General features: G+C 38.3%; 2 protein-coding genes across 13 annotated transcripts; one reads left to right on the top strand and one right to left on the bottom strand.

Annotated features, from left to right (window-relative positions):
* Window positions 1-11,237: 11,237 nt before the first annotated feature.
* Window positions 11,238-81,739, bottom strand: phldb1b (pleckstrin homology-like domain, family B, member 1b). 11 transcript variants are annotated; one of them, XM_083549608.1, is made up of 26 exons: window positions 81,403-81,739; window positions 80,014-80,115; window positions 78,744-78,867; window positions 75,689-75,859; window positions 67,418-67,531; window positions 59,293-60,782; window positions 50,702-50,911; window positions 47,974-48,114; window positions 47,607-47,744; window positions 44,216-44,344; window positions 41,284-41,439; window positions 37,542-37,652; window positions 35,972-36,061; window positions 34,231-34,344; window positions 33,733-33,891; window positions 30,286-30,423; window positions 28,596-28,712; window positions 28,317-28,419; window positions 26,929-26,976; window positions 25,769-26,045; window positions 22,016-22,106; window positions 21,657-21,803; window positions 19,177-19,396; window positions 17,712-17,797; window positions 17,372-17,401; window positions 13,112-13,312 (listed from the first exon to the last, which is right to left on the bottom strand). In XM_083549608.1, exons 2-26 carry the CDS (start codon window positions 80,071-80,073, stop codon window positions 13,172-13,174), a joined length of 4,605 nt encoding a protein of 1,534 aa, XP_083405734.1. In that variant the 5' UTR covers window positions 80,074-80,115; window positions 81,403-81,739; the 3' UTR covers window positions 13,112-13,171. The 11 variants fall into 11 exon arrangements, with proteins under 11 accessions (XP_083405742.1, XP_083405734.1, XP_083405737.1 ...); XM_083549611.1 differs by lacking the exon at window positions 30,286-30,423 and having other exon boundaries at window positions 81,403-81,738; XM_083549612.1 differs by lacking the exons at window positions 30,286-30,423; window positions 33,733-33,891; window positions 34,231-34,344 and having other exon boundaries at window positions 81,403-81,736.
* Window positions 81,740-108,990: 27,251 nt separating this feature from the next.
* Window positions 108,991-111,656, top strand: LOC310730008 (transcobalamin-1-like). Of its 2 annotated transcripts, XR_014534713.1 has the most exons (5): window positions 108,991-109,005; window positions 109,986-110,173; window positions 110,409-110,553; window positions 110,818-110,954; window positions 111,049-111,656. XR_014534713.1 is itself a non-coding variant. In XM_083548746.1 (4 exons), the coding sequence occupies exons 1-4, from the start codon at window positions 110,098-110,100 to the stop codon at window positions 111,108-111,110; spliced, it is 420 nt and encodes a 139-aa protein (XP_083404872.1). In that variant the 5' UTR covers window positions 110,029-110,097; the 3' UTR covers window positions 111,111-111,656. The 2 variants fall into 2 exon arrangements, 1 of the variants encoding a protein (XP_083404872.1); XM_083548746.1 differs by lacking the exon at window positions 108,991-109,005 and having other exon boundaries at window positions 110,029-110,173.
* Window positions 111,657-121,815: the final 10,159 nt, after the last annotated feature.

The raw sequence follows: 121,815 nt of genomic DNA, 5'->3' as shown, positions 1-121,815 counted from the left end.
TGCAGTTGCTTACAAAGATACGATCCCTATAAGGGTGGAGTGAAGTTTCAGTGTGTCTGCCTTACCACTGCTTCACTATTGAGAAAAATACTTTTGTAGATTTTATATATATATATATATATATATAAGCTCTCTGGTATAAATACTCCCTTTAATATATATTTAATGGTTTGTATTTTAAATGTATTAGGTAACTTACAGTAATAATGTTTAAGATAATTGCATCTAATAAATGTTATCATTATTAGTTATAAAATAATAATAATAATAATAATAATAATAATAATAATAATAATAATACGGATAAGCGGGAGAAAATGAATGAATAAATGAATAATAATAATAATAATAATAATAATAATAATAATAATAATAATAATAATAATAATAATAATAAAAAAAAAGAATAGAAAAAGAAGAAGAAAAAAGAAGAGGAAATGGAAAACAGTATTTTCAGTGTAATAATTTACTATTATTAGCTGAAGATGAATAAGTCATATGCATGTATGAAATAATATCAATATTTAAAAAAACTTCTAGCTCATAGTAATTACTATTAATGGGCATTTCTTATTAACAATTCTGTTTAATCTGTAAAGAATAAACCCATCTAATTATCTTAACATGTATCTAATCGAACAATATACACATTTGACTATGTTTATTGTTACGCATCTCTTGTTCATCAAACTAATTGATAAAAGTGTTCAGAAAACACAATTGATCTTTATGGACCAAATGAACTCCGTTCAGCTGAAGGTGTTTGCTGTGCTGGGGCTGACAGCTCTTTCATCTTGGTGAGAAAACTCATCCGCAGCAACCTGAAGGTGAGCTGCCAGGTCAAACAGAGTGTTGGGTTGTGCTCTGAATGCTCTGAGAAATCTCAAGCATATTCTGACAAGCATAGAAAACACACACTGCTCTAAATTGGACCGCTGTTGACAGCTCTGCTGAGCTGAACATGTGTATCTGCAGAGCTTTCCGATAATATGGGGTATATGGGGTAGAGTACTGAACAAGGTTGGGAGGGTCTGTGGGTGTTACAGGAATCCTAAGCAAATGGCGAAAATACACTTTGAGGCTAAACACATTGAAGGGAAATACTAGTGTAAAAAAAATCATCCTTTTTTTTTTCTTAGTGAACACCAGTTATGACCTTTCTGGAGAGAGTTACAAAGAAATGAACACCTTAGTATTCTATGAAATGGGGTTACTGGTCAGCTCTACTAGACTTATATAATCTTTACTTAATGTCAACAGTCTGCTACACTGACTCAGGATCTGATCACTATCACTGCACACCTCAACATTGTTTATCTGTAGTAAATAGACATTCGGTGCCACCAAGATTTGGATGGGTTCCCTCTTAAGTCTGGTTGGACTTAAGGTTTCTTCCTTATGCCATCTCGTGGAGTTTTTCCTTTCCACAGTCGCCACCGGCTCGCTTATCAGGGACAAACTTACACTTATAAAGAACAACCTTATTCATTTTATACACTTTATCTGTGTAAAGCTGCTTTGAGACAATGTTCATTGTTAAAAGCGCTATACAAATAAAAATGAATTGAATTGAATTACTGCACATTTAGCCTGACATTGGACTGAAGGGCATATAAAGTGTGAAGGAGTGTCAGAAAAAACACCAGTAGACTAACACCAGTAGACTAACAATGTACAAATTACAAATCACTGAACCCTGAACAAATACATATATTACATCTCAAACACAAATGAATTTTTTGGCTAAGATCCTGCTACTGGACCTCATATCTCTTGTGCGAGGATGAATGAATCCACCATACTAAAACACACTCCTTAAAGGAGTAAGTTTTTTTTTCACATGGACAGATGGAACAAAGGATATATAGGATATATAAAAGGTATGTGCTGCTACACTGCTATATGATGTGCCATCGATGTTTAATCACAAATTTAAAATTATAAGTGATTTTTATTCTATAATTCTTACATTTTGTAAAGCTGCTTTGAGACAATGTCCATTGTGAAACACGCTATAGAAATACATTTGAAACTTGAATGTACTGTGATAGGCAACATACACTGTGGTGCAAAATAAGCATCATTTGGAAAATGCAATCTATTTGGAGCAAAAAAAAAAGGATGCAGAGTTTGACGGCATTCTGTGCAGCCTTGTATAAATAAGGAGATAACCCCTGTCTAGTTTGGAAAGCAACATAACATGGCTGTTACTTCAGCAAAATTTGAAGGGAGCAATGCATGATTTCCTCCCTGCCACCGTGGGGAGAATAACCCCAACTGAACTTAAAATAACCTCAGCAGCCTTAAACTGGAAACTACATTAAACAGCCACGATTATTGCTGCATAATAAACGGCACAACACTTTAATTCTATACTTTTTGGGAAGGGAAAGTATTTAGCATACGGTATACTGGACGTTTGGAATTGGACATATGAAATCTGCAAGGTTTTCAAAAAAAATAAAAGAATATTTAATAAGAAAAAAGCAACCACTGCACATTTCCTGTGTTTACTGTATATAAATGAGACAGTGTAATATACAGTATGTTTGTCACATATAAATCCTGATGTACAGAAAAATAAAAATGGAATTAAAACTCTGGATAATTAAAAAATAGACATGTATGTATATAAGTAAATACCTAAACATAAATAAATATACAACCTTTTTTTTTTTTATTATTAAATTCCAATTTGAATAGTACAATAAAAATTATATATATATATATATATATATATATATATATATATATATATATATATATATATATATATATATATATATATATATATATAATATAATTTTTATTGTACTATTGTATATGTATGTCCTATGGCCTTGTTCTGTTCTGGCCAAAAGGAATCTGAATTCACACCAGTCACTTGCTTCAGCACTGCAGACACCCTCACTTAGTGCCACTGATGGATCCACAACATTTTGACTGGGTGAGACAAAGAGCTAGTGTGCGGTGGCAAAAAAATAAAAAAAGATTGCATGAAAAAAATTATAGCATGTCAAATACAGTAGTTTGGCACATTGCTCGTTTCACTTTAAGTCTTTTACACACCGAAGTGTGCAATATACAACAGGTTTACTGGCGGCGCTATTTTGTATTTTTGTGTTTTGTGTATTTGTCTTAAACTGTCTTGTGTTGTCTTGCACTGTCCTGTATTGTCTTGCACTGTCTTGTGTTGTCTTGCACTGTTTGCAAAAGGTTGCACAAGATGCACTTTATGTGGTGAGGACACTTACTAGTCCTTAGCCCTGTTTTTTCTGTGATTGTTGTTGTATGTAACACCAGGGTTCAGGAGGAACGTTGTTTCATTTCACTGTGTACTGTGTCAGCTATATATGTTTGAAATGACAATAAAATCCTGTTGACTTGACTTCAATCTATGAAAAATGTCAATACATGGTTTAAGAGCAACTGTGTGTGTGTGTGTGTGTGTGTGTGTGTGTGTGTGTGTGTGTGTGTGTGTGTGTGTGTGTGTGTGTGTGTGTGTGTGTGTGTGTCTAAATAACAGTATACAGCATTTGTTTAGACTTGTTTTAATAAGAACTACGACATGACATAAAAACCTAAAAGTTACAAGGCTCAATTAATTGACTGCTTATTAAAGTGATGTTTTAACCAGTAAATATTTTACTATAATAATACCAGTAGATTTGGTTTTCTAATATTAATAAAGTTCATTTGAATGCTAAAAAGTAGCTGATCATTTAAGAGTAATCCCCAGCACCTGGAAAGCAAACAAAACCCCTTTTTCCAACGTGGGTTTAAATACTGTACACTGAATCTGTGTGCTCTTTTGTGGTGTATTTAAAATGCAAATTTTACAAACAAATTCATTTTTAATCGTAAGCTGCACGGGTTCCAAATACGCTCTAAGTTTGCATCACTCCGCTTATTATAGCTGCTTTTTTTTGCCCATCCCTTAGCCTCGCCTCAGCCCAGTACCAACCGGTTCATATGAGCAGACTTGACAAGATAAGGTATTTAGCACAATTTACAAATACATTTAATAGAATTATGAATTATATTGTTATTTAATCTCTTTGTAAAAAAAGAAAAAACCGGATGTTTAATATTTCGATTGAATTCTAAATGTCCAGATTGGGATAAAATCGAGGAGGTAGCTTCCTGTCTTGCACAGTGATAATGATTTACGTTTTTCATTACTTGTCTTATAAATGGTTTGTCTTCTCATATCCAAGTGGGTTTCCTTCTACCTCCTGATTACAAAATTCTAATTTGCCCCTAGCTGTGCATGAGTCTGATAGTATTTGTGTGCATGTCTGTGTGAGATGATAATAATTGATGATGATGATGATGAGGATGTAGACTAGCATTAGATAATTACCTCATTTTATACAAGCTTAAAATATTTTATAGTTTATAGTTATTTGTTATTTTATAGAATTAAAGACGCTGATGTGTGATGACAAGCAAATGAATGTAATATGCACAGTGCACTCAATCTAAAACCTTATACTAACTACCCACATATAATTCATGAGGTTAATAAGCAATTGCACGAATTCAAAAATTTCTGCACATGTATTCGGCCTATTGTGTCAACCATTAAATATAAAACACTGCAGTTGATCACACTTAACACTGGAGCCTTTTGGTCAGCCAGGAGGATATGGGTCTCGATGGAAGGAGACACAAGCTCTTATGAGCTCCCGGTTCTGCTTTCTGCCCCGCAGTTTCCACTGTAAGGTATAGGCGATGCCTCAAGCGCTGTGCAGTGTCTGATTCAACAGCAAAATGCCTCTGGCAGCTTCTCTCTCTACACGGATGCTGAGTGTGTTGCGTTCTCATTGCTCGCTTACTGTTTGCCCCAGATCAATCCACCCCTGCCAAAGTATTAATGGTGCAAGAAGTCACCAGTTCAGACTGACTCACCTGTCTCGCTATATACAACACGGCTGGACCTATTTGAAGGAATCTGTATGTCTGAATGTTGCACAATGTTGAATCATATTGTATCACTTCAGTAGAGTGCATTTAGATTCAATTTAGAATCTCATATTGGCTAGTTGCTTTGATACGTATGTCTTCATATATGGTAGTATTGTAAAAATGTAAATTGCAGGAGCATTGGTTTTTTTTTCCTACTTCAATCTTCTGTAACGTGGAAGATTTATTGTTAAAAAGCAGTTGATTGAACTTCACAGTTCATCCTCCCTAAAACTCCACCCTGAAACATGTGCAGTTTTGGGGGGTCATTAATATTTCTCTTACAGAAATTATTAAGACATGAAAACATTGACTGACTATTACACACACTGGTAAACCATCAGCCCTGATCACTATAATTCAAACCCACTGGTCCCACACTGGTCAGTATATGTTGCTCTAACAGCTGCATTAATAATAAACTCTGGACAGGAGGCAGGGGCTGCATAAATATTTCTAATGTACATTTGTTTGAATGATTTATAATTTATATAGCCTTACAATGTTAGCCTCTAATAGAATATTTGTAGCAGTATATCCATGAAAGCATGTACTGTATAAAGAAGCAGAACAAGAGCCTGGTATGACAGTCATCAGTGTCAAACTTCTGGTCAGCAACAAGCTGGAAAAATATTTCTTCAGGCCATGATTGACATTTTAGAGGGATTCTTTGATTTCTTTTCTACTTTTGTTGCATGCTCATCTTTTATTCACTCCTAAAGCTAAACGGGGTCCAGAAAAAACCTGTTTAAGAGCAACAACAGTTATTTTATCATAGTAATCCTTGTTTCAGTACTGTCCTCTAAAAGCCAATACACATTCATCTTCTTCATCTATAATCGCTTTATCCTGATCAGGATATGGATTAAGGAACATTGGGCACAAAGCAGGGATCCACTCCAGATGGGGTGTCAGTACCTACTGTGTACACACACATATTTGCAAACATATTTACACCTGGGGAAAATTAGCATATGTTAAAACAACAGCTTTTTGTTTTGGGGGATATAGGAGGAAACTGGACAACCCAGAGAAAACCTATGCAGACATAGGGAGAACATGTGAAAAAGCTTGGTAGATTCTGGTATTGTGAGACATGAATGCTTCCTGCTGCATCACAGTGCTCAGCAATTCAGAATTTAGTATTTGTCAGGGATCCACCAGCCACACCCTCGCCAAACCCTCCAATCACTCCAAGCAGCTCACCAACTTACTAATCATCCACACCTGGTCCAAATCAGTCACCACACTATAAAGACCCCGTTTATCCACATGCTCATCGTCCGTTCTACAGCTTAGGCTTACGAATATTCAGGACTGCCCAAACTACTCCGTTTGGTTTTGCTTGGCTTACAAGATTCTGTGTGTTATCTGTTCTCAATCTGCCACAGTTATTCTATTAGTTCAGTTTACCCAAGTTGGGTGCTCTTTTTTTTTGTGCTTTCTGCCTTGCCCTTTTGCTTTCTCATTAAAAGGCCTTCGTTGAATTCACTTGGTTTCCAGTACGTTCTTACGCCTGACAGTATTAAAGAAATCCAAAAATCTTTGTCTTGTAGTAACACAATTTTTGTCTTTTTTCAGCGATACTTTTACTACAGTCATTTACACTCACTAGCACATATTCAGACCTTTTCCGCTTTTCACTCTCCAAAAATACAAAGGAGGCGGGTCTTCCAGGGAGTGTCCATTAATATCAAAACGTGTAAAGTTTCCTTTTCAATTGAAAAACTGTTTTTATTATTTACAATAGACCACATGGTATGTTTTAGAGTGCTTTCCAGCATACTCCAGTGTCAAAATACAATGTAATGTTAATCTGAAAATGCGTTCTCATTGCTTGCATACTAACCCAGATCACCCACCTAAACTACATTAACAGGTCAGATGAAATTTATAGGGATCGATTTAAAGGGATTTGTTTATGAATTTTAAGTTTATATTCATGTTGGTTTGTAATAATATCCATTGTTAAAAATGCTATACAAATACATTTGTATTCGGCTGATGCTCCAATGGCAGGTCTGATGCAGTCTGATGAATGTTTTTTGCTATTTTATTTTATGGAATGAATTTAATTCACATTTTATTTGTATAGCACTTTTACAATGGACATGTCACAAAGCAACTTGAATATAAATGAGAAATTCTAGAAATCATTATTTTAATTCCTAATGAGCAAACCGGAGGTGACAGTGGCAAGGAAAAATGATGACAAGAGGAAGAAACCACCTCTTACCTGGCATATCTTTCTGTCCTAGATTACCTCTGCACAAAGACAAACAGATAGCTGTCCAGAATGTTTCCAGATACAAAACTGGCACTGTACAGGTCCAATTTGTGAAGACTGACAATTGACAAACACAAGTACACATTTATTTAATGAGTTTAACTGGTTTTGAACAAAGAGCATTATGTCTCAACAATTACCCTTTGCTTAGGAATTGAGGAGACAAACATTTATCATAGCATTATGCAAAATGCTGTGTGTCCATCAAGCTATAACACTTCTATGTGTTCATTTGATGTAATGAAGTTTTGCATTTGAAACTTGGAATGGAACAGATTAAGAAGGCTTTTTTTTATTCTTCTTCCATCAGAAAGGGGACCAAAATAATAGTCAAGTCAAGTCAAGTTTATTTGTATAGCGCTTTTCACAACAGACATTATCTCAAAGCAGCTTTACACAAATCAACAGTTAAGGTGAATGGTGTGCATTTATCCCTGATGAGCAGCCGTGGCGACTGTGGCGAAGAAAAACTCCCTTAGATGTTTTGAGGAAGAAACCTTGAGAGGAACCAGACTCAAAAGGGGAACCCATCCTCATATGGGTGACATCAAGAGTGTGATCATAAATCTTTTATCAATACAGAACACTGGAGAGTGAGAACTAACATGAGTACTGGAGTATAAGATTATAAGTGATGTTCTTTCTGCAGTCTTATACAGTCTTTATGGTTAGTAGCTCCTGGTTTTATGAGCTCAGCATTTGTGATCATCACAGATCCAGCATCAGCTTCTCCATGCCAGAGCCTTTAACACTCCAGGAGGTCCAATGTCAAACTCCACACATGTAGCGGAATCCAAATGGCACTGGTACGTCTCAAGATGGTTCGGGATGTTTGGGAGTTTGGCATCTACTTCTTCAAAGGTCCGTAATCATCACGAGGTGGGAGGTGACTGGAGCTGGCCAACCTCAGGGTGTCTCGGGATGGGGAGAGAAAGAGAAGCAGTGGAGAGGAATTAGCGTAGCCGCTGTTCATGATATTAACAGCACAAGTTGATAATGTGCATGTAATACAAAATAATAGTTGTAATAAGAATACCAAAAGGATAGTTGTCAGAAATGTTTTGGTACATGTGTTCCTTCCAATCCATGGGCCATGACATCGTCTATGACCAGTTTAGGGCAGGTATGGCGTTATACTGTATAAAGGATGTTAGTTTTGAATATCTTATTTTCTGACCTCAGTGTGATGCCTGAGGAAGAGTGTGTGATAGTGCATGTATATTACAGAATAAGAAAAAAAAGAATAAATAATAATAAAAGCGAAAAAAGTAAATAAGGTAAAAAAGTTATATAAGAAATGTGTGTAAAAAAATAAAATAAAAAATAAAAAAATACACTTCAACAAAGCTGATCAGATAGAAAGATAGATGAAAAAAGCTCTCAGTATATCGTCATTAGAAATGACTTTGCACAGGTTTTTCTAAACGCATGTGTTGCAGTAACTTTTTTGAGGTATTTGTTGAAAATATGAAGAGTCTTAAACAATGCAGCTAAAGACATCAGATTTTTTTTTTACTCTGTTCCAGTCACCAGATGAAGTCTGATCAGTTTTGACAAAGGCAAAATAACTGGTGTGCCAAGCCTGTGTACAAATTGCGTTATACACTAATCCACAGCTGTGTAGGTTTCACATTTCATGTCTGATATGTAACTTTTCTTTTCTGCCTGCTATTTTTATAATTAGGTTTATTATGCTGTTAATATTTTATCACGTATTTTGTTTTTCAGTCATGTTCTAGCGCAAATGTAATTTTAATAGTTGGGATTTCATCAGTATTGTAAATGTAATGAAACCATATACATCTACTTTCACATTGTAGTGCTGTAAAGCTGATTTCAATAATATTCATACATTGTACTACTGTACATGAACATAGGATCATCACATTTAAATAAAAAATAATGAAAAAAAATTTAAATAAAAATGTGTGCAGAAACTCTTAAGTGTGTGTGTGTGGGGGGGGGGGGGGGTAATGGGGGATGGGGGGGTAACAAGTAAAAATGAAAAAAGGGTTCATATGATTCTTGGTTTGTACCTCTGGGGCACAAAAGTGCTTTCTATAATAAAAATTCAATTCAAGTCTTAGTAAAGGGAACCTGTTCCACCTAATATTGAATTTCTGTAAAGATATTCAAAGTTGTATGATACTTTAAATAATAATAAAAACAGTAGTGTTGTGTGTAAAGCATTTTCAGGACAAAGTGAAATATACTTTTAGTAGAAAGTATATACCTGTCATATCTTTTTGTCTGACTTACTGATTTTAGGAGCTACCAAATATTGAGGCGTGATCATTCTGGCGAATACGTTGTAATAAGTCATACATAAAACACCAAAGTCTATATTTCAATGATTGTCCACTTCTTATACTCACAGATGATCAAATAACCTAAATCACTATCCTCAAGCAATCATTTACATAATGAATCCAGTGAAATAGTGAACCCATGCATTCAGTTTTTATTGAATTCAATTAAATGTATTGTATTTTATTTACATTTTAAACTCTTTGAATTATGTTGAATGAACTGTAAATGTTTAACACCACATCCTACACTGTTTATTTAAAACACTAGCAAGTTTCTAAATGGGGTAGGTGGTAGTTTAGTTGTTAAGACACTAGATTTAGGGTCTGAAGATCATGAGTTCAAAACTCAGCCACACCAAGCTGCCACACCTGGGCCCCCTGAGAAAGGCCCTTAACCCCATATCTGCTCAATTGTACAAATGAGATAAATGTAATTCACTCTGGATAAAAGCGTCCACCAAATGCTATAAATACAGTGTTCTGTATTGTTGAAATATTTATGATCACACTCTTGATGTCAACCAAATGAGGATGGTTCCCCTTTTGAGTCTGGTTCCTCTCAAGGTTTCTTCCTCATAACATCTAAGGAGTTTTTCCTTGCCACAGTCACCACGGCTGCTCATCAGGGATAAATACACACTGTTCACATTGACTGTTGATTTCTGAAAAAGCTGCTTTGAGACAATATCTGTTGTGAAAAGCGCTATAGAAATAATCTTGACTTGACTTGACTATAAATGTTAAAGTGGAAGGTATAGCTCAGTGGTTGAGCCTTCTGATCAAAGTGAAATTTCCAGCACCACCATGTTGCCATTGTTGGGCCCTTGAGCAAGACCCTTAACCCTCAAACACTTACTTGTATATAAAGTCACTCTAGATAAGGGTGTCTGCTAAATGCCATTAATGTAGTTCAAATCCCACCACCACTAAGCTGGCATTGCTGGGCCCTTAAGCAAAGCCCTTAACCTTAATTTATTGCTCAGTTGTAAGATAAAGGATACCGGTGTCTGCAATATGCCATAAATGTAAACATAAATTCACTTTTTTTCCCCAGAAATATTTAATGTGATATATTACTAAGGTTAAAAGTCATGGGTTTGAGCTTCAGTACTGTCTGACTGCCCCCTGAGTGAAGCCCTCAAACCTTTTTTCTCCAGGGGTATTGTATCATGGCTGACCCTGTGCTTTGATGGCAACTTCCTAACCTCCTTTTCATGCAAAATGTTAATGTTTTTTTTAACAGTGTATGACAAAAGGATTCTTCTTCTTCGTTCACCTTTGTCAGCTTCCCAATATCCGATGTCCTCCTGAAATCTTAACGTCGGCCCAAACACAATATCAGTCAGGCTCTGCTTAAGTCATGAATAGTCATTTTTAAGGGATTTTAGTTCTATTTTAATTAGTTGAGTAATAAAACACTGGAGTGAGTGCCAGTGAAAGAACCTGACCTACAAAAATTTAATCCACTCAAAAACCACACATCCTCTTATTACTGCTGTGCTAATATCTCACAATGTCACTACAGCTATATATTATTTAAACTAACTGTGGAACTCGGCTTCATTCCTGGTGTCCTTATTCCCATACAGCTCTCACCTGCCAGTCTCCAGCGCCACGATGTCCTCTGCATAAAACTATTTGTCATTTCACCAGAGAAGAGAAAGAAAAGGTTTCTATATATATATAATATTTTTTTAATAAACCTGAAAAATTCCATTAAATCCATCTAAAGTGCCACATGAACAGTACCATCATATCGTATCATAGTGTCAGCATGTGTAAGTGTGTGTGTTAGTAACAAAATAACGGTTATGCATATAACAGATATGCGTGGCGCATCTCAGTGTGATTTGGTTCTCCGTGGGCACACAACATAACACTGAAAAGAAACAAAACACTGCAGTGGAGGTACAAGTTGTTTTCTTTTTCCACGTCAAAAAAAGGGTCCACCGACTTGAAATAAAAACAACGGCATAATAATCACGTCTGATCAGTAGAATCTCGTCTGTATTTTGGCCATTTTGAAAGCATGCAGAAAGATTTCAGGGAAAATGCTGACATACAACAAAATAAAACCAACTAAACATTTTTTAAGAATAAAACACTAAGATGCAGATGATCACTTGAAATCACAGCATAGATCAGTCCAGAGGACTAAGGCAAACATGAGTCAAAACAGATTCTTTATTGTAACAAATGGACAAAAGTATTGGGACACCTAACTTTTTCAGCCATTTGTGGTTCTATGCCAAACTGTTACCTCAAACTTGGAGGCACACAATTGTGTAGGATGTCTTTGGATGTGACAGCATTACATTTCCATTCACTACAGCCTAACAGCTGTATCAGCCTGACAATGCCCCTGTACTCAAAGCCAGCTCTATGTAGATATGGTTTCTCTGGGTTAGAGTGGAAGATCTCCCATTATAGAGCTCCGACCTCAAACCTATTAAACACCATTGGGATAAATAAACACCCAGACAACACTCCTCACATCACCTACATCAGTACCTCACTTTACTCACACCCTTGTGGATAAATGAGCACAAATTTCCACTACAAAATCTAGAAGAGCATCTTCCCAGAAGAGTGGAGGTTATTACAACAGCAAATAGAGACTCAATGTGGAATGGGGTGTTGAAAGCACACCTTATTGTCAGATGTCCAAAAAAAAAATTTGTCCACATAATCTATTTATGAAGATCTTCGATTGACTCAAGTAGCTAATACCACTGACTCTCAATTCTGTTTATTTTTTGGGGTTTTTTTTTTAGCTGATAAATTGTTTTTGTTTACTTTCACCATTATCCTGACTGCATGCCTTGTGCAAACATCTGTTATGAATAGTCACAATAATAGATCCTTCGAGAATAAAAATACTTTTTTAAGGAAACAGTTGATTGTATTTCGGGCGTTTTGCTGTCCTGCAGGTTTCTCATAACAGTATTGCAGTGATGAAATGTGGAGAAATATCAAGGCACTGAATGATTTGCATTATTACATGAAGGTTAAGTTGGTTAGTGTTGTTTTTGTTGTTTAATGATGTTCTTCCACCGAGAGCCTTTAGGTGGCAGTGTACTGAAAATGGCTGCTTCCCCTAAACAAGGTGAGGCTGAAGATGAAGTTAGGGCTTGGCAAATAGACTCTCTTTTACAGCGTGCGCGCGCGCGCGCGTGTGTGTGTGTGTGTGTGTGTGTGTGTGTGTGTGTGTGTGTGTGTGTGTGTGTGTGTGGAGATACAGGTGATGTTTTGCTGGTTACACAGAAACATACAGTGGGAAAAACAGATGATATGAGCTTTGGTGATTGAAGTTTTCAGTGATATTGAGTGTTGTCTAAAATTCCCATTAAAAAAAAATCTATTCTGATATATTCACTCAACATTATTTCTACCTGTACGATCTGTATATGCATAAATGTTTGCATTGTGTGTAGGTTCACTAAAATTTTAAAGTCCAGAATGGCTTGACGTCATTTGGCTATACCACATCGGAAATGTGGAGAAAGTAAAAAGAAAAAAAAAAAAAAAGAAAATATTAGAGAAAAAACAGAAGAGTGAGTCTGTTGAAGTTTCCCTGGTGCAACCGTGTGGTTTTTCCTTTATGTCCTCTTTAGTTCATGAACTGCGTGTAGCCCTCGGCTCCCGTTACGATCACGTCCATCCAGATCCTCATGGCCTCTGGAGACGGAGCCACCATGTAGTAGAGTCTGTCGTGGGTCTTTACACAGAATGTCAGAGAAGGGTTGGGGCTCTGGGGGCAAAGATACAAGAATGCTATTAGCTGCAGGAGCAATCCTTTTTAGCACAGAGCATCTGCTAAATATCTGTTGAATATATGAAGTCAGATAGCATAATTCGGCCATGCAGGACAATGCAGCTAATGCTGCATTAGGTTGATGAGGTTAATTTTGCTAGTCAAAACATAGTGCATGGTCACATGACTGTAAAATCATACATGCCATTCAGTTTGTTTGTTGAAGGAAATTTTTGTGCTGCAGAAATCAAATGGAAAACTTTAGGCAAGCTGTTTATTTGACTCCTGGGCTTAAGATGTGCTGATGTACAGTGCATCTGGAAAGTATTCACAGCGTTTCATTTTTCCCCCACATTTTGTTGTTACAGCCTTTTTCCAAAATGGATTCAATTCATTATTTTCCTCAAAATTCTACAAACAATACCCCATAATGACAATGTGAAAGGAGTGTGCTTGAACAATCACGTACATAAGTATTCACATGACACTCAAAACAATGCATGTCAGGGAACAAAGTGCATGTCAGAGAACAAACCAGCCATGAAGTCCAAGAAATTCTGGAGACCTCAGAGACAGAATTGTATCAAGGCACACACCTGATGAAGGGTATATAAAAATTTCTGCAGCATTGAAGGTCCCAATAAGCACAGTGTCCTCCATAATCCACAAATGGAAAAAGTTTGGAAACACCAGGACTCTTTCTAGAGCGGACCGAAGAGCCAAACTGAGTGACCTGGGGAGAAGTGCCTTAGTCAGAATGGTGACAAAGAACCCAATGGTCACTCTAAAAGAGATCTCTCTGTGGAGAGGGGAGAACCTTCCAGAGAAACAATGATCTCTGCAGCACTCCACCAATCAGGTTTGTATGGCCAGAAGGAAGCCACTCCTCAGTAAAAGGCACCTGAAGGACTCTCAGACCATGAGAAACAAAAACTTTTTGGCCTGAATGCCAAGTGTCATTTCTGAAGGAAACCAGGCACCGCTCATCACCTGACCAATACTATCTCTACAGTGAAGCATGGTGGTGGCAGCATCATGCTGTGCGGATGTTTTTTCAGCAGCAGGAACTGGGAGACTAGTCAGGATCAAAGGAAAGATGAATGCAGCAATGCACAGAGACGTCCTTTATAAAAAACCTACTCCAGAGTCCTCTGGACCTCAGACTGGGGTGACGTTTCATCTTCCAACAGGACAACAACCCTAAGCACACAGCCATGTGAATGTCTCTGAGTGGCCCAGTCAGAGCCCAGACTTAAACCCAACTAAACATCTCTGGAGAGATCTGAAAATGGCTGTGCATCCAACCTGGTGGAGCTTGAGAGGTTCTAAAAAGAAAAAATGGAAGAAACTGCCAAAAATAGAAAGCTTGTAGCATCATAATCAAAAAGACTTGAGTCTGTAATTGGTGCCAAAGGTGCTTAAACAAAGTATTGAGCAAAGGCTGTGAATTTTGGACTTATAGTGGGGCAAAAAAGTATTTAGTCAACCAACAATTGTGCAAGTTCTCCCACTTAAAAAGATAAGAGAGGCCTGTAATTTTCATCATAGGTACACTTCAACTATGAGAGACAAAATGAGAAGAAGAAAAAGAAATCCAGAAAATAACATTGATTGATTTTTAAAGATTTTCGAAAAAATGTTGAGTTGCATCCAAAGAACACCATACCTACTGTGAAGCATGGCGGTGGAATCATCATGATTTGGGGCTGTTTTTCTGCAAAGGGACCAGGACGACTGATCCGTGTAAAGGAAAGAATGAATGGGGCTACGTATCGTAAGATTTTGAGTGAAAACCTCCTTCCATCAGCAAGGGCATTGAAGATGAAACGTGGCTGGGTCTTTCAGCATGACAATGATTCCAAACACAACGCCCGGGCAACGAAGGAGTGGCTTCGTAAGAAGCATTTCAAGGTCCTGGAGTGGCCTAGCCAGTCTCCAGATCTTAACCCCTTAGAAAATCTTTGGAGGGAGTTGAAAATCCGTGTTGCCCAGCGACAGCCCCAAAACATCACTGCTCTAGAGGAGATCTGCATAGAGGAATGGGCCAAACTACCAGCAACAGTGTGTAAAAACCTTGTGGAGACTTACAGAAAACGTTTGATCTCGGTCATTGCCAACAAAGGGTCTATAACATTGTGATCAACGTTTGTTATTGACCAAATGCTTATTTTCCACCATAATTTGCAAATAAATTCTTCAAAAATCATGTAGTTTTCTGGATTATTTTTTCTCATTTTGTTGCTGATAGTTGAAGTGTACCTATGATGAAAATTACAGCCTTTCTCATCTTTTTAAGTGGGAGAACTTGCACAATTGGAATAAGGCTGTGACAAGAAAATGTGGAAAAAGTGAAGCACTGTGTATACTTTCCAGATGCACTGTAGCTAGTAGACGAGTTCTACATCCTACATCTGATCTACAATCTACATTGTACCACTGAATTGGAGGTGAATTTCTTCACAATTCCTTTAGTTTTGAGACCGAAAGTGACTTAATGGACAAGTACCAGAGTGTATTAATCGAGACTTCAAAGCACTTTCGCTAAGTCACTCAGGATAAAGGGGTCTGCTCCGTGCCATAAATATAAATGTCTCTATTTATTTCCTATAAAAGTGCTAGCTGTTATTCAAATCACAAGTTTATATGAACCGCTTGTTCTAACGCGTTCACGTTTCTATATCAACAGCAATAGGGGCTTGGCAGACGGTGGCACGCAAAATTCGGAGCCGAATAATAAACGGATTCGAAATGTGTCGATGGCATGTAATTGTCTTGGGTGTCAGCATGTTGCAACAGCTTTCCAGCACGTTTTTCCACCGCAGGAAAGACTTCAGGAAAGAGGACTTGCATTTTGTGCTTTCTCTGTAATATAACAAGCTGCGTTTTTTTTTCTCTCTCTCTTCTTATTAACATTTTGGTGTGGGGGTGTTGTGGGGTTAAAGACTGGTTTGTTATAAGACCTAACTTGTTTAATGGACATTTCACAAACTTAAATGTAACCATAAATAGACCAAAAATGCATGTGATTCTTTATAAATGAGAAAAAAATAATCTAATTGCCTGATTCTAAGAGTAAATGCTGATTTTTCTTATCATGTTTCCATCTTTACCTATTAAACTTGTAAAATATTGTTACTGCAGACACTTAAAATTTTACTCCTTAAATTTTTAGTTTTTTTTTTTTTTTTTTTTTTTTACTGCATGCCATTCAGAGCCTGAACTGTCTGGGCAGACATTTTTGGGCAGCGTTTCTAGGCTTCTCTCCTGAAATAATGGCAATCCAATTCTAAAGACAGCATAAGACAGTTGTCTTCCAAGGCTCATTATTTTGGCCAAATTTGAAGGAAGAGCTGCATATATGCTTCTCGGTGAAGGCGAGCTCACTTATTCTGTTCACCAGATGAGCGTTTCATAAAAATCGGAAACAGAAAAATAAATAAATAAATAAAAATAAATGAAAAAAAAAAATACAAAAAAATGGTGGTCCCGATTGACAGGGTGTATTATTTGCTAGCTAGCTTGTGATTCATAAACAATAAAAAAAAAAAAAAAAAAAGGCAATAATCATGATTAAAAAGTAATAATATAACCTAGACACCACTTTCCAAACACACATAGTGTAAGTTTGTGGTTGGATAAAATAAACACTTGCGCACAGACAAAGCGCCACATAGACAGTTAGTAAGTTGTACACATTTATACACACATGCACACACACGCACTTCTCTGTAAAACTGAGGAGGCAGCAGTTCAGAGATGTGCTGGAGGTAAATGGATCCGAATAATACGAATATGTCCCTCATTCCCTATTTGCCACCACACAATCAAGACCTGACCTAATGCCATTAAATACTGCGGCCAGGGATTGGAGGGTGGAGGTGGGGGGAGAGCTGGAATAAGCCCCATCACTCCAAGGCAAGACTCTGTGACTAATTCACCTCAACGAGGATTAAAAGGCTTTATTATAGCAAAAAAGAATTTATAATTCGGTTCGGCTTTGCCCACGAGCAAAAAAGAGATTTGGTGGCATGCAGGACTCGTTCTGAACATACATACACTTGTCAAGTTCAGGTTGAAAAGTCCTTTCTGTGAGGCACAGCCAGCAGAATGAAAGAATAATCGGAAAATAATAGTGGAGAAAGAGAAAGACAGAAAGAGAGAGAAATACAAAATAAATGCTATCAACAAGTGAAGCGAATCCATGGAAAGTAAATGAACTAAATTAAATGAGCTTTTAAAAAATATGAATAAATAAAAGCAGCATTTACAGAGGACTCGGAGCAGTGTGAACGTTCAGACGCGGCAGCAGCGAGTGAAAACGCGTGTGTAGCTTCGTTACGGAGACTGGGAATCAGCTGGGAATCAGCAAAAAACACCCCTTAATGGGATGATTTACCTTCGAGGCGCTGCGTAAATGGTCGTAGTAAACTTCCTCAATGGCCTGGAAATAGATCACTCCTTTCAGCTTGCTCTCATGCTTGTCTGGGAACCATAAAAAATAAACAAAAAAAAGGACAAGATTGAAAAAAATTAACAATGTTGAGAAGCCATACCTTTAATATGTTTGAAATTAATATGAAATCATCTTTTTTTTTTTTTTTTTTTTTTTTTTTATAAAACGTTACATCCTCATTTGGGGATCAGGTGTGTGTGGATGTGTGTGTGTAAATGTGTGTGGACATTTACAGTCATGTGACCGACTGAAGTTGCCTTGAGTTGTTTTTTTTCTGTTTGCCATAATACAATCCAGTTATTTAAAAAAAATTATAATAAAAAAATAAAAAATAAAAAATGTTTTAAGTATTTATATAAAAAATAGATTTCACAAAACTTCTGTAAATAATAATTAAATATTAATGTTATTTTGAAGATTAAATTACATGAAATTAAGTTTTGTTTTTAATGTTAATTTAAGTTAAATGTTACATTAATAATGTAAAAAATATAGCACTGTTACACAGTGTTGGAAAATCTCATTTGGGGATCGAAAGTGTGTGTGTGTGTGTGTGTGTGTGTGTGTGTGTGTGCAAATTAAAAAGGGAGGTCATGTGACAGATTTTTTACACTTATATTTAAAAGAAAGCACAAAAAAGTAAATCCATTATTTCATTAAATCTCTGTATTTATGCTTTTTATTTTTTTTTCCGAAATTATTCTTAATTTTCATTAGAAAACACGAAAATGTCATGTAAAGGAGGGAGGTAAAAAAAACTTCCTGCATTATTCCACTTAATAATATTTAACAGGTTTTATGTGAACCGTAATGTAAAAACAAGTGGGTAAAACTACACTGTCCTCAGAGGCAGCGATCTGGGAGGCAGCAATCGAGCCCTGTTATTGAGTTTGCGCCATCTTTTTTGCCTGTGTAACCATTAGGGGTAGAAACCGCTATCCCTGCTGAGCACGACGGCTGAGTGTGAAACAGAATTTCCACAGCATTGCGCTCGATTTCATCAGCATCATACAGAACGCGGACGAGCTGCTGGATATTTGTATGCCTCGAGCTATCCCGAGGCTATCGGAAACCACAGCAGCCTTCCCCGAGCTAAAGCCGCCGCTAATTACCGCATCCCCCCACGCTAGCATCACTATGCCAAGACTCAGCTCTGGAGAAAGATGTCTTATAATTCATATAAAAAAAAAATCTAAATACTGTAAAACACTGTAAATCCTTCATTCATTTATTCCACTTTTTGGGCTTAATTTGTTTCCATACTCGACTCTTTTGCTGCCAAGTCGATTTTGCTTGTAAGTGATATCTTACTCGCGCCAATAAAAATGGATTCGGTTTAGAATGGTAGGCGCACATCATTCCAGGCCGGTTTCGCGCTCGAGGCTCACGTGCGGAGCTGAATACCTACCGGCGTAGTAGGAGAGCGTGCGTTTAAGACGGTCGAAGACGAACCAGCGCTTCTTCCACGATTTAATCTTTCCGCCCATCTTAACCAGGTGGCCCTTGCACATCTTTTCTGTGAGGATGATGTGGTAGCAGGTCTCCACGTTGTGACCCGACGACTCGACGTGCGAGCGCAGGTCAAACTCCTCTTTGCGGATGGGAAGGTAGCGCGTCATGGGCCGAGCCTTTGACCAAAAACAAGAAATCAATAATAAAAGGGAAGGAAAATATATGTGTAACATTTCTTCAAACAGCAACCCGTGATCGATTCTACAGACACATCTGAAACAAACTCCTCGAAATCATTACCAGACACGGTGATTGATTTGTGGTCTTCATTCTGAATAAAAACAAATTCATCACGATGGAGCAGTCAACCTTTACATCTCTCTCTCTTTTTTTTTTTATTTATTTTTATTTTTCACGGGATCGCTTATTTGTATCGCACGGCTTAGCTTGGGTTCCTGCACTATAAAAAGACACGAAGACCTTATTTGTGCATAAAATTACATTTCTAAGGACACCGACTACAAACGCAACATCTTCAAAGCTGCCTTCCCCCTGGGTGTCAAACTCCTCGCTCCCCAGCAGAACAGAGATATAAAGTCCCCATCACAGTCACACAGAGCTCTGGCATGGAAGCTGTAATGCTGTGAAACAGTTAGATGCGATTTCCATAACCTGTTTTTATGACCTTCACTGTTAGGATTGGAAAAGTGTAGGAATCAGTAGGTTTCCAAACTCCAAACGTGTAGGTATGCTCGAGGTACAAATAGTCAAAACAGAACTCAAAATTGTACATAAAACTCGGCTGATAGAAGTGTAAATGCACATGAACTGAAAAACGATGCGATGTCAACGTGGTCATACAAGAACTCCTGTGTGTGTGTGTGTGTGTGTGTGTGTGTGTGTGTGTGTGTGTGTGTGTGTGTGCGCGTTATATATATATATATATATATATATATATATATATACACACACATACACACACACACACACACACACACACACACACATACACATACACACACAAACACACAAACACAATCACAATATTTGTATATTTTTTCTTGTCATAAACGACTGAAAATATTACAATTTGTATTAAATTAAAGACAATTCCAGCCAATTAAATCTGAATACTTTTTATATAAAGTCCCTACCAAGAACATCGAGTTCATTTAAAGAAACTCTGATAAGTAATCAAGCAGTGCTACTTTAATTTACTTTGAAATGATAAATAAACAACAAAATGAACAACAGAAAAGATGCACTTAAGCCTGCTGTGGGGTTTAGGACAAAGCCGAACTCAAACTATCGCTAGTACTGTTCAGTATAGTGCTTGCTAATCACGTGTGTGTTGTGCTTTCGAAACATTCGGAATACTCCCGATTTAGAGATGACGTATGTGGACATTTGGATTTAGAAGTCAAATTCATTTTGGAAGAACTGTTTTATCATCATAACTCTGTATACCTGCATGTCGACTCTCTGCGTAACTCTCAAATTTGTTTATATTTTTTTAGTTTCGCTGCAGAAAATGTAAATTGTCCAAAATAATTTAGTATGAAATAGTAATCCCTCGTAACTTTCCGTAAATATTGACAAACGCTGCTGGGAAAAGTGCACATCCCCATCCCTGAGCCGCACTGAGAAACGCTGATACAATATTGGCGGCCACATTACAGGTAGCTGCTTACAGACGCTGTACAAATCTTACACAAGAATTTCATTAGTTCCTGAGTGCATGATCTCATGCGGGGGCCACAAAAAACAAAAAACAAACAAACAAAAAAAAAAAATTTCATAATATCCTTATGGAGCCATGGTCATTTCCACTGCAGCAAAAACAAACGGGAAAAGTGACGGCCATATCTGAATATGTCTGAAACTGTTGTTATGTATTCAGTTTCAATTACGCTCAACCCACATATGCAGTTTATTACAAATCTTTACAACCAGAATAAATCAGCTCAGTTTGTGTGCAGTGTTGTGGTTGTGTTATATTTAATAGAAATGTGCTGACCAATAATGATTATGGATTCTAATTACAAACCAATAAAGAGTAACAGATTAAATATTTATATATAGAAAGACACAACTGGTCAAAAAATATTCCAATTCCTAAATTAATGTGTAAACAAGGCAGTACATGTACATGTGATACTTTTAAAATAATCCTATTATCATCATCATATAAGAAATAACAGTAAGCCTACCTCAAGCCCTAAACAACATTAGTCAGTTATTAATCAGAGGTTATTCCTAAAAAAATTCTCTTGTATCACAGTAAATTCTGTGGCATTGTCAAATATCAAATCTTGGCCATAATGAGTTGAAATCGTATTATCTGGATATGGTTTTTTTTTTTGTCTGTGCATTCATATCCAGAACATCATCCGATCCGCAGTGTCCCCTGTTTATCATTCACCTCAGCAGCCTCACCTGAGAGAAATTCTTTGCTCTCATCTTCACCTCCTTTTCAATGAGCTGCTGCCGGTGCACCGTTTCCTCCTGCAGCCTCTTCTCGGCCTCCTCTCTCCTCTTTCTCTCCTCATGCAGCAGCTGTTTACGTGCCTGGCTTTCTCGCTCCTGCAGTACACACACACACACACACACACACACACACACACACACACACACACACACACACACACACACACACACACACACACACACACACACACACACACACACACACACACACAAGAGGCAAGAAAGCCATTAAGGTAAGTTAGCAATCTCCTTCAATACAATATTAAATAATTCATCTTTGCATGTACAGATTGCAGGTTTTCCGTCACCTTGGACTCGAGGAGTCTGGCCTTCTCCAGATGAGCCTCCCTAAGCAGCTTCTCCATCTCTTCGATTTTCAGCGCATTCAGCCCGCTTGCACTGTGTCACAATAGCGCACAGGGTTTGTTTCAGTTTTTTTGTTGTCTACATGCCACATTCAGTAATTTAATTCAAACAGATTATTAGCTCCTGCTATGCCACTTGCCTGCCTAATAGAGCGGCAGAGACAACTTTGGACATGACACATGACGAATGGCATAAAATCTTAACCACGCACCAGTTTCATCACGCACATTATTCTTGTTGTTTTATAGTTATTAAATGAAAGATCAGAAAAAAGTACTTTGAAAATGTTGTGCTTTATGAATAAAATTATTATCCGAATCGGGATCATGTTAATTGGTGGGTACATCATTATAGTTAAAAAATATACTCGTATTCTGGTACAATTTTGTATGTATATGTAATATTTCACATACATATACACACACACACACGTATATACACGTAGATTTCTTTTTTTTTTGCATGTTTGTCACACTTTAATGTTTCAGATCATCAAACTAATTTAAATATTATTAAATTAAAACACAAGCGAACACAACATGCAGTTTTTAAATGAAGGTTTTTTATTATTGAGGGAAAACTAAATCCAAAACTTCATGGCCCTGTGTGAAAAAGTGTTTGCCCCTAAGCCTAATAACTGGTTGGGCCGCCCTTAGCAGCAACAACAGCAATCAAGCGTTTGTGATAACTTGCAGTGAGTCTGTTACAGCGCTGTGGAGGAATTTTGGTTACTTATCTATGCAGAATTGTTGTAATTCAGTCACATTGGATAGTTTTCGAGCAGAAACCGCCTTTTTAAGGTCATGCCACAGCATCTCAATAGGATTCAGGTCAGGACTTTGACTAGGCCACTCCAAAATCTTTATTTTGTTTTTCTTCAGCCATTCAGAGGTGGACTTGCTGGTGTGTTTTGGATCATTGTCCTGCTGCAGAAGCCAAGTTCGCTTCAGCTTGAGGTCACGAACAGATGGCCGGACATTCTTCTTAGGGAATTTTTGGTAAACAGCAGAATTCATGGTTCCATTTATCACAGCAAGTCTTCCAGGTCCTGAAGCAGCAAAACAGCCCCAGACCATCACACTACCACCACCATATTTTACTGTTGGTATGATGTTCTTTTTCTGAAATGCGGTGTTACTTTTTAGCCAGATGTAATGGGACACACACCTTCCAAAAAGCTCAACATTTGTCTCATCAGTCCACAGAGAATTTTTCCGTAAGTCTTGGGGATTTTCAAGATGTTTTCTGGCAAAACTGAGACGAGCCTTTATGTTCTTTTTGCTCAGCAGCGGTTTTCGTCTTGGAACTTTGAGGCAAGTGAGGCCTAATTTTGGTCGGCCGGCCACTCCTGGGAAGGTTCTCCACTGTTCCATGTTTTTGTTTTAATGGCTCTCACTGTGGTTCGCTGGAGTCCCAAAGCTTTAGAAATGGCTTTATAACCTTTTTCCAGACTGTGGCTCTCAATTACTTTCTCTCTCATTTGTTTCTGAATTTCTTTGGATCTTAGCATTATCTCTAACTTTAGAGGATCTTTTGGTCGACTTCACTTTGTCAGGCAGGTCCTATTTAAGAGATTTCTTGATTGTAAACAGGTGTGGCAGTAATCAGGCCTGGGTGTGGCGAGAGAAATAGAACTCAGGTGTGATAAACCACAGTTTTAACTGGGGGGTAAACACTTTTTCACACAGGGCCATGTAATAATAAAAACCTTCATTTAAAAACTGCATGTTGTGTTCACTTGTGTTATCTTTTACTATTATTGGAATTATTATCAGTGTGCATATCGGTGTTATTAAATTCATATCCAAAGTACACATTACATTACAGCTGTTACTTCTTAGAGAGTTACTTGTATTGAAATCGGTCAGGATGGACAGGGGAAGGGTCTGCACAGAAACGCGTGCACTGTAACACTTCTTCATTCTGGGTCTGGGATGGACACCGAGATAGACCGGATCTTTGATAACAGAAGTGTTGATGATTCGCTGCAGTTTGCCTCTGGCCCAAGTATCAGCAGCACCAAACCAGACAATTATAGAAGAGGTCAGGATGGACATGGTGATGGAGGTGGACTGATACTGCCTGGGGGGAGATTGGATTTTTTTTTGTTTCGCTGGCTCAGGCTTTGTGGAGCCTTTTTGTGGTGATGTGGCTAGCATTTTTCTCTGGCTAAGGGTTACATGACATGACAGTCTAGAGAAACCTGAATCGCTCAATAGCTGATAGTGATACAGGTTCTGAAATCAATACTCATATTCTGTGATTTTTGTTCAGGTATCCTGACTGAACCTGATACATTTGCGTGTGCTTATGGATATCGAGGGCCTGTAAGAGCGATGTCCTGTGCAAACATGTGTTGCTTGATGGACGGCTCATTAGAGCTGCAGATGTTGCTGCATTGGGAAAAGAGAACAAGGGAAGCATGTATCTCTGGGGTGTGCCGGTGCTGAGTTATAGTGTCTGACATGTATTTGCCAAGCTGACTGTCTGTCAGGAAACCTGTGATCCATTGGCAGATGGAGTTTGGCAGATCGAGTCAGCTTCATGTCCAGCAGCGCTGCAATGATCGTGCTGAAGGCTGAGCCCAAGTCAAGAAATAAGATCTTTACGCGTTCTAAAAATGTTGAGATGCAGCTGAATGAAACGTAGGCTCGTTTTTAATCCACCGCCGACCGACCAATTGGTTCTGATGGGGAACGGCTGGCAAAAGTAAAAAAAACAAAAAAAAAAACACGTCTGGCTAAAGTGTAAAAAAAAAAAAAACAAACGTCTGGCTAAAGTAAAAAAAAAAAAAAAACACAAAACAAAAAAACATAGTAGGAAACCTCTGTTTGGCTTCTGTTGTAAGTGCTTTTCAAGTAAGCGAACTAATAATGCTAGCTAGCGCCACTTATGTACAAGCAGTGCAAAATTCCACATGCCCTTAGGATAAAATTAAGAACGAATTTAACCAACAAGACAATTAGAGTGTTTGCTTTCACAGATATTTCGTCATTATCACACGTAATAAAATGCTAAGATATTAATAGTACCCAAAAAAAAAAAAAGAGGAAAAAGATCATTAAAAAGTTTTTACCTTCCCTCAAGGGAGTCATGGCCAAAACTTTGGGCTTTTTATTTCAGATTACTTTTAAACCGTTTTTCTGATTTTCTCGAGTCCGTTAGTTGCTTTGCTGCAATAAACGTTGCACAGGGATTTCTTTTTTTTTTGTCTGTACATACATTGTAAAATAGGGATACACGGTTATTTCCATATAGAAAAAAATCAGAAAACACTTCTGTATTGTACTTTATACATCCACCACATTCAGGTTAAAAGGCATATAATGTATTTGTAAGGCATGTTGGGAATAACGTCAAGCATTGACTGGTGATAGAATACTGTAAAGGTTGTCATATACAGATTTTTTTTTTTTTTTTTTTTTTTTTACAAAAGATGTCAAAATCTCATGATAAGAACAATAAAAGCTGATTTTTGGGTTTATTTCCTTCTATGTATGAGTTACTGTACAAAATGCACCACACATATCGAGTGTAACAGCCTGCAGAAAGGCTAATTGTTTTTTAACTGCATTTAAAAATAAATAAATAAATCAAACAGAAGCAGATGTATGATAAATGAGCTCCAGAGACTGGATGTAAAACAGGGACATCAACTGCACAGATTTCTGTTAGTGGAAAGGCATTTTTCTAACCTGGACATGTTATCGGGCGAGCAGGCGGAGTTGTTGCTGGTGGAGACACTGGTGTCGATGCTGTCCGAGCTCTCCAAACTGAGCGTGTCGTAGTTGTCCTCTCCAGCAGAGGGTGCTGTGTGGTGCAGTATGGAGTGATGGACCAATGGAGGAGTGGGAGAGCCGCTTAGATGCGTGTGGGAGCCATGCAGCGCCTCCCACTGGCATTGAGCTTCGGCTGCAGCCTTCTGCTTTAGCTCGGCCAGACGCCGCCGCTGCTCCTCGATCACCTGCTGACCTGCGGAGAGAGAGAAAAAGAAAGAGAGAGAGAGCATAAATGCAGGAATGTAAACAGAAGCAGAATGGACAGATGGACAAATTAGGTGTGAGATGGTATGGAAAAACAGAGTGTATAATAAGTATTTTTTGTACATCACCACATCTGGTGCACTGCTGCATTTAAAAAAGGTGATGACCTATAATACTGTGGCATCACAAATCATTTCTCATTGATGTTAAATGATTTCGATAAGATTTTTGATCAGTAAGATTGATATGTAATTAATAATAAACATTCCAAAATTTTATTTTGCCACTTTACAAATACAGTTTGACATGTAAAACATTCTTGAATATTTTTTTTTTTTGTGCATAAACAGAACATTGCCATTAACATATTTGTTTCTCATCAGGAACCGTCACACACCTAATACCGTATTTCACATAATTCCATGCCAAGCCTAAATAAAACAAATAAAATCAATAAAAAGAATTTATTAAAAAAAAAATTTATAAACTCATGTATCCATGTAGGATAACACGCTATAACCAAGCTGACCAATCATGCCCTCTCAGGTACAGCACAGAGACCTGGACTCATTTTTAAAAATAAAAAAAATCTTAATAAATAAATAAATAATACAAATAATGCCCAAGCAAGTCTGGCCCGTTTGAATGGCACTGCTTCCAGTCAAAGCGAAAAACACACCTCAACCATTTGGCTCCATGCTGAGAAAGAGAACAAAGTCCAGAAAAAAAACAGAAAGCACATTTGTAAATACAATCATGCACCATTTAACGTCGAGCCGCAACGATCAGAGAGAAAGCGAAGGATAAAGTGGTAATAAAGATGAGATGATGAGGACACGACCAAAACCCACTCCAGACTCAATGCGCTCTACCTGTGGGACTGTCCATGGCGGAGAACTCAGGCGATGATGGCAAGCGGTCTGGGTGAGAGTGGGGGGATAACGGAGGTGAACGAACAAAAGTGAAAGACACAACGTCACACTGGTTGTGGAAAAAAAAATGAAAAAAGAAAACGGGAGGAGGAGTTGAGAGGAAAGTGTGGACGGGATGGGGAGGAGTAAACAAGCACTGGTACGTTTCATGTTAAAAAAAGATTCAGATAATCAGATCATCACTTTGATCAGCTTGTTTCTTTCAAATCTAATTAATCAATTTTATTGTTACATTTCAAAGGTGTATAATGTCCTATGTAATATAAAGGTACTGTATTCTAAAAACAAATACTGGCTGAATTAGGAATCCAATTGAATCAATTAATTCAGATTTTTTATTTTCAGATTTCTTTCCTTACATTTCAAAACTGTATGATGAATATACTGTATTATGGAAACACATTCTGGCTGAATTAGGAATTGAACTGAACTCAAATATGGAATTAAAATTATTTCGAACATTTTCTTGACTGGAATCAAAAGACTTTAAAAATCCATATAATCCCAGATTTTCTAATTTTTATTTGTTTTAAACATATTTAAAAATATTTGTTCATTTTGAACGAGTCTTTATTGTGACACAGAAGAACGAGCAGTGTCAAAAAGCGATTTGTTTATTTTCCAATGAAAATGAGCAAAGCATTGCATTCATTTACCTCTAAACTCTCGACTTGTCCAAGTCGTTCGTCCTTTTATTACGTGACTCCAATAAACGCTATGCAGTGCATTACACAGGAAAAAGAATTTAGTGGTTCATCTCATAAGTCCTCCGTTCCGAGTCGTTCGTTGTTTTTTCATGGGATTTCCATAGACGCTACACAATGCAAGAGATTTTTTTGGGTCCAAATCTTGACATTTTAAGGGACTCATGTGGCAAAAGAACGAACGACAAAGACCAGAGGATATAAGATTTGAGCCACTCATTCTGTTTGTCTTAAGATGCATTGTAATATTTTTTATTATTGGAAATAAGGTCAAAGATCCTGTATGTAGACAAGATAAACACACACATATATATATATTTTTTTTTTTTGATGAACGAGATTAAAAAAACCAAGTCACTAAAATGGTCTGATCTTCTACTCACTACTTAAAAGTAATTAAGGTCAAATAATAGGAACTTAACTTATCCACATTATTTGGTTTTATACTGTAGGAACACAATTCTTTTCTTTTACAATATTTCCTGTTGCTCCTGCATTCTCTGTAATATACATAATCCAAAGTCGATGCTTCATAAATAAATAAAAGGTTTAGGATTGCTGCTACTTTGGCTCAAACTACTTTGGTGTGTGTGATTAGAGCTTATAAAAACGTGGTGTGAATACCTTTCTGTTGCAGTGCCAGCTGCCTCTTCATCTCAATGTCCTGTAAAGTGGCTGCAAGGTTGCGGGGGAGACTTCCAGTGCTGTTGGTTACAATTATGGGACTCTGGGCAAGTGAAAAGACAATCATTGACAATTCGAGTTAAACCAAAGTAGTGTGTTGTATCTTTATAGTATTACACAGCATAGAAATGTGTGTATGTGTGTGTGTGTGTGTGTGTGTGTGTGTGTGTGTGTGTGTGTGTGTGTGTGTGTGTGTGTGTGTGTGTGTGTGTGTTTTACCCTGGAGGGAGTGTTGCGGCCGAGTGTTGCTGTGGTGTAAGGGGGGGAAAGTCCAGCACTCACTTTTGGCTTCTGTGAGGATTGACTGGCATCGCTGTCTAGCCTGGAGCGAAACACCTACAGAAAAGACAAACTGGACCATTAACACACAAAACATCCCACGCATTGGCTTTAAGAAATAGTTTATCATGTTTTGGAGGTTTTTTCAGTCTTAAAAAAGAAAAAAAGTACATAAATGTGCAGACTAGGGAAAACTCCTGACATTGAAAAATTTGTTCTGGAACTACAGACTCAAATATGTGTTTCATTTGCTGTGTCTCAATTTTTTATGGAATTTCAATGATTTATCAGGCCAATGGCATAATAAAAAAGGGGATAAATTGCTTTTTAAGATTACTACTTGTAGAAAACCAGCACCTGGAGACTGTGTGAGGATAATCACACTTTGTTAGCCAGGTGTAAGACATCTCTCAGCAGACTGGCTGTTTCTATAACAATGTACCCCGACCAGGCATAACATTATGGCATTATAACATTAAGACAGGTGAAGTGATTAACACTGATTATCTCTTCATCATGGCACCTGTTAGTGGGTGGGATATATTAGGCAGCAAGTAAACATTTTGTCCTCAAAGTTGATGTGGTAGAAGCAGGAAAAATGGGCGAGCGTAAGGATTTGAGTTTGACAAGGGCCAAATTGTGATGTCTATACGACTGGGTCTGAGGCTTTTTTAAAACTGCAGCTCTTATGTGGTGTTTCCCGGTCTGTAGTGGTCAGTATCTATCAAAAGTGGTCCAAAAAAAGAACAGTGGTGAACCGGTGACAGGGTCATGGGCGGCCAAGGCCGATTCATGCACGTGGGGAATGAAGACTGGCCTGTGTGGTCTCAACGGGTCACAACTGTTTTCAGCAAAAGGGGGAAATGGTCATAATGCTATGCCAGATTGGTGTTTGTTACTACATTGCCAACGTGAAGAACATTTGTAGAATTATATCCTGAGAAATAAACATTTCCAAATGTTTAAATTTATAACACTTGGCACCTGACTGTTTGCTAGACTTTGGCCATAGTAACAGGTTTTCCCAGGTTTTGCCATACATGTGCTATTTATGTTTTCTGTCTATGTTCAAATGACCAGTGTGGGTCTACATCATTTTTTTAATCTTCTCTCAATTTTCAGATAACATTTTTATAATCAATATTATTATGTGAAACCAAACATTTATATGCAAGATTCCAGATAAAACTTTGTTTTATAGTATGTACAATTATACATGGTATCATATAAATTCACAGTTAACTAAACAGGATTCTAGGAAAAATAAAAAATCTCATCATCAATAATAATTTCTGGCTGTAATACAATAAAGATCAAGCTTTTATCCCACACCTCCCAAATACTCCTAAATGAGCAGACTGCTTTACCAGACATTCCTTGCGACCTTTCCAGTTTGTTTACCAGCAGAGCAATGGCCATGAGCCACAAAGTCCAAACACGACCAAATAAAACCCAAACAATGTGACGACACTCATCAACAACAACGTACAGCACAGACTTCACACTCAGAGCTTCATGGAGCTACCATGCATTCAGAGACACCTACATGACACTAAGGACATGAAGATGTGAGAGCAAAGTGGGAAAGAAAACAAAAGAGGGATAGCTGGGTCTTGATGGGACAAGTTACCTGCAGAGGCACGTGTGCTGAGTGAGCTTTAGACAGGAAAGAAGGTGGACACAGCTGGCTAAGCGCTCCAGCCACCATCACCTCCTGGTGCCAGTGCTCTAAATCTAGCCTGTGGATCTGAGGCCTATACAGCCCCGTCTGCCACGTTACCCACATCAGAATGCACAGGAAGGTAGTGGGGTGAAATAGGCAAAAAAAAATAATGAAATAAAATAATAAAGGAAAATGGAGGAAAAGAGGGGAAAAAGAAGACGAACAGAGGAAAGCGTTATTATAAAACTGAAATTCTGGTTTAATGAGAAGAGTGAACAGCTATTAATTCATTTTAAAGAAAAAGCTGTTTATGCAAATTTGAGTTTTCTACCAAACGGCTTCGGTGCAGCCGGGTGACAGAACACAAATTAGCTTAAATAAATAAATACATAAACAAACCACCTAATTGTCTGCTAGATGGTGTGAAATGTTTGAACCTGTAAACAAACCACAAACCTAATCAGCGCACCACTGCGCCTTACATATAAACATCATGTTTACTCTTCACACCTCTAATCCCGTCCTGTGCACACGGTTTAATATTCCACTAATGAGAACTTCTGTACATGTTAACTACTGTAATTATTTGCATGCGTAGACCTCTCATTTAAACTGATCATGTAATAAAATGTAATGGCAAGACAATACAAAAAGGAGAGTGTATTGTAATACACAGTGGTAGAAGACGTACGCAAACCATGTACATAAGTGAAAGTTTAAAAGAAGCACTTTAACTGGAGTAATATTTTACAGAGTTTATCTCGAACTCGAGTAAAAGCACAAAGTAATTGCCTTTAAATGTACTCAAGTATCCGAAGTACTATGATATATTATGGCTATTATGTCCTATTATAACTTTTGTCATAAGCTTCTTAATTAACTCAGTTTATGTGAAAAGACTCTGTTACTCTCAGCACACCATCTATTCATAGAATGATATTAATGAGTCAAACACTGATATCTATAAAAACATCATGAGCTCAAAAGCTTCTTTTTAAGTACCGTAATTTCCGGACTATTAAGCGCACCCAAATATAAGCCGCACCCACTGAATTTGACAAAGATTTGTTATTTTGAACGTAAATAAGCCGCACCTGTCTATAAGCCGCAGGTGTCTACACTGTAACTAATGTGTAAAACTAAAACTTTACACAGGCTAATGAAAGACTGTGCTTGTATCTAAACAGTAGCCTACCAAGAAAGTCATTGTTCACTGTCTTCCTCCTTCCTTTCACAATTTTTCTCGAAAGTTTATCTTTTGGCATCGTCGTGTGTTTAAAAATCACCACCGGTGAAGCTTTTCTCCTGATGCCGTGCAGCTCAGAACACAGGTGAAGTGTGTTTTCATGCCCGGTTGTTTTCAGCGTGACTAATGATTCGCATTTCCTGTAGACAGTCCGAGTGAGCAGCAAGTCAAACGTCAGGAACCTCATCCATATTTATGATGTGGTGCGGCCCGATTTAGTGGGAGCGCATCTGATTTAATATAAAGAGTTTCATTGGTTCACCTGAACCAGTTCGGAAATTTCATTGGTCTAATGTTTCATTGGGCTCAGTTTTTTGTCTTGAAGTTTGTGAAACCGGAAAAACCCAGGAAAAATCCATAAATTAGCCGCTTCGCTGTTTAAGCCGTGGGGTTCAAAGCGTGGGGAAAAAGTAGCGGCTTATAGAAAGAAAATACGGTTTTAAAAAATGATTGTTAAGAGTTAGGAGTTTCTTCCATAAGTAATTGCTCTCAAAATGTTCTACTTGCTGTTTAACTGATTAAACTGTTTATCCTGCTGAATAGATACCACTAAGCGGCAATCAGAACAAGTTCAAAACAGAGTGCACGCTCTTCTCTGTTGTGGCACCGAGGTGGTGGAATGAAATTCTCCTAGATGTCCGTACAGCTGAGTCAATGGCTATCTTTAAGCAATGGTTGAAGACCTACCTCTTCCTGAAACATTTAAATAAGCACTTTCCATATTTGCTATGTAAAAATCAAGAGTTATAGTGTGATTTATATCAAGTTTGTAATCTTGCGCACCAGTGTAAATCTATTTATTGCTAAAGACTCCAAGCACTTTTGTATGTCGCTCTGGACACGGGCGTCTGCTAAGTGCCGCAAATGTAAATGTACCCTGATTGGTGGTACAAAGGTTTTCATCCACTCATAAATCAAATAGAACACCCGATTTCTCAAAATGTAGCGGAGTATAAAGTCATTTGACTTTGGAATGTAGAGAAGTTAAAATATAGATATGCAAAAAAGCTACTTATGTACAGTAATAAACTACATTTACTACATTACAGTCCACCACTGTTTACACTGGTAATCTGTCTTGCTGTAAGCCACTTGCTTTAGCATACAGATAGCTTGATGCTGGACAAAGAACTTAATCTTCAGAGACTGTGATGAAGTGTTTCAAAGTGCCACATAAAGATCATGTGAGGAAAATCTTTTACCCTTCTTTTATACAGAATTGAAAAAAGGTAGCCATGATGAGCAAAAGCTCTCATATTTCACATAGAGTTTAAGTCTAAGAATTTTAAATAAGCAGCAGCTTCATCCAATTTGTTCATTATTATAAACCAAGATACTTGTTCTCACTTCCAAGTGTCAATGACCATAAAAGACCAGCTTCATGGTGTACCAAACTGCCTTAGATTTCTCACTATGATACGTTCTTTTGAGGAAAACATTACCACAGAATGGACTGTAACGCTGCCACGATAGAAATGTATATAGTAGTTTTTGTAGCAAAAACAAAATGCGATCAGGTACGAATTCCCAAATACAAACTGCCATTCAGTTCCATTGAACTTATATTACGGATGCAAGTTCCTATGATACAAATTATCACTGTTTTGCACTCATGCCAATGCAATCACTGTCCATTCACAGCCCATAGCAATGCACCCAGGTGTTTTTTTTTTCAACCTGGAACCTTTATTTTCCTGGAGGCACTGCTACCCATGTAAACTAAAGGAACGCCCTTTTAACATAGTTTCCTCTTTAAATGTTGAATCTGTCATCATCAAGAATGACTAAACATGATAAAAGTGTTAATAAACCAAAAAATTGCTTATACCTCACGAAAGAGACGTGCAGACGTGACCAGATGAGGCAATGCAAGAGCAACAAAATGAATGGTTTTCTTTTCGGTTTGTAATAGCTACTGCGTGTCACTAATGAAACGAAATAAAGTTCGAGCATTTTATTGCACTTTTCACCGTTGTTCGCGTTTAGCGTTGGTATAAAACCTTCATGTTAACGGCAATGTATTTGACTGGGGTTAAAGAGGATGCGCTTAGAGTCGTTTGATTTAATACACAACAAAACAGGATTCACGGTTAGTGATGTCAGACAGATTAATGTACCAGAATGTAAGGGCTAGAAGAGAAGTTATTTTCAAAGGTAAAAAGACACACCTCAAAACAGAGAGAAAGAGAGGAGCCATGGGGGGAAGGAAGACAGGAAAAGGCAGGCTTGCTGAGGGAGGGCTGATGCAATCGCACAGGAGAGGTGGGGGACAAATCCACCTTCGGCATCCCATAGATCTGGTTTAATTGGCCCACAGTAACATAGTCCTAAAACCCAGCATGGACACACAGATGCAAGCAGGTAAAGGAGAATAAACAGGAAATGAGTGAGACAGGTTAAAAATGTTAAAGACAGACAGAAAACAAAAAGAATTGATATTTTATTAATCATTGATAAGCATGACAATCTGATGCAATTTAGTTTTTTAATAAAGCATCTTATATATTAAAAAAATCACTTAATTCATTTTAAACTGGGTAATCTAAGCCCAGTAAGTAAATGTGTAATATGCACGAGCTCAAGCACGATTATTGGTTGCGTATTAAATCAAGCAGCGTACAGTGAGTGCGAGAGGAAAAAATGAAAATGTCAGAGCACTAGGATACCTCACAGGGGGCAGATACAGCTGGGTCAAGTGTAAGTGGGTCATGCGAAGCAGAGTTGGCCAGCTGGGTATCACTCATATACATCCTATAGACATTCGCCTTCCTGCTGAACCCCTGCACAATCAACCAGCAATGGATTTACACAGGACCAGCGGTCAGACATTATAGACATAAATGTACATAAAGTATTCTGGCCAGTTGATCCATACACACACCCTACAGCCCATAGACTGTGCCAATTAAAATTTTATCTTAACTACTATGCTACAACCCTTTTTCTTATATGGTTCATTTATACTGAAAAACCTATTCCATTTTCTACTAATAACTAGGGTATACCACTTCCATAAAAAGGAATGGGTGTGCTTACTTTCAACAAATAAATATGCACCTACTCAAAGACATGGAATGTGTCAGAGAAGTGAGTTTTTCTCATTATGGGCCCAAAATACACCACGAAATATACTAAATGACCAAAACTCTCACCTCTATATGCAAATCTTCCTCAAACCATTGCCACAAAGTTAGAAACACAACATTTCTATAATGAATTTTGTATGCTGCAGCATTGTAATTTTCCATTACTGACACCAAGAGGCTCAAACGTGCTGCAGCATGATAATGGCAAAAAGGGACTTACTGTTGAACTGTTGTTGATTTACTGACTGATCTCTGAAAGTTCAGGTGTGGAAATACATTTGACTTTATACTGTAGCATACATGAAACATTTTAAAGTGTGACATTTTCTGGATTAAGCTACAGGAACTGCACATCAGCTGCAGCAGAATCAAGCAACAGAACCCTATTGATGGGATTTTTATATGGAGATTCATTATAAGCATATATCTGAATTTTAGAGCTCTTTCCATTTTTTGTGCATTGTAATGACAACATCTGGCATAGAAAACTCTTCAGGATAGAGGGATTTGCAGGGTCTTAATAACAAGACATTGTCTTAAAGTATAAAGTTCAAGAGGAAACAAAGTGGGGTTGCAAAGGAAAAGGCTGTTTATAGCTGATAAAAAAATAAATAAATAAATAAATAAATAAATAAATAAAAACATGACAGGAAGTAACTTGTTTACTGGATGTTCCACAGCATCTGATGTAACCACAGATTAATAAACTGTATTATAATTATTTATTTAATAAAAATGATGATAATAATAAGAGGAATGAAACACTAATGAGCATACCTTATTGGAAAATGATCAACTTCTGCATAATAACAGCACCTCAAGACTGATTTATAAGATGGCATAAGAACCACTGATTTATAAGATGGCAAAAAATAATTTTGACAACTACATTGAAGCAATAGCAGTCTGACAGAGCTTTTCTAAAGAGAGTGGCTTTTACTTGTTGCATGTACATGACAGCATGGTGACATTCCTTCTTTGCATACCCCAGCTTGTTAGGAAGGGGTTAGAGCATGGAGTCAACCATGATACAGCACCCCCAGAGCAAAGAGGGTTAAAGGCCTTGCTTAAGGGCCCAACAGCAGCAGCTTGACAGTACTGGGGCTTGAACACCTGACTTTCCAGTCAGTAACCTAGAGCCTAAACTACATTAAATCCAATTAAATGTATTTATTCAGTGTTAACCTGGGGGGGGGGGGGGGGGGGGATACTAGAAACCACATGGAGAGAGAAAACAAAGCTTCTGAATGCTTGGTCTAAATTTGCATATTCAATTTTTATTTAATATAGTAATATTTAATTAGGTTTAATATACCCTTACCTCCTTTAAAGTGCTGGAGCCTTTAGGAAAAGTCCTGCCACCAGTCATGCTGAAGTATCGCTTCTCCAGTCCTGCCAGCCTCTCCTTCTCCTAGAACATCATGCATGTGTTAGCAAGAAGAACCCCCCTCTTGTAACAGATCATGAAAAATAGTTCAGGACTTCACCAGACACTATCAAGCATTAATGTTTTTGCAAATAGTGATAGAGACTTTCTCGTTCTCCTTATTCTATTAATAGTTGATTATTTTGTGAATTCATTATGTTGTAAAGAACATAAAATGTACTTCAGCCTTGAAGCAATAACACAATGCAGAGCAACATAGTCTTCATAAATCATTAAAATGCAGCCTACGAGGGGGGCTTTCTCTGGCTCCAGCCCTTCCTTCTGTACATTTTAATTACGGGCAAAGTCTACAAAAAGTGACTGTGTAATCAGGACATTAATTAGAACAGTAACCAAAAGGCCAAGGGTGGCATGAGGCTACCACCACCATGCTTTTGGGAATTTTCTCAGGGTGATGAGCAATGTTGAGTTTAAAGGTTGGGTTCGAAAATTTTAAGTCTCATTGACCTTCATAGCATTTGGCAGACATCCTCGTCTAGAGGGACCTACAAAAGTGCTTTTGAAGTCTTTATTAATAAATATATTCCGACCTTGGATCATTAGGTCAAAGATTAAAAACTCTTTTGAGAGAAAGGATATTTAGAAAAGCAAGTTTTTTTAAGAAGAGATCCTAATTTAAGTACTTCTGGTAAGTCATTTGATGTCATTTGAAGACTTCAAGTGTATGAAGTTCCAGTTTTATATGGTATCCAGGCTACACTTGTCTACTGAACAGATTCTACTATATGAGCTGTGGATCTTCTAAACCTGGAAAATGTTTTTGAGACAGGGTTGTGTCGCCATATTTTAATAACAGACTTAATTGTGGTCTGTAGGATAATCAAAAACGTTTTTTTTTTATAACCAAACCTTGAGTAATCATTTTTAAACCCTGTTTTAACAGCCCATTTGTCTCTATTTCGCAGGTTCTGGTGGCTTTTTTCTGTATTCACACCGAGATCAAGGGACACTTTAATTCCACACAGGTGAACTCCATGCATAGAATTACGTGACTTCTGATGACAACCGGTTGCACCAGAATGAGGAGTTGCACAGCAACAGGGGTGAATACTTACGCAATCACAACCTTTGCATTTTTTATTTGTAAATAATTTTATAAACTATATTGTTTTTTTCCCCCTACTTCAATATTACAACCCATTTTAGTGAATACCTAGGCAAGGCACTGTAATTAGGACTGTTAATATGCGTCTCTGTGTGTGTGCGTGTGTGTGCGTGTGCGTGTGCAAAAGTAATGGATGATGTATGAATGAAATATGAATGAGAGGCTGTGTATTAAAAGTGTGTAAGGTGCCATTGTTCGGTTTGGGAGGTTATGTCTGCATTAAGCTGCTAAAAGTGATGCATGACCTACTGTACAATATACAGTAATTAGGCTGTGGTTTCAAATATACACTATGAAACACTAGTACTACCTTACTATCATCATTTACTCATTGTGTACCTTCTGAAGAAGCTGCAGGGTCACACTCCTGTCCTTAGCCAGCTTTTCACACTCCTGGGCAGCCTGCAGACCCAGCTGATTGGCTTGCTTCTCCAGAGCTGAAACCTTTTCCTTCAAAAACACCAGACCCAATCATTTAGCACACATACACACAAATCACAGGTCATTGTTCTTTGTCCTGTTCAATGTGAATCGTCTTGTTAAACAATCAGAGTTTATAATAGTTTCACTGATAACCCCAGGATTCTCCATTTTGTCTATTTAACTTATACGAGTGAAGACCCACACAACCACTAAAACCAGCAGTAAATACGGCTGTGCCCTTTTGTATTTAATTCACAGTTTTACTTCGGAGCCAATTCCTAAGTGTCACATTTTTTGAGAATCTGATTAAATGATTGTCTGATTGTAGTGTGAGGAGGCAAACGCAAAAAAGCAAAACTGCTATGATAAAAATCCCAGGTTAAAATGGATCCACACCATATGGAAAACATTTGTGGAAACCTGAGCATCAAAATCAAAACTGTTCCTTTGACAAACTGTTGCTATACTCCACAGTCACACTCCAAAATCTAGCAACTACCCTTCCTAGAATTGTGTATGCTATTATAAGAGAAATGGGATGTTCAACAAGCAAAGTGTTTACAAACGTTTTGCCATGTAACTTATATATGACATACACCAGGATGAGCTAAATAAATGGTCCACACTAACGGAATGTTGATAATAAGCTAATAATCTGGAGAGGAGCTATTGTTGACTACTGACATAACTGTTATTAACTAGTTCTTATATTAAAATATTCTTCAAACAGGAACAAAATTCTAAAATATTATTGAATTTAAACCTGTTTGGATCAATTCCAAAAATCTAACCAGTTCATCTGATCATTTCAGACAAATCCTACACTCATACAGTATGCTAACGAGAATCTCCGGATGGATGCTTGGAAAACCCCGAAATATTATTCATTTCAATATGCATATACACGCCCACTTTAACTGCGACTTAATTTAAAATTCCATTCATGTTCATATTATACATTTAAATCAGTGTAACAGGTGTAGAAAATGGTATTAAATGTATTTTTTTCTTTTATCTTTTCATAAAATTTGTTTTTTATGTGACTTACGTGTTAGATATACAAAATTGATTTGTGCTGTGATAACAAAAATTTGTGGTTTTTGATTGCCTGTATGAGAGCTGATGGAAATTTTGGCACATAGTGAAATTTTCCTTTTTATATATACAGCGAGGAAAATAAGTATTTGAACACCCTGCTATTTTGCAAGTTCTCCCACTTAGAAATCATGGAGGGGTCTGAAATTGTCATCGTAGGTGCATGTCCACTGTGAGAGACATAATCTAAAAAAAAAAAATCCAGAAATCACAATGTATGATTTTTTAACTATTTATTTGTATGATACAGCTGCAAATAAGTATTTGAACACCTGAGAAAGTCAATGTTAATATTTGGTACAGTACCCTTTGTTTGCAATTACAGAGGTCAAACGTTTCCTGTAGTTTTTCACCAGGTTTGCACACACTGCAGGAGGGATTTTGGCCCACTCCTTCACACAGATCTTCTCTAGATCAGTCAGGTTCCTGGCCTGTTGCTGAGAAACACAGAGTTTGAGCTCCCTCCAAAGATTCTCTATTGGGTTTAGGTCTGGAGACTGGCTAGGCCATGCCAGAACCGTGATATGCTTCTTACAGAGCCACTCCTTGGTTATCCTGGCTGTATGCTTCGGGTCATTGTCATGTTGGAAGACCCAGCCTTGACCCATCTTCAATGCTCTAACTGAGGGAAGGAGGTTGTTCCCCAAAATCTCGCAATACGTCGCCCCGGTCATCCTCTCCTTAATACAGTGCAGTTGCCCTGTCCCATGTGCAGAAAAACACCCCCAAAGCATGATGCTACCACCCCCATGCTTCACAGTAGGGATGGTGTTCTTGGGATGGTACTCATCATTCTTCTTCCTCCAAACACGTTTAGTGGAATTATGACCCAAAAGTTCTTTTTTTGTCTCATCTGACCACATGACTTTCTCCCATGACTCCTCTGAATCATCCAAATGGTCATTGGCAAACTTAAGACGTGCCTGGACATGTGCTGCTTTAAGCAGGGGAACCTTCCGTGCCATGCATGATTTCAAACCATGACGTCTTAGTGTATTACCAACAGTAACCTTGGAAACGGTGGTCCCAGCTCTTTTCAGGTCATTGACCAGCTCCTCCCGTGTAGTTATGGGCTGATTTCTCACCTTCCTTAGGATCACTGAGACCCCACGAGGTGAGATCTTGCATGGAGCCCCAGTCCGAGGGAGATTGACAGTCATGTTTAGCTTCTTCCATTTTCTAATGATTGCTCCAACAGTGGACCTTTTTTTTCACCAAGCTGCTTGGCAATTTCCCCGTAGCCCTTTCCAGCCTTGTGGAGGTGTACAATTTTGTCTCTAGTGTCTTTGGACAGCTCTTTGGTCTTGGCCATGTTAGTAGTTGGATTCTTACTGATTGTATGGGGTGGACAGGTGTCTTTATGCAGCTAACGACCTCAAACAGGTGCATCTAATTTAGGATAATAAATGTAGTGGAGTGGACATTTTAAAGGCAGACTAACAGGTCTTTGAGGGTCAGAATTCTAGCTGATAGGTGTTCAAATACTTATTTGCAGCTGTATCATACAAATAAATAGTTTAAAAATCATACATTGTGATTTCTGGATTTTTTTTTTAGATTATGTCTCTCACAGTGGACATGCACCTACGATAACAATTTCAGACCCCTCCATGATTTCTAAGTGGGAGAACTTGCAAAATAGCAGGGTGTTCAAATACTTATTTTCCTCACTGTATATATATGTATATATATATATATATATATATATACACACATATATAGTTCTCACCTGGAAATTTCTTGACCTTGCATGAAATGCATTGAGTTGACTTTTGCTTAGAATGAATGCAAACGTCAAAATCTGGCTGATGCCAGAGCAAGAGCACCACGGGGAAATCTAAACAGCCGTATCTAATTGCACATTGAACCAATTAGACTTGCGTCCTTTCTCTGGCATGTAAAGGTCTGACAACTTTCTTGAAATGTGTGAGAAAATCACTGCAAGCTAACAAGGATTTTGACCTTGCTCGCTTTCTTATCAACATTTCTATGTTGTTTCGATTACATTCATTTTAGATTTCTTACAGTGGAAACGTTATTTGTCATAGGCTATAAAAAGGCTAAAAGAATTATGCTTTATATTTGTTCAGCATTGCCGCAGGTTCCAAATTCAGTTTGACAACTGTAATTTTTAACACGGCTACAGCTCAGTGTTGTGGAGCTCGCATTTATACTTCATATTATAAATAGAGATATCTTGAATAAAGGAAAAACTTTACATAACATTTCTCATAGTAAAATTCACATGTATCAACATTTTAGGTTTTCAAAATATAAAAGGTCAAGGGTTCAAGTCCCATTATTACCACTCTTGAGCCCTGTGTAAGGCCCTTAATCCTCTGTGCTTCTGAGGATTGATACATGTGACAAGTAAAATCTTTTTTTAAATCATCTACACAAGGTAAAAGATCTGGAAATTGGAAGAAATAAGAAAAATCAATCTAATACACAAAAATATTAGCAACATTTAACTATATTCAATAGATGTTCATTTGCTGATATCTTACACCCCCAGTGTACGAGCATGACACTGAATGAAGAGCAGGATCGATATAGTGCATACCTTTCGCTTAGCCACACTGCTCTGATACTGTGCTTTCTCCTGAAGGAGCTGCTGGGAAATAGTCTCACGCTCCTCCTCCAGACTGCTCTCCTTCTCCAGCTGCTGGAATTCTAGATCCTCAAATTGCTTTGTTTCAGCCTCGAGGGTTTCTGCTTCCTATATTGCAAACACACACATCAACCTCAGCGTCAGAGAGCAGGATCAGGCAGGTAGCACCAGTCATGCTCCTCGGCGGGAAAACGCAAGAGCAACGGTACGGTAATGCATTGCCTGAATGCAGCTGCTGCATACAAAGCGAGACACACTGCTGGGCTTTGGCTTCACAACCATAAAATTCTTTGAATATTATGTGAAAATTCGACCATCTGCTGGAGCAAAGTGGGCGATGTGGTTCATAGATGCTATGAATGGAAGGTGTGATTGAGTTCCCTCAGAGGGTCCTAGTAAAAACTAAATGATCGTTCTGGGTACACAAACTTCAGATTTCAAAGAAGATCCATGCCAATATTCCACTACAATGTGGCAAAAATATGTTTTTTGCTGATATTCTGAAACAGAGGATCACTGGCTCCCCTTCACTTTACTATAATCAAACTCTATTTGACAGGGGCAAGCCTGAGGGCTGAGAGCTTGTCTCAGTGTTTATTTCTCCAAGCAGCCTGCAGGGCTGTTCTTTTAGTAAAAGAGTCAAGCATCTCCAAAATAGCCTGGTCCACAATGAACTACCAACAGAAGGTAATATTCCAAAATAGTGTAGTGACTACCTCCATAGGCCAATCCGATTCACATCTCAATGCACAGCCAACGATACCACACATTAAGATAGAGTATCTCACAAAAGTGAGTACACCCCTCACATTTCAGCAACCATTTTAGCATATTAAGGGACAATACTATAAAAATTAAACTTGGGTATATTTTAGAGTAGTCAATGTCCAGCTTGTACAGCAGTACAGATTTACTTTCCTCTGAAAATAACTCATCATACAGCCATTATTGTCAAAATAGATGGCAACAAAAGACAGCCAAATAAAACAGCCTTTGCAATGGCACTCCTGTTTCCACTGATCATCCTTGAGATGAGAGTTTCTACAACTTGATTTGGGTCCACCTGTGGTAGAGTCACTTGATTGGACATGATTTGGAAAGACACACGCCTGTCTATATAAGGTCCCACAGTTAACAGTGCATGTCAGAGCACAAACCAAGCCATGAAGTCCAAGGAATTATCTGTAGACCGCCGAGCCAGGATTGTATCGAGGCACAGATCTGGGGAAAGGCACAAAAGATTTCTGCAGCATTGAAGGTCCCAATGAGGTGGCCTCCATCATCCGTAAATGGACTCTTTCTATGGTGAAGCCGTCCAGCCAAACTGAGCGATCAGGGGAGAGGTGACTTAGTCAGGGTGGTGACCCAATGGTCGCTCTGACACAGCTCCAGCATTTCTCTGTGGAGAGTGGAGAGCCTTCCAAAAAAACAACCATCTCTGCAGCAGAAGATACTGCTCAGTAAAAGGCAAAGATTGAACTCTTTGGCCTGAATACTAAGCGTCATGTCTGGAGAAAACCAGGCACCGCTCATCACCTAGCCAATACCATCCTTACAATAAAGCATGGTGGTAGCAGCATAATGCTCTGAAGATGTTTTTCAGCAGCAGAAACTGGGAGACTAGTCAGGATCGAGGTAGAGATGAATGCAGCAATGTACAGAGACATCCTTTATATATATATAAAAACCTGTTCCAGAGCGCTCTGGACCTCAGACTGGGAACGCTGAACCCAATAGAACATCTCTGGAGAGATCTGAAAATGGTTGTGCACTGACACTCCACATCCAAACTTATGGATCTTGAGAGGTACTGCAAAGATGAGTGGGAGAAACCGCCAGTAAATAGATGTGCCAAGCTTGTAGAATCATACTCAAAAAGACTTGAGGCTGTAATGGTTGCCGAAGGTGCTTCAACAAAGTATTGAGCAAAGGCTGTGAATACTTATATACATTGGATTAAAAAAAACAAATTTTTATATATTTGCAAAGATTTCAAACACACATCTTTCATGCTGTCATTATGGGGTGTTGTTTATAGAATTTTGAGGAAAATAACGGATTTACACCAATCTGGAATAATGCTGTAACATAACAAAATGTGGAAAAAGAAGTGAAAAGCGCTGTGAATACTTTCCGGATGCACTGTAAAAGTATAGTGCATCTACTAATAATTATATACAAATCGTTTTTTACTGATGCAAATATGTTAAAAGCGATGCATCGCTAAACAAATGCCAATTTGTATCCTATGCACACTTTATTACTCAATGCATCACATCATTGGCTGTGAATCGGTGAACGGTTCCATCCCTAACCTACAGTGAAGACAAAATGATCACATCTTTTGATCCCAGTACTGAAAAAAAAGCATGTGAAAGCCAGAAAATGATGGAGACCATCAGAATTAAGCACTACATTAATACATTAGTAGAATGTTAGAGGTTAAAAAGTGGCACAGGACAAAATAAATAGATGCACACAGGAGACCCCTGACCAGAGAAACAGTAAAACCACACACACATGCACAGCTATAAAGAACAGAGCAGACTTTCTTACCCAGAACTCTCCACAAAATGAGGTAAATATATATATAATAAAAAAAAGGCTACCAGCAGAAAGTAAAGGAATAGTTTTACAAATAAATAAAATATAATTCAAGTCAATAATGTGTGTTTTGTAAAACTATGCCTTGCTTTCTTTATTCAGAACCAGAAAACAATTTTAATATCAGTTTTCCATAAACACCATGCATATCTACGTTCTGCTGGACCAAAGTGAGTGATGTGGTTTGTGTCTGTGTGTGCTATGTTTGGAAAATGGTATGTTGGATTTCGCTCAGAGTTTTCTGATGGTCCTGATGTGAGACCAGCAAGACAAGACTGACCCTTTTGACTTGCTCCTGTAACTGCTCCCTTAGTGACTCGGGGCAGTTATGCAGCTGGCTCTTCAGCTCATTGTAGCCGTCCTGAAGCCTCTCCAGGGCTTCCCGCTGGCTGTCGACTTTCGCCCTGTCCTAGAAAGAGAACACACACCATCCATGGGAAGAGAATAAAAGAAAGAGAGGGGGGAGCAAAAGAGAGAGAGAGAGGGAGAGAAAACACACTGCTCAAATCCACTCCATGCACAGGCATTTGAGTTTAGAGGACACAAAAGACCGGGTTTGGCCAAAGAACAGAGATATTTATTATGGCACCCTATGCTTACTTGGTTATTCCAAATGTGTAGTACAGGTGCTGTGGAATACCTCGATCAGGCATAACATTATGCCAAAACAGTGATGACCAATGGAGCATAATGGAGAACAACAGCATTGAGCAATTTGAGCTACAGGAGCTCATCTGTTGGATCGGACCGCATGACCCATCGTTCGATCCCCACATGCATCGATGAGCCTTGACCGCCCATGACCCTGGTTCACCACTGTTCCTTCCTTGGACAATTTTTGATAGATACTGACCACTGCAGACCAGGAAACACTAGAGCTGCAGTTTTTGAGACCCAGACGTCTAGACAAACTCAAATCCTTACACTCACCCATTTGTCTTGCTTCTTACACATCAATTTTGAGGACAAAATGTACACTTGCTGCCTAATTTATCCAACCCACTAACAGGTGCCATGATAAGGAGATAATCAGTGTTACTCACTTCACCTGTCATAATGTTATGCCTGTTCGGTGTATACTTCCTATTTATCCCTTTCAATTGGGCAGAACAGCTTCTGTTCTCTAGCATGAATATGGTGGAACAGTGTGTTTCTTGCTAAACCATCTGCCTTTCTCATGGTTAGCGTTTCCTTTCTTTCATATCAGAAAGAAAGATATTTACAAGCAGTAACTGAAGTTAGTTTGAAATCATTCCATGTAACAATGAACGAAACAATCACCCACGTGTTTCAAGACTGCCGAAGCTTTTCAGGCCACATTATAGCATATTTAGTCTTAGTCTGATTTCACGTTTGAGATCATTAAATAAAAACCCAAAAAATAAGTCATATTCTAGGCTTATAGTCCAATAAATCTAGTAAGGTACAGTTCATTATTTACCTCCTGAAGAACAGTTATCTGACACTCAATTATAAGCGACTTCCAAATAGCAACATTTTACAAGTGTCCTAGTTTAATTATTTTCTTTTTACATGTACAAGGATCAGGCATCAAAGAAGCACAAGATGCATGCAAAAACTATAGGAACATTTTTATATATTAAGTCTGACTTAAATCCCATAAATTCTCCTCTCCAAATCCATAAATCCAAGAACAAAACTGCTGGTGAGTCACCTATTATTATTCAGCAATTTCACAAAAAAAAAATAATAAGAAACACTATATGGAAAAAAGGCTTACCCATTCCACATTTAGTCCCATTTGCTATTATAATAAACTTTCTTTCAGCTTCTCCCGTTAGGGGTCGCCACAGCGAATCCTCCGTATGTTTGATTTGGCACGTTTTTACGCTGGATGCCCTTCCTAACGCAACCCTCCCCAATTATCCGGGCTTGGGACCGGCACTAAGAGTGGCCGGGGTCGGTTCCCTGATCAGGGATCGAACCCGGGCCACAGCGGTGAGAGCGTCGCATCCTAACCACTAGACCACCAGGGAACCTCCCATTTGCTATTATAATAACCCCAATTATTCTGGGAAGATGTTACACTAGATTTTGGAGTGCGGCTGTAGAGATGTGTTCATTCAACCACATGTATGTTGTTTAAATTTAGGTACTTATGTAGGTGAGGTGAGGAGGCCTGGGGTGCAGTCAGTAGTTAAATTCATCCTAAAGGTGTTCAATACCTTCCACTCAAACCCATGTTAAGCATGTCTTTATGCTTGCTTTGTGCACGGGGGCAATGCCATGCTGGAACAGGATTGGGTGAAGAGAAATATGTAATGCTAGCACACCCAGGGAAAACCTATGCAATTGTGTGGCTCCAACATTAAATGTGATAACAGCTTAGAAGAAAAAATACATAAGGCTGGAAGTCAGGTGTCCCAGTACTTTTGTCCATATAGTGTGCTATTATTTTTATTGATTTAAAGACATGGGTAAAGACATTTAAGTGTTTGTGAATCCATTTAAATAAAATTGCATTTTAATGTATGTATTTCTATTTTTAACCCCCTAAATCCGTCCAATTCTTTACCTAACAAATAAAGATGATGAAAGCTAAACTATACATCCTTCATGTGAATTCAGCAAAAAATAAAAAGCAGCAGAATAATGCTCACGCTGCATCACCGAAGAGCCCACTTACAGATGCTCACACCTGCGTAATGTCATTGTGACTGACAGGGCAAATGAAACACTCATAGCACCTCGCTCTTCTTTTTTTTTTTAACCCTTGACAGCCTATTTTTTCTTTTTCATTTTTACTCTATTGTTCATTTGAAAGTATCATGTTTTGTTCAAACAGCGAAGATGAAAAGCACCAACTTTTTGCATGAGAAGTGCAAAATAATTGAGCATGTGATCTTTTGGAAAGCTTTCACTCAGCAGTTTAGAGCATTCAAAATTCCCATCACCTCTCCAACAGCTTCACCACATATTCAAACCATACACACATATACCCTCTACACACACATAAAACAAAGAAATTCCCAAATACAAAGTTTTCCTGTAAAAGCTCCCAAGCTTCTTTTCAATTCTGCATAAAATCCCGGAATAAGAGACACAGAGGCACAAAGATACGTAGAAACAGAGCGGATGGATGCACCAAGAAGATTAGAGGTTAATGGAGTTCGGTTAGTGAAGCCAAGTAGATGACCTGAAGAAAAAGACAAATCGATATAGATGTATTTTTTTTTTAAATAAAATGGAATTTTATTTAAGCAAAGGCTTTAAAAATGATTTCATCAAATAATTCTTGTGAATAAACAGCATTCCTTCATTTTTTTTTTTTTACACTTGGATAACCAGGAGTGGCACATCTGAAGACTAAAATGCTTTTAAGGTTGAAAAAAAAAAGTGAGAGAGTGAAGTGTCCAGAGAGACGTTTCCACATCTCTCTCTCTGTCTTTCACACACAAACACACACAAAGATATACATAGACATGCACTCACACATGCACATCCACACCTGCATAGACACCTGCATTCACAGTGTTCCAGAGAAAGTGTGGTCACATGACCCCAAACTATTAACCAATCAAAAGGCAACTATATACTAGAATTTCTTTCTGCACCATTTTGTCCTTCAAAAAAGATTACATGTTGGTGCAGTGTGCATTTTGTGTGTGTGTGTGTGTGTGTGTGTGTGTGTAGATAAGAAAAAGTTCTACCTTGTCCTTTTCCCTCTGGATGGCGCTCTCCAGTTCGCTGACTTTGTGCTGCAGCTGTGTGATGATGTCAGTCTCGGTCTCAATCTGGCTCAACTCCGCCTGCCTCTCACCCTGTAGCAACGCCCTTTCCATCTCCGCCTAGACACACACACATGCACGCACAAACACACACACACACCTCAGCTGTGGTTTAAATTCCTCCATCTCTTATCTCGAGGTAAGGATTTCCTATGTGTATATAAACCTCATTTATCAGACAATTCATGTGTGTTTGTGTGTGTTTGTGTGAGTGTTGTCAAGGGTGCTGTCAAGGATATTCGCATGCATGGTTTTGCGTGTTTTTGAAACCTCTGCGTCACCCCCCCACCTCCTGCTTGTTCTCCTGGAGCTGCTGTTCCAGCTCCGTGAGCCGAACCTTCAGCTCGTCGACCCTCGCCAGCACTCGCACACGTTCCTCCTCCAGATAACTTAGTTCCAGTCTCATCCCGTTTCCTGACATCCCCTCCATCTACACACACACACACAGGTCAACAGAACACTTTTAATATAATGCTATTTATATAGACTTTCTAGCCACGTGTGGTTCTTTGCCAAAGTTGGAGGCACACAATTGTACGGGAGGTTTTCGGTAATGTAATGTCATTTTAATCAAACAAAGGTTTTATAAAATAATTTCATAAAATGTCAAAATAATTCCTTGTGAATAAACAAGCTTTCCTTCAGTTATTTTAACTCTTGGATGAACAGAAGTGGCACATCTGGAGACTAATATGCTACGAAAGTTACAAAAAAGAGAGAGAGCGAGAGAGGACGCTCTCAGTCTCTAACGAACACACACATACATAGACATGCACCCACACATGCACATCCACACCTACAGACACAGAAACAGTATGGTCAAATGACCCCAAACTATTAACTAATTAAATGGCAACTATGTACTAGAATTCATTCTCCAGTATTTTGTCTTTAAAAATTAAAAATGATGTTTGTGTTATCACAAAGTTAGAGGCACACAATTGTATAGGGTGCTAGCATTAAATTTCCATTCACTTGAACTACGAAAACCAAAATCTGTTCCAACATGACAATGTGCACAAAGACAGCCCCATTAAGATATGCTTTTACATTGGTTGGAGTAAAAGATCTCAAGTGGCCTTCTATAGATCTCTTTGGGATGTTGAGGGTTACTCTTGCGGTTGAATTTTTTTCAAAAAGTTAAAATGTATTTATGCATTATATTATAAATTTTTTTTTTTTGAGTCAAACGCTTACATTTAAATCAGTAAATTTTAGTAATACGACATTTTGGCTTTTACCAAACAAATTAAATCAAAATCAATAAAATGCAGAGAAAACAGAAGCTGCACCTGAAGTGGCATTTAGATGTTTTAACACATCGTTTGATGAAGCTCATGTAATATTTTTATATTAAAAACATAAAACGTTGAATACTGATATTTGAGGTCATAAAAAAAAAAAAAAGAAAGAAACTATACTTTGAATGTGAAATTCAAACCGTCAGCACCGTAAGTGAGTCACTTCAACTGAACTGAATCTTTTAAATGGGTGATTCAGATTCATCACAATCACATTTTTGTTGGTGAAATAGAGCAAAACCAGGCATTGTGGTGCCTAAAACGTAAGTAAATATTAACTGTTGTATAAAATCACATTTGTAATCGTGCTGATTTTTGGAGGAACATTCGTGTGATATTGATTAACTAGAAGAAATGATCTAAATGTACACATTTTCTGCCCACATATCTTAAATTTTGTGTTCGTTCTAAATGCATTTGAATCGAGTAAATCATGCAGTGCACTCTAAATGCGCACACTCACGAGTCTAACCTACTGGTCTTCATCGCGTAATGTATGCGTGCACTCTGTAGGTGTGTTTTGTTTGGGTTTCGCGATATGCTGGAAAATGTCAAATCGCACATCGTTAAAACCCAGTGGTGGGTGGTCATGGCCAGCAAGGCCTTTTCTGCTCGCCTAAACACCATCAGAAGCACTGACCTACATTTACAACCTAAATAATATTTGTTAGGTGCACAGTTGCGGTTGTAGTGTAGAGGTTTGGAGTCTTAACTGTAAAATGGTATTTACCCCCCTATATGTGAAATGCCTCTCTCTCTCCAATGCCATGTGTTGTTATATTGCGTTTTTGTATAGTACTGATGGTTTCTATAATAGTGACGTGATAGTGGTGGTATTAAGAGGTGTATTAAGTCGGGTAAGTCACCACTAAAGACCCAGGTACCAATTGCACGGCCCACAGCTGGTTAAAACAACAATTACGATGTTATCAAACACGATACATAGCGGACACCCGTATTCATTTTCACACTGTCATCGTTGATTATTTTTCTTCGGATAGCGTACAGTTGTACTTAATCTACCCCCAAAACCATGCACTCCAACCTCCACATCTGCCTCTTTCAAACCAACCACCTTTATGTCTTCCCTCAACACATCCATATGCCTCCTCCTTAGCCCTTCCTTTTTTTTTTTATCCTATTTCGCTTCCATCTCACACTCTCCTCTCTCACCGCGTCTCCATAGACGTCCTACTTGCGCAGTCCCTCTAAACTCATTTCTGATCCTGTCCATCCTCGTCCTCACTTCCAATGAAAATCACAGCATCTTTACCTCTGCCATCTTCAGCTCTGCCTCCTGTCTTTTTGCCGGTGCCACCACAGTTTAATGAACTGTATCTTTTACTCTTGCAAATAGCTTCCAATCACAAATCTCTCCTTTTACACTTCTCCACCCTGCCTGCACTCTTCTCTCTAACACTCTCTCTCTCTCTGTAAGTTTCCACAGTGGACCCCATATATTTATAAAATCACTCTAGAAAGCAAAACCTTTTTTTTTTTTTTTCTTTTCTATTTGACATCACATTACTGAAAGGAATAAAAAAAAATCTTCTCCATCATCTTTCTGTGCAAATATCAGATGAGCACCAAATCCTGCATATCCTTCATCATCAAGAATCATAATCTGCTAATTAAAAATGTATGTGATTAAAAAAAAATTGAAATAAATTTAAAATAAATAAGAAATATTTTTTGTACACGAGAAGAAGCTCTGACCTGTGTGCTTTCTCCATTTTGAAGGTTGTGTGGAGTCCTCATGTCTTGGTGTGTGCTCTCTGTGCTGCTACACTCCTCCCTCAGATTCTCCTCATCACTCTCCCGCTGCCTCTGTGTCCTGCTGAGTTGCGAGACACCAATCATGTCTGGGACATCATTCTTATTGTACTCGGCACAGAGGTTCAGGATGGTTTCTAGCCGCTGCCGCTCCTAAAAGAGAAGAGAAGGAGTTATGCAACACTCGCTGTGGAGGTGAAAGCACTTCAGGAAATCCACGGCGGAGAGCGTGGATGGCATTCGGAAAATTTCGAACGGAAACAACTCGAGATGACATTTTCTTTATCCTCTTTGTTTAAAAACTTGCCTATATTCAAGACAGTACTGAGTTCTTTGCATATAAATCTATAACTGCTTCAACAGTAAAGCTCCTGTAATGATAAGTGATCTGGGAAGGCCAGCGCATTTGATTTATCGCACTTTGACACATCAAAACATTCAGAGAGCTATTTGTGCCGTGGGGATATGGGTGGAGTCAACCTGGAAAAACTTTTTATTGCATTGTAGTGACTTCTGACATCTCCTTAATAAATCACAGAGATCTGAAAAAATGGATGGTATGACTGCAGCCATGCATTCCTGGAAAATAGAAGGAACACTTGACAGTTGATCAAGATGAACTGATTAAACAAGCGGTATAAGGAGTAGCTCCTGGTTGGTTGGACGGAAAGCCAGCAGCTACACCGAGCCTTCGTGAATAAGATTAAAACCCTGGCATAAGAGAAAATCCATTCATTTTTCAGTTGAGAGTGAAAATGCGTTAGTGAGAATATCAGCAGGCAAAAATGGCATAGATGGAAAAGAATTTTCAGAATATCAGTGACTTATAAGGTAAAAACAACCCCTGATGCTGGATCCAGAATATCTTCTAGATAATGAGTCCTGAAGTCATCAAGAGAGACTCAGACAGATAAAAGAACAGCAAGACTGAGCAGTGTTTTGAGCAGCATGTTTCCACTGCTCGCACACATCTTATGTGCTAATGAAGCGGCATGGCTCCAATCTCCTGCCGCTCTGGCTTGGAACAGCTGTCCCTCTGTGTCTCTCAGGCCCACCGTAAAAAGGGCAGCAACGCTGACATTTTAACACTGCAATATATTACACTTAATTCTAGACTGAACTGCATGTGGGTAAACTGTAAGGAATTCTTAACATGTATGTCCTAATGCTTGTAATGATTCATTCCGTAAATGCCATATATTTTTTTTCATAATAGCTTTAAAAAAAAAAAAAGTGCTAATATGGTTTAATAATTTAAATTAAGCGGATGAATAATCAGATTCAATTTACACAGCGTTTCAGATATTGGACTCAATAAAATCAATTCTGCTGATTATACAAAAGAAATGCCATTTTTTGATAAAACCGGGCACATTGCTACTAATCACAAAGTACCTGCAGCTGAGGCAGAAAAGGTAAAATCATGATTAAAAGAAGAGAAATATTTGGTGTTGGAAGTGCTTAAGCCGCATTTATTCTTTCTATAATATTTTAAAGCAGACACAAACCCTGGTTGAGATCATGCTGCACTGTGATCTTGTGGGATGAAGCTTCTCTAAACCCTCCTTTAGTCTAACCTGTAATCTGCAGCCCACAAGCCCTAAAGCTACAGAGCTCTCAGCTCGCACCCCCGAACCCCCCCCCCCCTCCCCCCGCAACCCTTCAAAAGGAGCAGTTTTTTTCCAAGAAAGGTTAACACGTACACAAAGCATTCTTTTTTTTTTTTATTGTGCAATTATTTGCTAAATAAGATCAACTTAACGTCTCACTTTCTGTTGAACGTGTTGAGGAATAAGTGCCTTGATGTCTGCATCAAAGTGACACATCTTCCCTCGAATCTGACACAGATGTCTTCCTGAGAAAATGACATGTCGACATGCCAAACGGCCGTATCCCTGTAATCCCTCTGTTTCCAAGCCGTTGGAATGCGTCGCTTCGTCGCAGACTAAATGAAAGAGGGATATAAAATCAACTAGCAGGTTTCTCGACTAAACACATCTGCCCCTGCATAAGCAGGACGACAGTCGGCGGCTTCTGGCCAAGCAGAAAAACATCCCTAGTAATTAAACAAAATGTATTCTGAAGACAAGAATCATCATGCATTCGAACACTGCCTAAGCGTGCAGTCTGGTGGTAAGAAACGCAGCTTCCCAACTAAAAGTAAACAAGTTTTATAAGTTTATTCCCAATGAATGCAAGTTCCTTCAGGCTGTAAGAGCTGGAGGAATCTTAGGTTGTAAATTTCATCTCCATCTTGGCGTGCTGAGACTTTAATGCAGTGGCTTCCGCTCAGGGAGATAAATGTTTTAGGAGCGACCTGTGCGCTGTTAAAGGACTCAACCTTTGTATATTTTCACCCCACATTCTCTCATAAAGACAAGTTAATTACCCAGAAGAACTGCAAGAATTTAAATGAATGCATGCGCAAGATTTAGGAACAACTAAACTAAACTATTCTACAGACTACTATGTCGAATGGTTCTTTTTTTTTTTTTTAAAGATGATGTGTGGCAAAGAGACACAAAACCCCACAAAATCCCCAAAAAAGCACACTTACCCTCATTGTGCTTTCTTTAAAGTAGTACTCCAACTAGGAAGAGATCCTCCCATTCAGAGTCTTTTAGATCCTACTTGCTTTTTACCAAACTTACACAGATAAACACTCTGACCTCACCCCCACCATTCACCAACACAGCCCACCATTCACCTTTCACCACCACCACCTCCTACTCCTCCTCCTCCCCACACAGCAACACTCCAAAGCTCAGTGCACTATGAAAGACCTCAATCAGAACAATGAAGGTTTCTACCCCTGATTTACTTTGTAAATTGCAAGTAGTCTCCTTACTTCAGTACATCGTTTACTAAACACATCGGTCACATTTGATTTCATTTGAAACAATGTATACCGTCACACCGAGCAAGCAAGAGGTGAGGGTGGTGAGAAAAATCTTCCCGAGGAACCGTGAGAGGAACCAGGGAATCATATCCAAGAGCTGAAATCATCAACTGTTTACTGATAGAAACTCAAGTGCAAAACTGTTCATTTTTGGGCTGAAATGATTCCTAGAATAACTCGAGTAATTCAAATACAAGAATTAGACAAATTATTTGCAGGTGCTAAGCTTGGTCGGTCTGAACAGGAAAAACAAAGAAGACACTGCAGAATGAAAAATTGGGGAACGGGGGGGAAAACAGTGAGGGGCGAGGAGAAGATTAAAGCCAAAGAAAACTTCCAGTTTCCAAAGTTTGGGATCATTTCAATCTAATCAGTAAAGAAAACACAGTACAGTGCGTTCATCTTTTATAGAGTATTTCTTAAATATTTATTTATTTATTTATATATTTTGATTTTGATGTAATATGGCAATGAAATGCACTAAATGGGTTTAGTTTTCACAGATATTCTTGTATGTAATTTCAGCAATAAGAATGAACATTTTTCTAAACCAGGAAACGAATAACTTTTTACTCATTACTCATTTTAAGAGACCCGTCTTATTTTCTCTTGTATATTTAGTATTGCTATTAAATAAAGAAAAAATACTTCTTATCCGATTACGCATTGAAATAATCGGTTAAATTCCTCGATTACTGAAATAATCTGTAGCCGCAGCCCTAATTATTTTGAACTGCAGTCCATTTTCACGGTTTTTAAAATACAGACTAATCTTAAGTGTTTTATGGAGGCTATTCGCATGGATCTATTGATGATGGCATCAGGATGGATCAGGTACGTCTGGAGAGTGAAAGAGAACAAGAACACTGGTATCTCTGAAGCATTCCATGGAGTTCCATTCATAGGCATTCCAATACTAAGGAAGTTGTTTTTTGCTTCTCAAGTCTGATCGTCTTCAGTCTGCAGATTCGTGTCGCCTATGGCCAATAGAAGCACAACAAGTTTGCTCCAAACCTTTTAAACCTTTAAAGCATGAGGTACAGCACTAATAATGGTGAGTGCCAAAGAAAACACCAAGTACCCCAATACTAGCTAAAGAACAGAAGTCCTGTGCTGTCTGGGTAGGAGGAATTGCGTTCTTCACGCCTCTTTCAATCAAAGTGACAGTAACGAATTGTGGGCATCTGTGAGCAATGTGGAGGAGGGTGTTGCTTTTTTTTTTTTCCTTTTAGTTTGTTCCCTAATGTGTATTGCGCTGTCTGGCGTGACGGATGTATCACGAGCAGCGGGTTCCAAAAGATACAGATTCATATAAGGACGCATGTCTCTGTCCTTGCGCTCACTAAGTGAAAAATGCTTTGTGACATATTGGTTGTGTTGTGGGTCCCTCCCACAAATGCCTATTGCCCACAACTCAAATATCTTCCTCATACAGTAAGCTGCTCGTTCAGAAAAGAGAATGATTCAAGCTCTTTAAGCCACTGCATTTCATTAGAAATATCCATGGCGCATAAATACACTGCTGCCGCATGGGACTCGTTTATTCAACTGCTTAGATTTTGCACTCAGGCCTTCAATCATGAAACTTTTGCTGATAGTGCGGCAAAAACCTTCGCCGACACACGCACCAGACCGTTTTATTTAATTATCCAGGAATCAATTACTTGGGGTTTTTTTTGTTTGTTTTTTATGTGTTTAAGTACTTCCCTAAAAAACGTTTCACAATTACAGTTAGCGCAGCTCGAACGGCTGTTTTCGCAAGAGGAATTTCAATCGCCGTCTTTTATAGCAATTCAAAGAAGAGCCGAGTGAGGACGACTGATTAATACTGCAGCATCTAAGAGAACGCCTCGGGCAAAATAAACCAGTAAACGAGCGCAAGCTCTTCTGCTGTCTTCGAAAATTACAGTTACATTGCACACGGAATTGAGAGAAAAAAACAACTTTTGCAAGTCGCAACAATCTGAAAGAAAGATATCGTAGTTGTCTGGAGTGAGACACGGATTTCTTCCGAGATGCTCCTGCTGTCATTTCCACTTAGGACAAGTCCAGAGTCTACGGACGAAACAGATCAGAGGGTAAAGAGCTGTGCCACCTGACTCTGACGCCTACATTCCAAAGGCCTCTGTTTGCCTGAGATCATGCTCACAACACAGACAAATACCCTCCCACACTGACTCCTGTCTCCTTTGCCGCTGTCTTTGGAATTTCTTTCTCAGCATGAGTCTCGCTTTAGGTCCAATTAGCGAGTTAAAACTCAGTGGTGTGCAGGTTTGCACTTTAAACTCAAGCTATATTCTATGAAATGCATTTGCATTAGCCGCTTATTCTTTGTTCAAAATTTAAATCAGGCAAAGGCACGTTTCAGCAAGTTATATATATATATATAAAAAATAATAATAATTTTCATCCAACTAAGTAAAGGAGCCACAATGAATATTGAAATTTCTTTAGTCCTTCCAAAAAACTGCTGCTGTGTTTGGACTTCCAAATCAGCCGTTGACGTCTACTCCGTTCTGGCTGCCGTACACTAATCCACTGAGACGTCCAACTCGAGCCAGGTTATTTATCCGGGTCCAGATTTGACTCAATAAATTCACTCCATCAGTCTTGGCTCAACATGCTGATATGACATACAGTTATGAACGGCCCAAATAAGGCAGTGAAAATGAAACAGCCGTTAACTTACTACAAAGGTTGGTGGAGTTTCAGTCCAGCTGAGTCATCTATAAACATTTTATTCAACCGTCATTTGGGTCATTTCAAAAGGTCTAAATGAGTCGATATGTCATGCCTCCAGATTTTGAAGAAGCGTTTAAATGAGCCATGAGATTTCTCCCGATGGATTCTTCCATTCCATACGGAACATCTTCAAGATTATAGAACAAAAACTGTTGCCATGACGTTATTTGGCTTTTGACATTAATAATACATGATTGGTTTTTTTAGCACTGATAAAACTCTTTTGGTTTATAAAATTGAATTTGCCTCTCGTAAACAGCCAGGATGCAGCGAACAGACTAAAAGTGATGCAACAAAAAAAAATCCCTCCCCGAAACTAAAATTCAAGTCTCGCAGGGCTGAAAACACAAATTTTCCAAAAGACCTCTATTGATCTGCTGCGGCTCTAACTGTTTAAACCCGTCTGCATTGACCGGAGAGTTTTTTATTCATAGTGCTTCTACTACTACTTCCATTATATCATTCACTGATCGAAAGCAAAACCGCAACACGGTAATGCATGTGTGCAGACATTCTGATTAGCTCTATAGACAAAGAGCAGCTTTATTGCTGACATAAATGTGTGAAGCGTCTGAACCTTGACACAGTCTGTGTTTTCACTGGCTTGATTACGTGAGCTGAGAAACGTATTACTGTCTCTGTATTAAAAGTGACTGAGCTTGAGTTCTGATCATTCTCTCCTTGCCTCAGGAATATTTTCTTTCACAATCTCTGATTTTTAAACCCTTAGTGATAAATTCATCATATACAGTCAGACGTTCTGTCCAACAAATCATCTCGCCAACAAAAAAGAAAAGATTAAATTCATTTTTATGTGAATAGCAATTTTAAAAATCGACATTGTTTCAAAGCAGCTTAACAGTTCAAATCCATCCTCAAAGTTCTTGAGTTGCTCAGAAATTTCTTGAATCCTTCTTGAATAATTTTGTAAATAAAGTTACCACATCATCAAAGAATTAAGCTCAGTCCCGCGATTCGCCTTTCGAACGTATTTCCCATGTCATATATTCCACCTTAAGGTATATATAATGGGAACATGATGTCATCGCCAGAGCTTTTGCTTTAGAAATGTATGAGGTCATCACTGGCCAGTCTTGGCAACTTTACAGCACTAACCCGACTGACAGACTGGGGACATATGCCAAGTGTCTGTGTGCGCCAAGGCTGTCTCTCCAGTAACCGAGCATGCTACTGGAGCCTCGGAAAATCAACAGTGAACAATCCTACTGCATCATGCAACTCTTTCAATTCTTAACTCTAGATAGATCTTCAGATCACATGCCAGATCTCAAAGCCACACTCGATTGCTCTGGAACATGACCCAGTGACACTCCTATAAAAAGGAGGTATTTGGACGGACACAGTAAAAGATTTAAATCATTCTGGAATGTGGAGGGTGTTTGGGGACTAGTTTTATATTATTTGCCTGATTGAAATATTTAATATGCCTAACGAATCCATTTACTGAGACGCACTTTGCACATGGCGGATTTATGGGGTAAATATAACTCGCACTGAATTTCCCCCCTCATACTGGGGTGTCAATTATGCTGGAAGGGCATGGACGCTTCGCTGCTGCTTACCTCTGACCTCAGCTGGCTCGCTCGTGCTGTGTGTTTAGGCCCAGCTTCTGGCTCATTTCAGCTGCACACAGCACTAAGGTATGTTTAGGTTGGTAAGAATCCTGGACTGATAAATGCCACAATTTAGAGCTATTTTCATCATGCACAACAGAAAGCGATTTCCGGACAGCACCATTAAAGTTGTTTTGACATTCAAATCTGATTGCAAACAAGCACTATTTATACTATATAATAGAATATATTTTGCATATATGATCAGATGATGGGGAGGTGGTATCTTTGGATCTGAAGGTCATGAGTGCAAATCGCAGCCACACAATAGTGTTATTCCCGGGCCCCTAAACAAGGCCCTTAAACCCCACAGTGGCTCAGTTGTGTGAATGAGATTATTGTAAGTCGCTCCAGAAAAGGGCGTCTGCCAAATGCCATAAATGTAAATGATCATTTAGAGTCAAACGAGTTTCTTGAGGAAAGCTAGTGAAATCATCTTTGCCATTTACACCAGAGCTTAAACAAACATGCTGAGCTTGCTCAATGTCAAAGCAAAGTTTAAATGAGAGCGTCTCCTTCGAACGCCTCGGTGAGGTTTACTTTATCCTGAACTAATCTGTACTCGTGTTACCTTTCGGCAAAATTGAGGGGAAAAAAAACGAATATCGTATGTGAAAATAATCTAGCAATTATACAAAACTGCGATTGGGTGACGATCATCTCTCCATCCACTCTCTTAATGCACCTATAGAATTCTAACACCATTTATCACCAAGAAAAAAAAGTGTCAGCCTCCACAAGTTTATACGTTTATATGCAAGACAGATGATGCTATAGCTTCATTCCAGACAAACTGCCTGGCCGCGATGCCTGTCATGACTCTGTAAGACGAACAACAAACAATAATGTTGCCATGGTGAAATCAGAGCCTTCTGCCACAGCAGCCCCAATGACTTTCAGTCTGTCAGCTTGGAGTGGTTGTTAGCTTGAGCAACTATGGCCTTACTTAAGGTTTCAGACAGACTCAAAGCCACTCAGGGCTACAAAATATAGAAGCAATTTCTCATCAATCATCAGAATATCCTCAGCACTTCTTTTACACTTATACCAATAAGTAAATTGCAGCAGTTCATAAACACAGCTAATGTTTCGACCATTTGCACATGAAACTAACAAGACAAAATCATAATGTGGTTCGCTACAGCTCAATAATATATCTGCCAAACTAGTTACAGTGGGGCCAGACAAATGCAAACTTCAGTGTAATGTCATGTGACCAACGTATTTCAATATCACACTGATACCATCATGTCACTTACCAGTCTTTCCATTTCCTGCTCCCTGAGGCGCTCCTCACGCTGGCGCCTGTGATATTCCAGTAGCTCATCTTCATTGTCGCTGATTTCCGTGATGCTGTTCTTGCGCTCTCTCATGCCCGGGTGGCCCATCCGCAAGTCTTTGTGTCCCGCTGACATTTTCCTGTGGTTCCTAGGACTGGCTAAGGGGGAGGACCCAGGCAAAGAGCCCAAACTAAAGGCAGGAGATAGAGTGTTCCCAAAGCTCCCTTTGCGTCCACCACCGTCTGGCAGCCCGAAGGTAGGCGAGGGGCTGCGGGCACACATCAGTCGGGGACTGTAGAGCTCCTGAGATGGAGAGGAAGCCTTGCATCTTTGTCTGGGAGACTCTGGAACTATCTTGGCAGTTGGACTCTCTGAGGACCAAGTTGAGAGGGTTCCTGGAAGCGCCCCTGGCAGTACAGGTACTCCTCTACGTGCCAGGGAGGGGCTGAGAGGTGGTAGATCCCTCATGTTGCTGCCACAGCCAGATTCCAAATTCCTGCGGGCCAGCCGAGGACTGTCTGGAGGTTGAAGTGAGTGGGGCGGTGGCTGCCCACCCTGGATTATATGAACAATTGGGTCCAATGGGGGTTGGAATGCCCGAGAAGGAGGAGAGAGAAGCTGGGCAGGGCTTGAAGTGAGTGAGCGATCTGGCTGTGAATGATCGTGAAACTGACTGAGTGGATGATCCTGTGAATTGCTAGTCATTTTTACCCTGGGACTACAAGGCGGAGACAAGGATGATTGGGTGGTGAATTTTGGAGTCAGTTTGGGGCTGGCTGGCACTGCTAGCCTGATAGATGGCACATCATTGTATACTGAAGGTACTGATGCGCAAGGCAACATTGGAGGCAGTAGCAAGCTGTCTGGAGACTTCCCCGCTGCGTTATCCTGACTCAGCCCCCTGCGGGCTGGTTTAGGGCTTGGCGGAGCTTCCAGGAGAGCCTTTCTCTGGAGCCGAGGGCTCTCAGGCACCTTCGGGTTAGGCAGCATAGTCCGAGGCTGAGGTACGGGTGGCTGGCTTGTGTAATTGTAACTGGAGGACCTGACTGGTACTGGAGGAAGAGAAAGAATCTGGTCCTGGCAACCACTCGGCGAGGGGCTGTTAAAGCTCCCACTACTTGCAGCTGAGGGCGAGGATAGAGGGGAGAAAGGTGGAGAGGTATTTTCATAACTAGAGCCCACTGACATAGCACCAGGGCTCGTGGGGGGTGAGAGAAGATAGCGGCCACCTCCATTCAGCACAGGCGACAGAGGGGACTGAGCAGCAGGAGGACCGGATGGCTTGTTGGGCTCACAGGATGAGGAAGAGGGCAGGGGATCATCCATGACTAAGGAGTCCATAATGTCCTGAAGGTCCTTTTCAATGGAACTGACAATTGCACTGTGCTCAGGGCGCACTCTCTCTTGTCGAGATGGGTGAGACTCAGGTCCTCCTGATTGATAGTTCCCATTGACCAGGCTCCCAGAGTCTGTCAGGATAAAAAAACAAAAAATAAAGTGTAAATTTATATAATTGTGTACTGAAATTACTGATCAAGCTTCAAGGTGTGATTTTTTTTTGTTGTTAGATCTCTCTCATTCCTACATCGACTGCACTACTCAATGTAATCGGGTACATTTATAGAAGCACAGAAACGATGGACAGCACATTCAGGAATCTACTTTACACAAAACAGGTCTGCGGATGTATGTTCGATATACAATGCTGCAAACCAATCTCAGCACTCTGACGAATCTGTGATTAAATACACACACAGGAATATCTCCAGAATATACAGCTTTATTAGAAAGAAACATCTCCCTCAAATCATTGGTCATCTAAAAGGTGTATGCAAGTTGTACATCAAGCAGTACAGAAAAACATATGTTCATTGATCAAATCACATTTGCAGTGCATACATTATTAAACAAAGGATGTACAGTTTTTGGTTTTTAAAGAAGATTTAAAGCACATGGTGGATGATTATGGCATAAAACATGCGATTTCTAAAAGCATAACGGATCGACAGATGCGCTTCCAGCGATCTTGCGGGCGCATCTGTCATAACCATCATCACATTGATCCCAGATCAGAGGAGAAATCTTTGGGAAAGCAGCAGTACTTACATAAGGACACGTTTGCAGCCTTACAGATCTGTGCTGTTTATTAAACCATGGACCCCCGCGGTCGCTCCGTCGACCGGCGCTCACTAAAGCCGGCGCCCTGCCCTGTCCACGGTCCTGATGTGCGGCGGTATTTTTACCCCTCCGACACCTGTATTCAGGCAAATCCCGCCTCCGTGCAACGATTGGTTGTAAGTATGGCAAATCCTGAGCTATCATTGGCTCGTTTGTTCCACCGTACATTTGCGCTGGCGCTAGAGAATAAACGGAAATTTTGCTGATTGGACAATCCCACTGCAGGAGGCGGGACTTGGCCGAAAGCAGGGGCTGTAATGGGATATTACGGCCTGCTGATGCTGCTTGCAAGGAGGAGAAAACATCCGACTTCTGGCTCTTAAAGCGCCACACTCGTTTCATTTGCACCTGATATACGTCCTTCACTAAAGATTGCCCTCTGCCACTTAATATTTATTTATTATTTAAATTATCCACACACATTTGTTCACTTTATGTGCTGGTGCTCAAGACCATTCACAAGTCGCTGTGTGGTTTATTGTATAGGAAATAGAGTCTATTTATTGTGTTTACTTGCAGGGTCTCGTGTGATTTCATGAGTCCTAATAAAACCGGGAAATAAATTATCTGTAGGATGTCGCACAATTTCTTGGCACTATTTAAATACGAGGGGCGTTCAAGTCAAACCGGGACGTTTGAGTTTATAAAACAAAAGAACAAATTTTAAGGAGTGAAAACTGCATTCATTTTCCGTCATGCTACATTTATACACTCATCCCACCGATTGATTAATGTCGGTACGCCTGAACCATCCTAGGACAGCCCGTCCCGGATTGACTCGAACCCCCCTCGTATAAAGAGATTTGTAAAAAAGGACCACATTAACTGCTTTGCACAACAATTCTGATCTATTTCTAACCAATAGACCTCTTCCTTCCATTGAAGCATGTGCTCAGACGACACGTTGATGGAGTGGAGGTTTTTACACAAACTTGTACACAAACCAGTGCATACCGTGATTAAAGCAAAAGGGGAATCTAATACTTATGTATTATATATAGAGAACTTTTATCTTTTGTACTGTATATTCAAAAGAAGTGACTGCGGCATATAAAACTATCAGTTTATTTGAATCAGGTGCCTTAGCAGGTATTTTAGTGTGGTGACTACATGTAGTGAGGTTAAAGGATGGGCCAAGGCCAGCACCATAAATATTTTGACACATTTATTTAAAAACAGAACTCATAGGTGTCAAGTGAAAGTGTGAGGGAAAAGGTGTCTTAGTGCGATAAAAAGTGTGAGAAAGCAGGTGTACTTTAAATTTTGGGGAAACACTTTGATTTCATTTTAATTAAAAATTTGAGATGATGGGAACCGCCACCGTTGTGCCATCGGCCTTGAAAATTATCTAGTTATTTGAAGATGGTGGTGACGGATGAGATAAAGGTTGGCCAATAACGAGTCTAATAAGAGTATAAAAAGGCTGTGATTTTGCTGTGTGTTTGGACGCTTTTCTAGAAAAAGATCTGACTTAGTTTCTGTTGAAATAAAGTCTGACTCTTTGACAAAAACAACCCTGGATTCTACGCTTTTTGATTGGTGCTGAATTTGTGGCTTCTGTTTTCAATTAGCCCTGACATACTGAATAAAGAAATTTTGCAAATCATGTAAAGTCTACTTTTAACTCATTTCGTTGCTAACAAAAAGGTGTGTGCATGGTGTCCACAGATCCTATCAGGGCTGTATGTGGCCAGTGTTGCTAGATAGGCTTCAGACGTACCACCCACTTACCACAATGCAGTTCGCTCCAAAGATGAATCAATTTGAAATAAACAAAAACCCATAATATACATACATATACATATGTATATCATATTCACCTCCCACTTAATGGAAAAACTGTGTGTTGTGAAAATGAAAATGAGTTTGGGAACCTCTATATATTTCAGTCCTAATATCACATCTCTCTGTGAAAAATATATACAATAGATGACGGTCAATATTTACTTAAATACCACTTGTCCACCTGTCAATGCCGGATTGCAGAATGTATTCACATTAAAAAGCAATACCTATAATAATTTTTTTAATCAATTTACAAATACAACAGAACACACTGAAACAGAAAATCAACCCAACTACCCTCCCTACACATGTATTATTAATTAATTAAAAAATGTTTTTATCAATAGTTGCATTTCAATTATAACCTGGTATGTGAAGTTACAGTGGTATGAAAAAGTGATTTCTTAATTTTTTTTTCATGTTTGTCACACTTTAATGTTTCAGATCATTAAACTAGCTTTTAAGGATCTTTTGGTCGACTTCACTTTGTCAGGCAGGTCCTATTTAGGAGATTTCTTGATTGAGAACAGATGTGGCAGTAATCAGGCCTGGGTGTGGCGAGAGAAATTGAACTCAGGTGTGATAAACCACAGTTTTAACAGGGGAGCAAACACTTTTTCACACAGAGAGCCATGTAGTTTTGGATTGTGTTTTCCCTCAACAATAAAAACCTTCATTTTAAAACTGCATGTTGTGTTCACTTGTGTTATATTATACTAATATTTAAATTAGTTTGATATCGGAAACGTGTGACAAACATGCAAAAAAATAAGACTTTTTTACACCACTGTATAACAGATTGTATTCAGTCTTCACATTTTTTCCAGTTCTAAAGTAGACCAACTCCACCAAAAATCATAGGTGGCACAACCTTGACTTTCACTCACTCTCAGCATGTAGCTGTATAACTGCAGCAACACCGATAATTGAGACAATGTTAAAAGTGCTGCATGAATAAAAGTGAATTGAATTACAATACAATAAAGATCTGATATGACAGTATATTAGCTATTTCACACACTTTACTGAGTATAGTGTGTACAGTTATTTTTTTACTGTTATTTAGTGATCAACACTGGCCACATGGCAGGAATACAGCCTTAATGGGATCACAAGACTATCTGCCTTGATGCACACACATGATGAGTTCATACACTCGTTCACATCATAAGTCATCATAATATAGCCGATTCGGCTAGTAGCATGTTTTTGGAAAGTTGGAGGAAACTCGCACAAACCACTTTTGTGTTTCATGGTGAGAAATGCAGACATTAACCAGATAAGGCTATATAGACCATATATGCAGACCAGTTGCAGTGCATGAGTGGGACAGTGAGGTAAAGAAATATGAAGAATAGAAAAGGGGCAGAAAGTAAAATCAGGTACAGCGTTGAGATAAACACAAAATTAAAGCCCGATTCTTTGTATTCGCCATGTTCCACTGTTTCCCAGCAATAGAATACTTGCAAGTAAGGCCCTTAACCCTCTGTGCTCCAGGGGCACCGCATCATGCTGACCCTGCGTTTTGACCCCAGGTAATGTATATGTGACAAATAAAGGCTATTCTAATATAAGAATTCGAATTTTATAATCATTTTTTCTCTCTTTTTGTCAATCTGCTAATGGACATGTCGAAAAGCATCAGGTCATTATGATCTATCTTCCCAAAAGTGTGCTAGAAGTACTCAAGAATGAAAAAAGTCCTGATTCAACCCTATGTCAGTTACACCAGTGGTCCCCAACCCCCGGTCAATACACAGAAGGAACACAACTTACATTATTTCCGTTAAATTTTTTATCTGATTCTGAACGTTTTACCGAATTTTACCGATATTTACCGAATTTTCTCCGCCACATCTGTCTATGACTCACTCTTGATGCATGTCATGATGCCTCGGTCACATGTCTTACCTCCATTCACTACCTTCTTAAAGGGGCTGCTCCGGCCGCTAACACATAATACATTACCGCTAAATTAAAACAACCATGCTAGCAAAATGAACAAAAGAACAACACAATGGATTCACGTTTATTATTATATTTAGAAAATACCAGTTCGGTCGTATCATTCAATTTTGTTGTATTTATTCGCCACACCTTAACGGCCGGTCCGTGAAAATATTGTCTGACATTAATCAAGTCCGTGGCGCAAAAAAGTTGGGGACCACTGAGTTACACATCTCAGTTAAATATTGTACACTGGATGGAACAGGAGTTTATTATCAGCCTAGGAAATGCAATGGACCCAATTTGTTTACATCCTATGTGGCCCAGCAGGAAAAGGCATGACATTACTGGAGGCAGATTGGAGATCTGTCTCAGCCACTTTCCTGCAACACAAGAGCCTCTGTGCCTCTGGGGCATGGAGAGGCAAAAGAGCTAGAATAAGGGCTGTTTATATAGAATAAAAAAATATTATATTTATATATAATAATATAGTGCAACTCAAGGCCAGACATCTATGTGAATCCTCTGCTCCCAAAGGAGGTCCACCGATAAATATGGCTTATGTGAAGATGAAGAATGAATTCATACTAATCGTTCTGCCTCAGTAAACAGTCTGTTTAGGGTGAAACCTGATTGGGACTGCCCCTGTATGAAGCTATATTGCATGAGAAAGGTTTGAATAATAAGGAATGCTTGTGTTTCTTGGGTATCTGTAACAGTAACAAACCCAGTTATTAAAAATGTACTACTAATGCATATTCCTATGTTTTTTTTTTTTTTTAAGTGGGATCATTATAGTGATAGTATACAGGAAACAGTTCTTTCTTTGATGATTTTCATTGTTCGTTGATTGATATGCTTTTCCTTCCGCTTTTTCCGGGTGCGGTCGCAATGACAGTAGGCTGAGAAGGTTTAGCCCAGACTTCTCTACCCCCCTGAGACACATACTCCAACTATCTTATCAACATCCTAGATCAGTCCCAGGACTATGTCAAGTGTCTGATAAATTCCTGATCCATATCTATCAAAAGCTGACTAGAGGGCATTCTTGTAAACTGACAAAAATCACCTCGACTGTCTCTGCTGGATTAAGAGGAGCGATAGTTCTTTCAGAAGCTTCCCCAAGTTTGTCGAGCTTCTCATTATCGCCTTTCATAAAGACAAAACCCAGCAACCCTGTGGAGAAATCGAACAATTCCACACTTTACGCTTTAGCTCCCCATAACCTGTGACCATAGGGACAAACAGGGACATAGACTGCTACTACATCGAAAGCTTTGTCCATAAACTGAGAAAGATCACAACATCTTCAGGATCTAAAAAGTTATTGTTTCATGGTTTCTACACCTGGAACAATGTCTATACCGTCATCCAAAAAGAGCACCACATTCAAGAACAGCCTCGTGGCCTCCAAACAGGAGATTCAGATTTTTGTCCCATTTGAAATTGTTTGTGGGGAATTTTAAACGTTAATAAAACACCGAACAAGTCATCTCTTTTGAAAAAATTGTGTTCATCTCTTCAGAACAGTTCCAGAGACATGTATTTAAAGATGTACTAAAGTTCTTCAGACAGGTTATAGAAGATAATTAAGATATTATATGACAAGGTTTTTTCATTTAAATTTGTCATATAGTCGTATTTAGTTGAGATTCCAGACTGGGTAATATGCCAAAGTCATATCTTTTGAATTTTTTCACAACCAGGGTAACCACTAAATTCACAAAGAAGCTTTTCAGCACAGAATATAAAATACTGGACTAAGCACAAAAGACAGGTCACTGGAGTTCTTCCACTTCAACCATGGCTAGGAATATCTCCTTGGAGTTCACTCGCATGGGGCATTGTCATACTGGAACATTTTTAAGCTCTTTCAGTTGCAGTCCAACTTTTGTAGCAACATTTCGGAGAAGAACCGCATAAAGCTAAAAGGACCACATGATGAAGTGTCCATAGACTGAAAACAATACAGAGTCTTAGGTGTCCACCCTCAGGATAAGAAACATAGCCAGGGCTTTTGCTAGTGGGCCAAAAGCTGGTTGCATGGACAAGAGCACAGGAAAATCCATTAGTCCATAAGCAATAGTTGTTACAGATAAATATTAACCGCATCATCTTTGCAAGTGTGTGTATATGCATGCGTGTGTGTGTGTGTGTGTGTGTGTGTGTGTGTGTGTGTGTGTGCGATCATTACCTTTATTGGTGCAAGATGTATGTTGTCCTTCTGGCCTCATGCTCTTCATTCTGTATGCCTCCTCAGGGTGATTGAAGCGGAAGAAGGACGACTGACCAAAACACAGCATACAGCCTGCACACAAGTTACATCATTAAGTGTTTATTCCTTCTTTTTTTATTCTGTAAATCTGCTGTTCTCCAATTAGCTCATAGTGAACCTAGGATCACGGTTATGCAACAGGCACAGGATGACACATGACACAATGAGAATGCGGGTTGCAGATTGTTATAACCACAGGCTGTATAGTCAGGAGGGTGTGTTTTTTGGACAATGAGCTATGCTTCAAGACGACACAGATAATTGCATGTCATTTGGATTAGTTTACCCGGAGACATTGTGCTCTGCTATACACTCAAGCAGGAACTGTATGTTCTTACACAAGGCATAACCAAACAAGTGCTAAATTGATTATATCAAAGCAGCAGTGTGTAGGTTTTAGAGCCTTCTACAACCTGCACTGTAGATTGTAATTATATCATACATATTAGCTGTTTTCCTTTTTCTCAAATGAACCCCGACTTCTTTGGTGAAACTATAAAATATTCCTTGTGATAGGCCTTTAAACAAAAAGGAAATTTTCTGGGCCAGAAAAAAGTATACACTTGAAATTAAAAAAGAAATTCCAAAATAAAGGATAGTAACAATTTCAATCACAAAACTGTACAGCCCCTAAAAAAAATTATAAAGCTATATGCATATTACTGGTTGAAAAACAACTATTTAAAATAACCAACCGCACCTCTAACAGTGGAAACGTTTTACATTTTGAATGTACTCACCACTGCCGGGGGGTTGGTTGCTTTTAACACAGCAGTGTGAGAGGGATCGTGGTGGGGGGGGTAAGCGTGAGTGTGAGGGGGCAGTGTTGTGTGCATGGAACATTTGCTATCATGGTTATACACAGAGGGATGAGAACATTCAGTGCCATCATTCACTGCAGAGTCTACCCCCTAAACCGCCTCTTGGCTTGCTGAGTGAAGAGAAAAATAAGACAAGACAAGCCTTGTTTCTGTCTTTTGTTTTCTACACCACTTATCACACAGCTTTTTTCCAGGCACAGCTCGCACAAATACACCCAAACACCCACGTTATTTGGAAACAGTACACCCATTTTTATCATGTTCTCTTCCCATTCATATGCATTACAATTACAGAGCACATTTACGACTCCTTAAAATGAGACAAAATGAGGCAAATAAGGTGTCCATAATCTCATTATCTGGCATTGCAATAATACAAGCAGCGGAGAGGAGAATTCAATGACTAAGCATTCTAAGCTGGAGGAGAAATAGGAGGGGGTTCTTATGGAAAGTTCCTTCAACAAAAAAGCAGATGTTCAATGAATAGACAGTGGCAGATGCCCTGTTTATTTTCCCCCCAGCTGGATGGAAGAACATTTAGTTCAATCGAAAACCCTGACTGGAAAACAAAACACACAGGTAGCAATGTTTTCATGACTCATTGAAAACCATGAACATGTAAGAATTCAAAAACATCGACAATATTAATAATACAATAAAAGCTGGTTTGGTCTGTTTGTTTTTCGTTCGATTCAGTGTGTGTGTGTCTGGGATTTAGGAAGCATAGCCCTAGGAAGTCGTTCTTTACTCATCTAATACAGGACTTTGAAGATGTTATTTGTAAGAGGCCAATTAAAGAACCTGATACGCGTTAACATGAATCACAGACAGACAAAATCGTGCTTCACAAGCAGAACAATTTTCTAAATCCATACCCTCAGGGTGCAGCTTTCCAAAATTATGGTGTCTGCAATGGTTTTCAAATGCTAATAAATTTTCATTTAATACTAATCACATACTACCAACTATCTTCACAATTAAGGTTGAACGATATGATACTAATGATATGATACTACCTTTAACTCTATGCCAAAATGCTGTGCTATATCATAGGGAGCATATTGCACATATGATCGTACTCGATATGAGGTGTATATTAGCAATAGCATCGACATGTGCTTTACGTGATAAGGTTCCTCTCATGTTTACACTAAAACACACTAAAGTGAGAGCTGCGTCTCCACAGCTAAGGATGAGTCAGCGGTCTACGCCAAATTCGAACACCATCGTAGCTTACTCAGCGCAGCCAACAAAACAGCACTGTGCTGTGAATCCAACTGCGCCTGTCAGCCAGGAGGATACAGCAGTAAATCCCTGGTCTGACTGGCAATTACAAAACAAACGAACTCAACAAAAGCACGGTTCAGCGTTACTGCATGACCTCCCCAGGGAATCGGTCAGAAAAACAGCAAAATCCCAGACAGGCATGGAACAGTATGTGATCACAGATTCTTGGAGTAAAGGAAATGATTCACACCATTACCAATGTCAGTATTTCAAGCATGTAGTAATAATCTGACTCGAAAATTCTGAAAAATTGAGATGCCTGAGATTCTGCAGTCTTGTGTACATCCTGGTTAGACATAAAGGCTTTTATTTTTTTCCCCCAATGAAAAATTTGTGCGTTTTGCCCATGAATTTACACAGCACAGAATTGAGGAGCGTTAATCTAAAACCCCTGACAGCGATGTGAGATGAGAGCGAATAATGGAGTCATGAATTATACCTGCTACAGTAGGAGCAATTCAGTGCCATGCTATCATACATTACTGTCAACCTAAAGCACGCAGTGCTGCTGTGCTAAATCCTTAAACGCTTAGTCAGGGAACATCTAAATTCGGTTTTAAATTTACCCATTTAACGTATTCAAACTACTTTGGTTTTATATTCCCAATTAGTTTTCCTCTCCAAGATCAGGCCACTTATAGTAGTACTTTTCTTTTTCCACACAAATTATAAATAGCCTGTTGCCCCTGTTTCCTGGGGTTTGTTTATAGATAGCAAAGCTTCTGCCAGGCATTATGGATCATTTTACCCCAGATATTTTCGTCCCAGTTGAAGGCTGTGTGTTATGTCAGTTTCCTGTTGCAAAGTCACGCTCAGTGGATAGTGGACTCGCAACACTCGCAAGCTCCCACTACAACGAACAGCAAAACATTTAGCAGTCATTAGAGAAGATTCCTTCAGAAATACCAAATTTGAAAGACTACAGGTTTGAAAACTAGCTCCCTAAATACGAGAGCAGCAAATAATTTCATTTTATCAATATGCTATAAGCAAACAGTCCAGCTCTTTCATAATTCTGCACAACAAAAATGATTTCTTTCTCCGGTGAATTCCACTGTAACACAACTTTCTTTAATGGAAGATGACGTTCTGACCAACTGTGGCTGACTAAGGGCAGTTTTGTAAATCAGTTTCATGAAGCGATGACTAAAGAGGATGCAAAGCAGCCAGAATACACGTCAAGAGGAAATCGAAGTTCGGACATTTTCTTGTCAGACCACACACACTGAACTCCTCTAATAATAACGAAACAGCTTTTGATTAAAAAATATTAACCACTTAAACAAAATGTATTCCTCATATTACTGCTAATGCCTGTGCTCATTAAACTAAGTGTAATTTGGGACCTGAGCCAAGAAAATTAGGACAATATTTCAGCTGAAAACCATCAGAATCAATTCATCAAATCATTCCCAAGGACAACAAGAAAAGCAGAAATATATTAGCAAATATTATAGGTTGTCATAAGAATACAAGAATATATGTAAGGCAAGCCAATCTTAACTATTATTTAGTATATAATAAGATCCTTTTTGCTTATCTTAATAGTGACAACTGCTATTAACAATGGTTTCTTCACCACTCAAACATTCTATTATATCAATTATATATTATCTAAAATAATATGGCATAAATCACAATGAGGCATGATGTAAAGCCTATTGCTATTTTTGATTTATTAAATATTAGATTACATTAGATTCCAAGTGATTTAATATTAAATTAAAGTTACATTCGGATCTTGTTATCACTTATGTTACAGCAACTCCAAACACTTGGTTCTCTTTTTTTTTTATCTAGAAGTTAATAAAAGCAACAATAAAAAAGTGTAACAGCTCCTGTTCAAAAGACCGTACCAAGTCAGAAAACTATGTTTCAGCTTTAATTTTAGCACAAAGCCCGCACACTACGAAGATAATGATTGGCATGTTAATGTATTGCTATTGGTTGAGTTGTATGGGAGTCTTATGCTCTAGAATATGAATTACTTATAGTACAAACGTAAGAATGCTGATATACGTGCATATATCTCCAGCATGTATACTGCAGCCCTAATCTTTAACACAATTCATATTTTACTTGGTCAGTTCTATTCTTATTATACAAGTCTAATAGATTTAATATCCAATGGTTGATCTAGAGAGTTAAACGTCATTTATTCTAATAGCTATAACAAATCTCAAATCTTCTAAGGCCACACTGTCATCAAAATGTCAAGTTTAAGACCACACAGAGTCTCAGAGCCCACCACATACACACAGTGAACCCTGAGGGAAGGTCAAAGCATGGCGACATTACCACAGGAGACACCAGGCCAGAGGTTAAACCCAGGATTTGGGTTTTACTCACAAAAGCTGATCTCTAGCTACTTTGACGAATGGCAGAAATGGGCAGAAAAGTAAGTGCATAAGAAGAATAGGATGAAGATGATAATAGTTGATAAAATTAAAAATTAAAATAGTTGATTAAAATTAAAAAAACGTTACCTCTGAATTTTCATCCCTGTTCCCATGAACATTTTGAATATATTTCATTTACGCATAGTAAAACCCATTACCTTGAAAAATATAATGTGTGAAAAGGTACACATCTGTACCTCAAGGAGTTAAAAACAGTTTATAGCACACACTGACCAGGAATAGCAGTGTAACAGTATATGAGGGCTCATGAGCATGCTGAAATCACTATGCCACAGAGTCTGGGGCCAGGTTTATAATCACTGACTCGTTCTTTGACTGATGTTATGCACCAGAAATAATCCTGTTTTTTAAGCATATTGATGCATTTTATATGGAACCGTTCCGAGATTTCTAAATTAAGAAAAAACATTTTTGCATGCACTTCAACCTATTGTAGATAACAAAAGTGCCCAATGCATCTCCACTGGATGTCTGCAGCAATTCATTAAAAAAGGTCATTGAACACCTTCATCGTCAATCTCATTTATAATCTGACAAAAAGCCCTTAGATAGATAGATAGATAGATAGATAGATAGATAGATAGATAGATAGATAGATAGATAGATAGATAGATAGAGTGCTATAAAATCAGATCAGATTTTGATCACGTGCTTCATATGTGCTGGATATGTATATATAGATATATAACAGTAGAAATGATCCAGGTGCATGCATCAGTGGAGGAGGCTGTAGTTCAGGATCATAATAGAGGACTCGAAAATCCAAACCCAAGTGTGAATGCATGCCTGCATTTTCAGTCTGATGCACACTTACTTCTAAATCCACATGATCTGCAGTAGTGCAGCAGTTTGCCGGGATCGGGTGCAGCAGTTTGCCGGGATCGGGTGCAGCAGTTTGCCGGGATCGGGTGCAGCAGTTTGCCGGGATCGGGTGCAGCAGTTTGCCGGGATCGGGTGCAGCAGTTTGCCGGGATCGGGTGCAGCAGTTTGCCGGGATCGGGTGCAGCAGTTTGCCGGGATCGGGTGCAGCAGTTTGCCGGGATCGGGTGCAGCAGTTTGCCGGGATCGGGTGCAGCCTGGCCCTTTAAATACAAGCCACGTTTTTCCCGATAGGAGCGAAGCGGAGTGAAAGCCGGTGATTCCGCTGTTCTACAACCCGTAGGAAATCCTTTGTTAGCGGCTCATCATTCTCCCAAACTCCACCACTCACAAGGGCAAATCTTTAAGAATGTTCTAACAGGAGCCTGGAAGTCTTGAGATGTCCTCAAAAGATGTGATCCGGTGACAACCTGGTGCCATTAGAAAGCCTATACAGGTCTGGCTGTCAATCTGGTATGTCTACAGCGTTGTGTGGAGACAGAGGTGGTAGGAGATGAACAGCTGCTGTCTCGTCAATGGAGCAAACTCATTTCCTCGTCTCAGAAACGAGGCATGTGGAAGGAGGGAGAAGGTTTCAACTACCCCCCCACCCCATTGAGTTAAATCGTCTATCAGCAGCGGAATTACACTCAGAGCACCGCCCCTCTCTTACTGCGCGAATCGTTGTTGCAACACGCATGCGCGGAGTACCCCTTCTCTCGCTCCAACACACACACACACACACACACACACATTTCCGGGTTTCTATTTTCCCAAAAGTACCCTTCATAAGGGATGGGCGATACCGATATCATCGACTTTTGAAAGCCAAATAATTAACAGTAAATATATGGACTGGATGGTTCAAGACTGCAGTTTGCATAAACAGTTGTGCATTTAAGCCTCCATCACTGAACAGCACACCTCCACAATAAAGAAACTACACTGAGCAGACATAATATTATGGCCTTCACTCAGGCATAACATTATGACCACCTTCCTATTATTTGATTTGTTCCCCCTTTTGCTGCCAAAACAGTCCTGACTCGTCGAACAATAACAGCATTAATTCCTAAGCCAGCCGTCGCTCCCCACATGCATCAATCGGCCTTGGCCGCCTATGACCCTGTCACTGGTTCACAACCGTTCCTTCCTTAGACCACTTTTGATAGATACTGACCACTTCAGACCGGGAAACACCCCACGAGAGCTGCAGTTTTGCCAGCCATCACAATTTGGCCCTCGTCAAACTCGCTCAAATCCTTACGCTTGCCCATTTTTCCTGCTTCTAACACTTCAACTTTGAGGACAAAATGTTCACTTGCTGTCTAATATATTTAACCCACTAAGAGGTGCCATGATGAAGATATAATCAGTGTATAGGAATAAACTCAAACATAAGAGTCCTAAGAAACCTTAAAGGAATCATGATTCCTTCAAAATAAATAATGTTATGCAGAGTAATAAAAAAAGGACCACCCTTAAAAAAGTGATCGGCTGAGATTTCTTTACAAAGTTTGTGTAATATTCTCTAGAAAGCTGCAGTTCACTTCCCCTTTAATGTAGCTAATCATAGTCTAGCGCGTAATGTCATAGCCACATTACATAATAAGCATGACGTATATTATATGTGCAACTATCCAACTAAACATGCGTGTACCTATTTCCCACTCTATTTCCATTACCGATATGATATAATTCCTCTACCCTTTGGCCAAGCACAATATTATCTCAAATAGTGTTATTTTTCCTAGACACATTTTTTTGCCAATCCAGGAAAATAGCATGTATTAAAACCATTATTATACAGTAGGATTGTTATAAATTCTGATATAAAGGTTAAAACACATTACTTCACACTACTGGTAGATTAAATCATATTATGTTATTATTTGCACTGAAATGTGGATTGAACATGGATAATTATATTGCTCATTGATTACGATTATGTGCTTCACTGCTCCATTGTACAATGATAATTGAGTCTCTTTAACCCATACATTTCGCATCATGTAAAGTTATTTGTGACTTGTAAAAAAATAATAATAATAATAATAATCACAGTCAATTAGTGCCTGCTCAAGGCACTAATCCATATGCACATATATGTTTCACTAAACTTTGGGGATTTTGTTTATTTCCGAGGTCTATCTAATAAACACAAAGCTTTGATCTTTGCCTGAAGAAAATTCAGATTTCACCACAAAGCTTGAATTTCTAAAATGTTTCTACCAGGCTCACGTGTATATCATGACAATCAATCCTTAGCTTCCGGAAAATAATGATCTTTGGGTTTAGATATCACATCCCTAAGCAACTCTGAAGAGTCAGAAGCTTGTGGTTAGCCCCAGATCAATTGACTTGCATTTCCTGAATGGATTTTCATGGTGCTTTTTTGGCTTTAGACTTTGGCGCAAAAAATGAAGATGATGACAGTTAGATTGTAACTTTGATTGAGTTTTATCCATTACCTTGCATAAATATGCAATTTGTACCTGATTTTTAGTGTATATACTCTGTAAGGCTTTTCTTCACATTATCATATCTCATTACTGAATTTCAAGATATTATAATTGCTCTTAATAATGGCAGCCTGATTACAAACACACTACATTTGCACCTGTCTGAGATCTGATTCAGCTAATTCACATTATATAAGCTAATGCATTCTGATAAAGATGAAGAAGATGATGATAATGAGCAGCGAAACATCTGTAAGCTGTTTCGCTGCTCAATAATAATCCAACCACTTTTAGTCAGAGATGTTTGTCATTCATAATGACTGCACCCCCTGTTAGTCATACCTTGAGACAGTCGTACAGGTTTGGTGACCAGAAGTCCATCCATGGCACACTGATTTCCACAGGGGTGTAAGATTATTATTCCAGCTTTATTCTCAATGAAGCAATGCTGGTCTGCAACTCCAGGGCCTTGAATGTTGATGTCTGTGGCTCCATGGCCCAGGGTAGTCTTCCCTAAAAAAACATTTATTTAGTCCATTTGGCATACTGTTAATATAACAATAATATACTGTACATCAATAACATTGCAATGTTTGGTCCTATCGTAATAAAATGTACAAAAATAACAGAGACATGTTTTTATGTAGTCTAGGTCCTAACCTAGCCTTGACTGTCTACCTGCAAAGATCATTTTGGACTCATTATTATAACTCATTATTTAACAGCAAATGTCTCTCTAAAGATATCTAAGGTTGGCCAATTAAAGTTGGATTTTCTCATTGAATTAATGTCATGGCTTGTCAAGTTATTGGTCTGATATAGTTTATAGTGAAATGGACATATGCCTATTAAATGTAGTTAGAAAGCATGCAGTCAGTGATGATATATGATATGTTGATATCATTGATTTTGTCCTCAAACCATGTCTTCATGGAGCTCAAAATACAACAACATGCTATATAACCGTGTGCTGCTTGGCAACAGTTTGGAGAAGGCCAACACATGGCAGTGAGGGACGGAGGTCTACATACTTTTGTCCATAGAGTTTATAGTTTACTCTAGGAAAGTCTGTAGATTTTTGGGAACTACATATATAGTAGAATAAGTCAAGTGTATAATCCTGTAATCTTCTTTAATATTTGTTGGACCATGCTAGATTTGTATGTGGGAACTTACAAATGGCAATACTTTAATATTAAATATATTCTAATGCACTACTCCATGCTGTCTACTGAAGCATAATTATGATATTAGCTGCTTAGCAAAATGTATTGTTGCTATACGACCTTTGCTTTGCCTGCTTCCAGTTCACCTCAATCTTAAAATCAACACAGGCTTCAAACTGATTCACAGGTTCACACCAGGAAAGCTATGTCTCCCTCCACACCTAACATTAGTCACAAAGGGCTCAGCCTTTATGTCATCCTAGACCACACTGAGAAAGAATGTTGACCTGTTTTCTAAGGAAAATGAATCATGAAGTGCTCACTACAAGACATGACAACATTGGAACCAGAGCATGGCAGTCCATCTCCAGGTCAGGGTAAACAAACACAACTCTGGCAGGAAGAACAAAAAAAATCACATTCCTCCCTCCTACTGGCGCTGTTCTATCTTCGTTAGTGTTATCAGTTAGATAAGTAAGGGCATGTGGAACACCTCAGGCTAGCAAGAGTTACATTTCTTTTTCGACATTACCTAACTTCATGCCTCTTCATTAAAAGAAAAGGTTAGGGTAAAATAAAAATACCACATGATTATTTTCCACTGTATTTGTTTAATATTTTTATTGCATTAAATCATTTGTAACGGTAGCATTGAAAACACTATAGAAACACTATTTTCCTCAATTTATCAGTGATTGTTCTTTGTAAAGCCTCTGCTGAATCCTATTGGCTATGATCTACCTTGAAATAACATTGCGTTATTTTACAGTATAACATTATAGATGCATTAACAGTAGTATAGACTCAGGTTTTCTCAAGACATACCATTATGCCGACATACCAGCACATGAACATGAAGTACATTTTATAGAGAAAAGTGTGTGAACATGTTCGAGAACATTCTATACATTTTTTCTAGATGACCAGATAATGGAGTGATAGGAAAAGCCTGGATAGTTTCAGAGTGGAACGTGATGGACAGGCATGAAATGGGTTCATTAAGTAGAAGGTTTTTACAAGGTCTTTTGTAGCTACAGAGTCTGAACAAATGTGGGGGTCTTGATGGCACTATCCTGCTTATCATGACTTGCTGTGTTATTAGGCTTTCAGTCCAGAGCTGGAGGGGGAGGATAAAGAGAGGGTGAGGAAAGAGTAATTTGGATGTTTCCAGTGATTGCATCCTAACTCTGAGTACATAAAGATTGTGTGATTTTAATTTGCATTTATGCATTTATTGCATGTATGCTATTTTTTTCCGTGATTTAATGATCTACACTCAAAATCACAGATTTTCTAGTTACTGTAAACTGGGTGAAGTTTGTTTGTTTATTCATTTATTCATCCATTTTCTTCCAGTAATAGATTAATCCTGGTCATCATTGTGCAGAAAGTAGGCACACACATTCACACACTCAATTCTATTCACAATTTAGGGTGCACCTGCTAGTATATTTTTGCAAGGTGGGAGGAAACTGCAGACCTCAGTGGAAACCCACCCAGACACAAAGATATTTAGATATATTTATATTTGATATACTCAAGCCCTTCTACTTTGCATCACATTCAAGCTTGACAAATCCAAAAACATTGCAACATCTCTAAACCTTTGTAGTGTGTGCGATAGAATTTATCATGTATATATTAACGACAAACTAACCCTACCAAAATTAGCGTATGGCACAATACCCTAATGCATTGTGACAAGAACGCTGGTAGAAAATATTTGACCTTGATGGCAGAGCAAGCATTTGACATTATTAGAGTCAGACAGCGTAGGTTTGCAGGCAGACCCTGGTTTTCTGCCAGATATTGTTCTGGGGCTAAATACAATGTGCAATACCATGAGCAAACAAGTGTTTTAAAATAAAACATTTCAATTAGTGTCAGTTTAAATTAATGCCAGTACCCTGTTCGATACAATATCATTTGCATGAGAGTTACTGTATGGGGGCTTATTTGCAATTGTGTGTGGAATGGTGTAGATTTGAGGATTTAGTATATACTGTAAACAGTATATATTTTTTGTGTTCCTCAAGGCTAAATTTACACTCAAAGGTGTACCGACACACAGAAGCGATATTGTGAGTTAGCAAGTATGCTCTTCTAGAAAAGCTATAATTCCAAGCTCTTGTAACCCAAAATCACAGTTTACCACCTCTTTGCTGGTGGGGTAGAATTGTATACTTAAGAGGTTCTGAAATTATGAATAAAGGACATCATGGAGAACTCACCCTCAGGCAGAGGCAACAATGTGATGGCTGTGCTGAGACGGCCGCTTCCAAGACTGACTAGATGAGGACGTTCTGCTTGAACCTTAAGCCCCTTCCCTGTCTCTAACAAGTCCAGTGGAGTGCTCTGTGGAGGAAAAGAGGTCAACCTGAATAAGGATCTGTAAACTGTTGGTAATAGCATTTCTTTGTAAAATGCTTCAATATGCAGGAAACTCCACAAGTGTGCAATTTTGAGGTCTATCAATGGAATGAAACTAATTTGTTCAAATCCTAGTGGCTTGACTGTAATGTCTAACGTAAATTTTATTTATTTATTTATTTATTTTTGAACTGATAAAAAGAGGTGGATATTTGAAAGTGTGTAAGCTGTAGTTGTCATGGTAACAGTGATAGGATAGCTGGAGCTTGACTTTTTGCTATCTTGCAGTGGCATCCTTGTCCTGAAGCTTTCTTGCTAATTTACTGGGGATTCTTACACAAAGCTTTAGGTTCTGATAATAACCTCACATCTTATATTTAATAGATAGTCATCTGTAACCCTGTTAAAAAAATGTAATATTATAGTTTGGCATTTCAAGTATTTAATATCTTATCTATTCTTGACTAAAAAATGATTTTCCGTGGCTATAGATTGAAACATCAAGTTAAAGATTTCATTCTCATTCTATGTACTACTGAGGTACTATATATTCCCATGCTGCACTGTGTTTCCTTTAGCTTGTCCTTCCATTAGGTTAAAATCTATTGGAGATGGGTTTTTTTTCGCTCTGCACAAATCAATTTCTTAATTTAAGAATGCGATAACAATAATACCATTTACTCTACACAGTATACTGTAATGTAAAATTTTACTATCTGGTATCATCCAGGAGCAGATAGGGTCTCTTTCAAGACTGGTTCCTCTCCATGTTTCTTCCCATGTCTTGCTATTGTCAATCTGGCTTTCTCATCAAGGTTTTAGATCTGCATCAAGATTTCTATAAAGCTGCTTTATGATATTGGTTTAAAAAATACATATAATAATACATTGAATTAAATGTAATAAATATTCATGCTTTGATACTGTATTATAGCTGCTTATAATGATAGTATAATTAATCTTTTATTTTAGTCTATAATAATAATAATAAAAATTATAAAAGTGTGAATTTTCAGAAGAAGACAATTTTCATGTGTGAATTTATATATATATATATATAAATATATATATATAAATTCACACATGAAAATTTTAATGTCAGATTACACAGTGTTTTGAAATATCTCTCACCTTTAGCACCTGATGTGTGTGTCGGCTGTGATCGGGTAGGTTTCTGTTCACACGGTCCATATTGTCTGTGCTATTTGTTTCTCCTCCTAATATCTGAGCATCCTGTGGGAGGCAAAAGAGAGCCGTGAGAAATTTGCGAAGAGTTCCTTCTTGTTTTCACTGGACACAAGTGATATGCAGAACACATCCCTGAATTGCCATTAAAGTGTATTCTTGCATTTTAAGAATTCACCAGCTCCCTGTTTGTAAGTTTATTCCAGACAATCCATTCATATGTGCTGTACTTCTGAAACGGTCTTTTCTTATACACTTGTGGAAAAACAGAGGCCAAGCTCAAAATAGCAAAAATATTACAATTTGAATGGTTTTAACAGCAAATACGTCATCAGAGACCTTGTAGTTTTCTAGTACACCAAAATCAAACTATGATCATTAAAGGTTTTGATGTCTGGATGCACAAATTATTCCAAAAATACTGTATGTTTGGATCCGATTTGATGTTGTTTTCCAAAATGATCAGTCGTTATTTGGTTATCTGCCACACCTGGAGCAGTAAAAGATCCTAGGTTTCCTAAGACAGTTGAAAGCTTAATTTTGGCAATTTTTGCCCAGGGGTTTATACTAAATAATGTATTTTTTTTTCTATAAAATAGATGTCTCTCTTTATCTCAATTTCCACCAAGATATCAGCGTAAAAAATGAAAAGTCAAGCACAGCAGTGCCTCCTGAAAAGTTTAATGAAACAAACACTACACCAAGATGCTTCAGTTTTCCTTTGCCATTTATATAAACCTTTATATAGCAAAATCTTCCCGTTCTCAGCTGAGCGCTACCGAGCCCTGGTAACACTCACACATAGATGCCGCCCTCCCCTAGAATTCCTCACAACTTACTCACAATCCTGGCTCTTTCATCCAGAGCAGACAGAAAAAAATGCATGTTCAGAAATGGCTATATTTATCCAATACCTATAAAAAGAGATGTCTGTACTTCTGTAATCTGGAGAAGAAAAAAACAACACTTTCCAAAAAAAGAGGCTTGTAGTGAATGAATACATGAAAGACTCAAGCTGCATGGATGTATATGCAGTATTTCTTACAAATTACGATTGTTGTTATTGAGAGAAATGGCTGGTTAATGAGAGCAAATCATGTTGAATTGAAAATTGCATTGTATATTTGTTAGATCCTGAAAAAAGATATAGAACAAAACCAAGTAAAATCAAATATATTTAGACTACCATTTTAGTTGCAAAAGAATTACACTTGAAAAAAACAACATGATATGGCCCAGGTCTGGAAGAAAGGTCACAAATTGCTTTTCCTATAGTTGTAACGAGAATACTGTAACTATAAAGTACTGATTTTAGAGGAAAAAAATGAGGTGTACCTGTCACCAGTGGTCCAGCATTGCAATATCACCATATTTCATTAATGGTCCTTCAGCCACTTCCTAACAATCCTACATCAAACTAAATGTAAATGTATACTCCGCTCGTTGGACTGCTGTCTATTCAGAGCAAAGAAAAGCAGACTTTGCAGTGTAGACCTGCCTGTACATGCATCAGTGAGCCAGATCCTGCATTCCAGCCCACCAGCCAAAGCCCTGATAACAGACTATAGAGAGCCCGTTAAAAACAGCAGAGAAGAAAGAAGAAAGGCAGAGGATGAGGGAACTCAAACGGGAATTTCTAAAGTTTAGACATAGCAAATGTGCAAAACTGCTAAAAGGAAAAAACAATGAAGCCACTGTATGTGAGTCACTGGATTTCATACAATAAGACACAATTGAAGGCACACAGCAGATTCTTCCAATTGGGCTGGGTTTGATCTCACTCCAGAGCCCATTTATGACCACATGATCACCAGAGCTTATTATCAGGACATATGCTCCCTACCTCCCCAAAATCTCCAAACTAGCTTTGATCTGAACTTCACAAACAACCATCTGACGGATGAGCACTTTTTATTATTTTTTTTCAGCAGTAGTCTAAAAGAGTGTTTTTTACCCTTAGAGTATGTGTGTGCAAATCCTTTTCTCGGGTGCTGGACAGATCTGTTTTCTTGGTAAAGCACTGAAAAAGGACTAAAAGATCTGATAGCGAGACATGTGGGTCTGGGATAAAGCCACATCATGGCAAGAACACAAAACAAGACAGTCACTGACATGCACAGTCCATAACAATGTGGAGTGCACATGGCACATTCTTGCTTCCAGTGCCTGAAAATGTTGGACCATAAAAAGCATGTGGACAGCTTCTTTTCTGGTCTCCAGTAAAATGTGAGGGCCAAACTACTTGGCTGTTGAAATGTGTAATGTTTTCTAAGCAAGGGGAACTCTTAAGGGCCATCAAGTTAAAAAAAAAAACCTGTACTGAAAAAGGAACATCTGGTGGTCTTTATTGGTTTGCCCGTTTTTTTCAGGGTTTTGCTTATATATAATTCCTGCAAGTGTTATACTAGCAATCCTATTTTTGTATATTGTTTCATCTCATTTAGTAACAAAGGTTTTAACTCTTCCACTGCCAAAATTTGCATTATTAAAATCTAAATGACTATTAAGCTACCTATTGGTAAAGACTTCAAGACAGAAGGTTGTATAAGTTTGATTAACCATCAGTTAACAGCAGTTTATAGCAGGCATTGTAAGATTCACTGATTTGCATCGGTGCATCGACATAACATTGAATGACGTTATGCTTCGATTTAAATAAGTGTGCGTCGGATACAAATTGGCATTTGTATCACGATGCACTGTTTTTACCATATTTGCATGGGTAAAAAACAATTTATTATATATAATCATCAGTAGATGTGCTATACTTTTATTATTTAAAAGTGGGCAATAATTTGTGACCAATATTTTATATGAAGATTGATTTCTCCTCGCTAAACTGTTTCCCGAGTCTGGTTTCTCTGCACAACTGCTGCTAAGTGAATATAACGTGTCTCAACACTACGTAAACCGAGGCGTGTCCTGAGAGTCACATAGAATATAGATTAACATGGCAGAGGTAGAGCTGCATCTTCCTGGAGACAGAACAGGAAAAGAACACCTGGTCTAATGAATCTGTTTTCTTTTTGGCCTGCTTGTGAAAGGGTGATTTGTTGAAAGCCAGAAGGCACTTAAATAAATGTATGATTTGCAGTCTGTAGGAAGCAAAGAAATCAAAGCGAATTATCTGTACTAAATCGAATTGCGTAGCATCATATTTTTTTCCATTGCATTGTATTGCATTGAATCGAACTGAAATTGGATCGCACTGCATTATGACATCGTATCAGTAGCTGCTTCATATGTATCTCTAAATGATCGCATCATTGGCATTGGCGAATCGCATTGGCCTCTTAGTTTATAGACAATAGACAAAATCTAAATGTGACAATAGTTTGGAAAATAGTAATTAAAAAAACTTACTTTAGATATTTGGGGAAGGTCAGGATCATCTTCATTTACAGGTATCAGTAATCCAATTAGACTGATTTACACAATTATACACTTGACATTCCTAGTGGTTGTAAGTACTGACATTCAGACAATAGATAAAGAAAGCAGGTGACCATTGTCAGGATGATGCCAAGAGCCACAGCACTATGACTCCCATCATATTCTCTACCTCACCATGTCATGTGATTGTTTGCGCACCTCATGACCTTATTATCTTGTTAATTCTGGATTAACACTTTGGCTAAGACTTGGGAATGATCATGAGTTGTTTTCATTAGTGGCAATTTGTATACAGCGATTGAAAACTAGGATTCTATTGTTATCGTTTGTTATTTATTGTTAATCTTATTAAATTCTTTTTACCACATTATCTGTGTAAAGCTGCTCTGAGACAATTTCCATTGTTATTCCACCTCTATACAAATAAACAATAATTGTAAATTGAACTGAATTGAATTGTAATGCTATTGCATGTTTGATGGGAGTAACAATAGAATGTTTTCAATGACAGGCTGATGTTACTTTGCTGAAGTAATGCACCATGTTTAATGTTGTCAATTAGTTTGGGTGTTTATTTGACATTATAGCAGCTATAAACTACCATTTCCTCGATAGCTTTTCTTTTTTTCTCTCTATTGATGTTAATGAGACAAAAGAAATCATCTTGTTCTGTAACAGAGAAGCAACCAATTCCTTGTCCTAAAGACATCATTGTGCTGTAAATATTAAAGTTACAGTGTTAATTTCCCTACAAAATACTGACACTGAAGACTCCTTCCAAAAATACTTAATGTCCTAACCCTAATCTGCCATACTGTGTTGTTCATGTTGTTATTATGTAGCATATTTGAACAAGCATATTAATATAAACGTGGTTATGCTTGAAACACAACGTCAGAGCAAGTGTTAAAGAAAATTAACACCTTCTGAGTAGGTACATTTAAGCAATAATTTACATTCAAATTATTCAGCAAAAGAATGGCCAATCTACTTTGCTCAACCTTACACCTTGCTGTTGTGTATTCATTTTCTAATAATTAAACAGATCAGATCTAATTATACCACATTTACCACACCCCAAGAAATTAGTCAGAACCTGCCTAGAACACTCTATGCATTAAGTGATTGCACACCTTCAGTCAAGTAGTTTTTTTGTCATTTCAACCACATACAATACAATACACATTCAAATGACAAAAATGAACAAAAATAACACAAAACTCAGAACTATACAAAACTCACTAGGACACTACATAAAGTGCACGTGTGCAACATTCAGTGCGAAACAGAACAAGACAGTAAGGCAGTAGATACAGTGACACCACAAACTAAACTGTTGACTAATTAGAATAACGTATTAAACAGCAGTGGTGGGCCGTCAGGGCCAGCAAAGCCTTCTCTGCTGGCCTAAACACTACCAGAAGCACTGACCTACATCTACAACCAAAATTCTAATATTTGTTCATTAAAATTTTATACATTTATTTTAAACAGTTTATTCTCTTCATTTTGTCGCATTTCTCTTGGCAGCACTGCTTCCAGTACGTGTTTTTGGATGTTAGATTTTTTGTCCAATCAGATTTTAGCCTCTATGTGTTGCCATGTCAATCTAATCTGTCCAGGGCCTTCAAAGTCAGCAGTGCTGGCCGATGTATCTAAAACTATATAAACAAGGTCTGTTTTTTTAACCAATCAGATTTCATATTCGCCATACAGGGACAGCTAGCTGGCCCAGAATAGCGTCAGCATTTTTCGTCCTCTGATTGGTTGGTCAGAGGGAAACTGTTACAGCCAAGTTCGACTGGCAAAACATGTGTGTAGCGATCTGCACACATTCATACATCAGAGTTATACATTTTTATGCCTATGGAGGAAGAGAAATTGATTTGGTCTCAAACATACTTAAAAATCCATTTTCAAGAAAAGCTAGACATCGTGAGGAGAGGTCTGCCAACAATGGCTGACAAAGGAAGAGAAATTGATTTGGTCTCGGACATACTTAAAAATCAATTTTCAAGGCAGACTTTTTCAGAAAAGCTAGACATCGTGAGGAGAGGTCGGACAACCCTGAAGCTAGCTAGCTTGTCTCCCAAGCTAGCTTGGGAAAGGCTTTATTCGCCACTTCCAGATCAGCCTACGAGCCGTACCACTGGCTTACAGCCTCTGAGGAGCAGTGCAAATTATGTGAGTATGCATTATGAGTCTGCATCTCTGGTGAGTTTGATGTATTTAATTTTTTTTCTTTATTTTTTAAGTTTTTGTTATGTTATTAGACAAATATTGATTCTGAACTGCTCCAGATGATGTACGTGGCACAGTTGTGGTTGTAGTGTAGAGGTTTGGAGTCTTAACTGGTTTTCTTGCTTTATTAAAATGGTATTTACCCTTAATATGGGAAATTCCTCTCACTCTTTAATGCCACACGTTGTTATATTGCAGTTTTGTTTTGTATTGATGGTTTCTATAATTGTGATGTGATATATATATATATATATATATATATATATATATATATATATATATATATATATATATATATATATGTTCTCATGCTTCTCATATATCATAACATTTATATATATATATATATATATATATATATATATATATATATATATATATATATATATATATATATATATATAAATGTTATGATATATGAGAAGCATGAGAACACATAATGATGCTAAAGGGATTTCTGAGTGTCCTACCAAATGACCCTACCCAATAGATGGTAGGTATGGTAGGCATTTATTGTGAAAAGTTATTGTTGTTGCTTCATGGAGTTATCTTTTCTGTACATCTCAAAATCGAGTTATATTTAAGGTTTCTTTCTCAGTCCTAGTATTTCGTCCTTAATCCCACTCCTAGTACATTCCCCATGCAATTGACTAACAGATATAAGTTAATCAGCTGGAGAGCTGCATTCAATTAAGTTTTGAAAAGGGGGTTTTACAGGAGCCAGTCGATCAGAACAGCAGCCACATGGACTGAAAGGAGAGCAGGGACTCTTCTGGAGAAAAGACGTGACAACACTGCTAGGAATGTGGATGTATTACCACTTGATCCCCTGCCTTATAACAGTCAGCAGTGGTTTAAACCATGCTGAGTGTATTCGACAGTCCTGCAGTGACTGAGTGACTTCAGTGTACTCCTGCTGCCTAGTTAATGGAAATTTCCCCTCAAGATAGTACACTGCCTCCTCAAGAAATGGTGACGAAAACACAGAAGGGATCAGGGAATGGAAATATAGAATAGATGCTTTAAAAGATTGTTGTTGTAGTAGTCTCATAAAAGCCTGCTGGTTTTTTCATCAGTGGAAATTCAGCAATGCTTAAGAAATGAGAGGGCATATGGAGGGGAGGGTGGGGGGGTGGGGAGTTGTGTGTTGTGTGTTCGAGAACATTTAGTTTGGTCACTAATCAAGCTTTTGCAGCTGTCTAATCCAAGACCTCCACCTGGTGGTGAGCCCAGAGCACACAAACTCCATTCTCTGTTTCATTTTCATAAAAGGTGCTAATCGCAATTCTACAGGTTAATGATATGCCAAAATAATCTGCATCAACATTCATTAAAATCAAGTTTCATGGTTTAAAGAAACAGGATCACTACATTGCAGACTGGTTATATAGGGAAAAGCTTAGCCTACGGCCTTTTTTTTTCTTATTTTATATGCCAAGCTTTGGAAGATTTGTTCAGTGGGAGGAATCTGAATTATGCAGTGCACCATGTGTAGCCAGGATATTATGGGGCAGAAGAGACATACTTGACATTTCTTTGAGTATATGATTATAGCCACTCTGGCACCCAGGCAAAGATGTGGGCAGTTAAGTGCATTCTCTGTTTTAGACCATTCCACAAGTATGTGACAGAACTGCTGAAAGGGAAAAGGGGTATACACCAGTAGCTGTGCCTAGCAAAGAATAATGCAGGCAGCAGTTAGCGCTTTTTAGTTATGTAATAAAGTTTGGATTACATTAAAAACAACCATTATGGGGAAAGTGCCAAATTCCAAACAGACCTTATATTTTTCTAAAACCATGATACAAGATCTTTTAGCACATGTGCAGTTTAATGTTATTTTTTTTCCCGCTTCAGTGCTTTAAGGTCAGACAATATAACATGATTAGACTTGTAAGAAGACCTGATGCTGTTTTATAATGCTGAATGAAATCTCGATTATTCGGCCCTCACTGATACTCATTGTGCCTTTAAAGACAGAGCTTTTTCCCATTAAGAAGTAAAAGGAAGTTGCCTGTGGGTTGTTCAGACCTCACACGCCTAGAGGTCAAAGATTGTCCATCAAAGAGTCCTAAATGCATGTTTGTTTGAATGGCAGTTGAATATATGAGCTCCCATTAGGGGAGATAGGAAACAAAAGGTGACTATAAACTGGCTAGAAAGAATGCAGAGTTAAAAAAAAAAAAAAAGTTAAAAAGTTAGTAGAACAAAAGATACACTTGTATCCTTTTTAAGCAAAAATCGAATTCTCTTTAGGTTAAATAACCAATAATTCATATTTGTATTCATTCACAGAAAATAAGTATCCAGTTTCCCAGATCAGACTCAGTAATTAAGATGAAAATCAATATTTCATAATTACATTTTAGTATTTATTGGGTATCCCCAACAAACAACTGTCTCAATCACATCTGCCAATCCTTATTCTTGCCTATAACAATACACAAATAAACAACTAAGGGGATTCCCTAACTCCTGACACCACGTCAAGTCTCCAGTGAGATTCCAATATGCTTCGTAACTACAGAGTCACAACAGGAAGAGCACAATGAAGTAAAGTTCTGTGTAACAACACTATATTGACACGGGTGGTCAGGGGAAGAGAAAAAAGTAAACATAACAAAGTGGCACAAGAACAGGAAAACAGGAGACTGGGCTTTCTATATATAGACTTCCTGTAGTACATGGACGAACTGACCGTTTCCTTTGTAGCCAGATTGGGGTGAACCTTTTTGAAAGAAAAAAAAGGCACATTTTGGGTTGTTTTTTTTTTAAAGGTGTTCCCTCAGACAGGCATGTCACAGGCACAAAAAGGGAACATCATAGGGAGTGTAAAACGGGTCAATTAAACCCTGAAAACATTTATTAGAAAGTAAAAGTTTCACTTTCTATAATACTGATTGGTGTGGGCTGTAATATCTTACTTACTCAACATATAATTTGACACGTGCATGTCCAATGCAGTAATTTCTTGCATTTTCTGACTTTCCCGTTTGCATCAATAATGCATAAAGGAAAAGCGTGACTAATACACTCCTGGCTGAGATTCATCTTTGGAAAGTTCCTGAGGAGTCAGTCTTTCCCTTGTTCCCTTAATTAGGGGTATGGGGCAGCGGGGCATTTTGGGAGTGCCGTATTCGGGTAGGCCCTTGCTCAAATGTTCCGTTGACTTTGGCTGTTTGTTTCCCAAAGACACTAGACTCAACCAGCATTCCAGCTCCACTGACACAAAGAGTTCTTTTCAATGTGTTCTAATCCCTGAAGAGAGGGAAAGGGGCCTGGCCCTCCTCCACCACTGGCCATGACGTGGATACTGCATACACTCACACATGCACACACACTCACCCACAGCTTTTTGCAACAAAACTGCAGAAGACCTACTCAAGGAATGGCCAGATCTATGATTTAAATCAGTTCTGTATTTTCCTGCAAAAGTATTACATTTATATTGAAGAATTTACCAGTCGCCCTTATTCAGAGTGACGTGCAAAAGTATTAATAAAATTGTATATGCAAAATACTGTTGCATAATATTAAAAATTATATTCTGATTTTTTTATTTTATTTTGTATGTTTTAAGAATATTGTTAAGAATTCTTTTTTCCTCTGGAACAGCAGCTCTGACAGTAATGCAGGCTGCAGGGCGAATCACTGTTTTTTTATTAATTTGCTCATTCTAATCCATTATTGCATACACTGGCATATGTATGGCAACTGATTCGAATACATTTTAATAAGTGTATAATCTTTTATATAGTGAAGTTTTCTGAAATATAAAAAGAAAAATTCATTTGTATAGCATTTTTAATTGATTCATTATTCCTATTTGAATTACTATTTTTTTTTCAGTGAACTCTGCTAGTTAGCACTCTGTCCGTCTAAGACCCTCTCCTTCTCCTGGCTTGTCTCTGTAGCCATCACACAGAATGTTCTCTATATGCAGTAAGTGCTGGGTGGTGGTGGTGGTGCAAATCTTAAATTACAGAGCTGTTTCACACTACATCCTATGTGGACTGTGCTTTATGGTATCGGGCTGACTCATTTATTATTTTGAGATCATTTGTTTATGTAAAATGGCAAAATAAGTGTAAACATACTATTTACAACTGGTTCGCCTTTATATATTTTCAATGAGGCCAGTGCTGCAATTACATAGTGCAGAAAGGATAAGCATAAATAATTACATTTCAAGAGCAATCCTCTATGAATAGAAATTCTGTTGTTATTGGTAACTCTTAAAATCCCTTTATTCCCTTTATTTGTAAACAAATTCATCTTTTATTGGTCCAGTTTCAAAATCTCTATACTACTTTAGTTTTTTACTAAATATCTTTTTATTTCTAAAATAAAAAAATGTCTTGGTTGGCGAAAAGTGTCATGCAGACTTTGTATGCTGTGCCAAGTGTTGCTTCTATCCTCACAGCCAGATTGCGGCTTTTAATTCAGCGCCAAAATTCCCAGACCAAAAAATTACAGACAAAAGGAAAGCCCAAGGGCAGGAATTTTGATTAAGGTACAAAGTGCCAGAAGAATGGGGTAGAGACCCCTTCAAAGAAAAAAGAGACCCTCCAAACTTACCTTTTTTCCACTGCACCGGGGGAATTAAGCTGCAAAGAGCAAGTCAAGTATCCTCGAGTCACCCGTCTCGTCAGCAAACGCCACTATTGACATAATTTAGTAAAGAACATAGTAAAGGAACGACAAATCCATGAGGCCCCGTCTGAGGAGTCGGGGAGAGTAAAGAGCCAAGCCATGTTCTGGAAGCTGAAATGTGAGGAAGCGCCGAGGTGCAGGATGAGGACATGGAAGCAAGTGAGAGGAAGCAGCTTTTAAAAATCTCTTTAGCTAATGGAAATCTCGTCATTCACCTCCTTCCTGGTGGACCATTTGTGCTTAAAACTAAAACTTTTCTTGGAGCACACCACTTCTCTGACTGTAATTGTCATTCATGTGTGTCACAAAATTACGCCTCAAAGTTTTGAGACAAATAAGATCTGATAATAAATTATAGGAGAGTAAGAGGATGTGCAGGTCAGCAGTTAGACCTGCCTACACTGCAGTAATGCACTTTGACAGATGATCATATAATGTTGAAATCCATTATACTACTGCTGAATGGTATTGAAGAATTATTGGTATTGAAGAGTTGCTTGTGACATTCATGCACACACACACATACACACACACATTTTTCATCTGAGAAATTAGTTTCTAAATGCGGTCATTGTGGTTACATTCACTAGCAGCAGCATTTAAATTGAAAAATGAATTAATATTTGAGTGTTTGAAGGTTAAAATCTCAAAAAGTAGTGTCCTTTTTTGTCCTTCATACAAGACATTCCTGATTAGATTAAATTACAACTTTATGGCCACTGATTGTGTTGGTCCCCTTTTGCTGCCAAAACAGTCCTGACCCATCGTGCATTAACAGCATTAGCAGTTTAAGCTACAGGAGCTCGTCTGTTGGATCGGACCACACCAGCCAGCCTTTGCTTCTCACGTGCATCAATGAGCCTTGGCTGCCCATGACCCTGTCGCCGGCTCAGCACTGTTCCTCCCTTGGACCACTTTTGATAGATACTGACCACTGCAGCCTGGGAATTTGACCCTTGTCAAACTTGCGCAAATATTTAACCTTGTCCATTTTTCCTGTTTCTAACACGTCAACTTTGAGGACAAAATGTTCACTTGCTGTCTAATATATCCCACCCATTAACAGTTGCCATGATGAAAAAATAATCAGCATTATTCACTTCACCTGCTATAATGTTATAATGTCATAATGTTATGCCTGAATATAGTGGAGTATAAAGAATATATACTGATTTATAAACTAAATTATATCTTTGATACTTAGTTAAAATAGTAACGAAATACATGACTTAAATACTTTACACCACTGGGTTAAGTGTAGATGAAAAATTGCTTTGCATTAAAACTGATTAATCACAATTATTATTATGGGTTTTGACAAGAACTGAAGACAAGAAATTAGCAGAAAATATTCTGAAGCACATCTGCTCACTGGAAACACATTTATTTGCAATAAAAAACTAAATATAACAACCTTTATACCAGTGGTGGGTGGTCATGGCCAGCAAGGACTTCTCTGCTGGCTTAAACACTATCAGAAGCACTTACCTACATTTACAATCTAAATTTTAATATTTGTTCCATGAAATTGTATACATTTATTCACAACAGTTTATTCTCTTCATTTCGTAGTGTTTTTCTTGGCTGCACTGCTTCCAGTATGTGTATGTGGGTGGTTTTTTTTGTCCAATCAGATTTCAGCCTCTATTTTTTGCCATGTCAATCCATTATGTGGACACAGACAGAACCGGAGTGAACTCAAGCCCAGGAACAAAATGGGACGATGATGATGAGAAAATGCTTTCTGCAAGAACATTGTTCATTTATTTACTCATAATTAATGAAAAGAAGGAAACTGTGCATGCACACTTTTGAAAGCATTTTATAGGAGTATATTGAGGAGTATTTTTGTATGAGCAGCTACCTAAAAGCAATAAACCTTGCAATAGTTTAACCAAACACATTTTATGCTGGAGAATAAAGCCAAAACAAAAATACTGTGCTGTAGTATACACAATGCATTGTGAATACATTTCTGTTACTTGTGTGAGTTTTTCTTATGAAATTACATCTTAATAACAGGAAGTGGCCTGGGTTAATTCTGAAACAACAAATCTGTGAGGTTTCCGGTTCCAAAACTAACAAATTAATAGAAAAAGTGTACTAGCTGCAAGAATCAGAGTAGAGAACAACAAGGAGTCCTGGAAATAATAGTTTTGGCACCCACAGAGCCCTGATCTCAACATCATTAAGTCTGTCTGGATTTACATGAAGAGACAGAAGGATTTGAGGTAGCCAACATCCGCAGAACATACATCTGTGGTTAGTTCTCCAAATGTTTGGAACAATCTACCTGCCAAGTTCCTTCACACAGAAAAATAGGGGTTTTGTTTTTGTGCCTAAAGGTACTTTTGCCACAAAAGAACCCTGTAAGTCCAGTAAATGGTCTTTAAGGTGACAACTGTGGACCTTTGTTTTAATTTTAAGGTACAAAATCATCTCTGACCAATGTTCATAGGTACATTGATGTACAGTTGAAGCGACAAAGCATTTGTACTTTTTTAGATACATTTCTGTACCTTGACATTCCTGTGTTCAAAAATCTTTGTGCAAGTGTACCACAAACATCAAGAAGGATTGATGCTGTTTTGCACGTAAAGGGAGGTCACACCAAATATTGATATGGATTTGGATTTTGTTTTAGTTTTTAAAGCATTCCCAATTTACAGTCTTTTTTACAAAACTGTACTGAATATGTGCCACAGAAAGTAATAAGGGTCAGGCTTAAATATTGTGATATAAAGCCAAAGTAAGTTTTTCTTTCCACAGTCAAAAATGATAATCTGGTCATGGAAAGGTTCTGCTTTCTCTTAGTGGCCTGCTCTGTTTTAAATGGGAAGAGACATAAAGAGAACATAATGCAACCTTAAACATGCACTACCCATCCAGAATACTTTTTTTCCTCAGCACACGTTTCCATATTTCCATAGTTCAGAATAAATTAAGCATTTTTACTGAACATGCAGTTTCCAAGATTCGCTGGATCGGATTAAAATAGGAAACCGTTATCACGGCTGTGATAACAAGCAGAGCAGAGCAGCAGAGCACACTGCAATATGTGTCCTACAAATATCACAGTTGCTTCACTACATGAAGAAGCATTCACTTTTAGTGCACTCCTGCCTGTATCATGTGTTACCTGCACCAGAGCATCACTACAAGCCACATATCCAAATGTACATTTTCTCCACTACCTAATATCATAAAATGATAATATGTTCAAAAATGTCATTTGTACCCAAACCGTTAATCCCAAATACAATCAATTTACCAACACACCAAAAGAAGCAAGTTTACAAATGATCCTTTCAAAGTGTTAGTTGGTCAGTCAATTACTGCTACTCAATGAAATGAAAAAATCATAGTCAATTCTAATGTACAATTATTACTTTACATTTTGGGTCACATCCCCCTGAGTTTTATATATATATCTATATATAATATATATAATGCATACATACCTATATTTTTCAGACAGCTCATAAAAGGTGCAGCTTCTTTTAATGACTCAATAATTTAGGGCTGAAAAGAAAATCCAAAATCCAAATGGAAGGGGTGTGTAGCTCTGTATTTACAAAAGCAGCCTTGCAAACCCATGAACTTGGTTCTAAGCTCTAGTCACTACTCCTCTCTCTCTCTCTCTCTCTCTCTCTCTCTCTCTCTCTCTCTCTCTCTCTCTCTCTCTCTTTCTATCTCTCACACACACACACACACACACACACACACACACACACACACACACACACACACACACACACACACACACATTTACCCTCACAGCCCTCCTGTGCAATCCGCCCCTCCTAGTACGGCACAAGGCCGTCATTATCCCAGGCAAAGAAATCCTCACTTGTTCCTCATCTTTGCAGGAGCCTATGTTATAAGAGGTGGTTCATTTCTGGGAAAATTATGTAAAAATCCTAAACCAACCTAATGTGAAGCCTTTTTAGACTAGCTGTGAGAAACAGTTCACTAGTTGCTAGTGAAGGAGTGTGAGGCTCAGCAGAAGTCAGGGTTCATCTTTCTGACACACTTACCTGAATATTTGTGTTCCATTTGAGTTCAGTGATGTTTATTTGACAGTTTCTGATATTGACTGACCCTGTGCCTTTTTGATGCCCTTTTGACACACCAGCAACTAACTAAAGACAAGCATGTATTCTCTCTCCGAAGGAATTCATGACCACATTCTTGTTTGACAATGAATAATTATAAAATTTATGTACCTACAAATCACAGATTCGTTACATAAAAAACTTACAAAAACGTTTTTTTATAACCTGACTACTAAACTCAAATATTACCAAAGTGTCTAAATGCAAATAGTCTTAGTGAATATGAAAGAACAGGGAGATTCTTGTCCCCTTTAAATGCTTTCCAACCTACCAGTGCATACACACTACTCATTAATTAAACCTAAACACATGTAAACCCTAGTGCTTTGTGTGTCTATAGTATATTTCAATACTAAAATATAAGCTGGAGATCAAATTGTAGTTTTCTAAAAAATGTTTTATGACAAAAAGTTGCTAATACAAAGCACATACACACAGAGAGAGAGAGAGAGAGAGAGAGAGAGAGAGAGAGAGAGAGAGAGAGAAAGAGAGAGAGAGAGCACTACATTAAAATCCAATATACAAAATACACTACCAAATGAGGAAACCTGAGTTAATGAAAAGAGAACAGTGCTGAACTCAGAGGTAGACGATAAAGTACACAAGAATTATTGATAGTGGGAATAGGGCAATGAATTAAACTACAGGGTATTTACAAACATTAATATGATATCAAATTAAGCAATTTCTCTCAATAACTTGTTAAACAAAAGTAAAACCAATTTACAATAGCTTAGATCTTAATACATCTCTCTCTTTCCTATTTATCTCTGATGAAAGCAAAGTTCCCTCCCTCTTCCCCAGTCCCTTGGGGATCTGTATAAACACACAGTCCTCCGAGTCTGCTTTAGGAAACACCCTTGCTAAATATGTGAGTCTTTTATAGATGATTAAGCCAATTGGAAGCCACTGGTTATATAAACACATTGTCTGAGCAGAGCATCCTGCCTCAGTCCCGGTGCTGTGATTATGATGGTGTCAGGCACAAGAACTCGCAGGAAACCGGAGGTTGAATGATAAAGATTCGGTGTTTACTTAACTCACTCAACAAATAAAGAGCAAAGCAGAAAACGGGTAGGCATGAAAGAAAACACAAAAGAAACACAGAAAGCAAATGAAACGTCCAAACACATGAAGCGTGAGAGTCCACAATGTTCATAGGCCTAAGCTGTAGAACGGACGGTGAGACTGTGAACGACTGGGGTTTATATACGGTGGTGACTGATGTGACCCAGGTGATGATGATTAGTAATCAGGTGAGCTGCTAGGGTGGATATGAGGGTTAGGAGAAGGCGTAGCTGGTGGATCCCTGACAGATGGTGCTAGATAGAAGTCTGTTTCACTGTATTTAATAATTTTAGCTACAGAGAAAGAGTGTCAAATGCACATGTACAATGTATGATAAATTTTTTTTTCAAGAATTATTGATACACCACAACATTGTTAAATCTTCAATCTAATTGAGTGAGTAAACTGAAGTTTATTCAATAACAATTAAATGTGTGCATTTAGAAGAGTTGATCTAAAAACTACATTCAAATTCAACATCAGTATGTTTTTGATAAACTGTATAATCACATACAAAATAAATTAACAGATTTTTCAAGTGACGATTTTAGTCTATGTACAGTATACGCTTTTCATATGTATTTACCCCAATGAACACTGGTATTACATGCTGTGAAATAAATGGATTTATTTGGAAGTATATATCATAAACCAAAAATGTCAAATTTGTGATTGCAAAAATATTCATCCATTTGCCAGGAAAAATCGAAATCAATCTCTATGTTACAAGACAAAGTAAAATATTTAGCTCACGATAATGATTCATGCATTATAACAACATATACTAGACAGATTTTTGAGCTGATTTTATTTTAGAACACAAACAATAAATTCTAGTCACCCTATTCATAGTCATCAATTGACAGCTCTGCTATAGACCATCATGTGACCTGATATCTTGCTCAATTGTAAGAAAAACAAAATTATTTTACCGCTCACAGATCTAGGATTGGCTTTTATAAATTAGATTAGATTAGATTAGATTAGATTCAACTTTATTGTCATTACACATGTACAAGTACAAGGCAACGAAATGCAGTTTGGGTCTAACCAGAGTGCAATAACAGCAAGTGCAGGAGTGTTACATGATGAACATAAGTTCAATAGAATGGTAATATAGGACTATAAACAGTAATTTACAGACGTATATGTACTACGAATATAATATACAGATGAATATATATGTACTATGACTATAATATACAATTTAATATATATGTACTATGAACAATAATATACAAATGAGTATATATGTACTATGAACATGATATACAGATGCCTATTACTATAAACAGAAATTTGCAGAAGGATGTGAACGGTGAACATAATATATTACTATTACTATAAATAGAAAACGGGTATATATATATACAATGGTAATAAGGTAATGGTGAGCAGCAATACAAAGAAGAGCAGTGTGCAAATAGATTTGGAGCAATAGTTGCTTTATAATGTATGACATATTGTTATATTGTATCGGAATAGGTTTTAAACTAGTGTTAAACATGTTAACACATTCATCACATTCTGCATTGCACCACATTCAGACCAACACTCCCAATCTATTGTCCAAAATATACTGCATAAAAGATCAAATATTAATAACTTCAGTAGTCATTTCTGCAAAAAAACTAAACAAAACGGAGAAATTTGAAAATTTGCTGAAAACGTACAAACCTTAATAATGATATATAAAGTGATCAATAAAATGATTTTGTAAAAAAGTGACGTCCTATTGTCAGAGCTGCTGTAGTTAAAAAAATTATAATAATCCTGATCAATCAGATTAAAGATTTCACAGTGTTGTGGTATATAAATAATACCTGAATAAAAAAAGTAATCATACATACAGTGATAATTATTGTTCATGTACTTTATTTCACCGTGTAATGACACTGCCACCTAGTGAATCCCTAGGGGGGAAAAATCCAGCAAATTCTTATTTTTTTCTCTTTCAAAACAAACATATTGCACTCACTACAAAACGAGGCACAAGCAATGTGCACAACTATAACAAACATGGGTCTGTGTGTTAAACAAGAGCTTAATGGACATCATTTTTCCATGTAACACCAAGGTTTAAAAAACACATGCATGCCAGATTGAGCACAAAACAAAGCCACTGTTTGTTCTGTTCAATGGGTCACAGGAAAGAAATTCCTCATGTCCATTCAGAATGAGTCTAATTTCCTCTGTGTGTGTCTTTGGAAGCTTAAAGCATCTTCAGCTCTGGTGTTACCGAACAGAGCAGCTGGAAGACAGTGACAGGTGAGGAGGAGTTTCACTGGATCTCACTCTCGCTACAGGAAAGGTTTAGATCTTTCTTTTACAAAGAGGGACAGTCAGGCTCACAGCATGTTTGTTTAGAGGGTTTAGAAATACTGTCAGATCTCCAAAGTGAATACAGTAAGGTACAAATACAACACACTGATATATTTTCTGCAACATTTCTCACATGGTGCAATTTATTCCTTGATTACTTGTGTTTGTACACTGCATCCATTTTTTAACAGTTGAGGACCAACGTCTACTGTACTTCAGGTCAGGTTTGCACAGTGTACCAATTACCACATTATCTGTGTAAAGCTGCTTTGAGACAATGTCCATTGTTAAAAGCGCTATACAAATAAAAATAAATTAAATTGAATACATTTTAATCGAATTGAATTGAATTGCCATAAGAAATTCTACCAAAAAGGTACAATGAATATCAGGATTTTTTTATTTTTTTTATAATTAGAAGGTTTTAGAATTGTGACATTTAACATTTAAAAAATTTTTAACAAAAAATGCTCATTATCAATATTTCCGAACCCAATTAAAAAAGTACTCTATTGTATAATACTGACAATGTGAGCTGAACTGCAAAAGCTCAGATTCATGTCTAATCTCTTCTATTCAAGCCTGGTTCAGACAACACTCCAATGGATTAGATCCAAAACGATCATAAGCCTGGTTCAGACAACACTTCAATGGATTTGATCCAAAACAATCATAAGGTTGTGCACAAACGTGGATTAAATGCCAGCTCAATTACACACCAAAGCAAAAAAAAATATTTAAGAACTGCTAAATCTGCAATATGTATAAATATAAATAAATGAAATTATAAGTTTAAATGTTTCTATAAAACTATTCACCTTTTTAGTCAACTTGTTCTCAATAATATAATATGTAGTGCAAATGGTTGTTATGCAAATTAGAAAAAAAAGAATCAAAAAAGAAAACTAGTTGTGGTCTCCGACATTTGCACCCCACTATATATGACCAGTAAATTAGTCCTTTTAATTTCAGTCAAAACATAAAAAAGTGCAAATGCACATTTGATGGTCAAACGAAACAATTTGAAAGAGTTACCTGGAAGCGGACTTTCTTCAGCATCATGTTAGTATCCAGATTTGCAGATGTGACTCCTTGTTTCAGCAATGAAAGAAATAAATAAATTAAATATTATTAACCATACAGCTTAACCTCTAATCTCTAGTCTCAAATAGTATCCCGAAATGATTTTCTTCCAGCTTTTACAATTATAAAAATTATGTGGATGTGAAATGTATTTGTCTCTCCAAAATAAAATTGAAGGAACAGCAGCAGGGACCTGGTGGGTCTGTTAATCCTGCTCTTTCTGTCTCCTGCCTCTCTTTCTCACTCTCTCATGTAAGTCCTTGAACAAAGCCTGGCTCCACACTTATCTCCTTGCTCATTCATCCAAAAAAAGACCCACCCTCTTTTATGACTAGAAGAGCAGTCATTAACACCCCTTCCGCCACTCCACAACCAAGTAACCCTCAAATAAAGGTAGACTTCAACCCCCCACTCCTAGCCAAGCCTACTACAGTAACTCTGGCAACACTAACACAGCTGTCTCCTCACATCACACATCCTGGTGTATAAACCAAATCTTTCAGTCCCCCTTAATTAGCCTACTGATAAAGAGCATTTGTATTCAAATTAACTCTAAATAGCATGTTTAATTCATGAGGCTTCATCTATGTGTTTTACTAGCACATATAAAAAAAAAAATCGTTTTTGATGATTAAGGATTGATTCTATTAATCTGGGCCACACATATTACCATAATGGATACATCATTTCTGTAGGGTTAATTTAGGGTTGCACAAGCAAGTGCACTCTTAGTGCCGGATCCAAGCCCGGATAAATGGGGAGGGTTGCGTTAGGAAGGTCATCAAGCGTAAAACTTGCCAAATCAAATATGCGGATCACAAACCTAAATTCCATACCTGATCGGTCGAGGCCCGGGATAACAAAAGAGTGGAGGTTTGGGTGGGCACTTTAAATGTTGGTACTATGATAGGTAAAGGGAGAGAGGTAGCTGATATGATAGAGAGGAGAAAAGTAGATATGTTGTGTGTTCAGGAGACCAAGTGGAAAGGGAGTAAGGCCAGGAACATTGGAGGTGGATTTAAACTGTTTTATCATGGTGTGGATGGGAAGAGAAATGGTGTAGGGGTGATTCTGAAGGAAGAGTACAGTAAGAGTGTAGTGGAGGTGAAGAGAGTTTCTGATAGGGTGATGAACGTAAAGCTGGAAGTTGAAGGGGTGATGATAAATGTCATCAGTGCCTATGCTCCACAGGTGGGTTGTGAGATGGAGGAGAAAGAAAAATTCTGGAGTGAGTTAGATGAAGTGGTAGATGGTGTACCTAGGAATGAATGATTGGTGATTGGGGCAGACTTTAATGGCCATGTTAATGAAGGGAACAGAGGTGATGAGGAGGTGATGGGTAGGTATGGCCTTAAGGAGGGGAATGTGGAAGATTTTGCTAAAAGGATGGAAATAGCAGAGGTAAATATTTATTTTAAGAAGAAGGAGGAGCATAGGGTGACGTATAAGAGTGGAGGAAGGTGCACACAGGTGGACTATATTTTATGCAGGAGATGCAACCTGAAGGAGATTGGAGACTCTAAGATGTTGACAGGGAACAGTGTAGTTAAACAACATCGGAAGAATAACAAAGAAGAATAAGATGGTGGAAACTGAAGGAGGAAGAGTGTAGTATGAGGTTCAGGGAAGAGGTCAGACAGAGGCTCGGTGGTGAAGAGGTGCTGGATGATGAGGAAACTACTGCAGAAGTGACAAGGGAGACAGCTAGAAAAGTACTTGGTATGACATCTGGAAATAGAGAGGAAAACAAAGAGATGTGGTGGTGAAATGAGAACGTGCAGGAAAGTATAAGGAGAAAGAGGTTGGCAAAACAGAATTGGGATCAATGTGCTGTTCCTATGTAGCCTGTTCCTTTTCAAGGAAAAGGCATATGAGGAGCTGTATGAGAGGTTGGACACTAAGGAAGGAGAAAAGGATTTATACCGATTGGCCAGGCAGAGGGACCGAGCTGGGAAGGATGTGCTACAAGTTAGAGCAATAAAGGAGGAAGAAGGAAATGTGTTCACTAGTAAGGAGAGTGTGTTGAGAAGGTGGAGGGAGTATTTTGAGCAGCTGATGAATGAGGAAAATGAGAGCGAGAGAAGGTTGGATGATGTGGAGTTGGAAATGGATAGATTGGATTAGTAAAAAGGAAGTGAGAGCAGTGATTAAGAGGATGAAGAGTGGAAAGTCGGTTGGACTAGATGACATACCAGTAGAAGCATGGAGATGTTTAGGAGAGATGGAAGAGGAGTTTTTAACAAAATTGTTCAACAAGATTTTGGAAGGTGAGAAGATGACTGAGGAATGGAGAAGGAGTGTGCTGGTACCAGTTTTTAAGAATTAGGGAGATGTGCAGACCTGCAGTAACTACAGGGGAATTAAGTTGATCAGTCACACCATGAATTTATGGGAAAGAGTAGTGGAAGCCAGACTGAGAGAAGAGGTGACCATCTGTAAGAAACAGTATGGTTTCTTGGAAGAGGAAGAGCACCACAGACGAATTATTTGCTTTGAGAATGTTGTTGGAGAAGTATAGAGAAGGTCAGAAGGAGTTCCACTGTGTGTTTGTGGATTTAGAGAAAGCGTATGACAGGGTGCAGAGAGAGGAGTTGTGGTTTTGTTTGAGGAAGTCAGGTGTGTCAGAGAAGTATGTGAGGGTGGTGCAGAACATTTATGAGGACAGCAGTGAAGTGTGCAGTAGGAATGACAGACTGGTTCAATGTGGAGGTGGGATTGCATCAAGGACCCTTTCCTGTCAGACGAGGTCAGAAAGGAGTCTCCATGTACTATGATGTTGTTGGATGATATTGTGATTTGTGGTGAGAGTAGTGAGCAGGTTGAGAAGAGCCTGGAGAGGTGGAGGTGTACGCTGGAGAGAAAAGGAATGAAAGTCAGTAGGAGTAAGACAGAGTACATGTGTGTGAATGAGAGGGAGGGCAAAAAAAAGTTGCAGGAAGAAGACCTGGGATCAACAGTGCAAAGTAATGGAGAGTGTGTTAGAGAAGTGAAGAAAAGAGTGCAGGCAGGGTGGAGTGGGTAGAGAAGAGTGACAGGAGTGATTTGTGATAGAAGAGTATCTGCAAGAGTGAAAGGAAAAGTTTATAGGACTGTGGTGAGACCTGCGATGTTGTATGGTTTAGAGACAGTGGCATTGAGTAAAAGACAGGAGGTGGAGCTGGAGGTAGCAGAGCTGAAGATGTTGAGGTTTTTTCATTGGGAGTGATTAGAAACAAGTTTATAAGAGGAACCACACATGTAGGATGTTTTGGTGACAAAGTGAGGGAGGTGCGATTGAGATGGTTTGGACATGGGGAGAGGAAGTACATGGGGTATATCGGAAGAAGAATGCTGAAGATAGAGACACCTGGATGTGGAGAGACATAAAGGTAATTAATTTGAAAGAGACAGATGTAGAGAACAAGAGTAGTGTGGAAACAAATGATCCGCTGTGGCAACCCATAAAAAAAAAAGAAGAAAAAGAAGAAGAAGAAAAAAAAGGATACATAATAATAGACTCGAAGTTACATGTGTGTCTACATGCTGTATTTTATCAATAAGGGGCCAGTAAGAATGTTGTCCTCAATGCAGCCTATACTTAATCTGTCATGTTTCTGTAGACAACATCTATATCATTTGGCATGATGTTATTATAGTATTATCTGTCACAGGATGCCTATTGAAAATTAGCACATTCCAATAAAAGGATAATGTAAATTCTAAAATCTTTGTGGCAATTGGCGTTGTTCAGCAGCCGACCACTAACAATACTACTGCTCAATGATCAGATGCTGTTACCAAAGTCAGGATCAGTATCAGACCACAGGATCATTATAAAACCAGTCTCAAATTTTTTCAGTCCCACATGCAGAAAATGCTCCGCTCACTCACACTTCACGCTTACAAATTGCTAATACTAATTTTGTGCAATACTAATTTTGATTTCTGCAATGATGTATTATCATGTATTAAGGGACCCAACTTATGTTTTTGCTTTATATTTTGGTGAGAGACGCCATCTATTGTATGTGGGTTTTTTTTCTTCTTAATGTTGTGTTTTCAAGCCCCTGTATCGCCAAGCTGCCACACTTGAACCCTTAAGCAAGGCCCATGTGTGCTTCAGGGTTCTGTATAATGGCTGACCCTGCGTTCTGACCCCACGCTCTGACCCCAGCTTCCTAACATCGCTGGGATATGCAAAGAAATTAACTGTGCTGTAATGTACAGTATATGTGACAAATAAAGGCGTTTCTTCTTCTTCTTCTTCTTCTTCTTCTTCTATTATTAAAAATAACATGTATAAATTTGATTTAGCATTTGTAGCTGGAATTCAGAAACAGTTACTTTTCCACCAGCTGGCAAGGTTGAAGATAATTTCTGTGGATCTAAAGAATCTTGGACATAATAGTCAGTAATTAATTGTATGAGCATGCAAATTCGTGGATCTATCTCTTCCCTGTTTGTCCAACACATGCATGCAACAAGAATCTGGAAAGCAAAGAGATTCAGTGCAGTCTGAAGCCACTTTATCCTACACCATCCTCATCGTTGTTCTTGTCATAACAACCACAAGGTGTCACTATGTCAAGCCATTTACATCATAAATTCTGACAAAGTCTGACTGCATCCCACCATGAAGGCTGAGCTACAGGCACTGGCTATCTTTCCAAATGGCATTGGGGTGGATGACATTTTAGAAAGTAGCAAGAAGACACTCATTGTGCAGAACATGTGGGCTAGTTGGATGGGATAAGACAATGAGTTTGATTGGTGACACTGGACCCACTCTGATGTACTGGCTGGCAGCTGGGTGATAAACTCCTCCAGTGCCACCCGCTCAGTGACCTTTTCTGGATCGTCTTTCCTCTAGGCTTGATTACTGTAATGCTACCGGGGGCTCACAGTCTGCTGTATCTCAGCTATATAATTGCTCAAAATGCTGTTGTGAGGCTTTTTGACTGGTAATAGAACATTAAAATCTATAACTTCAGCGCTTGCTTCACTGCACTGGTTCCCAGTCTCATATAGAATTACATTCAAAGTACTTTTATTTTAAGAATCCACATGGTTTAGATTTTTCAGACATCATCTCCATTTAATATTTGTCCAGACGAACTATGTCCTCAAATAGTTTACAATGAACTGTCCCCAGGACAAAAGCAAAGGGTGAAAGCCCATTGACGGACATAAGTTCCAGAATGAGTTGGAATGAGTTCCTCACTAAATCTTGATGATTTTAAGTCATGTCTTAAAACATATTTATTGGTTTTAGCTTAGAATTCAGTAAAAAAGTCTATAAAATATTTAGTGACCATACCTCAAAATACAAACCATTCATCAGAAGAAGTATCTAAAGAGCAAAGATTAACATCTACCAAAGTGATGGAAAGTATAAAGATTGGAGAAACAAAAGATCTGCTTATTTTTCAAACCATTCAAGCTCAAGTATGAAATATAGTTGAGGTAGTATCATGGCTTGGGCTTGCATGACTGCTTTGGAACAGGTTTACTAATCTCTGAACATATTACTCATTATGGTAGATGGATGCGGTTCAGTGTGTCACCAGCTCTATGCGGTTACAGGTGCAAGCAACTGTATCAACTGTTATTAACTTTTATCTGGCATTATACCTTTGTTTCCTGTTCATTACTGGATCTTAAACTAAACTGTATTTACAGTAAAGCAAAGACAATAGAAGTGTCCGTGACATTCCAAAAATTTCAGAGTTGACTGTATGTAAAGGTAGTGCTGATTGGTGATTAGGTTAAGGTATGTGTAAACGAGACTGAATGTATGTGCATATATTTTTTACTTTAGGAGTAATCAGGAAGTTGCTGTTCCTTTCAGATTCCAGTGTAGACATAATGTTGGCACTAAATCAAGCTCTTTTGCTACCTGGCTGTTAGAATAACCTAGAAAGTGTTAATCTGCTTTTCTCTTCAGTATGCAGTCTCTGATGTTAAATATGAGCTTTACAAGCATAATATTGCAGTGAGACATTTCATAAAAATATATTTCATTTAATCAGGAATTTTAGTACTGAGATTAATAATAATATGAACACCTTAATTAAGTGTTTCTTTATCACTTTATATTAATAGCATTTTTCAGGAAGCCAGAATTCCTGTGTAGTCGAATATGGCATATGGCAGACGCTCTTATCCAGAGGAACTTACGTCTATGACATTTATACACCTGAGCAGGAATGCTTAATGGCCTTCCTCAGAGGCTCCGGAGTGACAGCTTTGTTTCGCTGGGAGTTGAACTCACGACCTTCATATCCAAGGTCTTCTGTCTTTACCACAAAGCTATATATACGTAGATAGATAGATAGATAGATAGATAGATAGATAGATAGATAGATAGATAGATAGATAGATAGATAGATAGATAGATAGATAGATAGATAGATAGATAGATAGATAGATAGATAGATAGATAGGCCCATCATTCTTTGCTGTGAATAACTTGCGATCACAGGAATATACCTTGCATTTGGAAATTAATATACATAAAAAACCTCAAATGATCAATGTGAAAAAAAATCCTCAAAATGTAAAACCGCATGTCCTGTGAGTGAAAATAAAGAAATCATGTCTGCCACATGATAACCCGTGATTTATTTTTAAATAAAACATTTTTAAAAGTTTAAAAACACTGAATTCCAATATTAATTTAAAATAAGGTGTGGCATAACTTGGAGTTTTTAAAAAGCTAAGAACACGGTGTGGTACCTGCTTGACAGGATGGAATGAAACCACACATCCTATCACTCAAGCATTCAATACTGCACAGCTTTGTTGTTAGTTAGTCAGATACAAAGTCAATCTGTAATTGCTTGACTCATTATTTGATTCATTAGACTTTTTATTAATTTGATTGAAATTATTGACCTACTGTATATGTGAAAATAAATAAATTAAGAGCAAAAACATTCCCTACAACTAAAAAGTAGACACTTAACATAAAATAAATCATACACATTTCTATAAGCCTAAATGAATGTAGGGCAGCGATTGCCAATGTTAAAAGGACCGGTGTGGTTGCAGGTTTTCATGACAGCTAAGCGTACCTGAGACAAGCCAAGATAAACAAGACAAAGCAGGTGTGGCTCCTGTTTCATTGGAGTGTAAACCTGCACTCCATCACCCAATCTTTTATTTCTGCACAGTGTTGTTGTATTATTTACCTTGTAAACCTGTCATTGCTTGATTCATTGTTGCGGACAGAAATTTGATAAATAAATAACTAGATTATTTAGACTTTTAAATAATGTCATAATAATAATAATAATTGCCATTTAATACAAGAGAAAATTCAATTCAATTTTATTTGTACTGTGCATTTAACAATAGACATTGTCCCAAAGCAGCTTTAATGAAGGTAAATAATCATTTTTACAAAAAAAAAAAAAAAAAAAAAAAAAAAAATCATATGGACTTGTTTAGGCTCAGCAGTGGTTCATGATGTTCTGATTAGTAGTTTTCCTTTTAGAGATGTTATTCTTGATCAATTTTTTACATGCAGCATGCTATTTATGTATTTTATCACAATGGTTTCTCTCTGGCAGGCTGTTTAGTGACCGTTTTGTGCTTACTTAAATGTACAACTGAATTATTGTGCAAAAAAGATTCATTCAAAATGATGAAAATCCTTATACAATAGTTTCATTTATTTTTTTTTCATAACATTTCAATTATTTTAAAAGGAGAAATGTTTCATTTTTCTCTAAAATTTGTGATTGGTTGAGAAACCACAACCTGGTAATATATTACAGGAAGAAACTCTCCTTTTTCCCCAGGACAGTTGTCAGAAGATATTATTTGTAAGAAAACCAGAATTTATTCATTTCAAAACCATTTTTCTTTTAATAAAAATACTTTACTTAAAAATCCTGTTGTGTTATAAATATGTAAATAAAATGTGTAATCAATGTGTAAGTCAGTTAAGCAACATGTTGTAAAAGTCTCACCATTAAAGCACAGTATGTGATCCAATAGTGGCATTATGAGACTTATATGACACAACAATCTAAAGAGTTGGATCATAGACACCTGAGTAAATACCTGAGATGACACTGTAGATAAAGAATGTCCTTCCCTTTTGTTCAATAATGGCTATGGTCCAACTAAATTTAAACGGCAGTACAATAAAGCAGAGTCTCTTGTCCTTTTGTTGTAGACAGCTGGGACCGGACCTGACCTGACGTGGCATTTGGTAGCCAATATAAGCTACAATGAGGTCCATGAATAAAATGATTCTAACCCAGCCATTAGGGTTGCACAAGCCAGTGCATTCTTAGTGCCAGTCCCCAGCCTGGATAAATGAGGAGGGTTGCGTTAGGAAGGGCATCCAGCGTAAAACATGTGCCAAATGAAATATGCAAATCACAAATCAGAATCAGATCTCGATTGGCCGAGGCCCCGGTTACCAACGGCCAACAGAGTACCGGTGGAAACTGGGCTACTGTTGGCCAAAGGAGGAGAAAGAGAGGAGGAAGAAGTCTACAGAGACAGCAGGAAAAGGAGAAGTGGAGGAGACTGGAGATTAGGGCAGGCACTTTAAATGTTGGTACTATGACTGGTAAAGGGAGAGAGATAGCTGATATGAATGAGAAGAGAAAGGTAGATATGTTGTGTGTTCGGGAGACCAAGTGGAAAGGAAGTAAGAAAAAAAGCATTTTACTGCATGTCAGACTCTGTATGTATGTTTTGATTTGACTGCGCATGTAGGACGTTTTGTAGACAAGGTGAGGTAAGATGGTTTGGACATGTGCAGAGGAGGGACATGGGGTATATCGTTAGGAGAATGCTGAGGATGGAGCCACCAGGAAGGAGGAACAGAGGAAGGCCAAGGAGGAGGTTTATGGATGTGGTAAGGGAAGACATGCAAGTAGTTGGTTTGAAAGAGGCAGATGTAGAGGACAGGGGGGTATGGAGACGGTTGATCCGCTGTGGTGACCCCTATCAGGAGAAGCCGAAAGAAGAAGAAGAAGATTAAAATGATTCTTAAAAAATGGCAAGATAATTGCAAATAATGATTGCAATAATGGTCTTTACAGAAAAGTCAGTGATAAAGCGATCATATGCTGTTTTTAAGAGCAAAAATATAGTGACTATATCACAACATGCAAACCATTTATTTCCTATAAGGATCTAAAGGTCAAAATTAAATGGTCTTGTATGTGTGCGATTTTGTGTATAATGTGTGATTTCTTTTACATAAAAATCATGCAAAACAATTTACATCATAACTTGAAACTATGACCTATTTGTGAAAAAAATATGACCTATATGTGAAAACATTTCAATTATTTTAAAAGTAGAAATGTTTCATTTTTCTTTAAAATTTGGGATTGACATAAGTATTAATATTTATTCACAGATTGCAACACAATAAATTCACTTCATCAGTCTTCGCTATGTACTATGTGCTCTTGTGATTGTTAACCTGCACAGTTCAATAAGAGTAAGGGATAAAAACACAAAACTGGATTAATGTTTCAAATATTGAAAGAGTTGGAAATATGATCTACAAGTACAATGTGCCCTGTATAATGTGACAAATGAAGAAAAAGGCACACAAATGGTGGGCGAAACCACAACCTGGTAATATATTACAGGAGGAAACTCTCTTATTTTCCCCAGGACAGTTGTCAGAAGATATTACATGTAAGAAAACCAGAATTCATTCATTTCAAAACCAATTTTTGATTAAAAAAACCCTCTACTTAAAATCCTGTTGTGTTATAAATATGTAAATAAAATTTTTTATCAAAGTATGTCAGTTAAACAACATGTTGTAAAAGTCTCACCATTTAAGCACAGTATGTGATACAATAGTGGTATTATGAGACTTACAGGTTACTACCATCCCAAGAGGTGAATCATAGACACCCAAGTAAATACCTGTGGCGACACTGTAGATAGAGAATGTCCTTCCCTTTTGTTCAATGATGGCTATGGTCCAATTTAATTTAAACTGCAGTACATTGAAGCAGAGTCTCTTGTTCTTTTGTTGTAGACAGCTGGGAACGGACCTGACCTGACATTGCAATTGGTAGCCAATATAAGCTACAATAAGGTCCATATATATTTTCACTTTTGGAAATGTATTGTTATTTTAGTTGTCTACAAACATATTTTGAAGTTGAACTTTAATACTACTACCTTTTATACTACTATATTTTTGGTGCAAGTGGACATCTGTCGCATCTGTCCATGCATGTTTCAGAAATGTACAGGCTTTTAAAGTTTTAGCAAAGTCTAAGGTAATACATCCAGTTTTTGAAGCTTACAAGTGGTTTACACCTTGTGCTTAACCCTCTGTAAAATGTAAACCTTTGACAAGTATAATGACATTGCTGGTAATGGTGCCACTATAATATATAGTTTAGTTAACAATGATTATGATTAACAGTATGATATCATAATGACAAGGCGCATTTTTGAAATGATTCCTGAAAATAGATACAACCAAATGATTTAACCAAAATTAATTCAAATGAACTTTTATGAAGTTTGTAATCTAAACACATATATAAATAAAGGTTTATTTGACTTAAACAATGTTATGCATGTCAGGGATTCACCCTGCCACGCCCCCGTCTGTAGCTGTCAGAGATCCACCCTGCCACGCCCCCCCTCGATAGCAGTCACGCTGCTTCCCAAGATTACCGACAGCTGTGGCTCATGAAAGATCAGACTACATAAACTCACGTTCTTGAGTCACAGGCTGTCGGTCGTTATATTGTCAAGCTGGACAATCGCGTGGCTGCTCGGCCGCCGGCTGTATATGCGAATTCCACTTCCGACTTGGATTACTCATTGCCGAAGGCTTTATGGATTATGCTTGGGACATTCAAACTCATAGCGGACAACGCGTATCGAGCGGATGTCTTTGTTTGTTGTTTTTTTGTCTTTGTTTGTTGTTTGGCTTATGTTTTTGTGTTGTACGGTTGTTGAAATAAAAGGACAATGATCGGACTATATCGGCTTCCGCGTCTGCAGCCTGACAATGCATAAAACATATTAAAATTAGCACATTTCTATTTGGTCTTATAGGCACTAAAAGTGGGCAGGAACATAAAAACTTATAAAAGGTGTTCCTGCATATGACACACACACAGAAACACACACACATGCAGACAGAGCAGTAAATCAAAGAATCAGCAAGATGGCCTTCAAAGTTGCAACTCTTGTGTCTACAGTTATGCTGATATATTTCGTGGCTCCCCTGGTCTTCACTTCAGGTAAGAAATTCAATACTATATCTGCTACCTATACGTGTTATCAGCTTAACAACTAATTTGATAGCTAAATGGTACAGATGTCTAACTTTTGATTGTGATACATCTCTATACTTGTGTAGTTTGTATTAAAGTAAACATTTTTAATAAAAAAATAAATAGGGTTTTGTAGGTCCTTTGGAATCAGCATAATATCAGATTTCAAATAATGGATTTTCACCAAACCTTCTGTTTACAGATCTCCCACAGCCCAATAGTATTTCACTGATGGTATACAACTCAATCACTAACAAGAAGAATTTAACTTTCACCACTGACATTGCATACAGAGGGATCTTACTTGGTGCTATGAGAAAGATCCAAGCAGCCACGAAGAAGTTCAGGCAAGTTAAGTAAAACAGTGTTGGGTATTTTTAACTTCTAAATGGCTGGTGGTTTTTTTTTTTTTTTTTTTTTTTTTTTTTTTTTTTTTTTTTTTTTTTTTTTTTACAATGATTGATTATGACACAATTGAATAGACATTTCAGATATGAGGGATGCAAGATTATCTTTTATTTTTGATTGTACTGAAATTGGAAAAATGTTTTGAATTATTTACAAAGTTCTCCTTTGCTAATTGTACTCTTCACTATTTCATTTCTGCATAGATTCACCATAAAAGAGGATCCAAACTATGGTCCATTCCTTGTGAGTGTGAACGGACTGGCAGGGAATTCAACTGACCATACATACTGGCAGCTTCTTGTCAGACGAAGTAATGGCACCCTAATAATTCCTGATGTCGGTAAGTACTGATTTAATATAAAAGATTCTTTTTTTAGATTAAAATACATGCAATATGTATATTATATAACTTTACTCTTTTTCAACTCATTTAGGTGTTGGCTGTTACATACCAAACCCGCAAGACACAGTTATCCTTAAATTCACCAAATGGTAACACAGTGATGGTTTAATGATGCTGTAATCAGGCTTTTGAAATTCACAATACATTAGGGTAAATTTATATGAACCATATTTGTATGATTCTTCCTTTACAAAACAAGATTATGTTAAAATCTTTTGCCTTATGTAATCATTTTAAACCCTCCAAGTAAGTTTTTGTTTTTACTAAATTTTACAATAGGAGTTTTGGGGATGTCTTTAGGAAATTCTTTACTTTAGATTTATATTAACCCTATTATACAAGATCTTTTTTTACTAACTTGGATTTTTTGACTAATTTGGATATGCTTTATTTCACCATTTACTCATAACTTGATGTTTTTATGCATGTAGTTTTTTTAGACAACCTCATAGTTACACACCTTTATCTAGGCTAAAACACGGAAATAGTTAAACAAGGAAATAGTTAAGAAGCCAGTTATACCAGGCAATGTGAGAAATGAAAATAAAACCAATAATGTCAAACAAATGATTGGTACATAAGCAAATGTTTAATATACATTAACTTTTGTATACAATGATAATAAATCTTCTACAACATCCTATTTCCTTATAATAAACTTGTCCTAATTGATGTATCCATGACATGCTATTGTGATTTCAATGGCTGAGCAGTGCAATTAGCCTTAAACTTTCTCCCACATACTATTAAACATCTAATTGTTATGAATCTAATTTCATGTGAAATAATTTGTTGTTAAAACAATTAAAAGTTTTTATTTTCCCATTTGGAAAATTGGGCATTTTACCCTCAGGAATGTAATTGCAGTTCATCAGAACTCAACAATGCTACGAATGGACAGAAAACAGCTCATAACTGGTTTAAAACCAGAGTGAGTTTTTAAAGTGAAAATAAATGAAACCTATCAAAGGCAACATTTTTAAGCACATCAATTCATACCATTGTAATAAAAGTAGACATCAGCCATAATGTGATTTAATACTAGATCAATTCTAAAGAGTGATCTTGCATTAAAACATTTACATAAACTTATCATTTTAGAGTAACCTATAACATAGCAGTTAATATATATTCCACCAGGTAAAAAAGCTTTTGTTATAGGTTACAGATCGTTGTTTGAAAGGTGCTTGATGAAACTATAACCTAGGTAAAACAAAGCTAAACTGCCCTGCTCTGGACACATTTAAAAATTATTTGTATATTTGAACCTTTGTATACCACCTATATGATGGAAAGATGAACATATAAATAAAGTGAATCCTTTCAGCTTTACCTAAAGTAATAAAAAGTTTAATGGGCAGATGTGTCTTCTTTTTTTTTCCTATTTATAGCATATGAAGGAGTTTGAAGGTCTGGAGTTGACTCTAAGTGTTAAATTTGTATTTTGTAGCTGCTAATGCAAACCCACTATGCTGTCCTAAGAGGTGTCAGTGAAATGAAGTGAAGAAGGTAAAGCTAAAACACAAAATAGTCATATTAGAGTGACAGCAAAAGCTGCACGTCATTGATCGCTACATTTGCAAGAATTAACCAAATACAATAGGTCATTTTCTGCTCTATTAATTCTTTTATTTATGCGAATTGTAACCAACTAGAGGTTTGTACTCCAGAAGCAGAATTTTGTACGTTATATGAAGAAGTTAGTGTGAACTACTAATAAAAAAATAAATCATATAATTAAATAATGAATGGTGGTGATATAAATCAAAAGTAGGTTACAGTAATTATGTACAAAATAAAATACAAATTAGGGAAGTACAGTAAATTTAAAATATATTGAATCAGATTAATGGTGAATGTGTAATGGTCCAGCGAGATATGATCAGAGGAGTGAGTAGTTTCACTGCAGCATCGAGCAGAACATACACACAATAGAGGAAGGGTAGGGGCACAGTTTTTAAATGTCTTTAAATGTTTTGTGGAAAGCCAAAGTGAAAGCACAAGTAAAAGGAACATGTCATGTTGGCTGGTGAGCAAAGACGCCTGTGAAGGGTGTCAGTATAGTTTTTCCTGGCCACAGTCGCCACCGGCTTGCTCCTCAAGGACAAACATACGCTTATAAAGAACATTTTATTCCTTTTTATCACCACATTATCTGTGTAAATCTGCTTTGAGACAATGTTCATTGTTAAAAGCGCTATACAAATAAAAAGGAATTGAATTGAGTATAGGCTCTATGGTCCTGGAGTTGCAGTATGGCTTGTTCGGTGGCAACACTGAGTGGCCATACCAGGCTGCCACCCTTGGGCCCATAAACAAGGCCCTTAACGCCCCATAGGTACTCAGTTGTGGGAATGTGGATAAAGTACTATGCGATGGATGGCCCAAGCCTGGCTGAGAAAGGAAGAAGGCTGGCGTTGGGCTAGCAACAAAAACTGCTACGGAAGAATAAAGTAAGCCATCAGGCACTTGCCGTCCAAAGCGTCGCATGGCGTTAGCGGAATAAAGGAATAAATATTATTCTGCCAGCTCACGCTTCCTGTTTAGGGCCTGATAATTTGCTAGTTTACTTTGGTTCTTAAAGTTGCTAGTGTTTATGATTTGTTTGTTTTTTTATCTGGTTTGGTTTAGACTAATTGGTTGGATGTTGGTGGGCTTGTGAGATTTAAAGCCAAATGGGTTTTTAAGGGTTTAATTCTGGACTTTATTTGGGGAATAAAGGATAAATGAAGGATATCTGCCTAGCTTAAGTCTGCATGAGTTAATGGGTGTTTTTCCTTGAACTCTTAGAATGCTCTGACAGAATTCTGCATTGTCATTCTTTGGGATGCTTATCCTACAATCCTAAAAGCGCAATAGTCATGATAACTGTCAAATATTTTGCACCAAATTGTGAAGGGGTGTCCATTTGGCTAAATTTTCCTTAAATATCATATAAACTGTTTCTTGTGTTTTCTTTCAGTGTGTTCATTTGCAGGAACAAAGCCAACTAAAGCACTGATTTTTAAGACACAGTAGTTATAGTGTAGTGTGTGTTGTAAAGCTGTGTTTCCTATAGTGAAGTTGTACCTGGTTTAATGTGATTTACCCTTCTTTTTTTTTTGGAAAATCTTTATTTTGTCTTTTGCCTGATTTTAAATTTTTATTCCAAACCTGTTGCCTGAGTACTTAGATTTAATGGTACATTTTGCCCCTATGCCAGATTGTAGTATTTTGTTATATAGACCATTGTGCTATATCAGGACAAAATCTTTTTTAAAACACAAAGAGATACTGTGTTGTTGGTGTACATGTTGGCTGCCTTGGGTATGTAGTGTGTGGATTGTGTGTGTGTGTGTGTGTGTGTGTGTGTGTGTGTGTGTGTGTGTGTGTGTGTGTGTAGAGTGGTGGCTGGGTAGAAAAACAATTTCTACTATCATGATATTGAGACATTGTGCAATTAAGACATTGTACTTTTACTAGAACCACATGTGGCTAGAAGTAAACTTTCTGATTGCAGAGCATCTCTGGATGGTCTTTCTGTCTGTAAAAGACCTTGGTGTGACTAATAACTCTAGGCTTTTTGAGGCTCATAAGGATAGCATTACCAGCATAGTTTTCTTTTCTCTTAGAAATATTGCTTAGATAAAAAAAAATGATGTCATTACAGAATGCAGATAAACCAGTTCATGCTTTTGTTACATGTAGACTAGTTTTTACGATTGTAATGCCTTACTGTTTTGGATGTTCTAGTAAGTGCATAAGTAAGCTTTAGTTAGTCCAGAATGCAGCAGCAAGAGACTTTACTAGAAACAGGAAATACGCTCATGTCACCCCATCTTTTAATCAGTCTACATTGGCTCCCAATCAAATCTTGCATTGTTTACAAAATACTACTATTGGCATATGAATTGTGCCACAGTATCTGAGCAAACTTTTGTTACATTGTGATCCACTATGCCTATTTCGCTCAGACACAGTCTCAGTATTCAAGTCTAGGCTGAAAACATGTTTATTTAGTCAAGCATTTTGTCAAGTTATTCTTGAAAGAGCAAATCTGGAGGGATTATAGATAGAGTGTTTTGGTGATCTGGGAAATTTGGATTCTGTTGTCCCCCCACTCTGATGCGTTCACTCAGTAATGTGGCAGGACATCCCTTATCCCAAAGATACCTCATGTCTGTGATACCTTTTAGTGATGCAGTTCCTATCTGCACCCAGATCATACAGTGCATGTCTTTAACTTTTATATAGGAATACAAAACAATCCATATATATCTCGACCTGTTGCCCCTCTACTCTATTCAATTGAAGACCTCTCTGTGCAGCTGGGGATAGTTCAACATGAACAGCTTTAAGAAGTTACTGAACAACTCAAGTACTACAAGGATAGATTAAGTAATAACAGTCTACTACAATGGCATAGGGCCCCAGTTTGTATAAACAGTGTAGAGTTGTTAAATGTTGTATAGCCCTTTAAGGTTGGCACTATTCATGAGTGGGCGAGCCTTGCCCGGCGAGGGGTTCGGGGGTTAGGTGAGGAACACAGACAGACAGAAGGGTGTAAAAAAAGAAGACACACAGAAGAGAAATAAATGCGTTCTGTTCTACAATACTATTCTGTGTTGTATCTGTTCTTGACACAATCTACATGTTAAAACATGGCTCAAGGTCTCCGTTGCATTGACTTGCTAATTTTCAATGTGCATATAGCTCACAGCTGGAGCAAATTTGAAAAATGTAGAATATATTGCAATGCCAGCCAATCAGGCAAATCAAAACATGTGCAGACATATACTCTGCTAAATTTAGCAAGTCTTGACGAGGTGAAAAAATCCGAGGCGTTCACATTCTCTAAGGAAGAAGATTCTAATGCAGTAGAAACTGCAAAAGTTTGCTGAATTCTGTTTGCCCGCAATGAATATAATAATGGACAGACATGTCTTTTAATACCACCAATCAAAAGCCTGTTGAGTCTATTCAGTCATAAGTTTCCACACTCGAAATACTGGCAAAAAAATGCTACTCTGGAACTTTAAATGATAAGCTAATTCGCGACCACATTGTTTGTGGAATTGAAAGTAACTTAAACAGCAGCTGCGTGAGAAAAAGCTCACACTGGACTCTGCAGTCAATGTATGTTTATTACATGAGCGTCTGAAAAGAGCACAAAAGAACTAAAACACGAGGCTGACGCATGTGTTGTACAAGATCTCTGCATCAACTGTAACAGATACTACACCCCTGACAAACTTAAGTGCTCTGCTTTCAACAAACAAAATTGCAACAATTGTGGTAAATGGAACCACTTTGCGTAGTTCGATAGATCAGCTCCATCACCCAAAACAGCACCTCAGTCCCAACGCCATGATCAAAGCTAATCTTAGTAAAATTCAGAAACCATAAGTGGAATCAAGGTAATGAACTGGACACTTCCTTAAATGCCCCTGAGGACACATTTTATTGTGAGACAGTGTATGAGTTTCCCAAAGAAGTGAAATATTTACAACATTACATCTGAATTGAGGATCTTGCCAATTAAAACTGAAAGTGGACACAGGTTCTAAATGCAATGTACTATCCGCCCAACAGCTACACCTCATTGTACCCTCAGCTCACATAAAGACTTATGAAAAAGTGAATCTCATTGCATACAGTGAACAAACCATCAACACTGTTGGCAGCACAATATTAGACTGTGAGCAAGGCCAACTTAAATTCCATGTCATAGATCTCAATGTGAGAACACTGCTTGGATTGCAGGACAGCATAGCAATGGGCTTGGTACAGTTAGGTCCACATGTGCATGCAGTGCAAAACCAAGAGCCAAAAGTACAGGAATTTGTTTGACACCACAGAGCTTGGCGAACTGCCTGTTGTTTATCATATGCGATTAGATGAGTCTGCACCCAAGAATGTGAATGTTCTGGGTCAACATAATATAAGACAGGGCTATTATGACTACTAAATAACGATATCTCACAGGGCTCTTATGACTAATAATCAAGTATAAATCACAACTTAAACAATCAGACATGTCGCATAGGAATAGGATAATATTTAGAAACACGAGGGACAGGTTGATAGTGGAGCAAGATGGTGCCGGTGAGGTCCGGCTACGTTTTCTCTTTTTTTGTTTATTTTATATTTTTATTTACTTAGTTACAGTTCCACTTACACAAGATGGACATCATTAGATATGACAGAGCCACTCTTATCTTATTGATGTACAATCCACTCACCTTTCGCTGTTTTTAAACCCGGACCCATGCTGGACGAGCGAGATCCTGAGGAAGAACAAAGGACGCGAGGAAAACGAGCCGGTGTCAGGAACAGGCTGAGGGCATGTGCACACCGCGTTCCCTTACCTAGTATCCTGTTAGCCAATGTCCAGTCACTGGAAAACCTCAGGGCAAGGGTCAAGTTCCAGTGGGACATTCGGGACTGCAACCTTCTCTGCTTCACCGAGACATGGCTGAACCAAGCGGTACCGGGCCACACCATCAAGCCGGCCAAATTTTTCTTTGTTTACCGCATGGACAGAACACTGGAGTCAGAAAAGTCAAGAGGAGGTGGAGTGTGTCTGATGGTGAACAACCACTGGTGCGACAGCACGAGCATCGTTCCCCTTTCACGCTCCTGCACACCAAATCTGGAACTACTGACCATGAAATGTCGGCCCTTTTATCTACCTCCGGAATTCAGCTCGGTCATAGTCAGTGCCATTTATATTCCACCTCAAGGGGACACAGACACTGCAGTATGGGATTTACATGAGACAATAACACTTCAACAAACACAGCATCGGGACGCTGCGCTCATTATGGTGGGAGATTTTAACAGTGCCAACCTTAAGCGTGCACTACCAAACTTTCATCAGCACATCACCTGCCCCACCAGGGGCGAAAGGACACTGGACCACTGTTACACACCATTCAAGAACAGCTACAAGGCACAATCACATCCACCGTTTGGACCATGCCGCCATCTTCCTCATACCTGTTTAGAAACAAAGGCTGAAACAGGCAGCTCCAGTTCAGAGGGAGGTCGAGCGCTGGACTGACCAATCGGTGGCTGCTCTGCAGGACGGTTTGGATGACGCAGACTGGGACATGTTCAGGCGCAGCTCTGATGACGTCAACATGTTTACGGTTGTGGGATTCATCGGGAAACTAGCAGATGATACGGTGCAGAAAACCACTATCAGAACGTTTCCCAACCAGAAGCCGTGGGTGGATAATTCAAGAGAGTGAATACCAGGAAGGCAGCAGGACCAGATAGCACCGGTGTTCACTGAGATATTCAACCTCTCACTGGAACAGTCTGTTGTCCCCTCAAGCTTCAAACAGTCCACCATTGTTCCTGTCCCAAAGAAACCCCAGCCCACCTGCCTCAACAACTACCGCCCTGTAGCCCTGACCTCAGTAGTGACGAAGTGCTTGAAAAAACTGGTCAGAGACTTTACCACTGCATCACTACCAGACACACTGAATCCTCTACAGTTTGCATACCGCCAGAACCGTTCCACTGAGGACACCATTGCTCATCTTCTCCACACTACGATAAGCCACCTGGACTACAGGAAATGTAACTATACAAAGTTGCTGTTTGTGGACTACAGTTCAGCATTTAACCCAATAAATCCCTCCACACTCACCTCTAAGTTGGAGGTCCTGGGACTCAGCCTGCTGCTGTGCCAATGGATCTCTAACTTCCTGACAGATAGACCACAAGCCGTACGGGTTAAGAAAACACACCTCATCCACTTTCACCCTCAGCACTGGAGCTTCCCAGGGTTGTGTTCTGAGCCCCTGGAAAACCTGGAAAGATGGTGCCAGGAGAACAATCTTCTCCTGAACGTCAGCAAGACTGAGTTGATAGTGGACTTCAGCACGAAGCAGGAGTGGTCATACCAACTGCTAAACATCAACAGGACCCCAGTGGAGAGAGTGGACAGTTTCCCGTACCTAGGTGTTCACATCACACAGTCCCTGGTGGTCTAGTGGTTAGGATGCGGCGCTCCCACCACTGCGGAATGGGTTCGATCCCCGGTCAGGAAACCAACCCCAGCCACTCTTAGTGCTGGTCCCAAGCCTGGATAAATGGGGAGGTGTTGTGTTAGGAAGGGCATCCAGTGTAAAAACATGTGCCAAATCAAACATGGGGAGGATCCGCTGTGGCGACCCCTAATGGAAGAAGCCGAAAGAAAGTTTTAGGTGTTCACATCACACAGGACCTGTCTTGGTCCTGTCACATCAACACCCTGGTGAAGAGGGCCCGGCAGCATCTGTACCATCTGATACGCTTAAGGGACTTTAAACTACCATCTCAAGTGTTAAAGACTTTTTACACTTGTACCATTGAGAGCGTTCTGACAGGTAGCATTACTTCCTGGTTGGGAACAGCACCATGCAGGACAGTCGAGCCCTCCAGAAGGTGGTGCATTCAGCTGAACGTACCATCCACACCGAGCTCTTTAACCTGCAGGACATCTACAGCACGCGGTGCCGGACCAGACCCAGGAAGATTTTGAAGGACCTTAGCCATCCCAACAATGGACTCTTTTCTTTGTTGCGTTCAGGGAAACACTTCCACTCCCTGAAAACGAACACAGAGAGAATGAGGAGGAGCTTCTTCCTGCAGGCCATTCGGAGTTCGAACCAGGAAACACCCAGGTTCTAAAAGCTGGTTCACTCTCTCCATTGCCACACTTTTCTGCAAATATTTTTCTTTTTGCACTACGACACACAACCTGTCACTTTAACTGTGGACTTGCACAGTACAGTGCACTTTATACCACACCACACACGGTCACTTTAAGGACAATCGCATCAACCACCTTATGTGATTACTGTTTACTGTTTACTGTCATTTTTCTCCCCATTCTATTCCCTCATGCCAGACAGTTGTAAAAAGCATTTCACTGCATGTCGTACTCTGTATGTATGTGTATGTGACAAATAAAATTTTATTTGATTTGATAACCGGAAAGCATACGGGTGAGTGATTGCTGAATACATTAAAGAATGCATTGTCCACATAGGCATAATAACAGGAAAACAATGATAATTGGGATTATCAAAGAGATGTGCCCAATGGCAAAAAAGGGTGTATAACCAACCCCATCCCCAGCCTTGCCCCTCTTCTTCATCCCTTTTAAGAGCCTGAGTTGTGTCCCGCATTTTCTCGACTGCATGCCCAATAACCCCATGTTCATCATCGTTTCAGGAATGTATGTACAACAACTATCCCCTACTAAAGCACACACGCCCCCCTTTTCTGCCAACAATATATCCAATGCTAATCTGTTCTGAAGAACGGTTAAAAGCAGGGCAGTGAGCTCATTGCGCATTCCTTCTACGGCAGCCAGGGTTTCATTAGCGAATGTTGCCAAGCGATACTGAGTAACTTCAATCTGGTTCCACAATTGGGTAATACCACATTGAGGGAAGAAGGGGTCCCAAAACCTAGCACCAGGGGACTTAAGGTGATGTTCAGGGGGAGGGAAAGTAGGATCATAGACAGCAGACCATTTTCTATTTTTGATATAGTGTCTGAATATAAATGAGGAAGAGCCAAATTGTGTAAGACCCCACCCTTCTTTAGATACATATTTACTTGTTTCCCACACACCCAATACCAGTCATCTACTCTGAATACCGTACCGTTGCCTGGGTGCACAAGGGAACAGTTACTATTGCCTGGGTGCACAAGGGAACAGTTACTATTGCCCGCACATGTTTGGTTGTCGGAGTATTCCGAATAGATGTAGAGGTGGGCGGGAGTGACCCCTAGAGGGACAGGTACCTCTCGTCAGAAACACAAAGAGAAAGCATAACCTTTCGGGATAAGGGGTTTTAAGGAGACAGGACTGAATAGTCCCCTTTCCGAGGAGAGGGTTTTTTGCTCGACGTTCTTGTGATCCTTTTGACCTCACGGGGTAAGAGCATAGAGCCCCAGATCGAGGGAGATTATCAGTGGTCTTGTATGCCTTCCATTTTCTAATAATTGCTCCCACAGTTGATTTCTTCACACCAAGCTGCTTGCCTATTGCAGATTCAGTCTTTCCAACCTGGTGCAGGTCTACAATTTTGTTTCTGGTGTCCTTTGACAGCTCTTTGGTCTTGGCCATAGTGGAGTTTGGAGTCTGACTGTTTGAGGTTGTGGACAGGTGTCTTTTATCCTGATAATAAGTTCAAACAGGTGCCAATAATACAGGTAAAAGGACAGAGGAGCCTCTTAAAGAAGACCTTTTGTAGGTGACCAAATACTTATTTTTCACCATAATTTGCAAATAAATTCTTTAAAAAACAGACAATGTGATTTTCGGGATTTTCTTTCTCATTTTGTCTCTCATAGTTGAAGTGTACCTATGATGAAAATTACAGGCCTCTCTCATCTTTTTATATGGGAGAACTTGCACAATTGGTGACTGACTAAATACTTTTTTGGCCCACTGTATTAGGTTTACCGCAGGTACAACCGTCTATTTTATAGCAGCAAGAACTGGAGGCCAGAGATCGAGGTAGATAAGGCGGTTTATTTTAAATTTCAAAGTCTCAAGTTACGAGCGCCTACACTTTCAACGGTATGATAAAATACCAAATCGGCACTCACCCAGAACACTGATATCCTGGACGAGCCCCCAAGAAACTGTAAGGAATTGTTTTTCTCCTTTGTTGCCTGGACAGGATTCCCTCGAGTTCAGCCTCTCCTCTCGATCTCTGCTCTCCTACATGCGCACGGGGAAATCCCAATGAAACACACAAGTCAGCCTTTCAGAGAGAAGTTGTACCATTGTTGTACCATTTTTCCCAGA

The sequence above is a fragment of the Silurus aristotelis genome, assembly GCF_946808225.1.
Source record: "Silurus aristotelis genome assembly, chromosome: 8".
Lineage (NCBI taxonomy): Eukaryota > Metazoa > Chordata > Actinopteri > Siluriformes > Siluridae > Silurus > Silurus aristotelis.
The sequence above is the reverse complement of the archived record's forward strand: the minus strand, read 5'-3'. Positions and strand labels throughout refer to the sequence as shown.

Coding starts and splice junctions, on each gene's coding strand:
- phldb1b (XM_083549608.1), bottom strand. CDS start 80,073: ATGGACCGTGTGAACAGAAACCTACCCGATCACAGCCGACACACACAT. Junction 26,977..28,316: donor GCTGGCACTGCAACAGAAAG/GTATTCACACCA, acceptor ACTCTCACCCAG/ACCGCTTGCCATCATCGCCT. Junction 13,313..17,371: donor TCAACCTGAACTTGACAAGT/GTATGTATGTTC, acceptor CTTTGCCCCCAG/AGCCCCAACCCTTCTCTGAC.
- LOC310730008 (XM_083548746.1), top strand. CDS start 110,098: ATGGCCTTCAAAGTTGCAACTCTTGTGTCTACAGTTATGCTGATATAT. Junction 110,174..110,408: donor TCCCCTGGTCTTCACTTCAG/GTAAGAAATTCA, acceptor TTCTGTTTACAG/ATCTCCCACAGCCCAATAGT. Junction 110,554..110,817: donor GCAGCCACGAAGAAGTTCAG/GCAAGTTAAGTA, acceptor ATTTCTGCATAG/ATTCACCATAAAAGAGGATC.